Raw genomic sequence first — 143,094 nt, 5'->3', positions numbered from 1 at the left:
TGCTTTTCGCTGTTAGTCAACACAAGATTTGATCCTTACTTACAGCTGAGAAATACAGAGATACACACACAGATCCAAGTACATGGTTCCAACTAGAGATCTTTCTAAATTGTTGCAGAAGCTAATCTATAGTCCAAAATCAGAAAACGTTTCACAATTTGTGTAAGATCTTTTATTGATGCATTAGATTTAAATGTTTATAGGAAACTTCTTACTTTGAAGGACCTAAAGGAGAATTGTCTCCATGTGCTCCTGAGCCCACTCAATTAAAAGCAGACAAGTTCATGAAGGAAGAGGAGCCTTTCAAAACAGAAACACTGAACTAAGGGAACCTGCTACACCAACAAGGCAAGCGATGGCAGCCTGCTTCTGCTGTGTGAGTACCAAGTAAGGACTTGTAGATGTCTGAAAAGGAGATGTCTGAAAAAAACCCAGCACATTTTAATCTGGTTAGAAGGTACAAACACTTGAATAGATTTGTTTAGAAGAAGGAATGCAAGTTGTTATGGGGAGATGTATTGTTTCTTGTTTTCTCCCTGTTAATACCTATAATTGTGATCAATGCAGACAAGCACTGGATCACTAAGTACACAGGAGGCAGGGAGCTTTTTAAGTGCGAAAAAAACCACCAAATGCCTAAAACACCAAATTATTAAAACCAGTATGGAGTGGAAGTTTAGGCTAAAGTGAAGTTTGGGCTGCAAGAAAAAGCACGAGAGTTTTAATCTTTCTGCCAAAACGTAATGGCCAGACAAGTTATGAACCCAGATCTGTGTCTCTGAGGGAATCTGAACAAACATAAAATTCACCAGTAGTTTCAGAGATCTTACTGTACATAGTGAAGAAATGCTTTTCTCTTTTATTCTCTTCTTTTTTTTAAAGAACATCCTGGCCTGCTGTCAAGTGTAACTGTTGTTTTGAAACTATTTCTGTTTCAAGATTGATAATAAATCATTAGTGTGATTAAAATCAAAGGATCATACCCTTTCCCCAAATAAAAATTACAAACTACTTGTAAGAACTCCTGCACCAGGTGTCTGTCAGAACCAGGCCAAGCCTGAACAAATAGTCAGACTTGCCCAGAAGGCACTAGAGAGCTCAACCACCCTCTGAATTACTCAGTAGGAGGCTATTAGCATCCTGCTTTGACTCTGCATTTTGACACGTATACATTCGCCATGACTTCGCCCACCAAGCGACTTCTGTCATCTGAAGCATCTGTTGAGTTCAAGCTTTTGCTTAAACAGAGGAAAGCGAAGCTCCAGCTTGCACAGCGTTTTCCAGCATGCTAGTAGGCTTTGTTCCATCAGACCCATGAATTAAGTAATGGAAGAGTGGAAGTCTAATATTAGCCCAAATGTCTCACACAAGGGGAGCACTTTGCAGCGCTGTGCAGCCAGAAGGAAGCCTATATCCACAGACTGTGAGTTTTACATTATACTGGGGAAGAACTGCGCTCTGTCTCAGTAGAGTTTCTCAGCACCAGTATTTCCACTTCTGATGCCAGGAAAACTGCTGCTCTTTCTACACCCTCTCCTCCACGCAGCCCCTGCTTCAGTTAGATAGCACCATCTGCTTCTCCAGGTACTCAGGAAAAGAAAATCATTCCTACCTCCTAACAGCATCAACTGCTGACACAAACACTGGCAGTTTCTTTATGATACCACAGTGCTGAAAGGGGAAGTAGAAATCTAAATGCTGGGTTTGGAATAAAGATTATATTGCGTTAGTGGCTATGTAATGCATAAAAGAAACAATCAATGACCTTCTTTGCAAACCTAAAAACGGAGAGATGCCTGCCAAGGAGGTTCGATGTTTGGAGTGCAAAGAGACTTCACACCAGGTTTTGGCATTCTCAGGTGAAGAGAAATATATGGTCATGCACTGTAAAATAGGAGGCAAATAATTTTCTTGATTCTTCTCTCCTTCTAGTTTCCAGACCACAAAAACCCCAACTAAAATTATCTCACTCTATTTAACTAAAAAAAAAAAAAATCACATTTTGCCAGAGATTGAGAGTTGATATTTAAAGCTCGAAAGGAGATGCTTTTCAAAATGTTTATTGGCTTGTGAAAACAGCGGGTTATTTACTGAATCTGTTCTGCACCCTTAATTAGCACAAATGCCAGTAGGGAAACTTCCTGCGTCCTTTCTCCCATGCTGACCTTCCACATGAGAAAAATTCCCTAGTGAAAATAGATTTTAATTCCCTCCTTGAAATCAAACATCTGGCTTTGGTTAAGGAGGCACATAACCCTGTCCTCTGTGGTATTTGCATTGCAAGTGCTCTGGGGCAGGGAGTAATTTCTTTGTTATTTGCTGGTGTAAATGACAGGGCCTTCAGTTTACAGATACAATAATGATAATTCTACCATTGAAGGATGATGAGAACATGATTGTTGTCATGATTAACATTCATTTATCATCTAAATGCCGAGCATAAATATCAGCACGCATATTCCACCACTCTTCATCTTTGCAATTGATTTCTATCATATTCTAAAAACTACTGAATATTGTCCTACTCAAGACACGGAGCTCATGAACTAATCTGATGCCTCAAATTCTCATTGAAATCTGGGAGTCAAGGGTGCTGATATAATTACATGCATCAGTTACATCAGTTCAATGAGAGATAAGAGAACGTGTGCACTTCTTAAAAAGCAGGAGGCAAACGAAATAGGATTGCATCTAGCACATTTTCATTTAGTTTACTGTTCTTTTCTTCTTAGAGATCTGATGGGATGGATCGACCAGGGCCCACTGTCAAAGTTAGAAAGGCTTTAGGACAGTCTACAATACTTCCATGCCTCAGCTGCAAAGGATTTAAGAAAGCAAAAGCTTAGCTGACAACAAGAGTAAATGGATGTTTTGCCTATATGCCCCTGATTCTAAGCAATCATGTGCCTAAGAGGAAAAACATTGAGAGACAATGCCGTTTCCTGCTTGCAAAAGATCTGGTTTTGATAGACCTTGTACTTTCAGAAGCACGAGGGACAAGAATACTTAACACAACTTTAGGCACTGGAGGAGTTCATGTGATGAGCCCTGAGGGCTTATAAACAGCAGTAGATGGGTAGACCCTTAATCAACAGCCTGAGAAAATCACCCTAACGTCAGCGCTGGAATTTGATGCTTCCTCTAGGATGTGGTGAGTACGTTTCCTTACCAGCAAGGTGGAAAGCTCATGCTGCAGAAGGACACAGAAAAGTATCCTCATGGTAACAAGTGTATCTTCATCATAACAAAGGTCCAGTAAGAGAGCATGTATCATGTGATCCACAACTAAAGCAATATTTCCATGTCAAAAATGGCATGGCTGAGGCAGTTTTGCATTCTGAAGAGCTGCAGTGAGTGACAGAAAGCAGCCAAAAACTCAGCAAATTGCCTGGAGTTTCATTTGGTGATGTAGACCTGGAAAAACGGGCTCTGTGTAATTCTCTGGTTCTTGCAGCAGAGAAAAGGAGGAATAGTCAGAACATTTTTGCCTTTAAGATGCTGCTGAAACACCCTCCAAGGGAGATATGGTCAAAAGGAGGCAAAGGCACCTTCCAACAATACCGGTATTTCCTTTCTTTTGCTGTGCCAAGTACAAAAATGGGAGGTGTAGCTTCTTTTTTTAAAAGCAAACATCTGAATTTTGAAGAGTCACGTGCCTACATTATGCAACTACCTAGACCCTAATGAAATGGGCTGATTTTCAATTCAAGGTTGTCTAAAAATAAATCTGGGAGGACTGCTTTCCCAAAAGGGTAAGGGTTATGCACATAACTCAGTGTCCACTTAGGAAAACCTTTTCTGCATTTCTACAAACAGCACTAATGATTATCCAAGCAGAAAGATCTTTTAAATCTAATTTACCTTTAGGTCCTCTTTCTCTTTCCCCTTTTACATTTCTATCAGTCTGAAAAGTAAGTGCAGGTGAATGTTTTGCTTAGGTTTTTTTCTTATCATGTCTCTGCCATTATGTAAGTTTATTTTTATATACATATATGTTTATATTCACACACAATCATAGGCACACGTATATAAAAACAGATACATACAGGCACATGCATAGATAGATACGTGTATATACACATATATGCAAAGATACAACCATTGCAAGAGGAATTCTACTTGATTCAACAGTGTTAATATTTAAATTAAAAATGATGGGACTATATCAGTCTGTTGAAACTTGAACTTACAAACCCCAATTTTTAACCATGATTATTACACTCTTTAAGCATCACAATTTATGCAGAAAGCAATTGTGAAAACGAAGGGCTAGTTCTGGCACAGGCAGATGAGACAAAGGAGAAAAAAAGAAATCGAAGCAGTGGTTTGCATTACAGTCCCTGGCAACTGTGCGCAATCAGCGAGGAGGGAAACGGCTCCCCTCGCACTGGACGCTTGAGCAGGATGGTGTAAACACCCTCTCGACGCTTTTATTTATCAGTTCAGTTTAAGCCTCTGTCCTTAACAAGTCTTTACATGCGCACCGTAAAGGCAAGTCCCATAGCACCTTATTAACTTGTTTATTCTTTCCAGCTCTCTGCATCCTAAACCACATTATGCAATTAGCTGCTATGAAAACAAATGCAATATATTTTGGTTTTGCATGTTTAAGGATCAGTTCAAAATCTGTTCTCTTCAAAAAGTATTTGACAGACTGAAAAGAAGCTGTTGCTGAGGTTATGTTTAAAACCATTGAGACCGTGCAAAAAAAAAAATCTGTAACTCAAAGAGTGAATTTTTATGATTTGGACAACTTCGTGATCTTTCCTATAAGAACAAAAGAATTAATTATTTTTAGGAGGTAGATGTGACAGGGTAGTCTTGACATGCCACAAAGTTCATCCTGCAGCATATGAATTTTTTTTTCTGGTGAAAAGTCTTGCCTCCAAATTTCAGTGTTCAAGTGATTCAACTATTAGCAACTTCTTCTGACAAATAAAAGGCAGCACGTCTCAGCTATGCTACATGACATTCATTTGTATGGGAAAAGGAAAGAGACAGTTACCATGTAAACAAAAGAAAAACAAGAACAAAATCTCACTCGCTCAGTTGAGCTCATCACCAGCTAAGCCTAATTTTGATTAGCTCTCCCATCAACAGCAGGATCCACTCTGATAGAATTTACCATAAAAGGAGATTTGGGGGTTTACTGTTATCAGATGGATTTACCAAATGTTAAAATACCAACGGCAAGAAGAAACTCAAACTATTTGAAACTGTTGATTTTAGCATGCATTTGTTTTCTAAGTGTGTAATAGATCCACCGTGGCTGACATCGAAATGGCTCTGCGTGATTTATTTCAGGACTTTCTTCATGGAGTCAGTTCATACAAGCCTATTTCCAATGTATTCCCCAAAAAATGCAGATTGAAGGCATGCACTGGGTGTATCCCAGATCACAGGGAAAACTTATCCCAGCCCAAGAAACCATGAAAGTTTTTGTCCTCCTCTTATCAGTATATTCTAAGAGAAGAAAGATATTCAATTTGTCCTTTTTATTGCTGGGGGCTGAATTCAGTCTAAAAAATGTCCCAGTCCTACAAGTGATGGTAAATACTGTTGTTCAGGGATATGCAACAGCTTACTTGCCTGCAACCTACTATGAAATTAGGATCTCTGTAGTCTTCTATCAAGCAGAGGACATTGTGGGTGTATGAGGTTCCCTTTAAACCAAATCATACATATTGTATGGGTAATAAAATGTCATCTAGAGATACCTTAGAAAAATTCATACTCCTCCTTGAAGGCAAATGATTTTTGCATGCCATGTGAAGACAGGATTATTAAAAATGAGTACTTAAAAATAAACTAAAATTTAAGTTATGCTATAATAAGCTATTTAGAATAAGTTCAAACTAATTCCCACTGAAAATAAGTGGGATGAATTTGAGAAAATACAAGGGTGTCTTTCAGTAAATGTTTATGGAAATACAGAAAGAGGAACAGAAACTTGGTCATAAATTTGACAAGATGAATAGAAGGTGCCATTAACGTTTGCTCTCTCTGTATGAGCAATGGGTTCTTCCTCTTGGGGGAATCACAGTGGAACATTGTAAACAAATTTTTCTGCACAGCATCATAAAATAAATTCCCAGTTCTGTATTCAGTGCCAGAGACATTGCCAGGCAACAGGAAATGATTGCTATATCTTGAGAGAATGCCCTGAATTTATTATTTTTAGGTCATCCGTTAGTGACACAATGCAAAGTTTCACCCAGGTTTTATTCCAACGAGCTCATACTTGAAGCTAAACAGATGTCCAGAAATTTCAGCAGATTCAAAAACACAAATGAATCTCTTTAGTTCACTAATATCTGTAGCTATCAAGTGACAACAATCAGTATGTAGCTTAGCAGGAATTAAGAGCTTGGTTATGCCCACTCAACATCACCCTTCAGGCTCCCCAATTCCGAGCTTTAAGAAGACCTGCGAGGGCCAGTTCCTTGCTGAAGCTTTCCCGTGGGCTCCAGACACACCACCAGACCTGCCGGAATGTGCCGGCCACATCCACAATCTGTGGCACAACCTCCAAACAGGAACCTTGTCTTCACAACAGGGAAGCCACCATGACCCTCAGCAATTTTTTTTTCCAGTGGTTAAAACAACCCTGCCTTTTTCTTCTTTCTTGAAGCCACAGCTTCCAGTCTGGGAAACTTGTTAGGTTTTTTACTACAACATTAACTACCTTTTTTTGCTTAAAACATTTTCAGAGGAAATGCTTCTTGCTTTCCTAATTTTATCTTAATTGCAGGGGAGATGATTTTGAAAGGTTCAAGTCTTTCAAGCAAGCAGAAAAAGTAAAGCTCTACCAGAAGCTATAAATTCAGTGCAGGGTTAATGAAGGGCTTTGTGGACTATTTACACGCAGAGGTGTATTACATGACTGTAATAGTCCTCTTTAACTTCATATTTTTAAAATCCTAAAGAGAGAGTTCTGTGTAAGTAGTAATGACAAATTACTTCATTTTCAAACGCTTCCTTTAAAATGTAAATGCATACTGAACACTAATCTATTAACAATTTGGCATCATAGATAGACAGCATTTTTAAATATTAAACACTTTGATGTTCGCTATTCTTAGCGATATTTTATTTTGTTTGCCACTGTCTAAAAACCTGTTTCCAGCCAGATTTTTCAGCTTATGTGGCAAGTGGCAATCTGTGAAACTATAGTTTACTACTACACTTACAACGGCCTCTCCATACCCACCAGCTGCACCCAACTGACACATGGAGATGCAATTAGGTTGAGCCTAGTTTTTAATCACTGCCCACAGAAGCAACTGCTGTCCTTGTGTTGGTAGGCACTCAGGTTGAGGGCTGTTCCTGGTGGCCTGGTGGGAAAGGGTCAGAGCAGGAAGAAAAGCAACCATGCCACCCTCTGTGCGCTGGGACCTGCTGCTAAAAATGAGTAGCAATAACTGCTGACATAGTATTTGAAATACTCAGCAAACGTGTTGGTCCAGGGCATCTCCTGACACCTTCTGCCTGCAAAGGTTTTTGTAGACACCTGGCTGTACCTTAAAACAGCAGGAAAAGTCATGAGGACTTTCCTCTGAGCTAACTAATGGCTAAAGAAAACAAGCCGCATTTCAGCAGCAGAGTGAGTGAAGCCCTGCAGTTCACCCCCCAAAAAGCGGTAGTGCAGTAAAGACAAGAAGAAAGAAACCACTTGGGACTGAGGAGGGTAAGGAAGGGAAAGCATGGAAAGAGAAGAGGAAGGGAGGAAGGGAGGAAGGGAGGAAGGAAGGAACAGAGCTGTATATTGCTAGAAACAGCATTTGCCAATTCCATATAGACTGTAGTGCCTCTGAAAGACCCAATTAAGGCAATGGAAATGCAGAAGCAGTAACGCAGAGATGAATCATCTGACCTAAAATAGAGGGAATGCTGAAACATAGAAGGGAAGAAAGTGTGTCATTTTAGCTTTAACAGCAAAATTATTCCAGATATAATCTTTCAAAAATGTTTGGCCAACAGAAACCACAGGACAGTGTTGGTTACTACAGCTATCCAGGTACAGCAGAGAATTTGTCTGTTACAAGCTGTAGTTTGAACTGGACAGGTCTGCCCTTCTGCAGGTCTCATACACAACAGCTAGGCAACACCCAAAGTACCTCACATGCCAGCCAGTTTCCAAGAGTGACACTGTCAATTAAGGGTTCAAAATAATCTAAAGTTCAATTTATCAATTTTTAAAAATAGAATGTCAAGAATGTAATGAATTACAGAACCCCCTCTCACTTCCTCTCTTCCAGGTCAGTACTGTACTAATAAATAAAACGAGACCATAAACTAACTCTCATCGCAATGTCTGTCTGCAGCAGATCTAAAGCAATGGAGAAAAAGCTTACAATGCAGAGAGCCTGCATATATTCCTAGAATTTTTACAACCCTAATTTAAATTAAAAACTGTCCAGCTGAAGGGGGGGAAAGCCATATCCAGGCAGCTGAGCAGCCTGCCAGAGAGTAGAGGACAGAAATTCTGTTCCACATCACATGTTTCTGCAGATTCCTGGGAACAAACACGCCCCTTCAGTAACTCCAGAGTCCATTGACAAGACTGCAGGGGTCAGATTGCTCAACCACAGATGTCAGGATTTAAGACTAGCTCTAAATCACTCAAACCTGCCCCCTCCTGTAGTCTGGAAAATGCTGAACTGATCTCCCCTGCAAGTGTGTCAGGCTCCAGCGGCAATCTCCAGCAGCAATTCCACCATATGCCATCCTGGCAGCATGGCACCCTCTGCTTTTTCTCACTTTGACTACCTCCATCGTTCAAAAGGGGATCCAAAGGGAAATTTGTATTTTCACTGGGTTCTCTCCAACAGGGAACCTCCTCCTTTTTGTATTTAAAGACAACTTTAATACTACTTTGTGTTACTTTGGAAATAGGAGGAGACCTTAAGAGGAGAAAGAATGGCCACATGCACTGAAACACAATAGTTAGGTCCTTCTACACCTTTCTGAGACTCTCAGTGTTTTCTTTGCTTTAATTAGTCATCTGATAAGTGCCACCATCTTCTAATCCAGTGTCAAAATATACCTGCATAACCCAAAAGCCAATTTCAAGCTAAGATTTCTCTAGTCCTGAGCCATCAGATATCATAGCTAGTGAAATGTCTTCTCAGATCTGCAGTACAAACAATGATACTGCTGGCATACAAACATCACAAAGTAAAAAAAAATTAAAAATAGTTTAAAGCACAGATTTGTCTGCATCTCTTCCTCCTTTTTGCAACAATCCTCTTCAGCTTCAAAATTTGTGCAGAGAAACATCAGATACTCAGTATCTTGTGGCAATGCACGTCACATGCACTACAACGCTGACACTTCACTGCAGTCTGCCCAAAAGGACGTTGATTGTGAGGTGGAAGCCCACAGCTCCAGCAAAATTGATGCTTAGATACTGTGCGCTGAGACACATGCAGCCCTCGTGCATCTGCACCACCATACAAGCCTAGCTCAGACTGAAGAGCTGAGGGACACTGACTGAGGTCCTCCTTTCTATCATTGCCATCTCACTGACCCCGGCTCTTTCCAACTCTGATGCCAAGTGAGGATTCTGGTGAGAGACCTGCTGCTTAGCTGTATAGGGACCTCCCTTAGGTCTTCAAACTTTGATTAAAACCCTGGGCAGTCTGGCTATTAAAAATCTTTCTTTTTGAAGTGCTGGGTTGTGGTGGTTTTTTTTCATAAGAAGTCCCATGACAACACCAAGGGAGATGCTGTAAGAAGTGATCATACTGTGAAAAGTCTGGCAACCAAAGCAGTTTAGCTTGTGTGTGATTTTACCATCAGAGTTGTTTTCAACCAGAAACACTTATCCTGTGGTTCTCCAGTACGTATGCTAGTTGTACCGGTCATGTGCGGACTAGAGCTATGATCTCTGCCAACATAACTAAGAGAATGACATTGGAGAGTTATGTCTGTATATTTGAGGGAGGGGAAGCCAACTGTGTAATGCCATGGCCAAATTTTGCCTCTCCACATTCAGCATTCAAAATTACATGTATGCATAGCGCTGTGTAAACACACGTACCTACCAAATGCCTAGAATATAACACATCACAGCCACTTAGGCCCCAAGCAAGACGCTTGTACTGGAGAGGCAATCAGCCTCAGTGTTGTCCACATAAAATTGGCTCATACATAATGAACTGCCATAATGAACTGGGGGGAAGAGCGTCAAATTGACAGAGAAGCAGGTCAGGTGAAAAGGCCTTTCCCACGCTGTTTCTGTACTTCAGGACTGTAAAGCAGCATTTACCAAATAAATCCCCATTCTGTTTTGGGTCTGAACTCATCATGTAAAGAATGCAACTAGGCAGTACAGAATTGGCAATAATAAATTCAGTGAGTAGCATAAACATAAAGGCATCGATAATTCATTATCTTGGTTATTTTTGCTATGCCACTTGAACTTTCCACTCAGTAACGAATAAATCAGTATGGAGATGACATCAGTAAGACTGCACAGGCCATAGAAGTTCCAAAGTTGACCCACAGTTATGATAGGACAGTATTTCTGTATTCATGGCCTGAAAGCAACTTTCAGTTCCTCATTCAAATCATGGTCATGTCTTTAAAGTGCACAGAAAGTCATGAGAAGAAGTTTAAAGTTGTTATAAATTGCAAGGTCTCTTCCGAATACGCATTTTGTAGTCCTAGAACCAGCATGTTACATCCCATATGAAATGACTTAGTGACACAACAGCACCCTTGGGTATAGTAGATGCACAAACAAAAAAAACCCCAGCTTTTTGGCTGCACAAACCAAAAAAAATGCCATCTAGAAATAACATTTCTGGCACTGTTTGATGAAACGAAGAAACGTAGACACAGTTTTTCAGCAAGCCAATAGGTTTACTTCTTAAATTTTGCATTTTTTACTTGATGAGAACTTACCACAAATCATCTCTAACATTTGGATACAACCTTCTGAAAAGAAAAATAACTACTCCACATACAGCACATTTTTCCAGCACCTTAGCAATGCACAAACACAAATCACTTGCTGCAACTCCGAAAATTGCCATCCATCTCTGTGTAATCTCTGACCCCAGAAGATGGCTCTTTGAGGCCAAACCGTCTGACTGATACTGAGGAATTAAAGCATCAAGCTGACTTTTAAAATATACCATAGCACTAATAGCTCTTTGTTGCTCGCTGATTCACTTATATAAACCTTCTAGAGAACTGAGGCGGCAGTCACGGTGCCTTCTGCCAAGAAACTTGATCTCTAAGCCACATTTACCGGAAAACAGGATGATAAACATAATTATTGTACTAATGCAAAATTTCACACTATCATTCCATTTATTCTTCCTGAAAATAAACTTTGCTAAACATGAACAAAAGCATGAGCCTTCCTTTTTTTTTTGTAACAAGCACAAGACACTTCATTTTTTTTTGCTTTTCCTTGCTTGGAGTTAGTGTATGGACAGAATGATACAATATGCTTGCCGTATCGTCTGACTTTCCATTTGCTTTTTCCTGAATTTCTTTACATACAGTTTGTCTAAAATAAAGAGCCAGGATGTACACACTTGTAACTAGGAAACCAAAGACACTTTTTAATATTGTCTTATACACTTTCACTGGACTTTATTTTTAGAAGACTCAGACAACAAACTCCAGCTGAAGTTTATCAGAGCTGTGAAAACTGACAACATGAAATTGTGCCCTGTCTACTGCTTTGAGACAGATTTTGTTATTTCAGTTGCTCCTGCAGCTTTTATCAAAGTGTTTTTCAGAGTGGCTTAGTAGTTGAAAATGAAGATAGATTATTCTTTTAAACAACAATCATAGCACAATGACTGTCTGCCCAGTTAAGAGAATGTGTGCCTTAATATTTGTAGCATATTTTTCTCTGAACCATTCTCCACCTTTTTAAGTAGGTATGTGTATACTACTGCTTAGCAGTTTTCTAGGGCAATGCTACTGTCTAGCTTGTCACTGTCTGGCAGCACTTATCTGAAACTGTCCGAGCCGATTCTGAGTGGAAAATATTAACTAGATTTGCAGAAGAATGAGGGTGACAGCTAAAAAAGCTCAAGACTTGGCACTCAGAAACTGCAATACCGGGAATAAAGACAGTTTTACATTATACTGTATTATAGTTATCTTTCTGGGAAGAAAACGAAATCTTCAGTAAGAGTCTTGTCTGTGTACCTTACTTCACATGGGTTATGGAAACACCATGATTTTTGTTATATTCTCATTTTGTATCTTACTGCCCGGTTGTCTCTCTGAATATTGGTAAGTGTCTGTACTTTGTGACAAGAAAAGCGACAGGTTTTAACTAGAAAAAGCAAGATTTATTTTTACCTGCTAGCATTTGTTATGGGAGGTTTCATATAAACATATTAGAAAAAGAAAGAGATAAAAATCCAGGCATCCTTTTCCACGCACAGCTGTCAGCAATGAGAAACTGGTAGAAAATTCTGTCGGTATTCAGCAAGTTGTTAAGTTACCTGTGTTTTGGCAGAATATTCGGAATTGATAAAGCTAGACCTCTAGTGTTTCCAGAAACATTTGCTGCATTTAAGAATGGCTGAAAGGAACCAGTTTATTCAAATGTTTTCTGTAATCACAAGTAACAGCACTTCACTTCTCAGAAGTTCTGGGAGAGAAGCCGGTATCTGAAGGAACAGGGTAACAGCCATAGCATGTCCTGCAGCATTAGCAGTCGCTCCACTGATAAGATTTTCAGGTTGAACAGAGAGAGGAGTCAGTTTCTTCATTATCTCCCTCTGCAACACATCCTTGGCCATAGTAACTCCAGTTTTTGGTGGGAAACAAGACACTCCGTCCCTTGGGTACCGCATTTCTGCTATTAGAGCAGCCACAGCAGTTTGAAAAGCCACGCTGCCCAGGAGGAGGGGATGCAGCAGCAGCATACACTATGCTTTGAAAGCACAGAACAGACCTCTCTATACAGACACAAGACTCGAAGGACATTTACCAAGATCAAAAATGTTAGCATCTAAACCTAGTCAAGGCTCCCCCGCCAAAATGAAGCAAAATTAGACTGCATGACATTCCTTCTGAGGTGCTTTCTTTCTTCAAACTCTCTCCTTACCCAACTCCAAGCTTTTATCTGCAAAACTCCTTCTCAGCTATTAATACAGGAACGCCTAAAGGTATCTGAGATACTTCTAAGGCTCTCTAAAAGAAAATAACCTGATGTCATTAGTTTTAAATTAATCACAAAGGTCCAAATCTTCCCAGAAAAATTTGTAGGGGTCTACAAATCAAAAAGGGCTGAAACTATACATCTGGAAAAAGACAGCCCAGCTCCAGGACATGACTTTATTCCAAATATTTTAATATTGAAAATGAAACAAATGATAGCATTAGAAAAACTAAACCATTCAGAGTAGACAACTTGTCCCTACAGTACAATATTTGCATCACAAAAAAAATAGTAACTTACACATACAATCCATGTTTTTACATGTAAATTTTCTCACAAAGTCCATGTATAATAATTCATATTTTTAAAACAGTTGGCTTTACATTCAATGTTTTGCAGGGATTCAGTTTTTAACAAAATTCCAGTGATTAAGCTTGTTGGCAAGTATGATCAAAAGTTAATCTGAGCAGCTACTGGATATTGGATGGAAAACAAACCTTATACTCAACATGCATCTGGTATTAACAGTGCAACTACACATATACAGATGAAAAATATATCAAACTAAGCACTCCATGAAAGCATTTAAAATTAGAAATGTTTGGAAAAATGTTCACAGACAAGCTATTCTTGAAGAACAAGAAAGTATTCAAATAATTGTGAGTGGTATATTTGACAAAATTAACCTGCTTAGAGACAACTTAAACCCCAAATAATTCCACAGCACGAATTCCTTGCCTAGATTTCATTAGAACCAAGAAAAATCTGATTTACAGGGAATTAAGGCATCCATACAACTCTAATAGCACCAAGTCAACCAGACTCAATCATGAAATAGTCAGATGGAGTCTTATCTCCCTTCAAACCACAAAATCTTTGAGAATTAAATTGAAAATTTTCTCAAATCATCTCCGTTAAGGTAAGTACTACAGAGAATAACTGCTGTCTGGTGCCAATATAACACAAGCCGCGATGTGAGCTCTATTCTAATGGCTGCACTTTCAAGGGGAAAATGACAAATTAAAAATACCGATACTAAACATCTGCACAGTAAGACACACATATACACGTGTGAGCGTATACCTTAAAGAATACTTTTTTTTTCAGCGGGGTAATTCCAGCACAGAGATTCTCCATCTGTGACACAGGCCCTTCTGGAGAACTGCGGATGAGAAAATAATTATGCAAGACCAGTTTTTTTCTGCTTGGCTGAGAAAAAACTGAGTACATATGAAAAAAGTTAGCAGGGCCTTGCTAGATTTATCAGCTCAGGTTAGTTTCACAAACGCTCCACTGGCAGCACAGCCAGTGTCACTGCGTAAACCAGTTTATGCGAACAGATCCAATTGCTTTCCTACTTGTTTGTTCCCATTACCACAGCAGGCCCTATTGCGCCAGAGCAGTTGTCTGCATACCCGTGCAACAAACCAGATCGGGGAACTATTCCAGATGAAACCAAGCAGCTTGCTCCATTTTCGTGCCGGCTCATCACGCAGCCACACTCGCGTCAGGACAGAAGCGGCAGCGGCACAGGTCCATGAATGAAAAGACCCCACTCTTTTACAGGCAGCTTAGCAAGTTTGCAAAACCACCAAAAGAGCCGGCAATGACAAAAAAAAAAAATACATCTGGAGAGGGGAGCTGGATCCAGTGAGGCACATCACTGTTTTTCTCACACAGGTTTTAGCCCATTTGGAACAAACGCTTGGCAAAAAGATTTAAACGCAGCACTAAACACATTACGGAGATTCTAGTAGCTGCTTCAGAGTATTTGTGACTTAGGTGGAATATCTAAAAGCACTGCTGGAAACACATGTATGCAGACTAGATGTTAATCTCTAGAATTCGAGCTGTCCTTAATGAAAAGATAATAGGCCAGATTAGCTTTCAACGAAAACAAGAGAAAAGACATCTTGTAATTCTCATTTCTATTTTAATGCTTGTGTTTCGACACATAAAGCCCTATTCAGGTATTTAATTCAAAGTGGATGATTTCAAAGAGAAGCGAGCCTAAGGCAACAACAACGGCCATTGTAAACCCCTCCAATCGCATCAAGACACGAACGAGTACAGCAGCTACCAAGGGTACGAGCCAAAACCCGGCAGCGCGCGGGCATGTGCCTCCCCGCTAACACGGGGGAACGGCGCGGCGGCTTGCGAGGACGCCACGTGCCTGCCACTAGAAATCGAGATTCTTCGCAAACCGCGCCGGACATTCCCCTCTACGTTTTAGGAAAAAAAAAAAAAAAAAAAAAGAAAGATTATTTTTTTTTTAAATCAAAACCATAAACACAACGAAACACCCTATTAAATTAGCTAAACTGCGAATTAACGCCGCCCGCAGGGGCCACGCCCCCCTCCCCGGACCCCCGCCCGCAGTACGCGGGGCTCAGGCCGTTGCGGGGAGGAGGGACGACGACGTGCGGGTTACCACAGCGGCGCCCCGCCACATCCCGCCGCCGCTGTCACCGGCCCCGCCGTGACACCGGCCCCACGACGGTGGGGGGTGAGGGGGACGACGACGACCTCTGCTCCCTCGCCCCCGACCCCCGCCTCGGCTGCCTCAGTTTCCCTTCCGCGGGCGCCAAGCCGTTAACGGGCAGTGGAGGCGGCGGGGCGGGGGGGGGGGGGAAGGGAGGCAGCCGGGGAGGTGCCGGGGGACTCCGGCCGTTGGCGCCCTCTCCGCCACGCAGCGCCGAGCGCGGGAGGGAGGCCTGCGCGCGCGTGAGGGCTCCCGCCCGCCGCGCTACCTTTGGGGGAGGGGCGGCGGGTGGTGGTGGCTGGGACGGGGGGAAGGGGGGGGGGATCCCCCGTAACCGTCCCTAACCGCTACCCTCCCCGCCGCGCCAGCGCCTCGCCCCCCGCTCCCCCGCCGGCCAATCGGAGCGCTGCGCACGTGACGAGCGTTCCCTTCGATGACCTCATCCCTGGTGTGGGATGACGTCAAATTCAAGATGGATGGAATCACGGCGGTGGCAGCAGCGCGCGCGGGCGAGCCGTGAAAGGAGGCGCCGAGGGGGGCAGCAGGGGGGGGCGCGGCTGGCGGCGGAGAGGGTGAGTAACGGCCGCGTCTCGCGCCCGTTTCGGGGGCTGCCCGCGCCGTATGGGTCTCCCCGTGTACAAAGGCGTCTTTTCCTGACGTAACTCTGAGGTGGTTTTTTTTTTTTTTTTCCTTCCCCCACCGAGCGGGGCTACGGTCCCCGGGCAGCGCAGTGCGCCTGCGCCGGTTACGAAACTCGTGTCCTTCGCCTCCGCGCATGCTCCCTTTGCTGTGAGGAAACGGCTGCTGCCGGTTGCGCCGGCACACGCCCGCCACATAGACCTGCCGGGCTGCCTTCTGCGCATGCTCCGCTCCCGCACGCCGCTCCAGCTGCCCCTCGTGCGCCTGTGCCGCGAACCCCTCCCCCTGCCGCCCCCGTCCTCGCCCGGCCGGAATCCCGCGGCACTGCGCCTGCGCGGCGGCCGGAGCCGGGGCAGCGCGTGTCGCCGCTCTCCCTCACGGCGCATGCGGAGCGGCGCCGGTGCTGGGGCGGGAGCGGCGGCGCGGGGGGCGCGGGCGTGCCTGCGTCCCGCAGGGGCGGGGCTGGGCGGGCGGGAAGGAGCGCGCGTCCGCCCGCGTACGCGTGTCCCTGCGTCCCCCTACCTGGGCAGCGCCGCCGGAGGGGGCGGTTGCCCCGCCCCGCCCCGCCGCAACGGCCGCGGGAGGGAGCGGGAGCCGGAGCTGGAGCTGTCGGTGGCACCGGCGCTTCTTCCCCCTCTGCCCGCGGGAGCTGCGGCTCCCGGCTCTCCCCGGGCTCTGCTCTGAACCATAAAACGTGACAGAGGACCCGGGAGGGCTGCGCCTCAGTGTCGTAGGACCTGCCCGGTCTGTCTTGAAGGGAGAGCCGCGCTAGCCCGCGAGTTTCAGGGTGGAAAGCAATCCAGCAAGGTTCCTGCGACGTATAAGTACATGCAGGTATTAAGCAAAGTGTAGTCTTACAAGTCCAAGCGCTCTTCGGCTGTATTATTAATGAGTAGGAAAAAGTGCATCTCCTAGGTTGGTGGAAAAACCCTCTGTGCGGTGTACCCGCATGTGCTATGAAATTGCAGGAAGCAGTGGAAGGTATTTCACCCGATCACAGCTGTCGGAGAAAATTTTACTTTAATGCTCTTTGAAGCCCAAACTGTCATTATACATCCAGATTGGATGCGGCTCATGTAAAGTATCAGAACAACAGGAAAACTTAATCTGAAGGAGTTATTATGAGATAGGAAATACTGTGGAATAAGCTCTTCTTAATAATTAAATGGGACTTGTTTTAAAAGCTATTCAGTTTTTTGTTGTTGGACTCACAGTGGAAGCAAGAGGAAGGTAGGCTGTAGGTATAAGAAGGGATTGTGATGAGTTACACAACTTCTTGTGAATACAGTGAAGATCTTGTAGTTAAGTTATAGTTAACATTTTTATTCTTAGATTTAATATGAAAATAGATTTTTTAAAATATATTTTTGTACAAGAATACTTTCAATATTAAATCAGGAGTAGTAAGTGTGTATGACAGAGAGATTTAGTACCGCTTTATGTTTGTATTGCCTGAATGCTGCCAGTTATAGTGTTCTGTTCTGACTTTCCTCAAACTGACAAACTAGCTCCTTTGACTAAAATTTTCCACCAGGGTTATGCCGATGTTCTTGAGGGGAAGTTTTGAGCAAACTGTAGCAATTGTTTTTATAAACCTTGTTTGCAAAAAACGAATTATGTGGCCATCTCTGAGTGGAAGGAGGTCTGACATCCCTTTCTCGTAGAAATTTTATTGCCGTCATGCTATACGGTTGTAATCTCATAAGATTATTTGGTTTTCTTTACCTGTAGAAAATCACCCAACCTACCTGGATCGTAGAACTGTCATTCTCGGTAGGGACTTGCAGGGAGATGTCACAGAGTACAACCTCTGGAGTTTTCAGCTACAGTGATGCGTACCAGACCAGGATCTATCAGGGGTGTCTCCAGCTGTGAGCTCCCTCAAGCCTACTGGAGCCAAGATCACCCCTGGGGATCAGAACTGAGAGTGGGTGACCACATTTCTTGCTTTCAGTGGTGATCTTGTTCCTCCACTAATTTCAGCATTGCCCCCTGATCCAAAATGGATTAAAGTCATGTTAAAAAAAGATTAAAGTCATTAAAGTTGGATGCTTTTTTTTAGTGCTTAAGGTAACTTATTCTTTAGTATATATTAGCACTCTTACTTAATATCAAAAGAGTTAATAGCTTGTAAGAAGTTCCTGAAGTCCTTTTTGTACTGTACATTTAATGGTAAACAAGCATAATAAATGTGAACGCTTCTTTTTCCTACTGTGTAGGTTCCAGGTTCAGGGTGATACTCTGTCAGCTGACTCAACTTCAACATGCTTCTCAGACGGAGAACCCCCCAGATCACTAGAAGCTTGGCATCACTAAGAGACTGGGTTTTTTGTGTGTGTGATCCTAGAGAATACTGATACACAGAGAATTAAATAGTTGGTGCTCTGACCATCTTCATAGCAATGGCTGACTGTGCTTTCCTTAAGATTAGTTAGAGGCATGCCCAACATTTGGGCTTAAAAGGACGACTTCACAGAAAGCTATGAGCTTTCATACTATATTGAAGTTGTTTGGTTTTGACCTTCAGTAGCTGTCAGGCAGTTACTGTAAAAAAAAAAAAAAAAAAAAAACAAGTAATTTCCAGTTACAATTTTCAACGTTTTGAAAGTTATTTTATCTGCAAAATAGTGATAACTACGGTCTATAAACAAGTGTAGACTTACAGGGTAGAGGAAGGAGGAGCTGGGGAGAGGAAGTTGGGCTGTAACCATCATATGGTTTGTACTGCACTGGGAGGTACTATGCTGTGAGTCACACACTACTGTTGCAGCTGTTTCCAGCTCTCATTGAAATAAATTCTCAACTTTTGAGCAAGTGAGTTGTTTTCTACTACAGTTAATGATGTGAGACCCTTGAAAGGGAGAAAAAAATTTTCAGAGGCAGCAAAATCCTTTGTTGCAAGTGGAAAGACTGCAGTATGCCCTGCCTTAAAATAGAGGCTGTGTGCAGAGGGAGTTGCTTTCCCCAAATGTTTATGGTGTAGATTTAATATTAGTCTATATACTGTAATTTTTTCCCACTTTTTTCCTTAATATTTAAGATAGGAATTCTTCTATATTTTCTTTCATTCTACAGTAAAATAAAAAAAGAAAATCATCTGTCGTCATTGCTTATTGGCTACTTTATGTATTTTATTGTTCTAGAATAGTTCAGGCATATTTTATGAACAAGAAAAGAGTGTTGAGCAACTCTTCTACCTTTCTAAACTCATCCTACCTCTAGCACTACCACTATCAGTTCAGCAATCTTACAGCCCATCAAAAATAAAGTTTTAAAATCACCTAGTGCTGATTGTTGAGGGAGTTTTCCCTCTGAGATTTAGTGAAACACCACACTTCTGTTGTGCACAGTCTTTCCATACAGTTTGTGATGAAAAGGCATGAAAAGTCCTTTGTCCAAATAATTTTTAAAAAATGTTTTAAAATTTGTCCGTTCATATACGGTTAAGTTGCATTCTTCAGGAAAGGAAGAAATATTTTTCCCCTTTTTGTCTCGGGGAATTAATCTCCTTATCCATGTTCCATCCTACATCAGCACTTAACAGTGTGAGTAATCTTTAGGTTGCAATTCGTTCTCAGTAATCTCTTTGATACGTTGTGGTTAGCACAGGGAGAGTTCTTATACGAGGGGGAGCTAGTGTCCCTGTTACCTCCTTGCCCCCCATTCCTCTGACTCACTGATTTCCCTGCGGTACTGTGTGGGTCATGCGTGGGCCAGCACTAAGCCTGACACCACAATGCACTGGAACGAGGAGTCTACCAGTATTCCCAGTGGGGTAAGTGCCCACCAGCTAAGAAAAATTAGAGCTACTTTGGGGTGAACTATTTGACATACTGGTCTGAATGCATTTGTGAGTATCTTAAGAGAATTTTTCAAAAAGACCGTACTTGGTACAGTAAATATGCCTCACAAAAATCGTTTTAAAGTAAATTAAGAAGCATGGAAGGAAAAGCAGCAGAATTACAGTGATTTCCAATCACTGTTTGCTATAACCTAATCTACCTGTTACAACCAAGAGGGATTAGTGTATTTTGTGCCAGGACATAACTGTGAGTACAGTCCTTCAGCTGTTGAGGTCAATAGCCAAATTCCCTGGAAGTTCATTAAGAATAGGACCAGCTGCTTTCTCATAAATACTTTTGAGGAACAAAGAGAAAATACTATTCATGTTCATGGAGGAGGATTTTTAGTATTTTTTTTAAGTATGTGAGACTTTGCCTGCCTCCACATGCACATGGACTTTGAGTAAGCTGAAAATCTTCCACGTGCTATTCATGAGCTTGTAAATCTCTCACATAAAACTCGTAAAATTGCTGTTATCTTTCGCCTTTTACAGCATCTGGTATCGTCTTCCCAGTATCTTGCCCACAATTGATGATGGCTGAATGGAGTTTTCTTTGGATCCCTTCAGTGGGTGGAAGTTACCTCTGTTCCCTGAATCATAAGTTTCTCACTTGACAATTTTCTAGGCCCAGCTTTTATATTAGTTCTGCGTGTTTCAGCTAAAGTGCATAACTTTTTTCCCCATCTCTAGTTTTCTTATAGAAACCTTAGTGTAAACACAATTCTGTTGGTAGAAAAGTACCTTGTATGTGTGTAACTGGCTTCTCTTCCCATCTAAAATAGACTGTGCCTGTAAAAAGCTCCTTTATATTAATAGAGATATGCCCACAATTAGGGTTTGTCATTTTCACTATACCAGCAAAATTAAAAGCAGTATATAGCAAGATTTTATTGTGAGTTACGGCAGTTAAACAAAGAAAGAGTGGCTCATACAGTAAAGCAGATGATGGAATATTATTCAGTTTGGTACGTAAATCTCAGCATTGCCAATAAAATAATAAAGTCAACCTGTAGAAAGAGTACAAGTGTACATGTTTGGTGTGTATTTCGCCTTCTTCAAATTCTTGATTTTGTGTGTCTCTTACCGAAAAAAAATCATATGAAGTATTTCTAGGAGTGAGCTCTTTGTAGTTGTTTAAATTGCATATTCTGCTGTCAAGCCTTTAGGTCTTGTCCCATCAGGGAGTTTAATGGCAATGTTAAAAAACTCAAGAGAACGCTAACTGAAGAACTTCTTAGGGAAAGGGATTTTTAAACTTTTTAGTCTCTTTAGTTTACAGCAATTTGGATGATGAGTTACACACCTTTTAGTTGAGAGGTTGAGGCCAGGACAAATATTTTATGAAACTGTATTAGATGTGCTTTAGTCTTCATGAACTCTTTCAAGAACAATCAGAAAAGCTCACAGCCAGCGCTCATTCCTGCCCTCTCCCTTACATCCAGTAGTTGTGCAATCCCATGGTCAGCTGGATCAGTTTGCTGGTCTGACAGCAAACTAGTCCTTCCCGAGTCGGGGAGGAGACATGGACTGCTCCTTGCAGGAGCAATTCCTGGTTAGACTGGACTGAGAGCAAGATGAAATTGCACCCTCAGCTGCTGCTTGTTTGTAAATAAGAATAAGAAGGACAAGTGGAACTTTGTGGTGTTATCCTGACGTTGTGTAGTTTGCTACAAGTTAGGAGGAGGTATTTTGAGTGTCAACTGGCAAAACTACAGGTATAATCTGAATGTGAAAAGTAGTCTCTAATTGATAAGAGAATTTCTAGTCTATATCAGGATAACGGCTAATTATTTGTCTCTAGTGAAGACAAAAGAGAAGACTGCACAGAATTATAGAATTTCTTCTTTTCCTCTCCCTAAACTTCTGCTTCTGTGTGTTTGGAGGATAAGTAGTTGGAAATTAATACATCAGTTTCACACAGTAGCAAATATATTATTTATCTGATTTTATACCTGCCTTCATACCAGTGAGTTTCTCCTTGCTGCTAACTTACTGGAAATGGAAAACATTTGTCTTTGTGGAGAAAGTTCACAGTATTGTCTGCAGTGGAAAACGGCAATAGCAGTTGATGTCACATTTTGTTAAATCCAGGAGGACAGAATCTCCAAACTTGCAGCAAGAGATTACTCAAATATTTAGTTAGAAGAGTATTATGGAGGTGCAAAAAATCTTGCTCTGCAAGTTTGGAGCATTTACATACAGCTTTTGGGGGTGTGTAGAGGCAGGTGTGTGTCAATATGTGTGGACTGTAGGAGAGCGTCTGTGTTGCAAAGACCGTTGTTGGGAGAAGAGGCATTTGATAAACTGTTGTCAAACTGAAATAATAATCATAGAATCATAGAATGGTTTGGGTTGGAAGGGACCTTTAAAGGTCATCTAGTCCAACCCCCCTGCAAGAAGCAGGGACATCCCTGACTAGATCAGGTTGCTCAGAGCCTCATCCAGCCTGGCCTTGAACGTTTCCAGGGATGGGGCATCCACCACCTCTCTGGGCAACCTGCTCCAGTGTTCTAGAACCCTCATTGTAAACATTTTTTTTTCCTAATATCTAATCTAAATCTACATCCCTCTATTTTAAAACCATTACCCCTCGTCCTGTCACAACAGGCCCTACTGAAGAGTTTCTCCCCATAATAAAATACAGCATAGGATGCTTGAGTGGAAGTTTATGCAGTGTAGGTTTCTTTTGCATCTGAACTCTTGATGCATAATGGGACTTTTTTCCCCCCTTGCGTCTGAAACAGCAGAGGAGTTACGAGAGCCATCAAATCCTCTGCAAAGCACTCAACCGAGTGCAACATTCGTGCATTTACGTGGGGATACCCCTGAAAGTCACTGGCATTGACTTATAAAAGTCAATATGATCCATGTTTCTTTGGGTTTTTTTAGTGAGTTTGCCCCCACCACACTTTTTATGTACGTTTTCCCTGTTGAAACCCCTGTTAAGTCTCCCTTGTTGCCTCTCTCCTCTGTGCGCATTTCCTCTTCCGTCCTTGTATCCTCTGCTTCTAACTGCAGTTTCTCACAGCCCTGGCACCTCCTTGCTGCAACATACCATCTCATTAAGTGTTTCAGAATATAGTCTTTCCCACTACTATCTCCAACATGCTATTAACATAGTGTTCGCTGACAGCTGCGTCGTTATAATGGAAGTCAGCAGGCAACATCAACGTCTTACTTTAGTTACTTGTGTATTTGCAAGTGGAAGCTGTTATGCTGAAATTTTTCACATAAATGTCTGCCTGATTCTGTTTTTAAAGCTTCAGCATTGGTGACTCCATTGTTTCTGAAAGTGAAGTTTCAGGTCGACAAAGCTGATTGAACAACTTGCTGACAAAGAATGGGTGGTTTCACGGCTTCTCTTGCTGCAGCTCCGATGCTCATCTGACCTGAGTGAGCTGATTAAGCTCCTAATCTATAAAATGGCAAACAGATATTAAAAAGCTGGCTTGGTTTTGTTTGTTTCCTGCTTCATTTTAGGCAGCTGCATCAATTTACTGGAAGGTCAAATGAACAGCAGAGCTGGTGAAGGGAAGAGGAGAGTACCACAGGGCTGGGAGGAGGAGATGTGAGAGTAAAGGACAGAGGATAGGAGAGGGAACTACCACTTCAAAGGCAGGTAGCTGTTGAAGATCAGTAGACTGCTGAGCCAAAGAATAAGGTTTTTCACCCTTTGTGAACAGCTTCCCAAGTAGAGCTCTTTTTTTTTTGTAGAAAGTAATTTTGAAATAGTAGAGGGGTTTTTTTCTATCCTTGCTCAAAAATAAAATAGATCTTTTACCAAATATGGTACTGAGGTTTCTGAAATCTAGTTTGCTGAGATTGGTACAGGGCTGTTGAAGATTGACAGTAAAATCTCTTCTTGGCCTCCCAAAGGAAGGCTGCAGGTGCTTCTGCTGCACTTGCCCTTCCAGGGTCTGGAGTCTTGCTGTCACTGTTCCTCCTGAGGAGCAGGAGCTACTATAGCATGACAATGGAAGATTTTCTGATATGCTCCTACTGTTTCCTTGATGTCACCGGAACATCATGGAAGAAAAGAGGAAAGAGCTTTGTTTCCAGTCGGTAGTGAAGATGGCTAGAAAAAAATAGTTGGAGAGGATAGGAGCAGATTATCTGGAGGAAGAGCTGAGGCAGTTAGTGGCAAAATAATCTTCAGATGAGGAAGTATGAGTCCTCAAACACGTGAAGTCAAATTTAATATCACAAGAGACTGCCATAGTTCTGTTATCTAGTTGACAGCTAGGCACACCTTTTGTGCCCGGGCCAAGCGCGGTCAGGCAAGCGTTGGCTTTGATAACAAAGTGTTATAGGGAGTTCTTGTCTTCCTATAGCTGCTCCACTACCACCGTTTCGTGCCTCTTCAGTTATGCCAAAGCAATCATTCTTGAGATTGTGGTTTAATATAAAAATTGTCGAGCATTTGAAAAGAGATACTCTTTGTTTTTTATTTATTGTCTGATCTGCTGTGTGATACAGGCCTGCAAATACTTGTACTGACACGGCTGAAGGAGTGAACTGCAGTGTGCAGAGAAGGTGAACAAAAGAAAGCAGGGATGTCTTGGATCAACTTTGTTACTGAAAAAAATGTTCACATAGTGAAACTTTAATAGATTGCACATTTACTCTGGTAATCCTTGTGCGTTTTTTCACACTTAAGTGTTTCAGGTTTTCAGATGATCTGTGTAAATGTGTTAAAATGATGCTGCAAACCAGTTCTGTTTTTTGTTTCTTAACGTATCATAGCTTGTTTTGTTTCTGACTGTTGTGTTTAAAGGCTATTAAGCTGGAAGTCAAGTACTTGAATTAGGAAATACCAAGATTAAAGCTGCCTTTGCAGGATTAATTTGGTCCCTTGTCATTTGTGTATGTTGCAGCCTTGGTTACTGTTGAAGTGACAGAGTTACATTGCACCAAAGAGCTCTGCCTCCTTCACTGCACAGAAGAGACTGTGCTCTGAGAGAAGGGAAGGAAGGATTGTAGTGGGATGCTTAACTCCATCTTGTGTAATGTAATAAATTGAAGGTGTTCTATGGATAAAAATGGAGAATGTGGAAAGAAGGATGAGTGACTCTTGGAATCTGTTTTAGGCATGTAGATTTTACACCTGTCTGTACTAACAGCATTACTGATGGACAAAGGAACGCGTAGTAATTACATGGTGTTTATTCAGCGAGTCTCTTACACAAGACACAAGGCCTGAGTAAAGCAGATTAAAATGAAAGATTTTGAAAATATTTCAAAACATTTGACAAATATACTCCTTTTCCACTGCGTCCTTGAAGTATGGGTTCTGCAGCAACTTATATTGGGTGTCTGCACAGTACTGTTTTAGTTCAAGTTTCCTTCATAAACACACTGCTGATCTGTTACCTCCATATACCATGCTGCAGCTTGCATCACAGATGAATCACCTGAGTTTACAAACTCAGTTTCTTTCAAAGGAAACTAAAGGAAAAGATGCATTCTTGCAACACATGTTCTCATAATGCTCCAAGTCTTAATGAGTGCTTAGACCACAAGACTGGATTAGGGCCAATCAGACCCCACCACCACAGTGGCACCCACAAAGGAGGTGGGTAGTGCACACCCCACAGACTGTCCTTTGAAGCAAAACATAGAAAGCAAAACAAAACAGATTGGTTTCTCAAATTCATAGAAGCTTGACTGCTTTGCTCTTTTTAGATGGGGTTGCAATTATGCATTATAACTATCTGAAATGAATTAAGGATAAATTAGTGTTTGTGAAATAACACTGCGAGACACTGAAACAGTCATTGAGGAGCCAGATCTGGTGAGGAAATGGAATTCTGCTTTTGCTATTGCTATAACACTGTTAACTTATTCAGTAGTTTCAGGTGTAGAAGTGCTGGCTCAGTCCTGTGGTACGATCAATGCTCTAAGACACTATGCAGCCACTGTAAGTCATTTCTCAATAATATTAATTTAGACTTTGGTCACTTATTTGTATCCATTAGTTGTGAGATTTACCACCCCCATTTATTAATTATGGGATTACAGCTTCTTAATATTGTTTTTTATTTTGATTTCCAGTTTTGCTTGTAAGCTGATGAATAGTGAAAGGTTTTTGTTGTAGTAGCATACATCATGTAGAAATATCTAAAGAGTAGTTTCTCAATTCAGCTGTAAAAAGAAGAGGATTGCTTTTAACAGACATATCATTGACTTGTTTTACTACCACCACAGAGGAAGGTCGTGTAAAACTCTTACAGGTTAACTTAAGAGAATTGTAAGATTTTCTGTGAAAAAAAAGAAAATTGGATACTGCTGATTTCTCTCTGCATGTTCATGTGTACATATATATAAATTTCAATTAATGCCACAGGAGTTTTTTGTTTAAACTGGCTTAAAACCTGATTCTTTTTTATTAAGATCTAATCAGGAGCAGTCAGAGTTATTGAGACATGCTGCACTATGGAGTAGGCTGTGTTTTTAAGCATTTGGAACATAGAGATTTATGCACTGCAGTTTAATTTGTGCTTATTGTACTCTTGGATGCATCCAAGGGTAACTCTTCCTCGAGTATATGGGTTGTGGGCACAAAGTGCTCTTATGCTAATGAATAAGATTGAGAGTTCAGTTCTTTGGTTCTTTTCAGCTAGACAAAGCAACCAGATCCTGTCAGTGCAGTTACAAGTGACATGTATTTGATAGCTAGATATATTAACAACAGTTATTAAATGTAGGCAAACATGATGAGTTAATCTAGATTACAGACAATAATCCTGCTTCCTTCTACCTTCCCAGTATTAATGCCTTTTCCATCATCCTATTAAAAATGACAACAGAACCCCATTAATTTGTTTAGTCAGCAGGAGACTGTCAGGGTTGCTTAGCCTCAGAAAGGCGACTTGGCATAACTAAGTTTTAGATTCCTGATTATCAATACAGTTGTCAAGACAGATCTTCATAAAGCTAAAGCTGAGAAAAAGATGCTCAAGAGTGAAATGATTGAATTCCTTCAGGTGGACAGGTATATTGCAGGAAGAGAACACAGCTCTCCCCCCTCAGTTAGTTAGGTGTAATATTCTTGGTGTAAGATCAGCGATTAACAGTGTATTTGGGAGTGGGCACATGAGCTGGTTCTTCTCCAGCCAGGCCTGTGCCTGGCCCTAGCAGTGTTGTTTTAATTCCCATACCTTTCCTCCAAAGTGTTTCCTTCAGCACTGTTGATGGTGGTTTAGTCAGTTTATGAAGCACAGAGGGATTAGGTGTGTTTACTTTAACAATAGTTCACATAAGACAGCCTACAACTTCTTGTTGTTGTTGTTCTTTTTCAGAAACATCAGAATCATGGAGGGGCTCTTGCATTACGTAAATCCAGCACATGCCATTTCACTTCTAAGCGCACTGAATGAGGAGCGTCTAAAAGGACAGCTGTGTGATGTTGTTCTGATAGTAGGAGATCAGAAATTCCGAGCTCATAAAAATGTTCTGGCTGCCAGCAGTGAATACTTCCAGACTCTGTTCACAAATAAGGAGAATGAGTCTCAGTCAGTGTTTCAACTTGACTTTTGTGAACCAGATGCTTTTGATAATGTGTTAAACTACATTTATTCTTCATCCTTGTTCATTGAGAAAGGCAGTCTTGCAGCTGTGCAAGAACTAGGCTACAGTCTTGGAATATCCTTTCTTACAAACATTGTTTCTAAGAGTCCTCAAGCACCTTTTCCAGCTTGCCCTATTAAGAAAATACTATATCACGATGAAGATGAAAGTAGTTCTCAGAAGAGAAGTGTCATCGTCTGTCAGAACAGAATGGAAGCACAAGCAAAAAGTATAAATCAAACACACCATGATTTAAGCCATACTTCTAAACCTTCACCTTCTGTTGCTGTCAAAACTAGCAGTAGACCACAAGTAACAAAACCAGCTGAAACCCTTCACAACTTATCACTGACTGAGAGGAGATGGCTGAAGGAAAGCCCTGTGAGCTATACCAAGCTTCATGAAACTTCTGGAAGTGTGGAGGATCAGAGCAGAGGTGGTTTAGTGAAAAGAAACACAGTACTGCCTCAAATGCCTTTAGTAGAGAAAGAAATTGCAAGCGATGAACCAGGAAGCAGTGGTCAGCTTTTAAGAGGAAAGGCTGCAGAGATGTCATTAAAAAGACCACGTCCACCAGTCTTGTCTCTGCGTGGCACATCAGAATCTACTTTTTTGTTGCGAGAGGCAGGAAAAGGAAACGGTCAAGGTGAAGACAGGAATTTGCTGTACTACTCAAAATTAGGACTCCTAATCCCATCTAGTGCATCTGGTCCAGAAAATCAAACCATTGACAGAAGTGGACCACTTGTAAAAAGTCTCCTTCGACGGTCACTGTCCATGGACAGCCAGGTTCCTATTTACTCACCTTCTGTTGACCTAAAACCTTCACAAGTATCATCATCCTCCTCACCGGGAACTAACGATTCCCAGATGGCATTTAATGTTGTATCTCAGAAGTCATCCTTGAAAGAGTCATCAGAGAAGTTAGTCATAGATGAAAAACCACAGGTAATACACCCACATCGCCTTAGGTCTTTCAGTGCCTCTCAGTCAACTGATAGGGAGGTTGCTTCCCCTCTCACAGAGGTGCGGATAAAAACTGAACCTAGCAGTCCACTTTCAGATCCTGCAGAAATAATAAGAGTTACAGTGGGTGATGCTTCAGCCTCAACAAATAAAGACTTTCATTTTAAAACTGAGGATGATCACAAGGAACCAAGCAGACTTCCAGCAAAAAGGAGATTTCAAGCTGATAGAAGACTACCGTTTAAGAAACAGAAGGCAGATGAGCAGCGTTCTCCTGGGTCAGAAGATAACTTTGAGGAAGGCTCAAGCCCTACGCACCTTGATGCTGATTTTCCTGATTCTGATGTCAGTAAAGATGAATACAGTGAAATGGAAGAAGCAAGACCAAATAAAAAATTTAAATGCAAGCACTGCCTTAAAATTTTCAGATCAACAGCAGGTCTTCATCGTCACGTTAACATGTATCATAATCCAGAGAAGCCCTATGCTTGTGACATATGCCACAAGAGATTTCACACAAATTTCAAAGTGTGGACGCACTGCCAGACACAACATGGAATTGTGAAGAATCCCTCACCTGCTTCCAGTTCACATGCTGTTTTGGATGAAAAATTCCAAAGAAAACTGATCGATATAGTGAGAGAGAGAGAAATTAAAAAAGCTCTAATAGTTAAACTAAGACGTGGCAAGCAAGGTTTTCAGGGACAGTCTGCTTCACAAGCACAACAAGTCATCAAAAGAAATTTAAGATCCAGAACCAAAGGAGCCTATATTTGTACCTACTGTGGGAAAGCTTATCGTTTCCTTTCACAATTTAAACAGCACATAAAAATGCACCCAGGGGAGAAACCGATCGGAGGAAATAAGGCTCCTAGGCAGAAAGATCATATTCATATTGAAAGTCCAGTAGAAAGCAAAGAAGTTTATCAGTGCCGTCTCTGCAATGCTAAGCTCTCTTCACTTATTGAACAGGGAAATCATGAGCGACTCTGTAGAAATGCTACTGTCTGTCCTTACTGCAGCCTTAGATTTTCTTCTCCAGAGCTGAAGCATGAGCATGAAAGCAAATGTGAATACAAGAAGCTTACTTGTCTTGAGTGTATGCGTACCTTTAAATCATCTTTTAGTATCTGGCGTCATCAAGTTGAAGTTCACAATCAAAACACAATGGCTCCATCGGAGAACTTTTCTTTACCTATCCTGGATCACAATGGAGAAATAACTAGTTTATCAAGACTGCCGCCTCAGTCAGAATCCAATAAAATGAACAATTTTGTTGCTGCAAAGAAAGATAGTGTATTCAGTGATTCTTCAGAACAAATAAATTTTGATTCTGAAGATTCCTCATGCCTACCTGAAGACTTAAGTGTTTCCAAGCAGTTTAAAATTCAGATCAAAGAAGAGCCTGCAGATGATATAGAGGATGAGGTCACTGAAACAAGCAGAGAACCTAAGGAAGTAGTCTCCAAAAAAGATGCTGGTTTGTGGCCCTGTGAAAAGTGTGGGAAGATTTTCACTCTACGCAAACAGCTGGAGCGGCACCAAGAGCTCTTGTGCTCTGTGAAGCCATTTATTTGTCACGTGTGTAAGAAGTCCTTCCGAACCAATTTCCGTCTGTGGAGTCACGTCCAGTCTCACATGTCACAGGCTGCAGAGGAGTCCACAACTAAGGAGCCTGAGATATGTCCACCAGCTAATTCCCCATCACCACCACCCTTACCTCCACCCCTCCCCAAAATACAGCCTTTGGAGCCTGATAGTCCAACAGGCTTGTCTGAAAGCTCCACTACTACTGAAAAATTATTTGTACCACAGGAGTCAGATACACTCTTCTATCATGCTCCACCACTCTCAGCGATCACATTCAAAAGACAATACATGTGTAAACTCTGTCATAGGACTTTCAAGACCGCTTTTAGTCTTTGGAGCCATGAACAGACACACAATTAGCTTTAACAGATACCTTAAAAACCTGGTTCAGTGGAGGCTTTGTTCAGGATCTCAGATGTATGCCATGTAAACTAGAAATTGTAAGAGGATCAAAACAACAATGATGGTAAATTTGGAATTCGTGATGCTGCTTGGATTTGAAGACTAAGGTAAACTAACTTGGTTAGTAGGTAGAAAGCAGAGTAATTTAAAATACTATGGTCTGGGATCTAATAGTGACAGAATAATTTTTATTTCATTTAACACTGAAATACGATCACATCTGGATTGTATGCATGGATCTTCATGTGATGTTGGTGTGTGCGTGTGTATTATATATAAAGTTATATATTAAATGAAAGAGCAACAACAATTTGGATTCTAACTGTGAGTTTATAGTAACCAACTTCGTTAATTTTAATTTTTTTTTTAATTAAAGAAACCAACACACAAGCTCCATATAAATAGTTGCCATGCACTTGCAGTTAGGGAGGAAGTGGATGGAGTGTCTTGCTGTATTGACTTAGGTCTTAGAAACCTTTAGCAATAACAAATAAACCTCAAGTTTGAGTAATCCTGATGTTATTGGATACGAATGTTTGATATTTTAAGGGAACATAGGTTCGTTTTGTTGTTATATGGAACTTGTGCAAATTAAAATAGAATCTGAAGTCAGCAATATTATTACTAAGATTTTATATTAAAAGTAGCAGCAAGCCTGCTTTCAGCCATTTAATTATACGTTTCAGAGGAAAATCGGGGGAGAGGGTACTTTGCTTTACATAATGTCCCAAAGACTAATTTAATATAGATATTTCAGTAGCTAAAGTCATTGTGTGAACAGCCACCATAATGCAAATGGTACTGTTTATAGTATGAACTGAGATTTAATGGATGTCAGACAAGTTTCGTAATTTTGTTTCCACTATTTGTACAACTGTTTGTAATTCTAACTACAAAGGAATGTATAACTATTAAATTTAAAAAAGAGAGCTCATTAAGGGACAGAAGATAAGTTGTGTTCCTACACACATTAATAAGCTTGACTATGAGTACAAAGATATGTTTCAACGAAAACTAAAAATGTAAATATTTATATAGACACCTGTATAAATGAAGAAATACGTATTTGAAATCTGTGTTCAGCATACATATCCAGCTCAAAGCAGAGAAAAAAAATCACACTACAATCGCTGCATTTTATGAATACAATGCATAGAATATTTCTTTCTGCCGCTTTCTATCATTTGTGATGCCGTGTTGCAATTTTCTAATTTGTTGAAAATCATGGTAATAATGGGCTGCAGATATTCTGTGTGGTTCCATTATTTTACCTCAAATCACAACTGGAGTGTTTAGAGTAAGGAGGATCATAGATCTTTACCAGAAGCTATAGTAAGGGTCCAAAATTATTCTGTAAGTAAAAGAAATATTTACCCAGAAGTAGCTGGTAAACTAACAGTGAAAAATTATTCTGCCAGAATTTAAATGTAATGGAGTGAACGTAAATTATGCAAACAGTAGTTATGATCCTGTCTAAATTTACCCCATGCGGGTTGGGAGAGGGGGCTTGCATTCCACACTACCTAGTCAGAGCCCAGTCTGTGTTTCCTGAAAGCAACAGGCATTTGGCCACCAGTTGCAGGGGCAGCAGGAGTGAGGCTTTAATTGTGTATGTAACCATGATTTTTTTTTTCACCGGCCCAAACTCAAAAGGAATTGCAAGCTGACACTAAGATTTAGCAAAATTAAGCACAAGTAACTCCTAAGAATCTGAGGATGAGCACCCTTAGTTAGGCACACAGAAGAGTCGATTTTTCTCAGTGAAAGCCCAAGTGTGTCACCATTTTTTCTATCAGATTTTTTTTTTTTTTAATTATTTTTCCTATAAGTTAAGTTTAAAAGAATTGGCTCAGGAGGGACCCCGGATGTTTTTTCAGCCTCCAAAAAAATGGCATAGTTAGGTTTTGTTTTTTTATTAAAATCTAAAATTGTTACTTAATACTTCTAATAGTAACACGTCCTTTTTTGTCCTCTTTCAGGCAATACGATTATGCTAATTTGTTAGAATATCAGTCAAACTCTTTTGGTGACATTGCAATTAAAACAAGGTACTTGTTCAATAGTGACACTTCTAGTGACTGACTTTTTTTTGTTCCCCCTAATAAGACTAAACCTCTTTCTCACCAGAAACAATTTCAAAATAAAATGGTTATTGCACTTAGAATCATAGAATCATAGAATGGTTAGGGTTGGAAGGGACCTTCAAAGGTCATCTAGTCCAACCCCCCTGCAAGGAGCAGGGACATCCCTGACTAGGTCAGGTTGCTCAGAGCCCCGTCCAGCCTGGCCTTGAACGTTTCCAGAGATGGGGCCTCCACCACCTTTCTGGGCAACCTGTTCCAGTGTTCTATAACTCGCATCGTAAAAAATTTTTTCCTAATTTCTAATCTAAATCTACCCCCCTCTATTTTAAAACCATTACCTCTCGTCCTATTGCAACAGGCCCTACTAAAGAGCCTTTCCCCACTTAACCTAGTTTAACAAAATCAGAAAACCGGAAAGCTTCGCTAAGTATCCTTTAAATGTATCTACGAACTCTGTGCATATAAAATATGAACATGGTTTTGTAAAATGGTTTTTAAGTTTTCACCAATTGTTCCTCTACACAGCAGTCTGAAAGTTTATATGTAGCCTTTTAAAAATCAGCGTGCTTTTTAAAGGAAGATGGCAACTCGTTCAACCTGTGTCATAGTCATCTAGCTTCCGACTGGGATTCTGCTATGTGACATGATGATAAATTCCACACACTTTAAATCAAAAGCTTGTGCAACATCTTTGAGGAAACCTTGACCTTTTTCTTAGTATACTATGTATTATAAAAAATCCATAAAATATTTTTGGTCTAAATAGCCTCCTTCTAAGTTTTTCTTTAGTTGTTTGTTGGGGGTTTTTTTTAAGTTTTGTTTTTAACTTTGAGTGTGTTCTGTGTTTTTTTTTTTAATTCAGTTCCTGTTGTTTAGTAAAGGAATTCAGGATCTCTGAAGTTTAAATATGTAATGTTTATATAGCGGTTCTGGTTTTCTATTAGCTTTTATACAGTGTCTTTAAAAGCCCTTGATAGAAGTGTTTATTTTGGAGAATACGGAATAAATATGCTTCCACTGCTATAACTTTAATATATGTTTAAAAAGTTAAATTATGGAAAAAAAAATGTTAGTTGCTTGTTTATAAATAAAGGTCTTTTGAAGAGTGTCTAGTTTGGCCACAGCCAAAATAAAAGGCAAATTTATTGATATAAAAACCTGTCTTCATCATATTTTGTTTACTTTTGTAGCTGTGTCCTAAAGTTATCTAAAATTAGAGATCTTTTTAAATATAAAAAGTGTTTTCTTTTTTTCCTTGACATTTGTGACAGGAATGTGCAAATCTTTTAACATATAGATTAGAATGTTTAATTCTTTCTTTTTTTTGCTATTTTTATAACCTATCAGATAAATCTCAGAGAACTATCCTGCTTCAGTGGAAGTACAGGGGAAATTTCCATTGCATTTAAGAGGAGCAGGGTTGAGCCATGAAATGTATTTTATTTTGGGACTTTTTTTTCCTTTCAGGCAGTGTGTTGGCAAAGCGTCTAAGCCTATGGTTAAGTTCCATTGAGATCAGTCTTAATTTTTTTAAAATAGGTGCTTAAGTTCTTTGCTAAATTGGGACCATGGTCAACCATTGAAAGTGTGCAATGGCAGAAAAATACCTACGGATTTTTTTTTAAATCCTAGAACCAAAAGTTGAAATTAATTTTCGTCTACATAAAAACTGCATATACAGCTAGGGTATAATTCTGTCGTTTTACAAAACAAAGGACATGAACCAATAATAATACCTTCTTTACTTCTTGTATCTGTGCTTTTCTTTAATTTTATTTTTTTTTAAGGGGGAGCGAAACCCCCTGTGACAGTTAATTGAGCAGATAACCTGCTGAAGCAGTGGGTGACACTAGAGTTTGTCTTGTATTTTTCAGAATGGAGATGGAGCCTTATCTGTGAACCAAAACACCGCTGTAAGAGACTCGTTCCTGCATTTCCTATTTAGGCAGGCCTTCTAGTGACATCCAGATTTTTGTCTGATGTTGTTTGTTTCTTTTCCCCCAAGTAGGACATGCGGGTTTGGTCTAAAGCTACGTGTACTCTGTTTTTGTTCCAAGCTTCCAGTGGTAAAACTAGAAGTTCCTCACGTGGGATAAGGACAGACTATGCCTACCTTCTTGGCACTAACAGTGAGGGTGCAAATAGATGGCATGAGCCTGTGTGCCATGTGCCTATGCTGTTCAGTAAAATTGTTTACATTTTCCTACCAGAAGATTTAGATAAAAATCAAAGCAAGCTTAGGGTTGATATTTTGTTGGGTTTTTTTCAAATGTTGCTGTTAATGAATCAGTGTTAAAATCTTTTTGTTGTTGTTGTTGAACACAGCCTGATAGTATTTTTTAATGTCATTGATTCTTGTTTATTTAAAATGACTTGTGAAAAACTGTACTATATAGCTGTTGTACATTAAGGGACACTTTCAAGAGAAAAGTTGTATACAGTATATGTACTTATCTGTACTAAGAATACTTGATATTAATAAAATCAAAGAATTTAAAAACATTAATTGACTCATAACACTTGAGCTGCTTGGGCATGAAAACGCCTGTTAAGGGCATCCTCACATTGCAAGGATGTCTGAAAAATATGTCTGAATTCTGTGGGCTGAGCTTATTTTTCATGTTACTTTTTCTCTCACTATTCCAGAATAAAGGATTCAATCTACTTTTCCAGTTTCTCAGTGATACACATTACTGTTTAAAGACACAAGCTTCCCACTACTGCAGCAGCATCTTTTTAATTAAAATATGTCCATTAAACCAGAACAAACTATCTTTTTGCAATTTAACATGCAAAATACATATAAAGTACACGTTTTAAGGCTTGTTCTTGACAGTGTCCCTTTTTAAAAAGCAGGAAAATGGGATCACTTCTAGTGCTTGGGTACAGGGGAATAGTTTCTTACAGCTTCTAGAAACTGGAATTATCCCATATATTTGCTATAAAATTTTCCAATCAGTTACACAAATCACTTGTCATTTTAAAGGATTATAGAGGCAAGGCAAAAGAAGCTGGTTTTATAATCCTGTATACCTTATAGTCATTGTATATCAGTTCAGTACACGAGTGTTGAATTTTAATTGAGGATGGGTTTTTACTTTTTTTAGGACTGAGACTTAATAGCTTAGGGTAACCTTTTCTTTAATGTAATGTAAGTCCATTGCTGCTTTGTACAACTTTTTCTACTGTGTGTTTTCTTTACTTAGATCTTGACTAAGAAATGTTGGCGTCCAATAAACTTACACTTTGTTTCTTTTGAATTACTGTGTTTTATACTGGAATCTCTTGGCAAAGTGTGATGTTATTGTACATACCATTGTGTCTGTGGGATAGGAATTTGGTTTATAAAAGAGCATCCTTTGATCTGTTTGTTGGATGTAAATGATAGTTTTTTACATTACTAAAATAATGGCTTTTTGTTTGTTTTAGTAAGTGCCTCAGTGAGTTTTTAATGGAAAATACAAGAAAACCAACTGCTCTAGACAATCTCTTAAAAACTTGAGCACAGCCCAAATTCTGCTTCCTATGCAATCAGTGATTAAAATGGGACTTTGCGGAAGCAAGGTTGCATCAACCGAGTATCTCTTTCATCTAAAACTGGATTGAACCAGGTGTTTGAAAATACACGGTCAGGAATGTTTATGGTATTTTGCAGTGCTGTCATCTAAAGCAGTTTTGCTGCGTGTATTTCCCTCTTCAAAAATCCCTGCGTGGGAATGTACTGTGAGGATTCCCATGATGCAGAAAATGATCTCTGTATCTTTTGAGAGCAGGGTCTACTAGGCCCTTCTCTTCCAAGTAGATGAGATCTATCTTTGAAAACCCTTAGGCCAGTTTTCTCAACTTCTCGGACTCCACATTTGCTGTCCTTTGCCATTTTTAATTTGTGCAATTTGGTTGAACCCAGTGACCAGTTTCACTCACATTCAATAGAGGAAACAAGGTCTCAAGAGTTAGTCTCCAACCAGTTTCATAAAAATCACTGACTGGGTAGCAAAGAATGGTCTTAGAGGGAAGATTAAGATTTGCAGCAAGAGCATGTGCTGAACAGTTAATCTGTGCTTTTTACTGCAGCGCTTTGTCACTGTGTGCATGTGTAGTGTCTTGTCGAAGTAAGCGGAGCAGTAGGTCAGGTGAAACATAGAGCAGAGCTGAAATACCAGGTCTGCCAGATGGTTATAATCAAGGGCTGAAAGGACACTCCAAGCTCAAGAGGATTTGAGCCTTTGTGATGCTCCTTAAATCTCTTTGAAAATAGGGACAACAAAGGGCTCCTGGCGTCTCCCTCTGTGGAGCATCCCTCCACGTCAGAAGTTAGGTCAGCTGTGGAAAAGGCGAAGAGAATGGGGAGAGCTGCTCTCTGACTCATTCACAGAGTGGTAAATCACCAGTGTTTTGCCTGCTTCTTTCTCCTTTCAGCGTAAGGAACTCCTTCAGCTCTTTCTACATCCAGTTAAGATCTACATGCAGTCCTCTCTCTGTTACTGTTGAGTGGTCTGACATCTGCTTAAATGCTTCAGAGAAAATGTCTGCTCTAGGACCATACAACCTGTATTTGACATAAAAGTCAAGAAGCAAACCAAAACGATAAGAAGTTACTGATGCTGTGAACATTGCACCTGTTTTCATGGTTATTTTTTGTTCTAATTCCAGCCATCTGCTTCTAAGACCATTGCTCTGCAAACAAATCCAGTAACTTTACTTACTTCTCCATTCATAGGATGTTTCCAGTTATTGCTCTTTTTTTTTTACTACACAAACACTAACAGAATAATTTTACTACTAGACCTACATGGATAATATTTCTGTTTCCAGTCCTGAAATACTCAGGCAATAGAAAGTTTCAAGGTGTTGGCTGCAATGAAGCAACATACACAACTTTTATTTCCCCTTCATTTTACGTGTGTTGAAAGAGTACTTTGAATGCAAAGCCAGTTTCTGTTAACAAAGAATTTGCTTTAAATTGTCGCTGCAGTTTTGATACAACCCTTAAAAATTTCTTAATGTCTTGTCAATCCAGGACCTAGGATGGATGCAGTTCTTTGCTGTCGTGGAGCCCTGGCTGTAATCATTAGCTTAAGCTGGTATTTTAGGGCACAGGCTCTCATCCAGCAACATGTATCTCTCCAATGAAGTGCACTGGTGTTAAAAATGAGGCGGTGATGAAACAGCACGGCCTGCTAGGATGACTAGCATCCAAGGATGCCTCTGCTGGAAGGAAGAGACCGTGCCGAGATTTGCAGGCTCCGCTGGCAGGTGTCTGGAGGAACAAAGGGCAATGAGCCAGAAGAAGAGGTGGGAGAGAGTAGGATGGCAACAGTAGAAGAACATAGATACAGTAGAGAGCATGCTGTGGCCCTACCAAAAGAACAATAAAAAAATCAGCCTCTGTCTTAAGGTGTCATTTGTGGTGAATAAGGCTCTTTGGTTCCCGTTTTTACCTTTCTTCCCTAACGAACAGCTAGGAGTCCCTGGGGTTTGAAATTTTCTAACCCTTTTTTTTTTGTCTGACAAGAAACTGCTTCCATTCCTTTATGCTATAAAGTCTGGGAAAGAGTTTAAGGGAAGAAAAACTTCCCAAAAGATCATTTAATAATATTTCCTCTGCAGTATTGCACTGGGGGAAGTTTGGGTCCTCTTGGAACAGGCTTTGAAAACTGCATGTCCTGAGGGCTTCACCAGGTGTGGCAACTACACCTGCAAAGACACATTTGCAACTTCTCCACCTCACCACCTGCACCCGTGCTTCCCAAAAAGAGGGGGATCTAAAATCAGAGGAAGATCTATAAAACACTAAATACAGCTCTCTCAACCGCCATCTTCTTTACTCCTTCCTCAGCTGGCTAGTCCTTGGCTTCATGCACATCTCTTGCTCTGCAGGACAGCGTGTGTGGGGCCCAGTTAATGTCAGAACAGGCATGGCTGTTCCCGCCCGTAAGGAGAAAGGGGAAGACTTCCTCCCTGCATGGCTGCCCAGGGCTGTGATTAACAAGGCTGCTGCTATTTGCTGCTGCCTCTTCTTCACTCATCAATCAGTGGAGCAGCCAAATGCCAGAAGAAGGAAACTTAGCTTTGTTAGCTTGCATTCAGGTTACTTTGAAACAAGTAGGAGAAATTTGACTGAGGCATGTAAATGCATGTACATGTTTTTTTTAAAAGCATGAGAAAAAAAAAACCTAAAAATACCAAGCTGTCACTCCGAATCTGGAGGAGAATCACTGATATTAAAAATGATATTTGAAATTGGGTCGTCTTCTAGCAACTATTACTACAAGGCTTAAGAGGGGAAGAACCATATAGAGCCATATAGAACCATATAGAATATTATGGAGATGATCCTGTAATCTATTATGTGTACAGGCACTAGGAGGAGCCAGAAGCAAAAGACTGCAACATTACATCCACCTGAAGAGCCACTTGAAAGTATCATGCAGAAGGTGAACCCCTCTATATATATATGTATATAAAAATATGTGTGTGTGTTTAAATATGGCTCTGTTACACGGCAATTGCTTAGTTTGGAGAAAATTCCCTGTAAGGTCAAAGGCATATTATAATACACTTTTGTCTAAAAGCTGTCTTCTCCTCCAGTATTTCCTTCACTAAGCAGCATGGTTTCTGCCTAACCGACAGCTGGGAGCAGAGAGATGAGGTGCATCTCCAGACTCCTCAATCCGTGGCTCCTGTTGGGACTGCCGAGGAGAATGCCATTCTATGCTAATGGTTTCTGCAGCACAGACAGTTGTCTAAGAAAATGCAAGAGGTTGTAGCTTAACACCTATTATGATAACATATAGTCAACACACTTGAATGTAATGGGAACTCATGACTGAGAAGTTAAAAGCTTTTTTTCCTTTGCCAGTGCCACAACACGTTGCATTCTCCTTCCAGTAACTGGCAGGATTTGTGTCGCTGTATTGTGAGTGAGCCTGTACCCATGCACTCCAGACTCAGGGTGTTTTAGCCTCAGCGCAGTACCCGTGGGGGTGTGCTCTGGGATGACATGCAACACAAAACTAGTACGTGCCCTTGGATTTTCTTGGCCATCTACCTGAGTTGGAGTGTTTTCACTGTTCTTCTAGCAGAAGGTATAAGTTCTGAGATTTTTCTAAAGTCTTTATTTTATTTCATACTCTTGCTAATAATTTCCTGCAACGTTTCTTGAAGTACCTTAGCTCTCAGTCTAAAACTTGAAGGTCTCTTTTATTACTTACCAAGTTCTTTCTTCTTTCTGATGCCCAGCATTCCCAAAGCCAGTTGTTCTTAGTGTCCTCAAGCATGTGTCTGAGGTGCGTATGAGTGTTTGTACTGCAGGGGAGAGGCACATGTCCATGGGAAGTGCAGCATCTCCTGGGCTGGAGCCCAACATTCAGAAAGAGAGGCAGGAACCTCTATAGTGGTTCCTTGTCAGGAGATTCTTCAGGTCAGTCTTGGACATAGGAAGCCTTAACCATTTGAACACAATGTTAACTCTGAGCCTAAATTAACCCACAGGCAAGAAACTTCATGTAGCTGGAATCACCCATCATGTCTAGAGTGCCGTCCTTGAGGAAGGCAGCTCATAATACTGCTTAGGAGCACACCAATCTCTTCATCCCAGCACCCTCACCTCTGGAGATAGCTGCGCTCTCTGGTGGAGATAATGTAACTGGCTCCAGCGGGTGAAATCATAAAGAATAAAGAAAAGAAAAAAGACAAACGAAACGAAATGAAAGGAAAGGAAACGAAACAACAACAAAAAAAAAAGAGATAAACGGAAAAAAAGAAAAGGAAAAGGGGAAAGGGGAACAGAAGGGAAGTCTGTCATGTTTTAGTTTCTAAAAACTCAGGTATTTTACTGAAGCCTAGTAAATGTATTTTTGAAGATTCATCATCGTCTTAAAAATAATACTCTCAAAAATACTTCTTCCATTGCAGGGCAAATACAAGTAGTAAAATAAACGATGAGCATTTCCAGACAAAATGTCTGTTGTTAGCCTTTGTTCCTTTTGGAAAGTTGTGGCCACTTAGGAATAGATTATTTACTAGATATTGGAGAGTTGGAAAAGTGTAATTCTACAGAGAAAAGCAAAATAGCTCTAATACAACAAAATTACAAGAAACTTCTAGAATCAATAAGTAATATACTGATGTGCTACAATGAATACAAACAGCATGGTGCCATTCTTTGTGTGCTTTCTCATGTTGTTTTTTTTATTCCTTGACAGGCTCTATTTTTGGTGCATGAATGGCTTCAAAAGAAAATACAGGTATCCCAGGTATACCAAGTTGGGTCCATGGTTGCTCTAATAGGATTGAAACATTGCTTTGCAGTTTTACATTGTATCTGAATAGGTAACTTGAAATTACATTTGGTCAAAATAAGACATTGTGACCTGTTTGTTTTGAAATTCAGCCAATTTGTCAACATTTATATTTATAGGGTGTGGTGGTTTTTGCAAGGGTTTGTTTTTTTTTTTAGGGCTATGCCTGCATATTAATAACACATATAATAACAAAGCTATAAAGCAATTTTCTGATCTAATGAAAAACTCAGCTCCTGGCAGTATGCCTTCTTAAGTACTTAAGAGATGTAGGCCTTTGGGCAAAGAAGAACTAAATGACCTAAATGAATACAAGTTTTTCTACTATGAGGTCATGGTGGATATATTACTCTTTTTTTTTCAATCGAGATTGGTGCTTGGATAGATCAGATATCTCCTGATTTTGCAAAAGAACCAAAAATAACAGTAATCCGTCAGAGAGAAGATCTAATGATATCATCATCTTGGAGCCTTTTTTCTATGGAGCAAGACTCCTTCATTAAGATGATGATGTTCTCTGGAAGACACGAAGTGAGGGGAGTTATTCCAGATCAAGAGCCAGTCCAGTGCTATCCTCCTTGCCCCCCATGCTAGCTCCTCGTTATGAAACCTCGCTTAGCAGCACCTCCTCTGGTGCCAGATTGCTGTCTTGTCTTCCAAGGAGGCTTCTCTGGGCATCCCACCTGGCACTTGTTCTGGCCCTTTGCACAACCATCTCTTTCTCAGACAGCTGTTGCCAAGCAGGGGACAGCATTTCTGGTATAGAATCATAGAATCATAGAATGGTTTGGGTTGGAAGGGACCTTTAAAGGCTGTGTAGTCCAACTCCCCTGCAAGGAGCAGGGACATCTCCAACCAGATCAGGTTGCTCACAGTCCCGTCCAGCCTGGCCTTGAATGTTTCCAGGCATGGGGCATCTACTACTTCTCTGGGCAATCTGTGCCAATGTTGCACCACCCTCACTGTAAAAAATTTCTTCCTCATGCCTAGCCTAAATCTACCTCCTTCTATTTTAAAACCATTACTCCTTATCCTATCACAACAGGCCCTGCTAAAGAGTTTCTCCCCAACTTGAGTATGTCAAGTCACGTGAGACAAGATGGGTCACACATGCTGAATCTCTCCTAGGAATGGGCTACAGAAAACAAGGGAGAGTATATGCAAGGACTAAATGGAGGAATTCATCTTCTGGCTTTAGCATTGTGGCTCTCCTTGCCCAACAACTCCTGAGCAAACTTGCCACAGTCAGCAGGTAGAAGGACATGCCTGTTAGCTTCCTCTGGCGCAGGAGGTAAAAGAGTGGGAGAGAGGCTGAAATGCTACATGTGAAAGGGGAAATGGTCCCCTCTTCCACAGGAAGTAACATGCCGAGGGGTCGCACTTCAGGTGTGAAGATTGACGGTTCTACTTTGGCCAGCAGAGCTGTCAATGAAGCGTGTGCTGTGGTATCGCCTCAGGCTGACTGCTACACTGGCAAAATCTTATAATGAAGACACAGTTACAGCCACCTCACAGGTAAAGATGGCATCACACAGAGTCGTGGGACGCTAGAAAAAGCTCTGCTGGCCAAAGTGCAGTTTTGCCAAGCTAAGCATCTCTTACACTGTTATACTGTCGTGACAAAGCACTTATTTCAGATTTAATGTTAGACCGCATGTATGACCTCTTATAAACCTTCTCTTTCTTTCATGTGTGTATAAAATTTTCTGGAGCTCGGAGGCAGAGAATTGGTGAGAAAGGTTTGGATTGTTTCTATCTCTGTGCATTGTAATTGTATAAGTGATCATTTAATTGCAGTGATTGCACCTACTGCTTTTTGTTGTCATTGTTCTGCTTACAGCTTTAAAAATGAAATTGATTAAATAGCTATGATCTCATCCTGCTCCCTTTGCTTCTGTCTGTACCATGGGTAGTCTCAGATCTAGCACTTTCCAGGTGCTGGATCCGAGTGCATAACCTGTGTCCCACCTTAAGGAGGGACAGTGCCCTGGCATGCACTGTTCCCACATTTGCCTGTGCCAAGTCCAAGCCACCGTTCCGCCCACCTGCAACAAATCTGGGAATTTCAAACAAATAGTTGAGGTCCTAAAATTCCACCCACATTCAGTCTGCAGGGTGAAAAAGGGCATCTCTGAACAGATGTATGATGAGCCTGGCAGCACTATTTAACAGGTCAGGTATTTCTTTGTTGTTTGTGTGCCTAGGGTAGCTCTACCAGCAAAACATTCTAGCATAGACTATATCAGCCTAAGGTACAAGTCTGCAGTTTTCTTCTTGCCTTTCCAACAGAGTGAGTGAAATCATAGAATCATAGAATGGTTAGGGTTGGAAGGGACCTTCAAAGGTCATCTAGTCCAACCCCCCTGCAAGGAGCAGGGACATCCCTGACTAGGTCAGTTTGCTCAGAGCCTCATCCAGCCTGGCCTTGAACGTTTCCAGGGATGGGGCCTCCACCACCTTTCTGGGCAACCTGTTCCAGTGTTCTATAACTCGCATCGTAAAAAATTTTTTCCTAATTTCTAATCTAAATCTACCCCCCTCTATTTTAAAACCATTACCTCTCGTCCTATCGCAACAGGCCCTACTAAACAGCCTTTCCCCATCTTTCTTGTAGGCCCCCTTGAGGTACTGGAAGACCGCTATCAGGTCTCCCCGGAGCCTCCTCTTCTGCAGGCTGAACAGCCCCAACTCTCTCAGCCTGTCCTCATAAGAGAGGTGCTCCAGCCCTTTTATCATCTTGGTGGCCCTCCTCTGGACCTTCTCCAACTGGTCCATGTCCTTCTTGTGCTGGGGGCTCCAGAACTGGACACAGTACTCCAGGTGGGGTCTCACCAGGGCAGAGTAGAGGGGGAGAATCACCTCCCTCGACCTGCTGGCCACGCTTCTCTTGACACAGCCCAGGATTCATACTTCAGAGGACCAAGACAGGACATGGGAGGTAACTGTGACAAATGATGCATTTATAATTCTCTTGTTCCAGAACTCTTGTAAAATCGACTCTTTAACAATCTCACTCACTTTATATTTTTAAACTTGCTTTGCAGCCATCGTTGACAGAGATATATACTTGCTAATTAAAAGAAAAGCTGAGATTTGGGAAATACTGAAGTTACTTAAGAGAAATACAGCACATAGCAGAGCCTAGGAGCAAGTCAGAGTCACAGTTCCCAGCTTCAAACTACAACTAATGAAAAACTAATTACCTTACTAATCACATCCTCAGAGCTATGCTTTGATGGGTAAGATCCTGAATGTTCAGAGAGGGCTATTCCAAATTCACAGGTGCACAAAAAAAAGGACAATAATTAAATATTAGCTGACACATATTTTTGCTATACTTCAAAAGTAAAAATATAAAATATTTCTAGTAACAAGACAGCTGATAAAGTTCTGTAAAGGAAAACTGTTCTTAATGTCTCAATGTAATCTTTTGCTCTTTCTTGTCATTTCATATTCATTAATCAGACTCACAAAACTCCTGCCAGTTAGAGAAAATTGTCTACATGGCATATGTGGGGAACAGGAACACGGGACAAGCTAAGGGCAGGTTTTTCTGCCACAGTGCAGTGCTGTCTTAGAAATCCTTAAGCTATCTGCAGACAAACTGGTGTAGCATCGTGCAGTACTGGTTTGGATCTTAAAATGGATTTGCCTGGCTAATAAATCTGGTCTCTCAGCAGAGTCAATTAACCTATGCACGGTCCTGGGCTAACACAGCAATATGGCTCTGGTTGCGCGTCTGTGGAGATCTCAGCAGCCTGCTCCTTCGTACCACGTAGGTGTGCTCTAAATCACCTGCCTGGAGTCAGGCAGGCAGAAGGCAGCTGGTCAGTGAATGGAGCGCTGGATTTCCCTGTGTCTCAGGCAAGGACTTCGACCTCTGAGTAGCCTGTTCTTCATATGCCCATACAGTAAACTAACCACAGCAGAGAAAACCATATTCTGGCCCTCTCAAGTTTGCAGCTTATAGGTGTGAATATGGACAATGTATTTACAACACAAAATGATCAAATTGCTTCTCAGGTAACAACCTGATCCTCCTCCCAGAGGCTTACCCTTCATATTAATAAATACTGTACTAAATGTTGACGTACCAGCTCTTCAGGAATCCCAGGCCCCAGAGACGAAGGTGAAAGTCTGGAGCAAAGAAGACGTACGTGCAGTGGAAGTGGATCAGGTCAGGGAATACTTGAGCAATCTGGACATATAGAAGTCCATGGGCCCTGATGGGATGCACCTACAAGTGCTGAGAAAGCTGACAGATGTCATTGCAAGGTCACTCTCTTTCATTTTTGAATTATGATGGTGGCTGGGAGAAGTGCCTGAGGACTGGAGGAAAGCAAATGCCAGTCCTAACTTCAAGAAAGGCAGGACAGAGGACCCCGGGACCTACAGGCCAGTCAGCCTCACCTTGGTCCCTGGGAAGGTTATGAAGCAGCTAATCCTGGACCATCTCCAGACACATAAAGAACAAGAAGTCATCAGGAATAGTCAGCATGGATTCACCAAGGGGAAGTCATGCTTGACCAACTTGAGAAACTCCTACAATGAAACTACTGGCCTTGTAGACAAGGAGAGAGCAGTAGACACTGTCTACCTAGACTTTTGACACTGTCTCCCGTAAGATCCTCATAGAGAAGCTGATGAAGTGTGGGCTGGATGAGCAGACAGTGAGGTGGACTGAAAATTGGCTGAACGACTGCACCCAGAGTGGTGATCAGTGGAACAAAGTCTAGCTGGGGGCCAGTAACTATTGGTGTACCCTAGGGGTCAAGACTGGGTTCAATGTTGTTCAAGACCCTCAGTAATGATCTGGATGATGGGGCTGAGCATACCCTCTGCAAGTCTGCAGATGACACAAAACAGGGAGGAGTGGCTGATACACCAGAGGGTTGTCCTGCCATCCAGAGGGACCTTGACAGGCTGGAGAAATGGGCTGACAGCGACCTCATGCAGTTCAGCAAAGAGAAGTGCAAAGTCCTGTGGCTGCGAAGGAACAGCTCCAGGCACCAGTACATGCTGGGGGCCGACCAGCTGGGAAGCAGTTTTGCAGACAGGACCTGGGGGTCCTGGTGGACAGCAAACTGAACATGAGCCAGCAATGTGCCCTTACAGCAAAGAAGTCTAATGGCATCCTGGGCTGCATTAGGAGTGCTGCCAGCAGGCTGAGGGCAGTGATCCCTCCCCTCTACTCAGACATGGTGAGGCCACACCTGGAGTCCCGTGTCTCCACTGGAGAAAGGCCACTAAGATGATTAAGGGGCTAGAGCATCTCTCATATGAGGAAAGACTGAGAGAACTGGTGGGAGGAAGGCTAGAGAAGGCTCGAGGGGACCTAAATATCTGAAGGGAGGCTGCAAAGAGGATAGAGCCAGGCTCTTTTCAGAGGTGCCCAGTGACAAGACCAGAGGCAATGGGCACAAACTGAAACACTGGAGGTTCTCTCTGAACCTAAGGAAAAACACTTTCAGTGTCAGGGTGATCAAGCCGCTGGAACAGGTTGCCCAAAGAGTTATCCTTGGAGATATTCAAAAGCTGTCTATCTAGACATGGTCCTGGGCAAACACTTCTTGAGCACGGGGGTTGGACCAGATGACATCCAGGGGTCCCTTCCAACATCAACCATTCAGTGATTCTGTAATGTACTCACTTCCCTTTTCTTTTTACCTCTGCTTTTAGCTGGGAATGTGCTTGAAAACATCCAGCAAACAAGCATTTGCTGTCTGGTTTGTGAGCCCACACGGTTTCTGCACCTCGGCACCTGCCATCTGCATGGCTCCCTCAGGAGGTACACCAGAGCCAGGTGCCATGGGACACCCAGTAATTCTCCTCTGTGATCTATGGCATGTACTCTAATGGTCCAAAATTCCGATTTCCAGCAAGGAAAATATGTTTCTGCCCTTTAAGGCTACAGCGGTAATAGCCTAAATCTGAGTGGAGTAAGAACTCACAAATGACATTTCACTACCAACCTCAATGACTTAATTGCTGGTTGTTTTAGCAGGTGGATCAGGCAAACAATACAAGTGAAGTTCATCGGCTGGGAGCTGCCATGGGTAAAGAAAGTCACTACAAAAGGAACCGAGAAGGCAAAGAAAAGCAGAGGAAAAATTAGGACACAAATAGCAATGAGCTGATAAGGTAGCTCTCTGAAAACCAAACAGGAACTTACTAAAAATGAATGTGACAGAAATAAATAATTATGAAACTTTTATTTACTATCAAAAGACAATTTCCTCCCCTTCATTGCAAACCTCCTACTGATAACAACAGTAATTCAGAATGGTTTGCAGAAAGTACTTAGTCCTGAATTTACGCTCCAGGCTGCAGATTGTAGTGAAACACAGCATTACCTTTTTCCTCCTTCCAGTGAGTTTGACATCCTCAGAAGACGAGATGCTGAGGCACCAGGAAGAAAAGGGAAACTTGCGTCTGCCCTTCAATGGGAAGCAGAGGGAAAAATAAAACGTGTCATCATCTCCTTCGCTGTTCTCCCGGTGCTGCGAGGGGGTGAGCGGGAAGGCCAATCGCCAGCGTTACCCTGGTAGGCGAAGGGGCGCCTTCATGAAATGTTCGCTTGCTACTGAGGGATCACGCGGGAATTTTATGCGCTGGGCTTTCTGATGTAATGTATGTATGATGTATGTATGTAATATGATGTATGTACGTAATATGATGTATGTATGTCATATGTAATTCTGACATAAACCAGGGCAGCATACCTCAGCCTCTTGAACATAAAGATTATATGAGCGTTCTTTTTTTGGGGGAAAGGCCTGTTTTGTCGCGGGGTGCTGCTCTGCCCGCCAGCAGGCATTCACAGGTTTACCTGTTGTGCACACAGCCGCGCAGGGCTGCTCACGTTTCCTCACTTGCAGTTGTTGCTCAGCGTGCGAACGGCACCGCTAAACACCGCTGACGGAAGGGGAAACCTTGCGCTGGACGAAAAACAACCAAAAGGATTCATTTGACACCTGCGTCTTCGCCGGGCCTTTGAACGCCTCCCCTGCCCCGCTGCCTCTCCTGGAACTCCCCCTTTTTGCCCAGCCTTGGAAGCGCGATACGGCAAACCCTTTCCAGCCGGCGGCGCCGGCTCCGGGCGCACACGAAGCGGCCCGGCCGCTGCCGCCAGCCTCGGCACCCGCCCCGAGCCCCGCTCCCACTCGCCGCCGCCCCCCGCCCGGCGCACCGCCCGCCCCTTCCCCAGCTCTGCAGCGGGGCGGCCGCGCTACACCCGTGCCCAGCGCCCAGCGCCCGGCCGCCGCGCCACAGCCGGGGCCGGGCCCGGGGCCGGCCCTGAGGGGCGGGCCGGGCAGTGACTGCGCGGTGGGCGGGCGGTGCGGCGGGGCGCGGCGCGGCGCAGCGGGGCGCGTCCCCGGGCAAAGCGGCCGGACGCCGTGCCACGGCTGCCGGCTCGGCCCCTGCGCGGGCTTGCCGCTGCCTGGCCCCGCCGCCGTTGCCGTCGTGAGCGCCGTGGTGGGGGCCGGTAGCGCGGCTCCCATTATGGTCAGCCATGGCGTGGCTAGCGGGCGGGCTGGCCGAGCTGCGCTGGTACGCGCTGGTCGCCCTCTTCGTGGCGGCGCTGGCCACCCTGGCCGTCTACTTGGTGCAGTACGCGCTGCTGGCCCTGCGGCGGGGCCGGCCGCCGCCTCCTCCTCTTCCTTCGCCTCCTCCTCCTCCGCTGCCGACTCCGCCGCGGGACGAGCTGCTGGAGGAGGGCGGCTCGGTGCTGGCCTGGGCGCTGTCGCTGGGCAGCTGGCGGCGGCAGTGGCGGCGGGCCTGGCTGGCGGCGCTCAGCGACGAGGCGGCGGCGCGGGCGGTGAGTGCGGGCGAGGGGCGGCGGCGAGAGGGGCCCGGGCCGGGGGGCCTGAGGCGGGGGTCTCCGGGCCGCGGGGCTACTCTCCGGGGCGGGGGGAGAGGGGAGAGGGTAGCCTGTGCTGCCGTGCCGGCCGGGACAGCGCCTGCCGCCGTGTTACTGCCCCTCCGTGTGCCTGTATCATAGTATCACAGAGTGGTTTGGGTTGGAAGGGCCCTTAAAGATCATCTAGGTCCAACCCCCCTGCCATGGGCAGGGACACCTTCCACTAGACCAGGTCACCCATATATATATATGTATGTGCCTGTATACATATATTTGTGTATATGTTTGGTGGGTGCTTGGCAGGAATTTGCCGGAAGGAGCCAGGCAGAGGCGCAGAAGCGGGCGCACGGTGGGAGCAGGGAAGGACGAGGAGGAAAGCTGTGACCCTCGAGGGCCCCTGGCAGGGGCCCGCGCCGCCGATAACATTGTTCTGGCGGCTGAGAGGAGGAAACAATGGAAACTTCCTGGCCTGGGTATGGGGCCTGCAGCCGGTCCTTCGGCAAATAATTCCCAGAGCTGGGCTTCCTTCGTGTTGTCGTAGGCCGTGCTGAACCTGTGTGTCTGTCAGTGTCCGCTGAGGGCTAGTGGCCTCCAGACAGCTGCAGGATGGTGGGCTTCTCAGGTTTTGGTCAGTTTGCTTTTAACGCAGGTCAGGTAAGATGCACAAAGCACGGCACCCCATCCCATCCCATCCCGCCCTTCTTGCAAAGGGCACAGCTTGACATCCCACTCAGTGGTTTGTAGTGGTATGCCCGGGTCTAGGAGGCAAGGAGGTTAGGTGAGGCTGAGGCAACCTAATTCCCTGGTCCTGAGGACTAAACCCTTGCCGTGTCAGTGGAAAACGCTGAGGCTAAACTATCTAGGAAGCGGCATGTACACAGGTCTCTAAATTTGTGCACAGCCCTCTCCCTGGGTCTAGGAGGTTCCTTTCCCAGCAGCCCCAGCATGCTTTCTGCTTGCATTTCAGGGGTCAGGCTGGGGGAGAAGGAAGAGCCTGGCAATGTGTGTGTGAAAGATAAGGAAAGCAGTTTAACACTTTCCAGACATCACTGTAAGTTAGGGCAGAGGAAAGAAAATACTTTGTCTGCTCTCTCAAATTCCATGGTGCAGTTCAGAAAAGCCTGTGTTGTGCTAAGAAACGAAGGTTTGCCGTGCGCTTGTGGAAGAGAGGAGCCCAGACAGCTTGGCCACAGGTGCTAGGAACTGAAAGTAACTAAAACAAGTGGCAGCTTCCCATCCCTGACCAGAAACCAAAGCCACTTTGACAGGGGCACGCGCACGCTCCCTCTCTGTCCGAGCAGCTGGAGCCGACTCTCGCCATGAGTTCACTGCCTGGCACTGTAGCGTGGCGTGGTTCCCGCTGTCAGCCTCCCAAAACAATGTCAGCGGCGCACAGCTAATGAAATTCCTGCCTGCAAAACAACCTCGGGTGGTGAGGGAAGCAGCACTGACTGCTCAGTGTGGGTAGCAGGTGGGGAATGTAAGTGCTGATGCCTCTGAAAGTATGACCTCACTGATTAAACAGGTATACGCGGTCTTTTCCTCCTTGCTGTCTATGTGAAGACTGAGTAGCTGTCATCACTGCCTGCCTTCACACATGAGAAAGGACTGGGGAGGGGAAGGCTTCTTTCCTCACCTCTGCTAGATGATATTTGGGTTTTCTTCGTTTTGGCATAGCCTAGTGCAGCTGTATGACCTTTTTTTTTTCCTTTTTTTTTTTTTTTGTAAGGTTTGGTTTTTAGGCCAAACAAAAGCTGCCTTTTAAAACTACAGCACTGATTAATCCTTGCTCAAGAAGAGCAGTTTCACTGAACTCTGTCACTGCTTATGGGCTTCAATCTGCACTGTCCTGTGTACCTTGATATTCTGCTACAGAGAAAGATGAGTGATGATTAGGCCCATAGCTATGTCCTAAGTACAGGTTTTCAGGCTCTACCCTGTATTATTTAGTGAGGTGTCGTGAATTAATACCTACAAGTTTTGACATACATTTGCAATTCTGTCTCCGGTTCTTCCAGGAACTTCACTGGCAGTGCATTTTTATCACTCATTTTCAAGTGATGGGTTCGTCACCTAACGATGCTTCTTTTCTTTCCTTCTTTCTTAGGATTCACAGTTGCTTACCTTTGAGGAAGATGACCCACCAGAACCACTTGAGCTAGCCGTTAAGGAAGTCGTTAGTGTTGTAAAGTCAGCTCAAGAGAAGGTAAACTTTGGTTTTGTTTTGTTTCAGTGTACTTTGGGGCAGGAAATGTTCACTTTTCATATTAGCATCAGTGGGAGTTTTATTTGTCAATACTTCTGAACCCTTTACCTAAGTTTGTCAAGGCTGGTAAGAAGCTGCCGCTCTAATGAACCTGTGCAAACTCTTCACATTGATTCACTTCTTTTGCAAGTCATGAGCAGAATGTGCTCCAGGGCTTCTACCAAATGCACAATAACCAGGGTTATGCCGAGTTTATAGGTTCGCCCTCAGTGAACTCATACCACAGCCCCTTTCTCCCCACCCCCACCGTTGGTACGATGGTTCCCCATCCCATTGCTGAAGTGCGAGTTGGGGAATTCATAAAGAAGGAAAGGAACACTTCTCCTCTGGGACAGAAAAACATCTTTGTCTGCCCCTTGCTATTTGTGTGGCTGATTACCAGTTTGCTTCCTAAGTTGGAGCTGGGTAAGGATCAGTGGAAGAGCTGCAAAGTCCTGAGGGTGAAGTCTTGACTCTGCTGAATCCTGTATTCAGTGAGAAGCGAATGGTCTCTTTCTTCCTCTCCCACCCCCACCCAACATACTGGGAAGTGGTTTTCCCTGTGCTTAACGCGTATAAAATTAAAATAAGGCAGAATGTGGCTCTTGGAACAGGGTGAAAATATACGTATGCTTATTAGCAATGATAGCTTCTGCATTTTGCTCCTAGTGACTGTAACTACTAGTCACATCTGAACTGGTGCTCACCTTAGGCACCTACATCAAATTAGCCTAATGCTTTTCTTCTTCTTTTGCTTTGTTATTTTGGTTTGCTTGTCTGACTCTAGATGTTAAACAGCTCCTACTATGATTCCTTTGAAAACTATGCATGTTTATCTGCCTGATACACAACTTATTGGCACACCCTGATTGGTGGCAGCTGGGGATTGCCAACATACAAAATCATTTGTGCACTTTTTCTCTGCCTTTTTTTTTCCCCTCTCTTTTTTTTTTTTTTCTTTTCCTTTCCCTCTACCAGAGATCCCTGCGCTAGCAGTGGGACTAGAGAGACTGGAGTTGGTAGGGCTGTAGAATTGGCACTAGTGTTACCATGTGCCGCTGGAAGACACTGCAATGGGAAATTGTAAGGTAGAGGGGACTGCTAGGTCTAAAAATGATGTGCTGTGTAATATATGAAGCCAGCAACCAAGGGAGTTCTGCTAGAAATAAAAGCTAGCGACTAACAGCAAAAACCCACCTGTCTTGCAGTGCAGCTTCTAAAACATTGCTGGAAGGCAGGCAGGGCTGCAAATGTGTTTGCATGGGAGATGGCCAGGGGGTTTGAGTCTGCTGGCCACCCTTGGCCAGTGTCAGAGTTCAGCTGGAGTGCGTCGGGCCAGCTCTGTGCTCAGAGTACTGTGCCTGTGGCTGGACCACAATGAGAGCAGCGTCTCAAGGCTAAAGCCTGCTTTTGTCTTGCCTGCATGCCAGAACCAAGGCACAGCGCTGCAGACCTAGATTTCCCTGAAGTCATGTTGTACCACTGGGGACATCTCTGCTGCAATCCTCAGTTGACTTCTGTGTTGTTTAACTCTAGGTTCTGACTGCTGGAGCAGTGGGGTAAGTTAGCACCCACGGTGCCCCATGGGCACCTTAACCTGCTGTGGTTAAGCTTGGGCAGCAGAAGGCAGCGAGTGCTGGCTCCGCAGTAGCCAAAACCAGGGGAACTGCTGGCTGCTGTAGGGCTGTTCTCTTGTTCACCTCTACCTGTGGCTTTGCAATTCAGCACCCTCCCTTGTGCAGTCTCTGGTCCTTGTCTGACCTTGGGCTGAGCCATTTCAGTATGTTAATCGAGCTGTTATACTGCAGCCAGCAATCTAACGTGGTTCTGCAGCAGCTTAAACCTATATAAGCACATTTCAAAATGCATTGGATTAAAACAGGTTTGCTTACGTAAAATGGGTTGTTCTGAACTGTCCCAAAACCCATTTCCATAATCTTCTGCACGGCTGCTGGAAAAATTTCTCAGATTATTCTTACTCCTTCAGATAAAGTACAGCCTAAATATTTATTTGAATTTCAGTGTATAATAACCTTAGAGTGGCACTCTGGTGGCTATGTTCCCTCCTTCCTTAAATGTATACCTTTCTCTAAACACCTCAGGAGTTCTCTTGTACAATAGTTGTCTCTCTTATGTAGTCCTGAGGTGATACTAAGGGTCCGAAGATGGGGCAGGGGAGGATTATGGTGTTTTCTTCCCCCACCCCTGCTCTTCAAACTCTTAATCTTTGCATATCAAATTGAAATCTCTCTCTGCAGCTTGTCCAGACTCAAACTTCTGCTATGTTTGTAACTCACTACTGGTGTGACTGGCTCTGAATGTAGTTTGTGCTGCATCTGTATCAATGTCGTAGCATCCCGCAGAGCTCTGCGCTTGCCTGAGGCATTAGCTGGCACAAGACTGTTTTCTGCAACCAGTTCAACTGCTGCTTTACTTGTGGTCTGTGTGGCAAAAGTGTATATAGGTGCCTCAGTTCAGCAGCCAGAGGTGATTTATTGCATGTCGTTTCAAATATGTATTTGACCTTGCATCAGAGAGGTTGTGGCCATCAAAGGAAGTGGGGGATTGAGGGTGAGAGATCAAAATGGCAGTAAACATGGGATGTGTGATACAGCAACTGTGTGCTGATAGAGCCCTGTGGTATGTCTTTTGTGGTGGGTGGTCCTCTTGAACGCTGGGCCTTGGAGCACAAGCTGGGAGCGAGCCTCCTGCCTGGGAAGGCTCACATGCAGTCTTGCTCTGAAGGAGTACGGGATTGCCAGCCAGACTGTAATCATTACATCACTGCAGACAGCCCTGCTTATGACCAGGACGCATGCTAACACGTGCAGTCCGTAGGTATATACATACTGTCCTGGCCTTGAGGAAGCTGAAAACTGTGAAGCTGGTGTATGCTCCACAGCGCAGGGCTGCAGAGATGGCTGGGGAAGCTGCTGGTTGTGAGCTTGGCCAAAGCCATTGTGATAGGGACAGAGCTGCTCTGTGGCTGAAGGTTACACCACACTGCTTTTTGACAAAGCCTCTATTTATATGTCGCCTTCACTCCAATTTTGGGCCAGAGCCTAAATATATAGAATGAAGTGGCCAGTTTTCATTGTGTGGTGTTGGTTGTTTTGTTTTAATAAAGTAAACATTAGCAATATTCTTAGCTAATTCTGCCAACCTTTCCATTACTGCAGCCTCCATTTCCGGAGGCTTTGAACTTCACAACAACGGCAACAAAAAAGGTGATTGTCTTGTTGGGGACTTGGCACAGAGGGTTTAGACGGAGCAGACTGCAACAGAAGTCTCCCCTCTTTTCCTGCTTCATGCTTAAGAAGAAAGGGTGAAATGCTCTCAGAATGCCATTCCTTTAATGAGTGATAATGAGTTGCTATACAAGGAATTACTGTCTTGGGTCACAACAGGCAACAGCAAATATGAAAGCTTCATGTTCATTTTTGTGCGATCAATCTTGCTGTGGGAAATGGTGGAGAGAAAGGAGGACTGTTTAGCATGCTTGTGAGAGAGAAGGTCCTTTTTTCTGATGAGCTACGCAGAGTGCCCAAAAAGGCCTTATCCCCCCACACGGCTGTCGTAGCTTTATCTTGGTGTCACTTGGTTTCCAACCACCCTGTTGCAGGCTGGCAGCCTGCGCCTGTGCCATGCTGGGGCACTGGGGCTTCCAGTTCCACTTGCTCTGGAGCTGGTAGAGACATTGGGCAGCAAAGGCTGCTTTCTGCTCCAGGACAGACTGATTTCTTGTCATCACCGCTACAGTACTAACTGGGACTCATTCCTAGTTACACACCTATGTCTATTTCTGTTCATTTTTGGTGGAGTGAACTGCCCTGACCATCATGTGCAGTTCCTATTGTCCTTTCACTCCCTGTTTGGCTTGAAAAGCTGTCCTGGAGCTTTGCTGCTTTAATGACTGGGGTTTTTTTACAAGCCTACATGGGATCATGGCCCATGCAGCTTTTTTCCTTTTTTTTTTTTTTTTTTTTCTTTTTTTTACTTTCTATACTAATATAATCCTTTACCCTTAATGTATTTACTTTTCTTCCATGGTGCTTGCTGTCAGTATATATAATGAAGGAATTATATTTCCTTCCAGCCTTTGTTTACCTTGGCTAAATAAGTTGTTACTTAAGTCTCCTTTCATGATGTTGTCCTGCCTCCTAAGTCACTCATGTGCACTGATTCTCTGCAGCAACTCCAGTTAAATCCATTTTCTCGAACTTGGTGGCTTGGTGTGGTGACACACACCAGTACAGGTGAGGTCTCGCCATGCAAGGAGATTACTGCTTCTTAGTGTCTCTGAAGGTACTTTCTTGATGCATTTTAGGCTTCCGATCTGCCTCTCCAATGACTGCGTCACACTGTGACTGACTTGATGCATCCAGGTCTCTCTTCCTTTTGTGTTCTCCTAGTGACAAGCTGCCCTTTGTAGGAGTAGTATGTTGGACTAGATGGCCTTTGAAGGTCCCTTCCAGCCCTAACAATTCTATGATTCTATGATTAATTCTCATATGCACGCGTTCTGTATTTTGAATTGCATTTCTCTTTTAGTCTTCAAGGTTTTTCAGCTTTTCTCTGTGATGTCCTGATCTTCCTCTATATTGCACCTTCCCAGCTTGCCTTCCTCAGCATCATGCTTTCTTTCAGATTTCTCCTGAGGGATTTTGGACATTATCAACACAACAGGGGTGGTGCCTGACGGGCTGCTTTGTGACTTGCTTCAGCTTTCACCTCCCTGCTCACCGTACAGTCCTCTTCATTTCAGACACATCCTCGTTCGCCTTAACATGGGAATGATGGAGTACAAGCTTAGTAATCAGCGAGGTGGCCCTGCTAAAATAGAGAAGACGACATAATGGATCTAACCCACCTAAGAACTGAGTGTCTTGTCAAAAGAAGGCATCAGGGTGGGGATTTGTTTGCTTCAGTGGAGATGATGCTGGTTTTGGCACTGTCAGGTAGGCTGCCTGTCTTCCAGCTGCTACTGCCGATGTGTGTGGGCCTCCTATAGGCTTGTGCCACACCTGCCAGCCCGGCGCAGGGGTTAGGGATACCTCGGCACCCTGATGGCACAATATGCTTGTGTATCCACACTTGAATCTCTCTCCAAGCTACTATAGCACAAACTGACAAGCCTCGCCTGCATTTTATTGTCTTCTCTTTGTGTCTTCAGATAAACTGTCTCCCAAATTAATTCGAAAGACTTGCATGTTAGTAAGGCCAAACTAGCAAGTCTATTTCTGGTATTTATTTATTTTCCCCTTTCATAAATCTAAGTACTCCTTCCTGCCCTCGCACTGTTTAGTATTGACTTTACTTATAGGCAGATTGAAAATTCTTCCTGTCCTGTCCCCTTGTTCTCCCTGCTTGTTTGTTTTATTCCCCCCTCTGCTTTTTTTCCACTGCTTTGAATTTGAATGCCTGTCGGTATGAAAGGAATGGATAAATTCACTTGTTTTATCAGTTTCTGCTTTGTTTCTGTTGCTGACATGGTAACTCTCTCCTGCACTCATTCCGTCACTCACCTTGCTTTCACCCTGGTGTTTACCATTGTTTTGGAAAACTGGTTCGGGGATTGTCTCGTTATAGTTGCAGGCAAACTCACTTTGATACTGTCTTCTAAAGCTGTGCCTGGGTTAGACATTGCATTTGTCTTCTCTCCTTCAATTTCTCTTTGTTGCTTGGTAAACTACTTGGGTAAAGAGAGAGTGGTGAAGAAGCTACAGAAATCCCCTCCAGAAGTTAATGGCTCTGGTAACCAAGGAAGATGGTGTAATTCTTCTTCTGAACAGCTGAGTGTTACAACTGTGAAAAGGCAGAAGTTTCTGACTGGAAAATTTCCTTATGGTGAGGTTTTAAGCTGAGCACACAGATTGCCTGTGTGGCCATTGACAAGAAAAGTTTCCGTGCCAAAAAAAAAGAGCCTTCTCCTTCTCAGACTAGTGCTGCAAAACAAACATGGGAAGTGGTGGAGGGCCTAAATCTAATGGCGTACTGGTCCCTGCAGTTGAGATCAGTGCAGCTTTTGCTGTGTGGCTGTGTCACGGTGTATACTCATTGTCTTCGTGAAAACATTAAAGGCTTCTGTTACTTACATACTACTGAGTGACCTTGAGTAACCTATTATTTCTGAAAATAAATACCAAATGCAGTAAAACTGATTTGCTTACATAAAAAAAAGCAATCAAGGCCTGTAATGCCCCATGCACATGTGATGAGGTCAGGGCTTGGGGAAGGTGAAGATGACCTTCCCCAGCAGGGCTGGGAGAACTTCCCCATGAAGAATGAAGTCATGGCCCTTCACCCTCCCTTGGCTACGGGAGGGAACCTGCTGCCACACATGGGGAGGGGAGGGAGGAGTAACGAAAAGCCCATGTGTAATGCACGAACTGGTGGGGTGCCAGTGCCAGAACTGAAACCTCAAAGTGAGAGGACACCACGTGTGAGGGGCTCTGGTGCTCCTTGAGATGAAGCAGCTTCTGCTGATGCTTCAGGAAGGAAAGAAACTGAAATTTAGGAACTCTGTCCACAGGCACTGCAAAGGAAAAAAGTCAAGATATGGAGGGGGAGGGCAAAGTAGGGGGGAGGACTTTAATAGGTGTGGATACACAAGTTTGGATACTTGAGTTTCTCAGAAAAATATTTGTCTTACTCCAACTGTAATGCTTTTTCAGTCTCCTTTGTTCCTGTAGTTGTTTATCCGAAAGAGTTTTTTAGGGTAATTGTAGTAACAACTTTAGATATGTATAAGCAAGGTGTGTTACAGTATCTGCAGCTCATTGGAGCTGGGTGCCGGTGTTGGGCAGATGGGGAACAAAGCCCAGCCAGGTGGAGGAGTTTTGCCATGGCAGCTCACCCACACCATGAGCTAGTGCAGTCAGGGATGGGGGCAGGGGAGGGGGGAGGCTGGAGAGTGTTGAGGAGATTGGAAAAGTAACCCTGGTGTGGCGGTGATCAAGTGCCAGAAGTCAGCTGAGTGTGGGGAGGGATGGCAAAGGGCTGAGAAGGAGCTGGGGCACAGCCTTGCTGGCGAAGGCACCTGAGGAAAGGCTGGGAACTCCTTCCATGGGAGATCCCCAAGTGCATGGAGCGACCTTGGCTGGTGATGGGGTGTTTGTGCCAGGGGAGGCTGGCCTAGGCCTAGGACATCCTGGAAGGAGAAAACACCTTGGTCCTGCTGATAGAATAGACCTGGTTTCTTTGTGCTGCTACTTCACCTCACCCTATTTCTGCTAGCTTAGGAGGTCTTGCTTATTCAGATGTAAGATAAGAAAAGAGCACTGGGGTATGACCCCTCTGGGAGTCCAGAATCAGCTGGTCACAGCTGCTGTGCGGTCATGGGAGGGCTTAATTTTTAAAAAGCAGTTTGTTATAAAAATGACAGGTTTTCTTGACTCTGAAACACAAAATATTGATGACTGGGGATGTCCCTGGTAAGGAGATGTGGGAGAGAGACCCCAGAAGATAACTAAAGTTGAAGAGCAACTCCTTTCCCATCAGTCCAGGTGCTACTGTTTTCTTGTGAACATCTATCCTGCCTCTTTCTCTCCCCTGCCAACCAGAAAGGGGTGCTTTGCCTGACCCTTGTTTCTCCTGCTTTTCATCTGTGCAGAGAAAATGAATTTGAGAAAGCAGGTTGAATGGAGACATGGAGGAAGAGGAGTGTAGCACAGGAAGCTTCAGTATTTTTCTTTATGTGAATGTTGTGGGGAAAATGGCCTACATATTTCTGCTCTGGTCTATCACAATCATCCACTACACTTCTAAAGGAATGTCACTTAAAAAGGGAAGTGGCAGTTGTGGTCTCTTTGATCAACTTCTCACCATGTGTGGCAGCATCATAGATGAAAACAGAATTGCTTTCTCTTCAGATTCAAGGCTGGAATTCTACTTCTCTCAATACTCTGACTTGATAATCCTTCCTGCTCCCAGAACAAAGGGATTCACCTGATATAAAGATGTATTATTTTCTATTAACAAGCATGGAACTACTTCTTTTTCTGATTAGATTAAAAATTAACAGACCTTGGCGCCTGAAGACCAGAGTTATTTTATTAAAAGTGAGGGGAGAAGGTGACTAGGACTTGGTAGATGTCTTTGGCTTAAAATAAATTAATCAAGGAGATTAAAAGCCCAAACACTACTGGTTTGGGCTCCTAAACTAAAGGTACAAATATTTAAAAAAAAAGGATTTAGCATCTCTTAACAAGGTGTAGAAAGAAGAGTGAAAGTTCCACCACCTGCAGTGTCTGTTTCCATCCTTTACTTAGAAGTAAACATGACTAAGAAAAAAAGTGGCACATGAACTCATCTACCAACTCTGTTGCCACAATTTTTTTTTATAAGCAGTAATCAACGGTGTACCTGGCAAGCTTAGCTGTTAGACATCCAGAAATTCCAGACAAATGGATCCACATCACATGGGCAGCAAGTCCAACTTGTTCTGAATGCACTGAACTTCCTACGCATGTGTGGATACAATGTGCATGGATGATAAGCCAGTGCATTTAGGACATGCAAGTGTCAGCAGCTTTTGCATCACACCTGTCCTTTTCCCTCCTCTGCCCTCGAAAAAGAGGGAAGAACCTATTAATTTTTGAAGTCTTTGAAGAGCCACCGTACCAATCCATCCTCGTGAATGAAAGGAGTGATTCTGTGTTTCAACTCAGCTACAAGTGAAATAAGCAGTTAGGCTCTTAGGTCTTGTTAGCTATTAAAAATGCTTAAAAATCCTTTATGTTACATCATAATAGTGGGTGTTTCCATTGATTATATGGGATTAAGGGTCAGAAATAATTTCTAAAAGAATTTAGACTTTGGGGAAAGGGAGAGGTGAGGGAAACTGATTTGTCCACTTCTATCCTGTGATTTACAGAGGACAAACATGAAAAGGCAAATCTTGTGCTTGTGGGTGTGGTTGGGATTTTTATTTGTCGTGTCCACATCCTTCTCCCACTCCTTTGTAGTTAAGTCTCTACCTTAATGGATGTACTTTGAAGCCCTTGATAACGCTCTGGTGCTTCTTAAAATGTATGCTGTAGAGCCCAGGGAGACAAAATATATTTAAGTAGAGACTGATAAGGATCTTCCAGAAGGTACATGATTCATTTTAAAGCCTTCAGCTTCAATTCCAGTGCTCGTAAGTGAAGCAATAAGTGCACGAGCATAATTTAATAGCATACATGCAGAGTTTCCATCAAACAAATCTTATAGTGAATTATTTGTCTGTGCATTGCATTAACCTGGTTAACTTTGCCTGAGTCAATCTAAGGAGGGCTCAGCTATCCTTTCCAACAGTGGAGCTGTGAGGACAATAACCACAGAGGGACAGTGAGAAGCAGCTGTTTTCAACCAGCAGAGCTGTTTGCAAAGTGAGCTTCCCTCCCTGGTGTGATGAGTGATTTCTGAGTTCTGTACCTGGGGCTTTCCTGTGCCACCAGGTGCTTTCTGCACACTCCAGAAATTTTGCACAGCAGCTCCGGCACCTCAAAGGGTTTGCAGAGCAGAGAGAGGAAAAACCATTTACTGTTTGTAAACTCAGTGTGATAACAAGTTAAATTACTGCTCATAAAAGTGAGGAAGTGTTCTCAACGAAGTCTGTAGCAATCAAGTGGCATACAAACTAGTCCCAGACATTTAGCTTTGTCACCAAATTTCAGGGCCTTTCTTCATTTGGTCAAAGACTTGAATAAACTCTTAAAGGCTTCTGCTCCTCCCCGCCACCCCACTGGGAACTAGAATTACTCAGACAAAATCCACTTCTACAGCAGCAGGGTTATGCCAAAGTTTCACATTTGTAGGATACCACTAAACCAAATATTGTTTGGTAAACCCACTTATCCTGTGATAGGCTACTTAGTTCGGAGCAGAAAAGGAAGAAGAACAAACTTCTTTATCTCTCTGATGCAAAATCGTGATCTTTGAGCTTTTAATAGATAGATATGTGAAACACAAAGGAGTCTTGTCAGATGAGAATTTATTTTTGTATTGGATAACAATACAAAAGAAATTTTGGAAAATACCAGTATTGTCAGTTATTAAATTCTGCATCCAGAAGAGAATACTTGAACTATGGTTTTTAGAAGTGAATGTGTAGAAGGAGGTAGGGACGTTAATAAAATTGCTTAGAAATCTCCCACCTATGGAATTTAGCATAGTTCTTGCAGCTTAAAGTCCTTCCTTTTCTTAGTTCCTCCTTGACTTCACCAAACCTTCTTCTGAAGACCAATTTGTTTTTCCCTTCTTTTATCTCTCCCCATCTCTTTCATTTCTCTAGGTGGTTTCTTGCAATGTTGTGGGAGATTCTGTTAAATTTGTTGTCACTGTCTCACATACTTCGCCTGTGGCTGCAGAAGGTCAGTCGTACAGCGTGAAACTGTCTCCACTTCACTTGCAGGTAAAGCATTAAGTGTTGTTCTCCCTCTTTTTCCTTTTGTTACGTCTCATCCTGCAGTTGAGCTGAACCTCCTGTTTGCAAAATGCATGTAAGCTTATGTTAACTCTGGTAAAACATTTAATAATATTACAGTTTCCTTCTGGGGCAAGTGATAAATTGATAAATTAAGTCTCCTCTTTAGGAGACTGTGGATAAATAATGCGTTAGGTAGACTACTCAGATGTATGGAACAACAATACTCTTTTTCGACTGGCATGCACTCGCAAAGCTTAAGTAACTTCTGCCTTCTTAGACTATCACTTCGCATTTACTTACTCAGAAACTGGTATCATTCTTCCTTTGTCAAGCCTTAGTATGGAGCTTGATGTACAATTTCTTTACAGGACACCAGAATGCTCTCCAATAACTGCTTTCCTATCCACAGCTTCAGCTCTATGTGAAAGACAAAGGAGAAGATGTCAAAGTTGAGTGGTTCCTCATTAACACCGATGAAATCAACTTTGAAATCCAGCCAACGGTGCAGGAGGTCAGTCAGTAAGTTTTACTTGTTGTAATGGAAGAGGAGATGGGTTTCCATCGCTTTGGTGAAAAACCCAACAGAATGCTTTGGGTTAGTAGTAGAAATGTCTCAAGCATCAGTATCAAGCAATCAGGTATCAGGGGCTGGAAGAGCTGATGCACAAATGCCTGTTTCTTTCTGCTAGCTGCCTTTGTTAGAAGCGTGGGGCAGTTGTTACCTGTTGGCAGTGCCATCTTGAGAAGCTTCAGTGAAATCTGCCATGGTTCATCCTTCAAAACCCCACATCTCTGAAATCTAGGAGCATTTCTCAAGATTACTGAAGCATTAAAGATAAATCAAGTCTGTGTTTGATAAATGACTTGGTGAACATTTTTCAACCAAATTCAAAGGTTTGAAAAATGTCTGTTCCTAAATACCTCCTCTCAGAGCACTTCTGAAATAACAACAAACACCAATTGTAATTATATTCCCATCAAAGCAGTTACACAGTTGCTCCTTCCTTAACTTAAATCAATTTGAAACCTGGTAACAGTAATTCGGAAACAGCTCTGAAAACAGTACCAAGTGTTTAAGGAAATGATGCGTGATCTAAAAATGCTTTGATGCTTTTAAAGTTGCACCTTATCTTAATATATAAACCCTGACTCATTGGGGTTTTTTTATTGGGGCATCCCCTGAAAGAATTTCTTCATGACCGAGACTCTCTTCTGCCTTTCACTCTTCACTTTTTTTTTTTTTGGGCACAAAAGTGGTGACGTAAGCCTTTCTTATAACAATGGATGAAGACTTGCTTGTGTTTTTTGAAGTTGGTTTTCCAGCTGAAGGCCTCGTTAAAAAATAGGTTTAGTGTATAGTAGAGCCGCTCCTAAAGGCTGTACTGGGTGACCTAGAACCAGAATAATTTATTACCAGAGTTTTTGTACAGAAAAATGTGAAACTCATAAATAGAGACAGACGAGTCTTTTGAAGTGTGTTTTAATATAGATTTTACTGTGCTTGGGTAGCAGTGTAAATGATCTTGATGTATCGAGGTGGCACGCTGATTATCCGCATATTGAACAGTCATTAAGTACTTGCTGACAGATGCGGATGACTCTGGTACAGTCACTAGACTTCACAACCTGCTTTTTGAGAGCTGCCTGAGTCCAGGGTTGCAAAGGACTTGTAGCTTGCTGTGCTTTGCTCGCGTTTTTAAAATGAGCCTGTTAAGTTCTTAATAGTTAAGAGCTTTATTTTCACTTTGAAGTTTCTATTAGTACTTAGGGAAGAGGGGAGGCAATAAACAAAGAGCTAAAACCTGTGAGCAATCTACACCTCAGAAATTGCTTCAGCTCCTAAACATAAATGTCAGCTTTTGTGTCTTGTTTTTTCCTCTTTCAGAACAAACACTTTGTGTACAAATAAATACCCTTAATTGCCTGTGATTATCTGTACAGTGCTTTTGTCATCAGTCGAACAAGGAGGGTGTAATAACCTATTTTTTCTTGATAACAGCTGGGTCAACCTGCATTGAGTTTGGCAACCTGGCTGACTGGCAGGGCTTGGGTTTGCACGCGGTTGTGCTACCGTGACTTTATGTGCTGGTGTGCCCCAAGCTGGCCACAGTAGCTGGTTGTACACCCCCAGCACATGTCAAACCCAAAGTAAAATGTGTTGTCTTCAGCCTTTCTGGTTGGCAGTTAAGCCCTTATAGCTTGCCTTGTAGAGTGTGGGGTGATAGACTGTTACTTTACAAATGGCTAAAAACGAGGTTGGGCTGACAGGGGGCTCTTTAGCCAAGCTGCTTTGCAAATAACTATGGAAACATCAGAAAATACCTATGAGTAGAAGTCCAATGACTATTGTTGCTGTTGTCACCATTGAATAACAAGTGTCAGATTTGGTTGGTGGCAAAGTGAGAGTTGGCTGGTATTTTACAAGTTGACACCCTTCTTCATCAAAAGTGTTTAGGTAAGAGTAGGAGAGGGAAATTACATCCCAAACAGTGAAAACTAACCACGATTTATCTGCTTATTTAAAAGACATAAATTATGAAACTACTGAAACCGAGCTTTTAGACAGCCTAATTTACTGTAATATGTTTTAAAGCAAGAGTACTACCTTCAAATGTGCTGCTGCCTCTTTCCTTGGCAGCTGTTTGAGGGAGCACAGTGTGAACGGAGTTTCTGTGGGACGGGTCAATGCGGTTGTACGTTTTGAACCGTAGCGACCTGTCATCAAAGGGCGGTTAGGTAAGAAGGCAGAGTGAAACAGGATTTCTGTACACAGCATTCCTGGGATTTTTATGAAACACTCTACATGTTTCTGTAACACTTGGGTAATTGGGAAAGGGCTGTTACTCCAAATGTTTGACCTGTTGTGCAAGCTGCAAGCACACCTTTCGGAGTGCAGAAATCATTGCACGATCATTCTCCTACACCTAAGACAGGACCAAGGCTTTTGAAATGACAGATTGCCTCTCGTGCCAAGAGCTCTCCGTAACGGCGGAGCGGGGTGCAGTGCGTCCGGGGTGGTGGAGCAAAGTCTGTGCTCCAGCGCTTTTGCAGAAATGTGGTTGTTTGAGACTTCAGCTGTTACAGCCTCACAACTTCGTTGTGCTGTGTGGCTGCACCAGCCTGGGTCAGGTAGCGCTGAAAGCTGGTGGTGCATGGCTGCAGTGTTACCAAAGCAGTCTACCAGGATTGGGCCTTCAGTCCGCAACCTGATCTCCCTTGTTCTGTACTGGTAAGGTCTCTCAGGTGTGGTATGAGGTGAGAAAAGATGGGTGAATCCTCTGTTGTTTAGGTCAGATCTTTGTCTCCTACTTCAATCTTTTCTTTAGAAAAGAAGCCTCACTGAGATTTCTCCTGTGCTACCTTCGTAGCAGTTGGGTATCAGACAGCCCTTTCTATCATAGCTTAATTTAAAAATCCACTCCCTGAAGGTAACTGAGCAGAAGAAACTTTCTGAGGAGGAGTGTGACATGGGAAGCACAAGCTTCTCCAGGAGCGCAGGGAGGGCAGGGGCGGTTCACCATCTTCGTACACCTTGCAATTAACAGTGTGAAGCTACATGTGTAGGCAAAATCTGTGGTCTGTTCTGATCCCTCAGAGATAGTGGCACTGAGCACAGATTGCCATGAGATTTTTGAATGGACAAACATACAAGTCAGTCTCCCAGGGCAGCATGACTATCTGTCCATACAGTCCACTTTTCAGCAAGGCTGAAAACCTCCAGGAGATGCTGTAATACATTTTTCTCAGTGCAGCACAGGATTAGCTGCTTCTCAGCTGCTGCAAGCTGGCGTAACTCCCATTAAATCAGTGGAACAGCGCCGATCTGCTTATCTGATGACCTGATCTGCGCTCTCGGTGAAGCGCAAAGCAGTAGAAAAACTTTAAAACACCATCATAAGATATAAACTGTTAATGAAACTTCCAGTTTTGTGGCTAATAGCTGTGCCTTCCTAACTCCCAGAACAGCATGTGACTTTTTCAGTGCATGTTTCTAGTTTTCCTTTAAGGCATAATATAGGAATCTAAGTAATTATTTGCATGATCTCTTGTTATATTTTGTTGTCGGCAACAGAAACCATGTCTATCTTTGACAAAGTTAATGTTCAGTAGCTTTGGTGGCTTAGATATACCAAATTAATTTTTGCCTTCTTTCTTCTGTGTTTTGAGAAGCAGCATTGTTTGTTTCCTCTTAGGGACAGACAGCAGGGACATGTGCAATACCTGAAATGCTCAGAGATGTTTTGAAGAACCTCTTTAGCTCAGTTTCTCCATCTGTAGTGTTGAGTACAAGGCCTACAGATATAAAGGAGATTCAGGTAAGTCCTATTCCTACCTAAATCTTTTAAGAAGTGTCTTTCTGCTTACTGCTTTTTTATTATATATTCATGACTCACAAATGAGTAAGTTGAACACCGTTCAGTGATCAGAAACAACTGGAACGCATTCTTTAAAACAACGTAGCCTTTGGCAGTGAAGGCTTTGTGGTCATAACTCCTGTGTGGCTATCTGTTGGTGTTACACCCCACTGAATGCCTGCTTCCCTATATTGATGTGAGAAGAGTTAAAAGTATTTGGTATTTGCATATGCATGATTCCTCTTGTTCTGCTTGCTTTTCACAGAATGTACAGAACACAAGCCTTCTCCCTCAGGGCACTAGTCCACCAAAACCTCCAAGGGCTCACGAACTCAAACTGCTAGTGAAGAACATTGCAGTAAACCTAACTGATCACAGTGCTGCAGGTAATGTAGCCCATGTGATGCTGCTTGTTTTCAAGCTGGGTTGGGTTCTTTTTTCCTTTTGGCTGAAATAATTTGAAAGTTCTGGGTTACAACCTTCTCTCTAAAGACGATATAAGAAATCGCTGTACTCTGAGAAACAGACTTGTAAAAAACTGTGTGTGTTTTGGTTTATTTGAGTGTTTAAACATCTTGATGTTCTTGTAAGCAAATCTATCGTTGTAGAAAACAAATTGAAATGAGCATATTTATAAATTTGGTTGATTATTTTCTGGATTTTAGTTTTAATTTCTAGAAGTTATCACTTTGGGTGTACCCAAGATGAGGGGCTCAAATCTAACTGTCTGTTAACTGTTAGCAATGACATCGGTTTGGTTCAGTATTACCTTATTTTTACAGCTGCTTTTCTTTACTTTTGAGCAATTTGCTGATTTATCTAAAACTCTCCTTCCCTGTGTGAACTGTCTTTAGAGGTGGTGTTTTGTTTGTCAGGGATTTTTTTTCCCCCTAATAAAGTACCTCTGTGGGTAGGGGAGGGAGTACCTCTTGCAAGTGCAGAATGAAGCCAAAAAGGAGATCACTGCGTAGTGAAGTTGCAGTGTTGGTTTTGGAAGGAAGCATCAAGCCTGCCTAGCAAGTATTCAGACTTCAAGTGCAAGCATGCCTTCGTCACTGATTGAGGCATGAACAAGCATATTTCAGATTTTGTCAGCGGAAATACAAATTTAAGGCTCTGTTATTTATGGTCACTAATAATTCTGTAACGGTGTTTTTAGTGGAAGCTTGTGGTTGCTAAATTCGGCAAGGCAGGAATTTTGGATAAATATATCCTACTTGTCATACTCTTTTTTTTCAGTTAGATGTAATATGTTTCTGCCCTAGACTTTTGCATAATGCTGCTTTGCTCATCCTGGTTGGAAGTGATTCGTCTAAAACTTTCTGCAGGCTGTTTCTTTTTAAAACCAAATTATTTTTAAAGCAGTTCTAGAGCTCTTTGCAGTGAAATGTCCTATATAAATAAAACTGTGCTAGAAACTGTAGATTGCAGGAAAACTCATTCAGAATTTGTTATTACTCTGCAATTTTGTAGTGCAAACTAAACTTTTCAAAAGAGCAGATAATTTTTGCTGCCTTTAAAAGTCATGACATACCTTTATGTGCATACAGCAGAAGATTCATCTTATGGGAAACCTCTCTGCCCCTTTCCTGAAAATGAAAGGAAGAGGGGACAATTAATGTGCTCTACTTTGGGAACCCAGATATTGAGAGGCAAAATCACCGTTTGCTGTTCTAAAAGGAGATGGAGGATATTTTGCTGGTTCCCTAGCAACTCTGGGAGTATAAACGCTTTGGAACTAAGCGTGAGAAATAAAGCTTCATAGTGGAGTTTAGGTAGTGTTCTTGAAATCCAGAGGAACTACTGCACAGCTGGGAAGATGCTAAATTCTGGATATACTTGCTGCCTTTTAATTATTGTTCCCTTCCCTTTTCCTGGCCTTGTCTTGCAGCAATAATTAATTATCCTGTTGCAACTCTGAGAGACTCAGTTAAGTGTGTGCAATACTGCAGGCTAAGCTGCAGATAGATAGAGGGTTGGGGATGGGCAGTGTGTCTTGATCATTATCATCCTATAAACCGTGGATGCTAACACGGTTTATAGGAGCTTGTGGCTTTCCCATAGATATTTTAGTTCCACTGGTGAGCAAGCAGTAGCAGAACTGGTCTCTGCTTATGGGCTGTGCCCATTTTTATCTCCTTAGCTTGTGTATGTAAACAAAGATTATCCTAGATTTAGTACTGTATGGTCCACGGTGTATCATCTAGGGCAAATGTGGTTTCTGCTGTTAAGGAAAAAATTGTTAGTTATGTGCACCAGCACGTGTGGGGCAGAAATGCTGAAATACCCTGTTCAGTATCAGTCGGTCAGTGGCTCCAGTGTAATTTCAGGCAGCGCTATACAAGCGTTTCTGCCCGGGGCTGCTGAGCGCTGCTGGCAGCAAGAGCAGGCTGCAGAGACATATGGCTGGGTTAACAGAAAACCTGCCTAGGTTCATTAACTCAGGCTCAGCTCGCTGTGAAAGCAGCTAAACTACTTACTCCAGGGTTAGCTTGGATCCCAAATAAGCTGCCTGCACACAGTGCTTTGTCTCCTCTAATAACCTTGCCAGGCCCAAGCTGCTTCTGTGCCTGAGACAGGGCTCATCCACAGTCCCGATGCACCACCAGAGGACAACTGAGAGTTGATGACAGAAATATAAACCTAGACTCTTCTGGAGAACTGGAGGCAACATTTCTTTTGTTTGCTTTGCACACAGGCAATACTGAGCTTTTTCCTGCTTTTCTTGATATTTTGGAACACTGGGACTTTATTTCTGGGATTATTATTATTTCTGGAATTATTATTATTATTTCTGGAATAACATTGGAAATTATTTCTGATGCTGTGAAAGCCATACAAAAGAAATTGTTTTGGGGAGCACATTGTACAAACTATTTCCCCTGGGAGCAGGAATATAGCTACTTTAATGTGCCAGTTTGCCACGCTATTGAATTTTAAGATCAAGGTAGAGATAATTCTGCACCAATACTCTAAAATGCCATGAACTTGTTAAAAACCACAGTCCAGAAAGCCATTGTTAATTAACACCACTGTCATCATTCACTTGCTAGCAGAAGCGGCTTGCTTTGATGTCCAAAGAAACCACTGTGACCATGTGACAGTAAAAACTTTGAAAACTTCTGTTTTTTTGAAAGCAACTTCACACCCTCCCCTCCTCACACCCTCCCCTCCTCACACCCACAACACCACCACCTTGCTCTTCATTCTGTGTCCCCATCCTTTTTGATCTTTTTGTGCCTGTATTTTTTTTTGCTTCATGGCAGAATTTAAAGCGGATCGTCATGTTTCACACTGCGTAGAACAGTGCATAGGGCAATGATAATGCAATCTTGACCATCACTGTGAATGCAGATGGTATACAAACTCAGGGAAGATCTTTATTCTGTGGGAGAGTCAGAAGTGTTTGCAATAGTCTGTTCAAAAGCGCAGTATGTAAGGAAGGGGATTCTGAGCTTTCTTTTGAGTAAGTGTGCCTCTTGCTGATGGAATATTAATAACTAGATATTGATTTTTCTTGCCCTTACAGGCAGCACAAACCTTGTGTGTATAGTTCAGTTGAATGACCCTATGCAGAAGTTTTCCAGCTCTGTAGCCAAAAATGCTGCAAATCCCTTTTGGAAGGAAGAGTTTATCTTGTAAGTAACTTACATACTGAGAATACTTTTATAGTGAAGTATCTTCTTTTACTCAAACTATGTGAGGTTTTTGCGGGAGAAATGGCATTTTGAAATCTGTCCAGTCAGGTGGCCTCAGGGGAATCTGGAGCTGGTAGGACTTCAGGATATCTAATTACCCTTTGCATGGATATGAGATCAAATAAGTCTCTAGATCTTCCCTGGTAGATATCTGATTCTAGTAAATGACAGCAATAACAGGCATAACAAATCACCCTGTGCTTTCATACAGTGCCAAAAAAAAAAAAGTGTTAGTGAGGTTTTGAAGTCAGTTTACCTTGAAAACTGCATTTGAGGAAATCTGATGTCTCTCCATTCCCTCCCTTGAGTGGGAAATGTAAATACACAAAACAAAATTGACTATCTAAAAGAATGGTGGCTATGATTAAAAAGAGAGTGTAAAACTAACTAGATGGTTTTTTTTTCTGTAGAACAAAAATGGGACTTTTGGGCAGCCTGGATGGTATTCTGTGGTTTACACAGCTTCTGTAAATAATGTCAAAAGTGAGCAATTCTAAAACTATGTTCATTTCCACTTTGTAGCAGCACAGCAGAAGTATCTGATAGCTTCTATATTGTATGAGTTGAGGAAGGGCGAGTCATTGATGGTGGGTCAGAGGCATGTTTCTCTAGTGTCTTTAAACACACACATGGGTAGGCAGAAGCAGCTTCTCAGGGGAATGGAGTAGAGATGCTGTTATGCAACAAACTGCAGATGCCGCTTTTTTTTTTTTTCCTAACATATTACTAATGTGAGAGGCACTTCATGTGCAGTGGAGTCTCTGTCTCTCTAGTTCTTTCTGTAGCTTTCCTCTCCCATCTCAGTTCCATTTCTCTCTCTGTATAAAAATATATATATTTCAGAGAGTAATGCTGCTTGGTTTTATGTGACATTTTTCTTCAGTGTCTAGTCACAGCCTGGCATCCACTGTATCTGTTCCTTCTCTTGCAAAGCAGAGGCTTAGCTTACAAGGAACTGAGCGTGTATTCAGAGCTGTGCCTGTCCTTGCAGAGTGCTCTCTTCCTTGAGGAGCAGTGCGCACTTCTCCCTGCTCCTCCTCAACTTGAAGGGGGAGTGAGCATGCAGTGCACAGATCTTTTTCTGCCTCCTCATCGCAGTCTGCTGGACTGTGCCTGTAAATGTTATGGAGTGTGCACTGCCGAAATAGGAGAGCTGAGGGGAAAAGTGACAGAAGCTGCTTGTTTTGAAGGAAGGTGCCAGAATTGGTCATCACAAGTTGACTTGGAGAGCGCTGGACCTCTCTGCTTGTGTGCAGATGGTTAGAAGTCACTATACTTGGCAAAGAAAAATTGATGTTGCAGAACAAAGCCTCGTCTTTTTATGTGATCTGATGAAGGTGTGCAACTGCTTCTCATCCTGCTGTCAAGCGGGATACCAGATAGGAAGCTCTCTTCCTTCAGACATGCACAATCCAACGACTTTTAAAGTCTGATTTTAGTTACAAGGACCTACAGGGTTTTTTTTTTGTAGAAAGCCACAGATCAGACAACATTCTTCCATGACAGTGTGCTGCATTGCATCAAGACTTAAGGATCAGTGTCATGCGATTTCCCCTCCACAATAAGAGGGGGAAAAAATGCACTTCTGTAGCAGCTTTCTGTTCTAGAGTATCTCAAGGTGCTTCAGCCACGGGGTCTGTGAATCACTTCGCCATCTGTTGGTAGAACAGGATCCATGCTCGGTGTTGCAGAGCAGACGCGTTCCCAGCAATTTCAGACAGGAAATTTGTCAGAATAATACCCTTTCCAACTAAAAGTGCAGAGAGAGGGCAGGCAGGATGTGATTAAGTTGACTGGAATTTGGCCTTGACACTAAGGATAGTGCTGGGTTTTCCGCAGCATTGGCTGCTTTTCAGAAGCGCATGAGGTAAGCTTCGGGACTTTTACAAATGAGTGATCAGGATTTGGCTGCGTACCTTCTTTCAAGTTCACATGCCCCCCCCGCCCCAATTTTTCTTTCTTCAAAAATGAAAATACTCACCAGTCTGAAGACCAGTGTACTGACCACCATGTCAGGCTCTGCTTTAGCTTCGTGGGAAAAGCAGCAATAGTATCATCAAGGTGCTTCCTTTCAAGTTTTGGCAGTGCAGGAAAGGATGGTAGTGGCAGGGAAAAACTTAAAACCTGCTGCATGGATGATGTCCCACAGCATCTAATGGAGGTGAGATGCCTGCAACCAAGATCACACCATCCTGAAACAGAGGCATACAAAACTAAAATACGTATATGCATGCCCTTGAGGTTTTTGGCAGAATACCTACTAAGAAGGTTATAAAATCAAGTTTTACTGGAAGGTTCCTCAGTAGGTACCCAGTTTGCTTCACTGTCTCAATTAGAGGAAAGGTTTTGTATCTATTGTCTAGTCCATCTTATGAAGTACTGCATGTGTCAGTAATTCTGCTAATTACGTTAGTTCATGTTGGTTCTGTCACATAGAAGCTAGTTCTTGTTAGCTTGCAACATCTTTGAGTCTTATTTTGGAAAAATAATACTGTCTATTCTCACATAAGTCTGTAACTACTTTTATTTACTTGCATCTGTCCTGCTTTTGCAGGACACTTTCTTGCTTTGACAGGATACCCCACAACTTTGAATAGGTTGTTGATCAGACCTGTTCCAGCATCTTGACTTACAGATTTGGTCCTGCCAGGAAAAAATAGCTTCTTAATGCTGTGGTGTAGCAGTTGGACTAGGGACCAACATCAACTTGAAGGGCAGTGTTTGCCAGCTACTGGGGAGAAGAAGAGCCTCTAAAATGTTAGGAAATGAAACTTGTGCAGCAGTGCTGGAGGGAACCAGGCCATGGTTTTCTGACTAAGATCCCTTTAGTCAGCCTACCTGAGGTGAAAAAGATGCTACGCCGTGTAGCACTGCCTGCCTTGGTGAGCCAGTTGTACTGCCTCGCTTAGTGTGGGCCAGGAAAAGTCTGGGTGTTGGCAACCAGAACGGAAAAGGGGAAAACCTAAGTGGGAATTAAAATCTGCTCACCTGCAAAGACCTAACATAGTTTCATTTACTTCACAGTGAACTAAGTGCCAAATCAAAAGCATTGCAACTGCAAATAGTAGAAGATGGAAAGTTGGATAGTAAGTATTAAAACTGAATTATTTTGCATGATCAGCTCATGAGCATTGCTAAACGTTGACATAAGTCCTCTTTTAGTTCTACCTGGCTGAATAGCCATATGAGAAAGTCTCAGATTTCTGAACCTGTATTGAAGTGTAGATGTCTTATGCTGACTTGCCCTGGTATTGAAATTTGTATGCCTCTAGCATGGCGCCAGGCAGCCCTGGGGGGAAGAACAGCTGTGGAAGGGAGATCAGCTGAAAACAGCCAGCCAAACTTGTACGAAGTGGACAGCTTGGGGAAAATTTATAACTTGAAGTTTGTATTTTCAAACTCCATAAGCCTGTCTTTAAATTGATATCCTAGAGTTGAAATCCATGGAAAATTGCAGAGCTTGGGCAACACTGACCTGGGTTAAGTGCTGTCTATTTACACTGTTACTTCCATAAGTAATCATCGACAGAAGAGAGAATGCACTGTTCACGTGTTTCTCTTCTCCTCAAAGTTAATGTTACAGAGAAGCCTTCAGTTTCTTTCTAGACTGTCAACATTCTGAGTCTTCCATATGCTGATATCCTAATTTTTCAGCATTCTAAAATTTTAACATCCATTGGATCCATTTGCTTTTTCCTTCTTATGTCAGGTTTCAGGTGTAAAACAAGCAAAAAATAAACATTACTTTTTGACACTCAGCTATTTCTCTGTGTTTTATTACTGCCAGTTATATTCAGCTTAGTTCAGGAAAAAAATAAAGTATTGGGCAAAGCTCTTTGTACCCAGTGATTTAAAAAAATGTGCTTTTACTCATGGTGTCTTGGGTTAGTGGATGAAGGCTGGGCTAATAATTTATCAGGTAATAAAATTTGATCTAAGCCATGGTTAATAAGTAATATAGCCAGGCAGACTGTGTTTGATTTTTGGGTTTGAGTTACTGTATTTATTTTTAATTTATTTTTCATAATCTAGATACACAAAGTTGTGCAATACCTTGCATATGATCTGTAATTACTGGAGGGATTGAGAAGTCAAATGTAGGCAGATGCTTTAAAAAATTTCTCTGAAATGGATGCTATATTTTTACTTTTTAGAAAAAATGGACTCTATATACAATCAGTAAATGTATATTGTAGTTAAGCATCTTTAGTAATGGGTCTTTTCAAACAATACTGGTAATGTTCCACATCCTACTAAGAGTGTAACTACCAGCTTGGTTTCTTGAAGAAAAAGGTCACAATTGATTGCACTGAGAATTGTCTCCCCTCCCCACCACACACACCATCTTAGCTAACGTTGTCTCAAACATTTGAACTGGAAGCTCAAAGTAGAATCATAGTAATGAGGAGGGAGCTGAGTAATATGAATATGATGCAGATCTCTACTTGTCTTTGAATTTCACGGAAAAGTAGGATTTCATCTCTGAAATCATGCAGTAATTTTGCTAATAGTTTGCTCCAGTCTAGTGTAGCTAATAAAGTAAGGGGAAGAACAAAGGACTGCTGAAGTTGCACTAAAGTTCAAATTAAGAAAGAATATTCTTAATGATGCACCAGTTTACCAGGAATCCAGAGCAGTCTCTGAAATGAAAGATGCAGGTAGCTGGTTATGGAGATTGTTCAAGAACCTAATAGTAATATTTCTAGATGTTTTATTTTCCCCTAAGCATTCTGCATATACAGGGAAAAATAACGGCCATAATTAGTGGCAAATAAGTAATATTTCATGTCTCTATTCTTTCCTGTTGCACAGTATTAGGTCAGGCTGAGGAACAGTCATAAAATGGAAAGCAAGCTGTGAAAATTGCCATGTTTCTGCCCTGTAGTGTAGAACCAGTTCTTGCAATTAGCTGCCTTTGTTCTTCCCCCTCCTTTCCAGTCTTCTCACCCTTAAGCGCATACTAAGAGCTCAGATGTGCGCTGATTTTTTTTGCTTTGATTTCTTCTAGGTCCTTTGTCTGCAAAGGTGACTGTACCTCTAGACTTGTTCAGGAAACAACCTTCTGGCCAGCAAAGCTTTGCACTGCACAGCAAAGCCAGTGAAAGCAGCTCAGAGCCAGGGGCCGGGCTGGGATCCATTAGTGCAGAGGTACTACTGTGTTTAGATGGTTTTACAGTGGATCTTTTACTTTGGGAAGTACTTGTGAATGCTTGTCTTGTGCTTTGGACTGTTGCTCACAGCGCAGTGTAATGTGTGTCTGAGTTAGAGTACTGCATTCAGATTGCATGGTAACACTTCAGAGTGTATTTGTGTATACCAAAAGATTTAGCTGGTTGGCTCTTGAACATTAGTAAAAATGTTAAAGGAGTACTAGCTAGGAATGTTAGTGTCCTCCTGTACTTGACTGTGCTTCTAAGGTTTGGGTTTTTTTTGTCTTCCTAGTTCTCTTTCATAGAACCCCATGAATTAAAGACGTGGCAAGTATCTTCTCCGGTGCCAGCCACTAAGGTAGAAAAGGATCGCACTGTTATGCCCTGTGGGACTGTGGTCACTACTGTAACTGCGGTGAAAACCAAACCTCGTCTAGAAGGGAGATCATCTCCACTGAGCACAGGTGAGGAAGTCCACTTCTTAGAGTTATCCATGGGGACCAGAAGAAGCTGCAGGAGCGGAATGTAAGGAAAGGAACTGTTGTCCGGACTTCTCTGATGTGTTGGCAGGGGGGGCATTGTTTGTATTCTCCAGAATCAGGTTTTTAATTTTCATGAAACCTTGTTCTTACAGGTTAATGCTCCTTTTACTACACACTGTAAAGCTTCATGGTAGAGTGATAATGCAGAAGAGCTTGGGTTTAGTACATGGTTTTCCACATGACAGAAGTATCAGACTCTTTGGAGTGTTTGCTGATGACAGAACATCCTGTGCTTTCTAGCCTTGATCTGTATTATAATCTCTAATGGGGATTGGTGTCATCTTGTGACAAAGCTTTTTTTCAGCATGTCTTTCAGGAATAAGTTCTCCAGTCTTCTTGGGATAAGTATGAAAGTAAAACTTCTAAACAGTCTTCATGTGAAGTCACACAAAGAGCTGCGTTCTTTTAAGTTATTAAAGCAGATATATTAATTAAGTGGGTGTTGTCTAGCATATTGCACTGAAATGTTTAAAAACAATAAATTCCTACACTTTACAGGACTGAGGTTAGGTTACTGTAGAGCATGCATTGAGAATTTGTATTAAACAACTTTCTCAAGCACTTGTGATTTGAACAGGCTTTAACATTGGTATAATAAATTCTTATTATTTTCATAATAAATGTCTTGGATAGTTTAAATAACCAAAAAAACTTGATCCTCAGATTCTCCTGCGAAAACTCCAGTTAAAGTAAAGGTGATTGAAAAGGATTTCTCTATTCAAGCTATCCATTCTCATGGTGCTCCAGTCAGCAAAACGTTATCGTCTTCAGATACAGGTAATAGAAATGTTCAAAGCTGCTAATGAGAATACGTCTCTCTCTGCTGCACATGGGATTAATGTAATCCTGTTAAAATAACAGCATATGGCTGCTGTCTTTCAACAGGCCCTGAGATGTTTATGTTAGCAAGTACTGTGGTTTGGGATATAGCAGGCTTTCAATAGAAGTCTGGTTTCAATTGGCGATTTAAATTACTTATTTTCAATAAATAAAAGCTGTGGTTTGGAGAGGGGACTTGGCTGCAGATAAGCCAGGCTGTCTTTTCTCTTAACATTTGAATGAAAGATTCCTCCTTTATAAAGGCATGCGAGACACTGCACAAAATGAAAACCCTGTGAAACGTACCTGTAAGGCCATTGTGAAGTCTTCTGAAAAGAAGGCATGAGGCTGGACTGATGTAAGGAAGACTGAATTCTCTTCTTAGCCCTCCCACTGGCCTTTTTTGTGCTAATGAAAATCCCCAGACTTGCTCTGCCTGTTTGTCCACCTTCTTAAGTCAACTGGCATGCAGCTGAAGGGCCTTCAGAGTGCCAGGTGGCATTGATAATAACTTCAATTATAAATTAACTTCAACTGATTCACAGTCCTGATTTTGACTCTGGGGCATTTTACCTTTTCAAGTTGCAATGCTGAATCTTCAGCATACTTTTCAGTCCTTTGTGTGGTCACCATTCGATCTTTCGGTAGCTCGGTAGGCAATAGTAATGAAAGATGTGAATCAGTCAGCCGCAAATGGTACAGGATATGGAGTTCAATTTTCTGTGTGCAGATCTGAGTGGAGATGGGACAATGTGGAGATGAGCTAGACTGCTTCTGGAACAGTCAGAAGGCTTGCTGAGAAATCAAAATGTATTGGCCAAAAGACAGAAATCTGGGAAAGAGCATCAACCAATAACCAAGCATAGCTGTAATAGCACTTGAATCTTTCCCTACCTCTAGACTAAGAAATACCCTTGATACCATGAAGCAGCAAGGTATTACTAAGCCAATTTGGGAAATGTTAAGATAGCGCTAGACTTCCGAGTTGATTCTCAAAACTGTTATGATATTAAAGATACAAAACACTTACTGGAAAACTCATCTGAAGACAAATTAGAGCATGCTGATATGGACAGTGTTTTTATGGGAGTGCAGGGGAATTTCTGTGAAATGTTTATACGATACAGCAGGAAGAATTACTCATTAGAACAAAAGTTTAAGCCAAGTTAAAGAAATACAAAGGAGCATTTGGTATGGCAGTAACTTAGGTAGTAGTTATTACAAACATCATGCCAAAATAGCAACAAGCCCTATGGAAAAGATGCTGTGGCCATGCCATAGTTCTAAGTGATGACAACAATAAGAATTTGCAAGTGCCACTGATGCTGTCCTGGATGCTATCAGCTGTTCCTGGGGGCTTTGCAGTGGCTGGGGAGATGGAAAAGTAGAGATTTATAATGAGTGTGCGGACATGCGTGAGCATGCATACCCCTTGTGCAGGGTTAAGTTCCTCTTAAGTTCCAAAAGTATCCAAGTTACTTGGTGCAGCGTAATTATTCAGGCCTCATCTTGTATTGCATTAATGTCACAGTAAAAAAAAAAGACACTACTCAGTTCAGTTAACACTGGTGCTATTACTGCCTGTATTCTTTTGTTGTTGAAACTCTTACTAGAAAAGCCCACCTCAGACAATCAAATATAGGGATTTTAGTTAACTTTCTTAGCCTTGTTTGTTCCTAAGCTTGATGCATTTGATTAGCGTGTATTTGCTGTGCCCAAAGTACTTGCATACTAGATGCCAGAAATGGCCATGCTTAAAAATAAACTTGTGTTCATCACTAAGGAGCATTTTATAAGGCAGATTTTGTCCTCCTGTGCAACGTTTGGAGGGGAAAAGCGGGTGTGCTGTACAGGCTTCTTTGGAGGTAGCTGATAAAGAGCAGAGTGACTGCCACTTTGCCTTCCCCATCCTATCATAGTGCTATAGCAAATCAAGATGCCAAGGATGTCTGGAAAAAGACCAAAATAGCTACCTGAAGAAGTAGCAGCACGTGCCAGCTTTGTACCATGTCAGAACTGTGGCTCTTCGTGACTGTGATACTTGATGCTCTACCCACCGCTTTTGGATTATAGTCACCGCAGTGTAGCAGTGCATTGAAATAACTGGATGTTTTGTCTAGGCTTCCAAAACCTCCTGTGTGCACAGGGCAAGGCTTTGTAAGTGCAGCTTAGGTACCTTTTCTCAAAAGAATGGGTAACAGAAGGGAAAGACAAGACCCAATAGCTGGGTGGTGAATTGGAAGATGTTTTGGTATGCCTGGTGTTTATACCATTTCTGCTAATTTATTTGAAATTTAAGTTACGAACAAACTCTGCTTCTCCTTGCTCTGTTTTTTCCTGTTTTTCTTTCTTCCCTCTGAAATAATGCTTTCTTTTCAGAACTGCTGGTACTGAATGGCACCGATCCTGTTGCAGAAGCAGCCATTCGGCAGTTAAGTGAGTCTGCAAAGCAGAAGCTGAAGTCTCCTAGGAAGAAAAGCACCATTATCATATCAGGGGTGTCCAAGGTAGAGCAGAAAACAACACTTATATATAATGCTTAGTACTGTAAAGTGCTCCACTGAGTGCAACATTAATTTAACTGGGTTCTGCTCTTGCCCGTTCAGCAGTGTCTGAGGGATCTGTATCTGTGTGCCACTTTGTTTTTGTTTCAGTAACTGTTTCCGGTTAAGACAAATCAGGGTGGGATTGTTGGGGAGGGTGTTAATTTTTGATTGTTAGATTTGACACCCTGACTGAAAATGCATACTATCCTTGGATGGGGGTGGGATGATTAGGGATTTGGGAAACCCAGTTTAGGTGAGAAGAGAGGACAATTAGTCCTGCTCTGTGTTTTGCCTATGGAGGGAAGATGCACAGAAAAAGAATGAAAGATTTTTCTATTTTTTTCAAAGTTATTTAAAAAAAAACCAAACCTCTGAAAATCTTCCTAGTCCTCTAGGCTGTATTCCAGAGGGAGGGCAAACAGAAGACTGTTTCTCATGTAGTATATAGCATTCCTCCAGACTTCCTCCATCCACAGCCTCAGTTTCCCATCTGGTGTCTGCCTGTAGTCCTTTCCCTGCAGGCTGCTGTGTGGACATTTGCTGTCAAGTCTTGCTGTTATGCACAGGACTCCTAAAGAGCTCTGAGTGAAAGACCAGTCAGTGGGCATGGATCCCCTCATCATCACTGTGCCGTGATGGGGGGGGAACATGAGGATCAGCTGCCACAGTGCCAGATGTATCTTCTTGGGAAACGGAGGCACTGGGATTGCATGGATTTGTATTTAGCTGATACAGCTTACAAGAAGTCCTTCTACAAGATGAAATGCTTTTATGTTTATTTTCTTAAAAGGACTAAAAAGATTGCCTATGCATGCTGAATACTTCATTACAGCATCACATGTAGGAAAGAGCCCCTTATTTGCAGTGAGGCTGGGGATAGGTGGGAGGCATGTACTTAATTATTTTTTTATTCCAGGCATTTGGCTTTAACAACATGATTAAAACTTGGCTATATGCTCCTCTCCTTTAGCAGGGCTAAGGAAGCACCAAATGGCTTTCTGATAGTGCTGAGCAACATGAATAGAAGTGTAAAGAAGAGCAAAGAACAGAACTTTTGCAGGGAGGCTTTTTTTTTTTTTTCCAGCAGAGCGGCTTATGTCAATGTTGTCTTTTATTTTCCCTGGGCAGACCTCTTTATCTCAGGACAGTGAAGCTGCACTGATGATGGACTATGCTGCAGCCATGGATAGCTCATGCAAAGAAGTAAATCCACTCACTGTGGAGGAAGCTGTTGCAAAAGTCACCTCTGATGAAAAGCTATCATTAGATGCTTCAGAAACAGTACCTGATACTGACCCACAGCAAAGTGCCCATAAGGCTTGGGGTTTGGAGAATGGCAGTCAACAGTGGGACACCAACATGCTCTTAGACCAGACCTGTGAAGAAATATCTGGGAGCTCATTAAGTGTTTCAGAAACTGGAAGCATGAAAAAATCTAAAGGTATGTGATCCTTACCTCCACTTTAGTTTCAAAGTGAGACTCCCCTGCCCTCACTAAAGCATGTGTTTAGGAAGCACTATGGCTAAAGGAGAAGTACACACACTCTTAAACACCTTGTGAACAGTTTCTTCCTCTTCACTGGTTTCATTAGTAAGTAAATAAGGGGTCAGATCATTTTGCTTATGTAGTTACACCAGAGAGCTACAGTTTGAAAATGTCTTAGGGTTCTTTGTGTTTCCTTTATAAATACATTAAGCTCTGAGGCTGTAGCACTGGTTTGTAGCTAAGTGGTAGACACAGGGGCTGTTAGGAAGAGCCAGTGCAGTGGACTACGCCATGAACATGTTACTTTAACACGTTATTCTAAAACAAGCAAGTGGAAGTTTGTATGTGAGCTGTTTTCTAGTTTTGTTTTTCCCTGTGCAGTAGGTTGCAAAGAGATCAGGCTTCTAACGAACCTGTTTACACAATGTAGTATAGGACTGCTAAAAAGCACAAAGTATCTAGTATTTTAGTGAGTTGTCTCATCTTGAAAAACTATTTCAAAAAGCCGTCTCAAATCCCTTTCTTTATACACAGATCTCTTCGTGGAAGTCTTGAATCTCTGCTTTGTCACAACATTTCAACCCCCCTGCCTTCAGTTAGCTTTGAATAGTTCAAAGTTTCTGTTTTGTCAGATGCTTTCCCTTTAAAAAAAAACCACAAAAACAAACACAAAAACCCCAAACAAAACTCAAACAAAGCAAACAAAACCCCTTCTGTTTTTAAAAGCCTTGTGTATATATTAATGTCTTAAAGTTAGCACTGTTTTGTTTGGTTTTTTTCCTTTACTCTTTCATAGTTTTGTTTTTTACCTTTCTGACTTCCTCTTTCTTACCCATTCCCTTTTATAAACTTAAGAGGACTACTATGCCAACCAGAATTAATTACCTACACAGTAAGTTCTTTGTCTTTTTTTTTTAAGAAAATGTAGCTTTACAGTGGTACGCTAATTTTAAAAACTGAAGCAAAACATAGTTTGGCACTTGTTTTCTTCTTCCCCCATCCATTTCTTTCCTCCCTCCAAAATTACCTTCCTGTGCTCAGGTGTCTTAGCAGACAAGTCTGCTGTAACAGATTATTCTTCTGGTGGTCGTGCAGTCCAGGTGGGTCACGCAGAATGGATAGGAAGGAAGGCTTGGAGGGGTGCTCTCTATATTCCTGATCTCTCTCCATCATGCCCATTCCTATAGTATCTGGTTATCAATCAAACATCTGCTTATGCAATCCATGTGTGACCCCCTAACTGCATAAACATATGCAGAATGCTTATTTTAAAACCTGCTGCTTACTGTTTTCTAGATCTCTTCTCTAGGCTAATTCGTAGAGCTACAAGGACCTTAGCAGGTATTTACAAAAGCACCTGGATAAAAACTGTTTTGGAAGTTGGGAAGGAATGGAAAAAGCGATCTCTATTCATATCCCTGTAGATGTGGAAGGAAATCTTCCTTCATTAACAAAAATGAGATTCAGAAGTGATCTTAGCCCAACAAGCATTTTCAGAACACCCTAAGGTAGTGCACAGGAGCCTGTGAAGACTAGTCAGTCAGTCCAGCACTCTTGACATGCGCTCTGCTTATCTCCTGGTGTTAGGGGCAGAGTTGGCATATGGATCCTGTTGAACTCTAGAAGTAAGCATGCAAATAGCACGAGGCTTGTGATTTGCCGTACCCTGCCTTCTTAGCAGGGGTGCATGCCTCCACAACAGCTGGAGCCGCTGTCAGGCAGCACGTACCAAACTGGCTAGAGACCGATGGGTGGCAGCAGGGATGTGGCAAGCTTCCAGGTAGCAATGACCTCAGTACTTCTGAAAACACAGCTTTCATCTTGTGGGGGCTGCTGCTTGTGCTGAGTGTGTGATGCTCTGAGGGAAGCGCTGCCTGCAGTTTTTCAGCTGCAGTGAGTTGTTCCAGGCCACTGGCACAATTTTTTGCAGCATTCTTGGTTCTGTTTCCTACTATGGAAAATCAGTCTGAATGGGGAGGACTAAATAGCTGCCTGCAGATAAACCCTTCTATCGTACTCCTGTTGGCACAGCTTCAGCTGCAGCTGCCAAGACTGCTGGGCAGAACAGCTGACTGTGAAAACAAAAGCCGCACAGCAGCAAGGCCTCATCAATCCCCCCCAGTCTTTGCATATCAGCAACTGTCAGTATCAGGGGGTTGAACACTGTTTCTTTTATGTTGCTGACAACAGCTTGAAGTGGTACTGCCTTGCCAAAAAGATCAATCAGAGGGTGATGGGAGAGCAGTCAAGATTCAAATGCATGAGTTCCAGTTGCTTCCAGCTGACTTCTGCTTCCATCCTGTTGTGCCCTGTGAGAAAAGTCTCAGCAGCAGCAAGACAAGACACGCTAGAATGTCTTCCCAGGTGCTGAGTGCTTAGTCCTTAAAATACAAAGTAATAATCCCAAGCACATATTTGTGACTGCTCCGGTCTGCACAAAGAAGCATCTGGCTACATACAACAGAGCTGCCATGAAATACTTACTCTGCAGCTGTTGCTGTGCAAAATGACACACAGCCTGTGTCAAGTCCTTGGGGGACAAATATGAAATTCTAGCTGTTGCACAGTATCTCGTGAAAGAATAGGTCTGTGTGTTGCTTTTGGTATCCATTTGCAATGGGAGGAAAAGCAGAATCAAGACCTTGCGGTGACAGGAATTAATAGTTGAACTGAAAAAGAGTTGGGAAATCTGATAGTGGTGCGGGAAAGAGGTGTGGAAGCTTTGCCAGGGAGATGACTGTCCTCACGTACTAGTCTGACTGCCAGAAGGCTCCCGTGTTGGCTTGCTACCTGGGTCCTCCTTCGTTCAAATTGGTTCGTGCTGCTTGGATGACGACACTACCGAATTCTGACCGAAACTGTTGCTATTTTAACGTGGGGCTGATGTACTGACAACCAGGCTGAGTGCTGCCGGTCGCATGGAGCGGTGTCCAGGCCAGCTGCCGCTGAGCTGCCTTACACATCAGGCACACAAAAAGGGAAGGTGGAACTTCGCAGAAATGCGGCTGCAAAAACAACCCAAGCTTGCAAAGAGAGAAGAGTACTGGTGGCTGGTCTTGGCAACATGAGTCCCCAGTGAGATGATAGCTGCAATTGCCTTGGCTGCATAATAGGTCTGACATGGGATCAAGGGAAGGAACACAACAAAATAAAACAAGGTAGTTTACCACAGAAGGGATTTGAGCTAATTTCTGAACCAATTGGAAGCAGATGTATTATTATTTTTAATCTGCTTGAAGTGAATTGCTATTCCTAACAGGATTTTAAAATAGCAAATGCTTTGTGATTGTTACTCTAGGTGGTGCTACTGAATTCATATAGAATACATGCTGTTTGGCTTGTATGGGCTTACTGCACCCAGGTTGACTGCCAGGAATACTGTTCTCCGGCAGCAACAGTGTCCTTCGCTTCAAATTAAAATGCCACCTTCATGTTGTGCATCATAAGCTAATATTTTCTTTTCAGTTCCTTTGATCTCTGAAACAACAAAAAGTAACATTACTTCCTCTATTTCATTATTTTTTATAAAATGCTCTGTACTTTTATTGTATTGGAAAGATTGGATGTGCCTGTTTGACATGGGAGGACCCAGTGTACAACCCACACCGAACGCTGTGCATGTGTATCTTTGAACACTACCATAGCTTTCAGAAGAGCATTTGAAACTAAAAAAGTATAAGGAAGAAGCCTTCCACAAGATATGTGGATTGACTTTAGAAGCTGAAATCAGAGGATTAATACTTGATTGCTCATAGACACAGTAGCTTTCCTACCTTTTTAACAGCATCATTTCTGAAAGAACTGAAGGAAAATTCCTTTTTTCTTTAGTGCTCCTCTAGCAATATATGTGAGTTCTTCTCTCCTGAACGTTTCTGCTAACTGTAAGAGTGTGTCTGTATGCACAAATCTAGAACTACCACAGTCTGTCATGAACCTAAGCGATTCAGTTTGCATGATACTTGCATGGAATGAGGAGAAGTGGAGAAATACTTACTTCCATGGAGTCTGAATTTCTCAGTGGTGTTCAGTTTGGAGAGAGCTGGATCAACAGTGGGGCAAGGAGGTTCCAGTAGCATGTAGTGTATGTATGTGTGCCTCTGGCTGAAAGCAAGATGATTGCTCGTGTTTGCCAATATCTGAAATCACTTGTTCCAAGGTGGAACTCGTACTGTTATGGCCTCTGGGTTACGGACCATAAATATTCTTGCTTTAGATTCACCATGCTCTTAGCTTTCTAACATTGAATAGTTACAAGGGTGATGCTTAAACTAGAAATGTTAAGACCAAGGCTTTTTTCAGTCATGCTGCAGTTGCAGTTAAAGCTGAGCTCCAAGAGGAAAGCAGCGTGTTCTGTCTAAAGTGTCCTGCGCCTCTGCTGTTTGCTTTCACAGGTGGGATTTTGAAAAAAAGCGCGAAGCTCTTTTTCCGCCGACGACATCAGCAGAAGGATCCAGGAATGAGTCAATCGCACAACGATCTTGTCTACCTGCAGCAGCCATTGTCAGAGGAAACGCGCAAAAAGGGAGGCACACTTTCACGTATTCTGAACAGAAAGCTCCTTTCCAAAAACAAAAGCAAGAACAAACTGAATGGTGCTTCGGCAGAACCATACGTATAGGACTCAACACTCTCTGATGGAATACTTGCACATCAGTTGACCAGTTGTTTACAGAGCAGTACTAGAGAATACAAATACAGCTGATGACTTGCCTAAAATTATGTTCACTAACATAGTGGTCCAGGAATAAACAGCTTGTCTTTTTTGTTTATTTTTCCAGAACATTTTTTCTCTCTCCTTATAAAGCTGCTCCCCCAAATACAAGCAGTGCTAATTGTGTTATGGCAGCTTTTGGAGGACTGTGTGGTTTATTGTAGGAGTTGCTGGAGGACGGGCAATGGTGCAGGTGGAGAGGACCTGCGTGTGAGCACCTAGTTTACATTAGTGGGGAGCTGAGAACTGAAACATCATACCTGCTATAGACGACTGAACCACTCTAAAGAGAGAAGATACCACTGTGCTTCCTTACTGCAGCCTGGAATAGTAGCAACGCAAGTCTCAACTTGATTTTCTAGTCAGGCTGAAAGGGAAAAGAGAGACCCAGATCCAGTTTGCATTGTCATTTGGAAACTGGTAAGTTTTCAGAAGCAGAACTAAAATGCTGATTAAGATAGCCTACTGTAATAACTGTAGCCTGCTGTAGTAACTGCTCAGTCCATGTAGGTGGAGAGATGCCTTTGACAATTAGCCATAAATCAATAAATTATGCAAATACTTATACTAGGATATTGTTTAATGTTCTGTGCATAAGTTATGCTTAAAAAAACAGAACTTTTTTTAAAGTCTCGCGTCTTCTTAAAGACTTGAGTCTACTCACAAACAAAACATTTGCAAATTCTTGTATGTAGCTTTTCTTCCCTGTGTGCGAAGCTGCGTTGCTAATGCAAAAACCTGTCTTAGGGGCTCTAATTCCTTCTCCCGTGTACTTGTTAGACAAGTGTGTTAACCATCATATAAAATGCAAAGCTAGGAGCAATAAGTGATGAATAGAGCATATTTAATCCTGTAATGCTTTTCATTAGACAGCTTGTTTTACTTACCAAACGCTTACTGAGATCTTAGAAAACACAGCTGTGAAGAGAGCTTTTGAAAAAGTAGTAATAACAATTCCCTTAGTCATCTTTCAGTTTCTAGATCTACCAGTGTTGTCACCTGGTGAGTGGTTGGTTGGGTGAGGTTTTTTTACTTTTTTTCCTCATTAAATATTACAGCTGGTTCCTTAAAAGGAAAAACTGATGAAAGTAAAGGCATAGTTCTTGTTTTGGCTATGAAGCCAAATGTCAGTCAGTATTTCACAGGTACCATCTTTCATGCATACCTGTACTTTTCCATCGTGTACATTCCTACTGAGGACAAAGGGCCAAGCCTGTTCTCTTTAGCCAAGAAAAACATCCATTCCATCTAAATTACTGACATGAATGGATGACAGATTTGTGCCTGCTTTGGCAACAGTGATCCCCTCTTCTCCCCCTCACCTTTCCTCCCCTTAAGACATCCAACACTTTGGCAGATATTTGGGCTTTCAACTTAAACCATTCTTCAAAAACAGAAAGTCACTGAAGAACAGAAACACATTTCAAAACTTCTGGTGGACTGTAGATTCCTTGGTAAATACTTTTACAAAGAATATAAAAGTAGAGCGGTTTGGGATTTTTTTTTTACCAACATAATATTAGAAGAAATAAGCTGTCAAAATCTTTTAACTGAGCCTACTGCTGCAAAATACCTTTTCTGTGCAACCTTGTAAAATCACTGTGGCAGTACAGCAGTCCGGACTATCAAATAGTTGTACACTTAAGCATGCTGCTTATTATGAAAACACTTGAAGGCATTTTAGTATTCTCTGTTTTGAAAATTGGTTACAAACGAGTCTTCTACGGCTATGATGTGCTTGGAAATCCCAGTTCAGTAATACAGGTTTGTCCAGCTTGTATGTGCTTGAAAAATTTTGTTTATTGTTAATTTAATACAAAGTAGAAGTTAGTTTTCTTCTTTTGTTCTACAGTGGTTCATGATAGGAACATTTGAAAACCCTGATGTTACGTTCTCTCAACATACACTTTTTCGTTTGACTTGACAAGGAGCACTTTGCATGATGGGGCAGGGTGAGGGGTCAAATCCCTGTTTTAAATGCTCAGTCTTGTTTGCTGAAGAAAAAAAAACACAATTGGTCACTGAGTTTAAGAAATGAAAGTGAGAGTGAGCTCCATAGCACCCTCTTACACTGAAAGCGAAAAGCTGTGGAATTGGGAATGTAAAGGGAGCACAAAACACTACTTGAAGTCTGCTTAAATTACTGAACTGGGATTTTATTTTACAGAAGCTTTATCATGTACTGTAGAATGGGCTGGAAATAACACTGAATAACTTGCTTGTAGCTCACCACAAAGAACAGGTACACACCGAATAAGTGTTTTTTGGTTCCTCTTTCTTAAGGTCTTGGTGATTGTCTAAATGTGTGTCTTGATGGTGGGAACCAAGAACATTCTGTACGACAAACTGTGTAAAGGTTTGGGCTCACATATATTGAGAGAGGATGAATTTTTAAGACAAGGAAAGCAAGGCATTCGGGGTACAAAGGGAATTTTGTTTTTTAATTGCCTTCACTCCTCAGGAAGATAAACATTGTTTGGTTGATGTTTGACCTCCATATCTGGCTAGTATGTTCCTCACTTCTTCCTACTCTTCTACAAATAATTTATGTCCTGTTGTAAGAACAAGCTAAAGTACTACACACAAAGGGACGATTGAGTCGCTCAGTTGTGACAACCCAAAAGGCCCATAATATTGAATCCCGCTTCCCCATTTAGTGATTATTAAGTTGTTATTTAAGATCAGGAGATCTAAATATGTAATTTTTTTGTGTACTAGTATTTAGGTCAGTGGGAGTCGGATCCAAACAAACCAGCGGGAGCTATGTTACAGGTTTGAGTAGGGAGGACTCGATTTGTGAACTGGCATAGCTAACACTGCGAGGTATCCTGTCAGGTGCTGGATATTTCCTGTGCAGTTGTGTGAAGGATGCTGGAGGGAATAATTTTGCTCTTTTATGTTTTGCAATCTTCATAATTTTTATAACTACATGTTTGAACAGTAGAACAAATCTGTGCATGATATTACACTAAAAACTTGTTTTCTGTCTTCAAATTTAATTACTTCAGAACAACAGCTTGTATACAACTTGTTAAATCTTTCTTCCTTTTTGCCCCTTTACTTACACTTCTGTGTTTCTGGATATTCTGTACAGCAAAGAAGGCATGGTGTTTATTTTACAAGGACAAAGAGATGAAAGCTTGCTTTTCCTTTCTGAAGAATTTTTCTGCCTGTCATTGAACTTCATTAATCTGTGTTTATGTGGTTTGTTTTGCTTTATGACATTTTAGCTTTTCATTTGCCATGATGGAGACAACATGCATCCTTGCCTAGCCAAAATTTGCCTTGGCTTTAGTGTGAATTTTGACCCTCTAAGCAGTACAAGAATTAATTTTCTCTTTGTAGATTAAAGCAATAAGACTACCTGTATCTCAAGTGTGAATACAAGTGACTGAGATCACTTTAAAAGTCATTTTAAAGAGAAAGGGTTGTTTATCCACCAGTATTTTGTATCCAATTCACCCCAGGAAGAAATTACAGTCATTTCACTCCTAACTATATATATGAAACTTGTGAATCTTAGGTGACAGGAAGGAGAAGAAATGCCATATTGGGAAAAAAAAAGTTCATATTCATTTAAAAAGCAAAATACCTTTGGCAAACTTCTTCAGCTTAGTGGACAGGTCATAAACAGTGCAGGCATAAATACTGGGCTTTATTCTTATGCTTTCTGTTAGATTTTCTTTTTCCCCTGCTCACTTTTTGGGAGAGAGGCTGGGGCTCCAGGTTATACACACCTGTAGTTACTGCCTGGCTCTTGAGAGGTCTTGGCTTCCAGCACTGCTTTTTTTGAAGCATTCTATTGCCCGGCAATGGTACCAGTTTTGAGGATCAGTGAAATTTTGCAGCATTTCATGCTGCTGCATCTCCTTGCTGGCTCTAGGTCGTTTTCATGTGAAAGCTTTCTGCCATGTATTTCTTGTAAAGTTTTGGTGTGCTTGATATGCAAAGTATCATACGAAAAAGCAAAGTGGACTACGTAAAATGCTACCAGATGTGTATGGGGAGGCAAAATAAGAGTCTTGCTCTTGTTTTAACATCTTTTTCAGCTCTGGTAGCTCTAGGTGTTACAAGGAGCAAGAGCTCTACACAAGGTGGGAGCCGCATGGCTTTTTCATTTTAGTTTATTGCAGGTTCTGAATTGTAGAGCTGAAGTTTGAGATAAGCGCTTATCCTGGTACAGAATTAAGTATACCGTAGCTCCAGGCAAAGACATTCCCCGTGTGAGTGGGAACAGCTGACCTCGTGCTTTGACCTCCACAAGATCAAAGTGGATTTATTCCTGTGTTTAAAGTCAGCATATGCTTCTGTACATTGCCAAGCCACAGCCTTGGTGACAAACAACTCAAGATTAACTAGATAACAAGGGTGGTTACTTTTAAGTTAAGGGTGAATAATATTTCACTCAGGATATCCAAACTGCTACTATGCAAGGTGTGAAAATAACTGAGAAGGATGGGTCTGAGGTCTTTCCAATACTATAACTCTGTATTTCCCAATAATGTATTATGCTCTGATATTCCAGGTGGGATAAAATTTTTTTTTTCTAGCATTCAACTGTGATAGTCACTTCTTCTGTGGTGGGTTTTTATTTCTTTTCTCTGTGTGTACACAAAATTAAGTTGGTGCGATTAAGAAGTCTATGATGTACAGATTTATTATATCACTAAAAAGCCTGAGAAGAGGATTTTTTAAATAAATAACTACTGCTGTACAAACAATAAAAGCCAATTGTCTCTGTGTGTTGTGCTGTCTTACGTACCTAGTCAGCCAAGCGTAACAGATCGTTTTTTGCTCTCCTTCACTAACTTGACCTGTTGCTTAACACAGTCTATTTACCTGTTTATTCAGGAGCAGAGTTCTCCACCTACGCTGTGCCAACACTGTGCGTTGTTTCTGATAACCCTGGCCATATCAGGTAGCTCCTTCTTTTTCCTTGAGAAATCCCCTGAAACATGGACTGAGTGGGAATCTGATGGAAGAAGGAATTGTGAAACTCAGTGTGGTTACTCCTTATTTTTCCTCTCAGTTATGTTGTATTATCCTGAAACCATTTGTAATTTTAGGGGCAAAAGGGGAGGAGGGTTAGAGCCTAGATCCTGTATAGAAGACATCAGTACTAAATAAGGTTCTCTTGTGATTATTTTACTGAAAAAGTTATGTTCTGAATTAATGTTGCCACAAAGCCCTAAAAGACTGAGGGAAAAAAAAAACCAACAAACCACCAAAAATAGGCATTCACATTAAAATAGCCATGGTAAGTGTTTTTATTTTCCTTCCAAAAGTGAGTGTTGTACCTTCTTTTTGCAAGGAAATTGTACATTACCTTACTGGGAGTTGCTGCCCACATTTCTGTGCCTCTTTATTTAATATTCTTGAAGGGCTTAGCTGAAATTTCCTAATAGTCTCCCAAAGAACCTTCTTACTTTTCCTTCCTGCTCTAATCTTGTGAATTTTTTTAACTTGTGTGATGCCATTTGTGTACACTAGCAAAAGTGACAAGACCTGTCGGAGAAAGAGCAGGACTGGATGTGGCACTAAATCTGGCACCATACTCTGTCGTCCAGGTCATCATTCTTAAACAATTAATAGAAGGCATCTTCATTTTTTTTAATCTCTCTACTGCAGTGAGCCTGGCTTAAGAAATAGAAATGGAAATCCTTTTGGAGCTGCAGGATCCAGACTCACATGCATTGTAAATTCACCCTGCTTCAGCTAGGAAACATACAGATAACTATTCTGAATTGGTTAATGCTTATTCTGACAGAGTGAATGCACTGCAAGTAGGATAACCACTCTTGTGCGCTGCTTGCTGGAGAAACCTAGGCAGAGACAGCATTGTGAATGTGAATATGCACTGAGATGTACTGGGAAAATAAGTAAAAGCAGACTATACAAAACTAAAGGCCAGTTGGCTTTGGTCTTTGGAAAAGCACATGCAGTTAGATCCTTGAAAAACTTCCCTTACTACTCCTGTGCTCATTGAAAACTTCTTGTGTGTCATTTTTAAAGAATAAAAATTCTTTAAACAGGAGAGGTCCTGTTTTGCCAAGAAGCAACATTTTCAAAATTGAAGTGCTGCGTTGTTTCAGTTTATCCAAGCACTTAACAAGAAAAGAGTCACAATGCTCTCTGCACATCCCTCTTGAAACTGGGTATTTGCACAAAAGGGGATGCGGGATGGGTAAGGTGAGAAGTGAGAAAGGGCCTGGCCTTAGCCAGCTGTTGATGACATAGCCGTGAGAAGAGCACATCACCTGGAGAGGACAGAGCTGGAGCCTGCTTTCAATCATCTTTGAATCTTCAAGGATGCTTTTACTGTGAAGACTGGCAAGTCACACCACAGCAGCAGGGAGCACAGTGTATGGCTTTGGGGGGACTCCATTGTAGGCAACACTTCTCACACTTCTTGAGTACAAAAAGCATAAGTACTTCTTGGGCTTGGCCTCTGCCCTGGAGGGGTGTTCTTGACTGCACAGTGCACCTTTCAGCTGAGAGAGGGGTGAGCATCGCAGTAACCCAAAGTGGGGGTGTAAAACCCCTTGAGCTGAGGGCACCAAGTCCACGTCCTGTATTTCCTGGGCACCACGTCTCAGCGCTATAAAAAAAATAGGCATCGCCGGTTGTTCCTGAATGGCGTGTGTGGCCATGCCCTTTACTATCGAGCACAGCAGGGCTGGGCCCTGATAACATCCTGGTAACGCAGCGCGGACCTTGTTTGCCTCAAGGAGGCCTGGGCACGGAGGAGACAAGCGCTCAGGTACTCGTTCCTGGCTTAACTGAGGAAAAACCGTAGGCACTACAGCCTGCCGGGTGCCCGATGCGGCAATTCTCTGAACCCCTGAAGCCTTTTTTGACAGGCTGCTTTTGGGACTCCAACCTCGTGGCTGGCAGTGTCCGGGAGGAGCAGGGGGGAAAGCCAGCTTGTGCAACCCGGGTGCTAAGCCAGGAGCCAGGTTCAACGGCAGCCACCCTGCCCTAGCCCAGCCCTGTGGGAGCCCGCCGGGAGCGGGGCGGCCGCCCGTCGCACAGGTGTCGTCCCCGCCCGGAAACGGTCCCGGCTGGGGGGAGCCAGGGGGACGAGGGCGCCGAGTGAGGGGCAGCAGCACTGCCGCCGCCCCGCCCGCCCCTTCCTCGGCCGCTCCCCACCGCCCCCCCGCTAACGGCGGCAGCTCCCGCCGGGGCGCGGGCCGCGCGACCCTCCCCGCAGCCACCGGACTACACTTCCCGCCGTCCTTTGCGGACGGCCGCCCCGGCTTCCGGTGGCGCGTGGTTTCCGGAGCGGATCGGAACCCGGAGTCCGGATCCGATCCGGGTCTGGCCATTCCCCAGGCAGGTAACGCCGGTTCCTCGCGCTCCCGCCGGCCGCCCCGCGCCCCATCTCCCTCCTCCTCCCGCTCGCCCGGGCACACGCGCGGGGCCCTCCCCGCGGGACCCCCGCCTGGCCGCCCCGCGCCCGCCCGGCCTGCCGCGCCTCCTCTCGCCGCCCCGCAGCTCCCCAGGGTCGAGGCGGGGACGGCGGCGAGGGCTCCCGGGGCGGCGGCGCTCCCGCCGCCACCTCCTCCTCCTCCGCCGCCTCCTCCATGCCGCCTGTTCTTTGTTACAGCGGCCGCGCCGCGGCGCGCGGAGGGAGGGCGGTAGGGAGGGGGGCGAGGCGGGTCCGAAGCAAAACCCGGCGGAGCCGCTCCCGGATCCCGGGCCGGTTCCCGCCGCCCGACGGGCTCCTGGCGGCTGCGGCGCCGTCGGTCCCGCCGCTCAGCGCCGGCCCTGACCGCGGCGGGAGCGGGGCCGCGCCGAGGCCTCACTCCCCCCCCCCCCCCGCCCCGCACGCACTCGCACCCCTCGCGATGCCGGCGGCTGGGCCGGTAAAGCCGTTGGTCCTGGGGGGGCGCAGGCCCTGCGAGGGAAACGGCCCCGTTGGGGCTGGCGCCGCCGGGCCGAGGGGCTGCAGTGGCCGCGGGGCGGGCAGGGCCGCGCCGCGCCGCTCGCTGCGGGAGCGGGGAGTGCCGCGGCGGGACACGGATTGGCCTCGGGGTTGGCGAGGGGAGTGGAGGGGGGGGCTGTTTCCAGGTGTGAGGGCGGGATCCACAGGGAAGGGGAGGCAGCTCCGGGAGCCGGGTGCGGGCGCCGGCCCGTAGCGCTGCCCGCCGCGGCCCTGGCTCTCCGGGTGCCTGCCTTCTGGAAGGAGGTGCGGCGCGTTCATTGCAAGACAAAAGGAAGGAAGCCCCAGCCTGCAGTGCAGGGTACGCACGGGTTTTCTGCAATACGCTCGTGTTCTGCTCACGTTCGTTAAACTTTGCATATACTTCGTTCCCCCTAGGCGGGGTGAACGTGATCGCAGGAGAAGTTGGAAAGGGCAGGTGGCATAAACTCAACACCCACTCTGTTACTCTGTGCCCCTGCAAACTGATAAAGAAATTGTCCCCTTCTCAACAATAACTGATAGAATGGTTGTAATTTTTTAGAAATACGAGGCCTCGCTGCACCGTACATGATGCCTCACCAGGTAGTTTCCGATTACTTTGAGCAGTAGCGTGAACAAGCCAGGCTGCGTCACAAAGAAACCAAAGCATATTTTTGAGTGCATTCTGCTTGCACAGCTGTATTGGCAGTACCCATCCGCTTGTGTTTTCGAGTTACTTATCCGCACTAGTAGAAGCCTATTCCAGAACTTCAATGGAAAACTGAAGAAAGAAGAAAGGGAAACTTTAATTTTATTTTGCTGGTCATTAAATTCAAATACAGATTAATTTTGTTGTTTTTTTTTTATTCTTAACCTGTTTGCAAGATCAAAGTTACTCAACTTAGGACTGGAGCCTGATTTCTTTCTTCAGCAGTTTATAAGGGGAAGTATGCTTTTACACCAGGTCTTGGTTTTTTTCATAGCTTATGGCTCAAGTGTTCCCCTGACGCTAACACAACCTGCCGTGCTCGGCAAGCAGACACCTGTGACCCTTCAGCCCCTCGGTGTCTTCATTTGGGTTCCCTTGAGTCTCAGAAGTCTTCAGAGGCCCGTGTTGCAGCTGGAGTTTGTGTACTTACCTGTGCCCTCTACTCCCGGGCACAAAGTCACTCAGTTATTATACAAGCAGAAAATTCTGATTTTCTGCTGTCAGAATTAAGCCTTGTACCTGTGGTCTGGTTTCTTCCGTGTAGCTTTTCACCTGATCATTCACTGCCGATGACTGCTCTCTGTTTTGTATAAAAATATCTAGAATTCCCAGAAGGTTTGTTTATCTCTGCAAGACAAGAACATAATTATGTGCAGCAGGTTGAGTGACTTAATGCAATATTTTTCTGATACAGATGCTTGAAAAGAAAGAGAAAAAAATCAGACATGGCTCAGAGCAACAGTGGATGAGGGTAAAAGGCTCTGAAGTCTGTCTTCAGTGCCATCATCATGTGAGCTAGCGTGCCGCTTCGTGACTCCATTTACCGGCTGGAGCAGGTGGCATGATGTCATTTATTTCTTAAACTTCAGAAACACAGTTGAGATTTGTGAGGAATTTTGAAGCCTGTGCGTGAAAAGTAGTATGTGTCTGCAAAGCAGAGTAGTTAAACCTGTTTTGGGGCAATTCTTCCTTTCTTACACTATCTGTGAAGTAGGAAGGGAGAAAAAAAATATAAAGACCATGCAGGAATTTGTAACGAGTGCAGATACTAATGCCATGTAGTCCTCTTTTTTACACCTGCGTGTTGAGGTGTGAGTTTATTTGTTTCACAGCAGGTTACCCATTCGTGTTTATTTCAGAGCATAGCAGGTCATTGTGCTGAGCGTAGGAAAGCTGGATGACCAATCAGAAATTTTATGATGTGGAAAATGAAAGTACTTGCTGCAAAAATGAAAATTGCGCTAATGCAGACAATAACCGAGATGTAGTGTCCTTATCAACTACATGAGGTATATTTGAGGGACCCTTACGCTGTCTCCCCATCACCTTGAACATGCTAGTAGGATTTCTCCGCCCCTCTGTTGCTCTTCTCATCTGACGGCCCCTAGAACAAGCCTGACGTGGCTGCTTCTGTAATGCCGCGTGTCATCGGTCTGCTGCTTGTGAGGAATGCGACGCAGGAAAGTCCTAGAAGGCGAATGCCTTTGGCGAGCAGGTCACACAGCAGTGTTGCTCGTCTTGCTGCACTGTCCCCTGCATATCTGAACCATTGACCGAGAAGATTATTTGTCAGTTCAGCCATATTTAGGATTAAAGTCTTGGCAGGACACAAACTGACTAAAAATAACTGGACGTCCACCTCCTGAAATAGTGCAGCGCATCCACAAACCGTCTTGGTTAGAAAGGAAAACAAATCATTTTCTACATCAACCCGCTGTACGCTTTCTGTGGCTTGTTTTGCACTGCTGCACCCTGGGTTTCCCTAAATACCTGCTACATTGTTTATAGTGCTTTCAGGAAAAGAGCTTTTGGGAAATTCCCTGAGTTGCTGCTGGTTCTCAGCTTAAGTGTTCCATTATAGGAGTTTAGTCCCCAAAAGCTGTAGCTGAGAAAGGCCTAGCTTGTGCCACAGGTGGGCAGTGCTGGCCCCTTACCGGAGCAGCAGGGGTTGGGAGGGATGGTGCCATTGACTTTAAGTGGAGTTGTGGAGGGCAGTGCTTGGGACAGGCTGTGGGGGAATGCCAGGGTGCCCAGCGTCAGTAACCAAAATCCTCCTTAGGCTGTTGCCCATATAACTGAGCAGCAGGATCCCTTCTGCCGTGACCGAGAGCCGCAGCAACCAGGTGTCCCTTTGTATTCCCATCAGTTGCCCTACTGGCTTTACGCCCAGTGCACCTCTGTGTGGCGATGGGCTGTCCTTTGCTAATTGGGAGTAGCCTGCGGATTGGTGAAGGAGCCCATTTGCCACTTCTGATGGAGGCTTGAGGTGGAGCAGCTGGTGGCTGTGTATCAGACATTGCTCCCTGGCACACGCAGGTGCCATCCTGGCGTTAGCAGCAGGCTTGGTGCAACTATGGGGTTGTGTGGGACAGGGACTTCACTTGTGCTGAGAAGTCATCAGAGCCGGTACCTGTGCAGAAGCATCTGCTGCTCCGGGCTCCAGCCTGAGGCACATTTCCACGTCCCAGCCTGGCAGAGCATGTGAAGCATCAGAGTTCAAGGGTAAACTTACAACAGAAACTGCTGCTCCTACGCTGATCCTGACTAAGGTCTGTGCTTGTGTGTGTCTTTGGCTTGGCTTTTGTTGTTGTAGTGTCACGTGCTTTACCTTTTTTCAAACAGGGCTCTGCTAGCTTAGTGTGTCTTCGTTCATGTTTTCTCTCCTCCTGTCCTCCCTCTCACAGGTTCAGTCTCCTACTCCTTTCTATTTTCTTCTCGGCCAATGTGCTTGCTGTTTCTGCAGCCTCATTCTCTCTTAGACTTGGCTCATGAAGTTTGTGTTGCTTTGCCTCTCACTGGGGCATTGGGGAAATTGAAAGGCTTTTCATGGTTAGAGAAGGGAAAAATATCTTCTAGACCCTGCTTGTGTCATGATCTTAGCGATACTTAGTCACAGACTACTTGCCAACTATCATTTAGAATCATAGAATCATAGAATGGTTAGGGTTGGAAGGGACCTTCAAAGGTCATCTAGTCCAACCCCCCTGCAAGGAGCAGGGACATCCCCAACTAGATCAGGTTGCTCAGAGCCTCATCCAGCCTGGCCTTGAATTAGATTGTCTAGACGTTGAGGAGCAATAAATAGTGTTTATGCAAGTTTTTAATACATACTGCCAAAACTGATTTATAAAAGTGAATATAGATTATCCTTATTTTACAAGTGAAAGTAAATTGGTGAGTTACCATTTCATGGAACATCAGTGACAGAGAAGGGATTTGTTTTCCCAGGTTTTCTGATGCTTGTTACCAGAGTATACCTCTGCCTTTGGAACAAATCTGTGATCATATCTGCAATTTTTAGGTTCTTAAGCTTATTGTGTTTATTAAATGAGTAATCTACGCTTCAGAAATAATTTTTTAAGCTACTGTTCAATAAAATTTAACACCAAACCAGATGGGCCTTGTTTCTGCAGTGGTGTTTGCTGGCCTGGATTAGTCCTCTGGCCCTGCTTGTTCTCAGGCTCCCCAGGAGCTTGTAGCAGGGAACGCACGGAAATGGCTGGGGGATGGTGAGAGGAGGGATGGGGAACGGCATGAGACAGCATTGCCTCAGGGAGAAACGCCTGTGAACCTACAGGCATTGGGGCTTCTTGGTAGTGATTTCAGCTACACACGTAATGATACAGTGGTCACTGGGGGATTTTTAGCAACTTTATTTTCTTTAACTTTCTATTGATTCTCCTGCAGGGGTAGTAATGTGTTTAGGTATGCTCGGGGTCGGTCAGCGTCATTACTCCATAAAGGGATGTTTCAGTGATACGGAAAGTAAAAGTCATTCAGAACTAACTTCATCTTTTGTGTTTTGGCAGGTTTAAAAAATGGCTGAAGATGGCAATGAGGAGACTGTGTTTATTTGTAAGTATTTGAAAGGAAAATTATCTAACTCTCATGACGCGACTTGTCTACGAAGAATGTTTGAAATTAAAGACTAAAACAGACTAAGTTTTTGCTTAGAGTAGTATTTATGTAAAGGAAGCTCAAACAGCTTTTGGAGGAGTAGAGAGAGGGTTGCTCATTTTAAGCGTACACATTCTCCTGGTTTTGTTGGCAAACACACAAAGAGACCTCTGAATGTGAGTTAGCAAACAGCTTTTTCCTTATTAAGTAAGTGAGATTGAAGGCCGAAGCCCTTCGTTTATACAGCCAGCTTTAGCAACCGAGAGTGTCTGTGGGGAACGCTGACCTCTAGCCTGAGTTAAAGATCCAGATCTCCACAGGAGGAGGATGCAGGCTTGTTGTTCTTTCTGGACAAGCCCAGGTTGAGATGCACCAACTGCCCTGACAAGTCTCATTCGTGGCATTCACTGTGTTTTCTTGTGCCTCCGTGGCTAGGCCTGCGTTTCGTGCAGTTTGGCTTTGTGGTCTGCCTTCTGCTGCGTAACCCTGTGTGCCAGACTGGGCTCTGTGACCTGGGATCTGGACGCATGGGGCCATGGTGTGTAAATAGAGGCTGCAGCGGTGGTGTACCCAGGGAGCGTGGTGGGTAGGCGTCCCATGCTTGATGGAGCTTGGCTAGTAGGCTTGTTCCCCTGTGGCATACTAGCCCTGCAGCCTCTTGTTTGTCACCAGCCTGGACATGCAGGATTTGATGTTACAGTGGGAAAAAGTTAAGAGATGTAGAGTCCGCTTACCTACTGGTATGAGCAGATATTGTGGATCTGATCTGAGAGGAGCAGAATGGAGCATATGTCTTTGGTGCTATGGATCCACAGTCTTTTACCATTGTTGGCTCCACATCTGCACATTGACCTTGTGACAACTATATTGGAAAGTTTCACTTTTCCCTCCACAACAGATTCACCAGGGTTCCTTCAAAAATAGCATTGACTCAACAGGCATTTTTATTGAGTTGCAGATACCAGTAGTGAAGTTACCTTATCTTCCCCTTCATAAAAAGACCCTGGTGGATAGCAACAAGTATGGGCATCTGATATCATTCTCTAGTTGCACAGATAAAAGATGTCACGCAACGCAATTTTCCCCCTTCCAGTGGAGGTTGTGGTCATTAAATTTCTTGAGCTTTCTTGTGCTCTTTCTAGGTTTTTCCCTTAGGATACGGGGACTGGTTATGTTCTGAAAAAACAAGTTGTTATAAATGATGCTGTGCACTCCCATAGTTAACATCATTGAATACGTATTTCACTGACATAAGATCATTTTTAAATATTTTTAATAGAAGTCTATGAATATACTCCCCCCGGGGTATTTTACCATTTATCCCATGCTTAGTTTTGTGTTTCTCCTGTGGCTGTAATCTGTTGAAAGTGTCACATATGGTGAGCGTAACAGCCTTGGGGAATGTCTGCTGTAAGGCATCCCCTTAGATTTTGAGAGACATGCTACACAATGTCAGTATCATATTCTCCCTGCTTTGATCATTCATCCGCAAAGAAGTGAGAGAAATGTGTCGCTTATTCCCACAAATAGTTTTGGACAGTGCTGGCTGCACCTTGTTGAACCTGCGCAGTGGCTGTCTTTGCAGAAGTGAGGGGTGCCTAGGTGCAGTCGAAAGATAAGGGGAATGCCAAAGTGCTTTGTTTCCTTGGGCAGCAAAGCCCGTTTAAGAAGCTGTCACTCCGGCTATTCCTTGCTGTCCATGTTGGTTTTGACAACCCTTTGTGGATGATAATCCAGTTCTTTTCAGCAGTTGGGTTTGTACATTCCTCTGTGGCTCCTCCGCCCTCTCTGGTTTTGGAAATTTATATTTAGCCCAGATTATTTCAGTAACATTAAGCGCAGTGTGAGCTAGAGGCACACCTACGAGGGGTGGTGATATGGTAAACAGTGCAGGTCGGCCGAGGCCATTTGGCTGTAGGCTTAGTTTTGATGCTAGTGCTGTGTAGATAGCACTTGCCCGCTGATCCTTTCCTCTGATACAGCTCTCTGGTGCTGTACAGCGAACTAGACTGGTAAATTCATTCAGCTGAAAGACAAACTGATGGGAAAAGCTGGTTGTTTCATTCCTTGGTTCACCAGAAGGCAGCACAAACAGCTGTACAGGAAGCAGCGGCCAGGCTTGGGGGTTGCACAAGCTGGTACAGCCGTTTGTGAGATATATGTGGATTTTCACTGCTAAGCTGTTTGCCTTGTCAGAAGAAGAAACAACATGGAGTTGTGCATTGTGGTGTGGGATCCCTTTTCCACATTTTAGAAGAAATCTTTTTGTTGGTTCACTGGAAGGGAGAGGTTTCCAGTTGCAGTACAGATTAGCTTTGCTAGAGGAGACATACCCTGGAATGACATGGCTTTTGTCTTGTTCTCTTCCCAAATAAGGTGTAACCACCCTCTACTTTGCATCCTTACTGGGGTTACCTGACTTGCCCTTGCAAGCGTGGAGCTCAGATGGAAATCACCCTATAGGAATATAACCCGTGTGCAACGAGCTCTTCTTAAGCTGCGTCAGCGTCTGACCAGGCAGGGCAGTTTGACAGCTATTTTTCACAGTGAGGCAATGTATATGCATTTGAAATCCTGTTAAGTTGGCTTATTTTAGAAAGCCTCAAATTATCCTGGTCTGAAAATTGTTTCTTAGGAACCATTCAGTTCTGAGTCATTTACAGCCACTTAAACTAGAAGTTAATTTAGGTAAGCTGACAGTGAATTAAGAAGTGGCCAAAGTGTATTGCACAGCCAGCTGACTTGTTTGGAAACCCACCAGAAAGTACCTTGGAGGTACCTCTCCCTGCGCTGTGGGTGAGGAGCGTGAGTGGGCCAGGCATGGCTGCGGGCAGAGCTGGGCTCCCACGGTGCGCTCGTGCCCTGCTGAGGCCCTGTGCCAGTTCTGCCTCTGCTACTGGGCTTAAGCCTCCTGTCACTAAAAAGACCACGCTACCTAAGCTGTTTCTAAAAGCCCGGGTTTTGCTGATGGTAATAATGTGGTTTTCTGTAGCTGCTAGACGTTATAGCACTTTATCTGAAGAATGATGCCATCTTTAAGCAGAATATTTACTGTAGATGTAAGGCAATTATTTGCCTTTGAGACAGGATTTAAACAATTATTTTCTGATAGCACTGATAACGTTGTGTGTTATCTCGCCTACACAGGTGCCAGCTACCAACTTGATGTTCAATTATATGTGTTCTTCTAGGCAAAATAAATAAACATCTGCCTTCATATGTATGTATTTTGCCTGGTGCTAGGTTTGTATTTGGCTCTTGAAAGGAGGAGGCAGCTGTCTTACAAAAAGTGTTTTCCATCAACTTTTCTGTATGCTGTCTGCTTCCTTGCAGGGTGCGAGGACTGTGGGCAGTACCATGATTCAGAGTGTCCTGAACTGGGCCCAGTGGTGACAGTCAAAGACTCCTTTGTATTGAGCAGGGCAAGGTAAGGAACATTTGTGTTAGTTTTGACTAACCCATGTTAGTTCTTCAAAGCGTATTTGCTGTTTAATGGCTGTCATGCTGACAGCTGAAAAGTGAAGTCCCAGTCTATGGAACGCACACGGCCTTGATTAAATAGAAAAATTGATGCACACACTTAAGTGCTCTGCTGAACTGAAGCCAAAAAATAACTTGCTGCTCATCGGATCTTGGCTTCTTTGCTGAGGTTTCTGGCAAATAGTGCCAGGTAGGGTGATGACTTCTGTCTTGGTCGGGTACCTGCAACTTTTCCCCCTCTTCGGAGTACCATACTCATTTCAGATAAGTGTATGAGGATTTCTCATTCATATGAATGATTCTCTCCTGCTTGATATAACCTCTGTAGTTCCTCCACTGAGAAGCAAAAAAAGTTGTTCTCATTATTGTGAGCTTTTACAAATGGTTTGGGGTAATGATTCTGTCAGAAAATCTGTGACAGCTCAGCAGAAACATTTGTGCTTGCTGAAAGAAACAAATAGACTAAATCTAATTAGGAGAAAACAACACTGAGTAGTGATTTTTACAGAGGAAGGCGATTGGACATTGTCAGCAAAATTCATATTTAGATGTAAAATGTAAGGCTAAGAAAAGAAACAACTCTCATGAGGATGCAGTACAAATCCAGAAAGGGAAGAGAATTCAAATGGCTTCATGTATTATATAATGTGCTTAGGGCTTCCGTATGTCTTGGGAAGTTACGGACAGAAAACATGGGCACGTGGGCAGCAAGTCTGACACATGCTGGCTATGTAGGCCATACTGTGTATTCCCAGGATCATTTTCTAACAAATACTGAATCTGCTGGCTCTGCTGCATGAGTGCCGTGACCCCTCTCTGCCTGGGCAGGATGCTCTTGGTGTCCCGCGGTGTACGGTGGCTGCATGTGTGCATGAGCCGTAGCTGTTTTTCTGGGCCTTCCCAGAAAAGGAAGCTCCCTGCAACTCCTGCCAGGCACCACCTTCCTGAGCCTGGAAACCTGCCGTGGGTGAAATCCTGCAGAAAGTGTTAGTGAGGGTCACTGTCTAACAGCCCTGACACTAGAGGTACTTTGTTCTCAGCAGGTAGTTTCAAAATGCTCTTAGGAATAATAGAAACTAGTGATGGAGGTGCTTTTCCTATACATGGAAACTGGGCAGTGCAGTAAGTCTCTAGCCCATGCTAAGCAGATTGAATGAGAAGTTAAACTATTTCTTAACTATTTCTTATCTTTTTTCTTTTTCTTTTTTTTTTTCTTTTCTTTTCTTTTTTTGCTGTGGAATTTAATGCTCTTATTTATTTATATGGTGGAGAGTTACCATAGCATCCAAATGTTCCAACTATGAATGTTTACAACTGTGGTGCATGCATTGTTTTTCAGCCTTTTTTAACATGCAAGTGCGTAAGTGGTGGAAGTGTAGGCTGCTGGATAGTGGATTTGAAAGCAGAGTTTTAAAATGGCCATGTTATAGAAAAATATATTTATTTTCTTGAAGAGTTTACAGCTGAAAATAGGTAAGATAAAAAAGGCAATGAAGAAATATAATTGCAGCCTTTATTTTACATCTGGGGAACAGTAGCTGAGAGAGTGAGTTGTCTGAGGTTGGGGGCAAGTTTAACCACAAACTGGATATGAATCTCTTAAAAAACAGTCTAGTTGCTTGAACACATGATTGTTGTTTCCTCTGTCCTACTGAAAAGGTAAAATGGATGCTTTATGGTTAGAAAATAAGTGTTAAGAAGCATCTCCTGAACTTCACTGTCTCTAACATTGCATATTCGGTTATTAAAACTGAAGGCGTTTTTTCAATTCATTTGCTTGCAACTATGAATGCAATCTTTTTGTGTTTCTCTTCTTCTAGACAAGAAAGTGGATCTGCCAGTGTCAACTTCTGTGGAGTAGTCAGTAGCCTGTCTGATTATTTTCAAGGCCAGGTTGGATGAGGCTCTGAGCAACCTGATCTAGATGGGAATGTCCCTGCTCCTTGCAGGGGGGTTGGACTAGATGACCTTTGAAGGTCCCTTCCAACCCAAACCATTCTATGATTCTATGATTCTATGATTATTTTTAGCTTTTCATCTGTTAGCACAGACCTGAAAAAACAGGGTTGCATTTGGTGTTTCTAAAACCAATATGGTGTTTCCAGTTGTATGATTTTTTTGGACTTTGCTGTCACTGGAGATTGGAGAAATAGCTTTTGACTTCTTTCTTCCATGGTATCCTGCAGTGTTGTCCCATGTGTAACTGTTTTCTTTTTTCTCAATTCTCTCTTCAAATTTTAGATCGTCTCTGCCTTCTAATTTGGAGATAAGACAATTGGAAGATGGGACTGAAGGAGTGTTTGCTGTGACTCAGCTAGTGAAACGTACCCAGTTTGGCCCGTTTGAATCCAAGAGAGTTGCTAAGCTGGAAAAAGAATCAGTTTTTCCCCTGAAGGTAAGGGACGGGACATGAAAAGCAGTAACAAGGAGTCAATTTTACCTATGATTAATTTATGCTGTGGAAAAAAACTGTGTGTAGGGGGGTTTATTTGGGACATCTTTTAGGCATGCCCTATAGCGGATTAGCTAAACAGGCATTCTCTGGGCAAGATACAGAAGAACCAAACTAGAGGCTCATTCTGCATGTTTGAAGTGAACATCCTTATATGAGATAGGGTTAGGATACAGTCAGCAAATCTGCTTATCTTTCACCTTCTGCATGTGGTGATACAAGAGGGACAATGACTACGGCAGTTCATTTAGAATCATAGAATGGTTTGAGTTGGAAGGGACCTTCAAAGGTCATCTAGTCCAAGCCCCCTGCAAGGAGCAGGGACATCCCCGACTAGGTCAGGTTGCTCAGAACCTTGTCCAACCTGGCCTTGAATGTTGGATTCCCCTTCATTCTCCCGTATTCAGTCATTCAAATTTAGTGAGAAACCGGTGGCTATGGCAAGAATTCTTAGGATAGAAGTTCAGTTTGTTCCCATCCTGCCCCTGTCTCAGACTTACTCATCTGAAGGTGTGACTGATACATGAAACATGCCTGATGCAAGCGTTGAGGCTTGCTTTGTCTCTGATATACATTGAATGGAAGCCATTGAAAAGCAGAAAATAAAAATTCTTCTTAACTTTACATTATTTGTTACGTGCATATTTTGCTTGGCAGGTGTTCCAGAAGGATGGGCCCCTGGTATATTTTGACACCTCAAATGAAGATGATTGCAACTGGATGATGATGGTGCGACCAGCCACTGAATATGAGCATCAAAACTTAACTGCCTTCCAGCATGACAATGATATTTACTTCACCACCTCCCGGGACATCCCACCAGGAACTGAGCTGCGAGTGTGGTATGCAGCTTTTTACGCCAAAAAAATGGAAAAGCCGGTGCTGAAGCAGGTCACTAGTATTGCCAATGGTATGTGTGGGGGCCTTTTTTCCTTCCTAAGGGCCCAGTCTTGATAGGGACTGATAGTCCCCTACTGTTGTAATTGACAGTGACAGTGCTGTTTATCAAATAGGCTCTGACCCTGAATTTGTTAGCCTTTAGAGTCAGGCTAACCTCGTGCATGGTTGCCCTACAAGAGAAAAGCATAGAGTCTTCACCATGATAGGTCTGAGTTTAGTTCTTAACTAAAGAACTGGTGGTTGCATCAAAAATTTTTCTGGGTAGAAGAGCAAAGGAGCCAAAGTGTCAGTATAAATCTAAACATACACACAGATATGCTAAAGAAGCCATTCTGTTTCAATTTTAGTGAAAATGTTTTGATTTTGCTCGGAACTGCTACACAGTTCTAAAAAACTACTTTTATCTTATGCACCCTTACATGGGACACACTAGAATAAGATAAGCTCAAGAGTAAACTGCCATTCCACATGATTGCTTGTGCATTGGCAAAGAAAGGCAGCAGATTTTTTAGAATCTGAACTAGAATTGCCAGAAGCCTTTTGTTGCTCTGCCCCTTCGTTTTTTTTCTACTTTTGCATTTCTACAGCTAAAAGGCGTGATCCTTTAGCATTGCAAAGGCATTTTCTTCCTGCTCTTGAGTTGAGATTACTCCCCAACCGGTATTAGTGCAAATTAGTATCATTTGGGGTGACAAGTGGCTTGGGGAGAGGCCATTGCCATCAGCATGCTTTATGGCTGATCTTCATGGTAAGCACAGTCTTAAGTGCTACAGCTGAGTCAATGTGGTTAGCAGGTTTTTGAGTTCTAAAATGTTTCTATTTGGTGTTAACTGAGAAGTTTCAGCTTTTTACTCTTTAGTTTAACATGTTAATGTATTTTTGTATGCATATGGATATTTAAAAATATGGTTTAGGTATGTCCTGCTTTCTCTGTTCAGCGCTTTCACTCTACATTCCAGAATATGAAAGGCACAATGTATGGTATTTAGGCATAAGGATGTCCTGGTTAGGATTTTATGTGAGAATGTTTTTTTGCAGGACTGCTATAGGGCAAAACTTTCTGACTATGGTTACTGCCCTCAGCACAAAGCAAGAGAATCAAAGGGTCTGGAAAGTAAAGAAAAGGAACTGTTTTTTCTCTTCACAGATATCTGCTTAGTAGTGATGGAATCTGATAAAGAGGGGAATAAAAGCTCTTCGAAACCTTCATCTGCTGTCTTCCCCCATAAAAAAACGAAGAAATCCAGCATACCAGCAGCTGGTCCAGCAGGTATGCAAAATTATGGTGTTTTTAAGGGAGATAGAGGACAGATAAAAATCTAAAGAGCTGTTAGTGTTAGGTGCAGATATTATAGTTATGTAACTTTCAGCAAATATTAATTTAGAGAGGGTTTCAAAGTCTGGCTTTTTATTTTCATGAGCATGGTGCTTAAAATACATCTGCAGGTTAAAAAGTAACAGAGGGGACAATAAACCTTTAGGTAGACTATTTTCATGGAAACCACAACTGCTTCTGACTTTGGAGGTGGTTAGTGTTGGGGTGAGGGCAATTCCAAAGAACATCTTCAAACTCTCTGTGCAAAGAGTAATAGTTCAAATGATCCGGTTCTAGAAGAAAACATCAGACTGTGAATGAATGTAAGAACAGTGTTGTTTGGGAATGACAGGAACACTGGCCATCCCCAAATTACAGTAATACCAGAAGCCTGTTAGAGTTCAAACTGTGCTAGGTTATAGGAACTCAAATTTAGATAAACTTAGAAGCAATACAGATACTCTTGGCAAAGAACATATGGCTCCGGAAATAACTAGTGATGTCATAGGAACTTGGTCCCTGAGGTCGATAAGTGGAACAATGAAATTTAGAACCCAGTTAACACAAATTGCCATGTCTAAAGGTAAACTCAGAGTACTTAGTATGGAGATCAGGATCAAAAGAAAACCATTCTGAGTCTCTTCTTTGGAAAGGTTACTTTGCTAAATTTTGTTTACTAGTACTAAAATAACCAGGAGACGAGGAGGAGAGTTGTTGCAGATGTGTACAGAGCAATTAATCAGAAGATCCATTCATTTAACTTGGATACTGTGACAGCTAAAATGTGAAGTTGAGTGGGGAGTTGTCTTTCAGTTTGGCATCATTGATTTTTCTGGGGTGGTGGGGAGGACAGGGTGAGAACTATGAAGAACTTGGACAGCCCCTCCTACGTCCTTCGTCCTACTGAAAGTCCAACTTCAATAGAAACAAAATGCTGCCTATTATACTTTGGGAACCCTAAAGTGTTCCCACTGATGTAGTGTTTTGGTGTCTCCAAAACAAAATATGCCTCGATTCTGACTGTTTGCCTCAAGTCGTGCAAAGCAGTTGCCAACTGACAGAGCTGTGCTTCCAAGTAAACTGGGTTGCCCTGCAGCCGCCCTGGTAGCCTGAAGAAGTGGGAACCTGAACAGGACCTGACTCTTCCTAGCAAACCAGTACACAACTAGGGTTTCTAGGTTTACTGCTTGAGGCAGCTAAGGAGTAAGGGAAGTGCGGAGTCAGGGACAATTTTCCAAGCCAAACTTCAGTTTTGCAGATAGTGCTTTTTCAGTTTTACTAGCCTGCAACTTCATGAGACAGATACAGTAGCTTACGTGTTGGTTACCAATATGACTTTTTTTTTTTTTTAAGTTATGCAGAGTCTTGGGGTTTGCATTTGCTGGTTTTGGCCTCTCGAACAGAGCTCTTAAGATAAATTCTTTATATAAGCCTGTGAAGAAGAAATTTCTGTTGCTGAATTGTCTAGCCAATTTTTATTTATTTATTACAGCATGGATGAGATCACACCTCTGCAGTGCAGAACAGTGAACGTAACTTGTAGCAGGGAACAACCTCTGCTTCAGAGAATATTTTATTTTTGTTTAAGAGCCAACAGTGAAAAGGAGGAAGTAAGTTTATCATCCTATTACCGATGGAGTTCTCAGGCAGAGAGAGATTAGCTGACTTTCTAACGATCATACAGGAAATCTGTGGCAGAAACTGAGGCACAGTTTGAATCTCCTGCACTGCCATTCACGTAACCTAATTTCAGTGTCATCCTCCTTCTCTTGTAAATTGTGGAATATTCAGCTTGTGTGTACCAGAAAATTGTCTGAGCCAGTCCAGATTTATCAAATCCTCAATGACTCCCCAGTCAACTTCACACTTTAGCTGTGACAGTATCCAAATTCAGACATGTCATCCGAGGACATAAAGACAATGGACTGTGAAGAGAGTAATTGGTTTTCCTGTTTTTTTTGGGGTTGTTTTTTTTTTTTTTGCCTTCATTCCAGTTCCATTTCCCCCCTAATGTCTTCTTTATTTTGTTTATCTGGCATAAGCTGATATATTAATTAAAACATTAATATGGTGGTTTCATAGAACATCTAATTAATGAAACCACTCAAAAGCAGGTTTTCATTGTCCTCATCCTTCCTTCCATTAATCCAAGTGTTCTTACTCTGCACAGAGGGCAAGGAGGCTTCTCCTGCTTCTGTCCTCAGCTAACCCAGAAGAGTGGTAACTGGTAACTCTGGTTTTAAAGGTGCTAAAAATTGCTTTATTTTGTGCCTTTGGTAATTACAGTTCTTTAGAAAGTGATAAAGGGACCCTAAAGACTTTACAAGAGCGCTCATATTCTCTCCTGGCATCATTTCTGTTCTGTTCTGACTTCTCATCTGTTCTGATGTTTCAATTGTTCGTGTTTGGAAAATCCTGAAGTGGTCCCAGCTGCCCCTGTGGGCCTCTTACTGCTTAAATTGTAACTTGTGATACCCAAGGAGTTATTGCAAGATAAACAAAGCTACAGGGATTTACCACCTTTCCTGTGTTCAAAGCTGTTCAGTATTTCTTCTTGTTGTGATTTAGTGAATGCTCCAGAAGGCAGTGGAGCTGTAGAAGCAGAGTCCAGCCAGTGGACATGTAAAGTATGTTCATCTGCTTTCCAGGGGCCTCAACTGCTGGCAGGTAAGAAGTGCTAGAAATTCATGAGAAAGCACTGAGAAACATCAGGGGAATTCTGCTCTTCCAGAGCAGGACACTGTGAAAACTATGCCTCATCTGTGATGCAGTAAGATAAAGGTTTTAAATTTTGTGTTCCTTTAAGGAAAAGGGTAGTGGGGAAAGTAAAACAGTGGTATTTTCGATCAGTGGTCAATCTCTGGGCAAACAACTGTGCTGTTGAATCTAGAAGAAATGAAACTGTTGTCTAGAAGATGACGTGTAAATGCTGGGAATATCAAGGATAGGGAACTGCATGAGCAGTGTGTAAGGTCTGTGATGCCAGCTTATACTTAGTGATTGATACTGTCTGTCTGGTATTTATCACACAGATTTAGTAAAAGTAATTACATGATTTTTTTCTGCATTTCATTTGCAGCTATTTTATGCAGTTTTCAAAAGAACTTAGTGTATTTAAGAGCTCTGACTGTTTGATGAATCATTTTTGAAAAGGGGACTTAGGCTGTTAAATAACTTGGACGTTTGGAAAAATTTACCCGTTATCAGGGGGCACAGCCTTTTTCCAGTGATATCTAACTAATCTATTAAAAAATTAATTCCCTGTGAGTAGTTATTTGAGTGTTTATTAGGCTGTATGCTTTTATTTAGGAAGGTATTGTGACTGCTTTTGAAATAATTTTAAGTGAGTCTCTGCTAAGTGAGGTTGACTCGATAGATAGGCTTCAGCTGGACGTATCCCTTTGAGAATTTTGTGACAGTTTCTTTCTGCCTTACTCTCTTGTTCTTTCCCATCTACCCAGAGCACTTGCTGAGTCACGTGGAACAAGGTAAAGGTGCCCCCCAAAGCAGCCAAAATGAGTCTGTTGCAGAGAAAGCAGCAGAGGCCCCTGCTGTGGATCAGCCAGTGATCTGTGATGCAGCCAGTGCCAGTACAGACTCACGGAGGAAGGCCAGGCGGGGAAGAAAGCCCAAAACAGCAAAAGCAGAAACACCTCTTGTTGTTGAAGAGAAAGATCCTGCAGGTAAAACAAAACTTAAGAAAATGCTAAGCACATATGCCCTCATATGTCTGTATTGATGCCTTTTCAGAAAGGCCTAAAAAGTACAACAGAAACAAGGTGGAGGTGTTTGGTTAGATCACTAACGCAGATGATTCACAGATTCTTTTTTTTTAATTATCTCTGAGGTCTTTGCCTATGTTAAATGTTGCAGCACCTACACTTAGATTACCAGTGTTCTCCTGTGATGGTTTTAGTAACAGAGAGGCCCAGAGAAACACAGGATAGTGGTTATGAGAGACTTGCCTAGCTTTCTGCAAGAGGGAACAGGAGAGAAAGCATCTTTCCTCTCAAGAGAAGATACCTTCTCTCTCTACCTTAAGGTTTATTCTTGAAAGGGACTTTTTTCAGGGCCTTACCTTCCTTTAAGGGAAGTTCTAGTAGGAAATTTCATGATACATAGTCAACTGACCCCTTAGTAATAGGTTGGGAAGGTAAAACATTATGCCTCCGTAAGAGATGCTGTGGATAGATGTTACATGTCATTCAGTAGCCATTTCTCTATCTTGCAAGTGCTACCAACTCATTAGCAATCCATTATTTGTCGTGGACAAATAATATGTTCAGTGCCACATCTCATTACAAAAGCAAATTCCTGCATTTGAGGTTTTATTTCTATCTGTCCACGTTAACACTGTATTTTTATGACATGTTTGCAGTGGAACGTGTGGCTGATGTCATAACTGAGGTCCCACCGGAAGAGGTAGCCTTGCCTTCAGCTGCAGAAGAGAGGATTATGGAACTGGTTTTAGGAAAGATGCCTAGCACCACAAATAGCATCAGTTCAGTGACAAAGTAAGTGTTCTGGGATGCTGAATTTCCTCTTAGGCTTAATTAAGATTATGCAGCATTTAACAGCTCTGCTTACCTTCTGGGCCCACAGATGCTCTTTTTTATTAGTGTAAAATTGTGTGGTGATGCTGCTGCTGCGAGAGCTGACTCTGAGTGCCATAAAGATGGCTTGTGCACTGGAGGATGGTGCACAGATGGTGAGATATTGGTGGTAGAATTTTGAAGCATAAACCATGAGGATTTCACTTTCTTTCATGTTACTGCTTTTATTCAGTGTGATTCCAAAAGCCTCTTGCAGCTGCAAGTTGAAATATTACTCCCGTTGAATGCTGGTGATAAAACGGGCAAAGAGATTTTTGCTCAAAAAAATTATGCTAACCATTATTCAGTCTTGCTTGTCATCTTAACTCATGAATGACTTCCTGTTGATTTGTGTGTGTGATACTTCAGATTTAGAGCAGTGGAAGGGGAAAATTTCAGTATAACAGAACCTCAGGGAGACTCTTAAATATCACTTGATTGATTTAAATTCTTTTATGTCTTTTTGTCTCGGTAGAATTGGCTTTTTGAATTACTTTTTTGTATAATAAAGCACTTGATGTTTCAAAATTAGCTAGTAATGCTAAATATTGAAGTCCTTAGCAGACACAGAGCCATCAAAAACGCAGTTGAGTGGGTGGTTGTGCTGGGAAGTAGAACAGTACTGCTTCTTGGCACCCTGCTGCCCTCTTATTACAGACGCCTTTTGCATGAGAACTGCGAAGCTTTCTAAGCTGGAATAGTGCTAATGTTTTCAGAGGATAAGCAGAACAGATCCTTTATGTTCCTCTGAGGGGCCTGCAAAGAGAATCTGTGAGGCTGGTGGCTGCTGCTTTTTTCCTCGTTTGTGCTGGGTGAAGATAATTTGGAGTGAGCCGCGCTCTGACATCTACTACTTCCAGGGGGTGGCCAGAAGGGCACCTTGGCAATGAGGAAGCTCCAGGCCCCTCTCTCCTCCTGCCAGAAGCTGAGCGTAACACTCCTCTAGCTTTTGCCAGCTGGTGGGACTCTTTCTTGTAACGTGTGGGATACCTTTCAGTCCCTACCTTTCTTTCTCTAATCCAGTAGGTTTGCCCATCACCAAAACACCATGTCCCTCAAAAGAAGTTTAATTCTCTCCAGTAGACATGGTATACGGCGGAAGCTGATAAAACAACTTGGGGAGCACAAGCGAGTCTATCAATGCAGTATCTGCAGTAAGATATTCCAGAACAGCAGCAACCTCAGCAGGCACATCCGTTCTCATGGTGGGTTTGATTTTGCCTCGCTTGCATATTGATTTTGTCTCTCAGTGGTTCCACCTTCAAGTAAAAGAGCTAGCCTATTCTTAGATATTGAGATACATAATTTTAATACAGCTCTTTTTTCTTTTTTTCTCTTTTTTTCTTTTTAACTCTTTCTAGGGAACTCTTAGTTTTGCAGACTAAAGCACGAGAAGATAACAGTTGAAATTACAGTACTTAAAATTTGAATTTAGGTACATATTTTAAATGAGGGCGAGAATGTGATGTTTTTTTCAAAACTGTTCCTCTGTTTAAATATATACATGCATATTGTCCCCAGCCTTCAATAGGCACATGGGTAACATTGCTGCGTAAATGTCAGCTGAGTGCTTTTTCGCTTCTGATATGCAGTTGCAGGGGCAGACCTACTTCTAAGGATTCAGTGAAAAATAATCACTGAAAAAGGGTGGGGGAACTGAACAAAATTGTTGTCAAAATTGTTGAAAAAGGTTAAAATCCACTCTTTGGATCTCCTGTATTACTAAAGCTTCTCGTCACTAGCCTATTTGTTCGCGGTTGCTTGTGCTTTGATTTCCTTGCCTGGAGTTAATTACTATCAGTGGCTGATTTCTTTCTTTTTATTTTATCTTGATTGATCTCCTCAGGTGACAAACTATTTAAATGTGAGGAATGTGCAAAGCTGTTTAGCCGTAAAGAGAGCTTGAAGCAGCATGTTTCCTACAAGCACAGCAGGAACGAAGTGAGTGGAAATGGCTACCCGGCTCTTTCTGAGGTTAGGTGAAAATGCACAGTGAGCTTCCAGGTGCCAGCTGGAGAGCTTGGGTCAATTGTGTGAGTGTATGTGTCCATGTCAGTAAGTGAGACAAGACTGGTAGGGAGAGGTAGCATCTTCTGTTAGAAGAGATAACAAATTTGGAAAGTGTGGACATGCTTTTGAGCATACAAGTCCCTTTTTGTGTCTGAATTTCCTACAGAGAGTTGTTTTCAGGCATCAGTTACAACAGGACAAGCTGGAGTTAGCTGGACCTGCATGATGTAGTGGTGAGATCTGACTTCAGTTTATGGTACTAAATAGGATTGTTCTGGTCTTGTTTGCTTGTCCTGCCTCATCTATCCCCGCTGTAGAATCATTTAATGTGTGAACTCTCTGGATAAAGGCTGTGTCATTAAGGGCTGTGCGCACATCTGTAACCGTGCAGTGCTTATAGTGGCAGCACCATGCCTGGTGGTGAGGGCCTTTTGGTGCTGCTGCCATATAAATGTGAAACATGCCTGTGGTGGGGGCCTTATCCGTGCATATTTCCATTACTGCTTGGCATCAAGGTCCTGAGCTCTCAGATTGCATCTGTTCTGGAGCTGGGGGATGAATCACATTACGTCTTACTTACATCTCAAAAATTCCGTCTCCGTGTTGGACGAGGGGTTATTAGAAAGACTGATACATGCACACAGGTGGATAGTCTTTTTTTTTTTTTTTTTTTTTTTTTTAAATAAAGCTCAGATGTAGGAACATGGATGGCAGGATGATACAGCTTCAGAATTTTGCATCAGTATGTATTTAAGTGTCCTGTTGTAGGAAGAAAAATTGGAAAAGAGAACAGAAAAAGTAGTTGAGCTTTAGAATTTCTCTGTCAGGTATGACTTGTCTTTTTCGCGTCTTAAAAAATTCCTGTTTGCAATCCTCAGGTTGACAGTGAGTACAGATACAAGTGTGCCACATGTGAAAAGGCCTTTCGGATAGAGAGTGCATTGGAATTCCATAACTGCAGGACAGGTGAGAATGGCTAACCGTTCTGCTTCCTGTCATCTCTACTCCATTTTGTAGGGATGTCCACGAACCTATCTGAGCATAGTAATTACAAAGGGAGAGTAGCAATTTAGATTTTTGTCATCATCACATCAAGCAATCTCTCCTGCTTCCCTCAAAAAAACTTTTTGTGATAAGAAAAGTATAACCAGTAATCTGTAGAGCAAGACATGCCATTATGTATTGCCTTTTTTTAGTATCTCCTGCTCACCCGTCTAATATCCTCTCTGGTGTTTCATTTGTGTGTTCACAGGTACCCTGTCACCATCTCTGTTTCATTTTCTTTCCTGAAGCTAAGTTTCACCTCGTTTCTCTGAAACAGAGGAACTGGAAAGGGGGCCAGTACTGTTGATAGCTTTCTGTTATTACAGTTTTCTTCTGCTTTCTCATGCTTTCTTTATACTTTAAGTAGTCTCTGTAGTTGTTTTTTTCTTAGTATCACTGGAACCTGTTCTTTTCGCCTATAGCCATCCCTTGTGGTTACTCATATTATTTATGCTGAGTGATTTTATGCTAGAAAATGACATCCTGATTACTTTTATGGATCCATGATAACTGCCAGTCCAGAATCACCTGGGTAATTGCCCCTTACAGCACCATTCAAAGTAGATTTTCTCATTTCCTGTCAGAGGATACAGGTTGTATAAAAACTCAGCATTACAAATAATGGAAAGTAATGCAAAGTAACCTCAGTATTCTGTTTATTCAGGGGCAGGAGCTAATTTTCTCTCCGAGCTGACCAAAACAAGTAGCAGTTTTTGCTCTGTTCCTCAACGTGTCAAGCTGTTACTTCTTTGTGATTACTGCAGCACTGGCAGATTCTATCTACGGGACCATGCTTTCATATCCCAAGACAAGTCTCAACTACTGAATAGAAAACAACTTTCCCATAGGCCTATTGTCATGTAATGGTATATTTTTGAGATTTATACTTTCTTCTGGAGTGTTCTATACTGGCTGGTGTTTGGAACCAGTGCTGGCAGAAATATTCTGGTGCTTAGACACAGCTGTTCATGTCATGCTGGGCTGCTGTATCTGTAGTGATCTTACCAACATTAAAAACTGAAATCAACTATAACAGAATCCACTGCAAACATAATTTTAATGGATGCTAGACCACAATGGAAATAGCCCATGTGAGGAAGTTACCATACTAGATTCCATGTTCAGGTTAACATAATTTTTTTAATTGCCTTTGGAAAAGTATCCTCCAGTGCATTCCAGTGATATTTCACCTCATAGGCAGCAAAAATAAACTCAATAGGTTGGTTGATGTTTGCTATCTTTTTAATGGGAAGACCAATTTTAAGTTAAAAGAAAAACACATCCTTTTGCATTTCCCTCCTCAGACCATATTATGATGGATTATATGTTAAAACTCAGGTCTAACAAAATAAATGCCTATCTCAAAAATATACAAAACCTGTTTTCATCTGTAAAGAGCTGCATGGTTTCTCTTGCTTACAGATGACAAGACATTCCAGTGTGAGATGTGTTTCAGATTCTTTTCTACAAACAGTAATCTTTCAAAACACAAGAAAAAGCATGGAGATAAGAAGTTTGCCTGTGAAATCTGCAATAAGATGTTCTACCGGAAGGATGTCATGCTAGACCATCAAAGACGGCACTTGGAAGGTAAGTATACTGCAGATGAACCTAATTCTTGCTACTGAAGCAGCAGTAGAGGTGGGAAGGTTAAGGAAATGATTGCGCATTAGATTCTTCTGGATAGTAGCTGTTGTTTTTTTTGTCAGTTACCTGATCTGGAGTAGTAGGTTTCAGCAAAATGTGACATTTATTAAAAATAACAGTAACAGATCCTGGAGGGGATTTGTCTAATTCTATGAAAAACTTTCTAGGAAGTGCACCTACTTTTTTTCAGCCTCATGTGATTAGATCCAGTGCTACTAACAGTCATGTGAAAGTTGCTTGGCCTATTATGCAGTAGTTTAGACTAGCTGGTTTTAATTATATCTTTTTCTTTCACTGGATTCTGTTCTTTCTTTTTTAAAAAAAAAAAGTGTGGTAACTTGGACATTTGAAGGCAGAGAATTAACTTGCAACATACCGCTGAAAGAGACTACTGTATACATACAGTATAAATGGAATGCTGTGTGATGTTATCTTTCGGAATCTTGAGAATAATATGAAGATGAGATTATAAGAGATTACTGTTCAAAATCTCAGACATCTAAGGATGTTATAGGTACTCAAAGACTCTGGAAAAACATGGGTGATGGTAGATTGCCAAAATATGTATTCAAATACCTCTAGAGAGCTAGATACTGAGACCAAAGGTGTTTTTAAAAAAGCAGCCAGATTATCTAATTTCGTGCTTCGGGCATAGCTGACCATCACTGGCCGCTCTTGTGATTCAGACCTTTGTGTCATCAGCCAGAGGACAGCTGGAGGACAAGGAGATGCAAGGCGTCTCATGCTTATCTATCACAGAACAGCAGCAGACCTCTTCCCTCCTGAAAGCAGCAGAGAAAGAGGTCTGAAATCCTCCTTGAGCATTAGAGGTGATTCTGGATGGTTCCCTCTCTCCTTAGTGACAGATTTCTGGGCCAGATACCTGATTGAAGTGCCAAGGCCTACTAGATCTGCCTGTTTCCTAGTGTTGGCAATAACTGTCTGTTTTCAGACACTTTACAATTGGTGTAATAACCAGTTGGACACAACACATCGCATTGGAAGGCTGCTTTTCTATTCTTAAGACACCATTTTAATTTAGAAATTATCCTTTTGCTAGCAGTTTAATTCTGTACTGAGGCTCTTCCCAGTGTTTCGCTCTTCTTTAACTATTCACCTGAAAGGGCATGCAGATGGGAGTGGAAAACCATGGTTTATATTTTTTGTTTTGTTTTTTTGATGGGGACTGTTCTGTTAAGGGGTGAGGCGTGTGAAAAGAGAAGACTTTGAGCACAGCACGGAAAACATGGTTCGCTACAAGAAGGAGCCTTCGGGATGCCCTGTGTGCGGGAAGGTAGGCGTCTTGTGCCGTGTGAAGTTCTGCATTGTAGCCCCAAGGATACTCCAGGGGTACTGTGCTCCTCAACCCAGACCGTGCAAATGCATTACTGTGGCATAACAAGTTAGCACCCATGTATTAAACCACAGTAGCAGCCTACTGAATAGGCACGCAGTCTGCCAAAAGATTGAGGTAAATGATTTACGCAGAGGTACGTGCCAAGTCGGATTACCTCGCAACTTGGACAGGCACATGGTCAGTTACCAGCGAGCCCTGTCACCCAGCCAAGCTGTTACTCTTTAAACTGCATTAGCTCCATTATGTATGCAACCCTGGATCCATTAGCTCCATTATGTTATCCAAGCCTGCTGTGGTCAAGGATGGTGGGAGCTGTTAAGGCAAAGATAAGAACAAAAGTGAAGTTCAGCCTAGACGTTCGGCACTGTTGCGTTTGGGTGTTTAACGCTCATGATCTGAAGTTGCTGTTATCACGGGTATGAAGATTGTGGGTCTAACTAGTGATTTTATAAATATTAATGATTCATAGAGCAAGATACACTCAAGCAACTCTTAAGTTGGTGTGTAAACTTTTTTTTGATGGTTTGAATATGTTACATATCAATGAAGGTAAATTTTGTAGATGTGTCTTTTTATAGATAGATGCAACATTCTTGATTCAAAAGATTTAAATATTTCTAAATCTACCCTACATAATTCTGCTGCAGCTTTTTTGGAAGTCCACCTCTTATGAATGGCCAATTTCAGTCAGTTCCTTGGAACTGTATACATGTATTTTGCTGTGCCTGCAGTTTCTGAGGTAGTCTGTTGGCTGCGTAACAGGAGCTCTTACATGTTCCTGGCCAGAATGAATAAAATAGGACAGTAAATATGTTCTGTACTATCATTGGATAACTTGCAAAGAATTGTAGCCCTGATGAACGTAATTCAAAAACCTTTCCTTCCTTTTTCTTTTCTTTTAGGTATTTTCATGTAGGAGCAATATGAACAAACACCTTTTAACACATGGAGACAAGAAATACACTTGTGAAATCTGTGGACGTAAATTTTTCAGAGTGGATGTGTTGAGAGATCATATTCATGTCCATTTCAAGGTATTGTGTTGAGAATTTATTAGAAAAGGCATGTTACTTAGCAGACGTCATTAAACATATCAATAACTATATTGAGACTGTTATGGCCATGTGTTCATACTGGCAACGTAACAGTGATTATGTACCCTGTGCAGTGATGTTTCTACAGCAGCCTAACATGGGTTGTGCTCTGATTTACTCTTGGCATTGTGTTTCCACATCTGGATGGCTACAGAGTATGGGGACTATCATATTTAAAGTTATTTCAGCTACCACTGAAGAACACTGCTCTGAACATTATGGAAAAAACACCTGTGACCTTGGGTGAATCACAGAGGTTGCTCAGTTTAAAGCAGGGAGAATAACTTAACAGGCAGGCCACAAACAGATGTATTGTTCCAGCTGTAGTTTGGTTGGGCTGAGGGGTTACTGTCATCCCCTCTCTGTATGAAAAAAAAAAAAGAGAAAACTAATTGTTCCTGCCCATTCCATGCCAATGATTGTGATTCTCTTGTATGTGCCAGCATAACTGCCTGTGTGTTGAGTTTCTCACCTGCTTTTGTCAAAATGTTCCAAATCACAAAACTAACCCTATTAATTCGTACTTAATTAGTCACAGATTATTTTGACATAACTAAGCTAACACTGAGTTGTAAAGAATTGTATCACTCACTGGTGCTCATAAAGATGGATGTAATACTACCAGTTGAGTCTCTGTTTTTGTTAAAGTTCCTTTTATACAGAAAAAAAAAAAAAAAGGAGTTTTATCTGTTTGTATAAACAGTTGTTCCTCGTTCAGTCACAGACAGAGGAACTTTGCTTATCTGACTTGAATGAAGCAGGAGGATATTTTAAATAAATAATGTTACAGCAATTGTTAACGCAAGGCAGTCTGCATGGCAACAAAAGCTGAGTAGGTGCGACCTTTTGAAATCTACGTTTAATTTATTAAAACAGCATATTCTTTCCCACCCTACACAGGACATAGCACTAATGGATGATCACCAGAGGGAAGAGTTCATTGGTAAAATTGGAATCTCGTCAGAGGAAAACGATGACAACTCTGATGAAAGTGCAGATTCTGAGCCTCACAAGTATAGCTGCAAAAGGTGCCAGGTAGCTTTAAATACTTTCAAGTTAATTTGTTTGGGGATAGGGAGAGGGAGTGGAGATGTCTATAAATTGTTCTGAATTTTAAATAACATTAAGGGTTCACAAAGAGCAAGCCAGTTCACAGGTCTGCTCTCTTCTGCAGTGCTTGTTACCTCTAATCTATGAAGTGATGTTGTTCCGTAAGACTTCAGGTGGTGGTCTGTAAGGTGAATGCTAAACTCTTAAAAAGAGAAATACACGTACGTACGCTTACCTGTGTGGAGGAAACAAGCAAGCAGAACTGGAGAAGAAACAATAAAGGAACATTCAACAACTTATACTACCTTTTCATTATGTGCAAATTAAAATAGTTTTAGATTCTCTGAATTATACAGCCCACAAATGTATTAATTTTGATGAGATCAGATGGTGCTCTGGTGGATGTCCAGTTTGGAGGATTAAGACTGCTGCTTCTGTCCAGTGTGACTGCTTATTTTTGGCCTACTCTGTTACTGACAGGGTGACATTAGAAGTGTTGCTGGAACATACTTTACTCAGTTGTCAACTAAGAGAGGAAGGCTTTTTAAACCTCTTATTGAATGGCTTTTGCCATTTTGTGAAGAAGAATGGGGTCCTCAAGGCCTATTTGGATTCTGTGCCCTTACTGGGCGAGCATGCTGTGCTGGGGCAGGTGGGATGCAAAAGCAATCAGTGAGAATGGCAAAATAATCTGGCCAAACTGACACAGAGACAGGGGCATTTTCGTAGTTAAGCCACTGAGCTGGCCCCTAAAAGTCAGAGCTTATTTCACAGTCTTCACTTAATATGGTGAAAGTGCTTAGCTTGTCTTCAGGCTTCATTTTAAAGACATGGAGATAATAATACTTCAGATTTCTGTCCGTATCTGCAAATCGATTTTAAGTGCAAACTCATTTTAAACTTACGTCAGTAAGCATAAGAAGATGTGGTATCACGGCAGTTACGTGCTTGCTTTCAATGTGGTAATTTTAACGCCTTACACTTAATGGGTACATAAACTATATAAAATTACATGCTTCCAAATGAGGACAATCATGCCATTCAAATTAGAAAGCTCTTTTTGGAAGCTGGGTTTTTTAGTGCTTTTGCAGGTGGTTGTGAAGTAAATGGTTGTGTAAGGCAACAGCTGTGGAAAATCAGTGTTACCTGTGATGAGATGGAGAGGTAGTTTTTAGCTGAAAATATATGTTCATGCATTCCTAAGGGAGACCAACATATAAATGAGTCTTAGTGAAATATCTCTTCTGAGCTCTTAAGAATCTCTCTCTCTGTTCTTTTTCTCATCCCAAAGTACACCTTCACCAAGCTGTGCAGTGCTGTCGGAAATACCCTGACTAGTTCCAAAATTGGAGCATGTCATGGCACTTTGCCCTGATATGTCAGAGCGTATGCAGGGTTACTTAGCCTGGGGAGCTAAGTAGTGGTGCTCCTGTCTGTCACAGTTGTAGCACTTCAGGAGCTGAGCTAGAATCACTGCTCTGCAGTGCCTAGAAATACCAACTCTTCCGGAGCTAGTGGCAAAGCTTACTATGCAGAATAGAGCTTACTGTGCCCCTGGAGCCCAAAAGACTCCATCTGTGGTGTATTTGCTTTGACAGCCAGTGGAGGTTAGATGTGGCTCTCTTCAAGGCTGTTCCTCAGTGCACAAGTAATTGGAGGTCCTCTACTTGTGCAGTATTAAGAAGCAGAGATACCATCTCCAGCTAGTTTTCCAAATGAGTTAGCTGATGTCCCGTAGCAATGTGCTTGTAATGGCCAAAAAGGTGCAGGCCTAAACCTAGCTTTCACAGATTTTTCATCGAGTGATACACCGGCTATGTCTACTAGCTCTGACCCTAGATCCTGGTAATGTGTTACTAGATCATTGCTGTTCCTGAGGACTTTTTTCCCCTTTCATTCACTATTGGTTCGTTCCACAGTTGACTTTCGGCAGAGGGAGGGAGTACCTGAAACACATAATGGACGTGCACAAGGAGAAAGGCTACGGCTGTAGCATTTGTAATCGACGTTTTGCCTTGAAGGCGACTTACCACGCACACATGGTCATTCATCGGGAGAACCTGCCTGATCCTAATGTGCAGAAGTAAGATGATGTGCTGGACTGATAAGCGAAGCTATTTTTTTTGAAGTTACAGTGGTTCTGCTACCTGATACTTTTAGGGAATTGAGCTGTTCTAAAATACCTGAAACGGTATAATGAGTGTTAAAATATTTATTAAAAGCTTGAAATATACATCACTAATGATTCATTTCACACAGGTGATTAGTCAATAGCCTCACAGTTTGGGCTTTGTAAAGTATAAATCTATGATTTTGGTAAATATTTTTTTAAAATTGATTTGAGGATATAACAATGCCAGGCTGCTCCAGGCCTGCAGTGAACTTAAGGGTTTCTTAAGGCTTATTTTTAAAATGCATTTATGTTTCAAGGAACTTTCATAGAAATTAGTATTACCAAATGAAATACAATTACTGACAGAGATGCCTGAAAACCACCTCTGTCTCAATAAAAAAATTGCTTTTTTTGGTCTTTTTGGTTTCAGATACATCCATCCATGTGAAATCTGTGGAAGGATTTTTAACAGTATAGGAAATCTAGAAAGACATAAGCTTATACATACAGGTAAAAATGTTGTGTTTCTTTATTATTATCACTTTTTAAAATACATTTTTGTTGCCAGTGCCTGCCTTATTTTTTCAGGAGGAAATAAGTTATGGGTTTTTACATACAGTTACAATAATATAAATGTTACGCTTTTAGAGCACTGATTTTCTAAAGCAAATAGTACTAATGAAGATGCTTGGTCTAGGCACACAATCCAGATTCCTAGTTAGTATGATGCAGGATTCACCTGCTAAAAATCCTAATTCTGTATTCTGTTCTTCCCCAAATTCTTATCCATGTCACCTTTTCACCATTGCATAGGCTGAAAACTGCTATTGCAAAATCATTTTTAACAGCTCATTATTATTTCATGCTACTCAGTATTTTTCTGCCTCAGGCTTTATCTTTTTTTCAGATCTCACAAAAAGCCAGCCTTTCTCTTTCTCCAAAGTCTTCTACTGTAGTTTGGCCTACAATATGCATGAAAGATGTGGTTGACAACAGAGGTGGACTGTTGCCCTTTAATTCACCAGTAGTAGTCAGTTTTTAGGAGATGCACATTTTTCATTAACATTTTTTTTTTGTTTATGTTGTCTTTTAATTTATTTTTAAGGTGTAAAAAGTCATGCTTGTGAGCAATGTGGCAAATCATTTGCTAGAAAAGACATGTTAAAAGAACATATGCGAGTCCATGATAATATCCGAGAATACTTGTGTGCAGAATGTGGCAAAGGTATGTCTAATGCCTTGTTTTCCATTAATCCTGATACTGAACAGCAGGTGAATATCTGAATTAAAACTACTTCCGTTCTTAGAATATTGGGAAGGTCCTCGGCGTGCTGTAAATCCTGCATTTTTGCAAGGTAGAAACTGTATTAATCAGGAGCTTTATGGATACGTAAACTACCCTCATTTTATACAATTTAGTTTCATGGCCTGTCGGACAAAACTGATTTTAATAAAATTTGCTTTTGTCAGATTGAGGCGTGCTTGCCCAAGTTCCAATGCGTTTGCAGCACAAAAGTGAATACAAGTGTATTTTTTTCATTCTAGGCTATTTTCAGGCTTAAGAAGTAGGGTAGTTTCTTTCTGTAAGAGCCTTAAGAGTCAAAGTTGCTTTGACTTTTTTAATTGTTCATGTTATAACTTGAACAAATCTGAACTGGTATTTAAGTCTGACATCTCTAATCATGTTTTGTCTTTGCTTGTCCCTGCTGTTTTGCTTCTTCCTCGGTGGTTACTCAGATGTTTTCCAGAGCTTTTGCCTGGAATCAAAATAATAATGATAATGTGCACTGCTACCTAAACAATTAAAAAATACATAATTGTGGACACCCAGCAAATCTTAGAGCTCTTGACTAAAAACATGATCATCCTGAATTCTCCTCTGAAGGTGGGAGCCATGGACTAATTGTCATGCTGTACCTTTTGTCTCCCAGGAATGAAGACAAAACATGCACTTCGTCACCACATGAAACTTCACAAAGGGATTAAAGAATATGAATGCAAGGAATGTCACCGAAAATTTGCTCAGAAAGTCAACATGCTGAAGCATTACAAAAGGCACACAGGTGAGGTCTCTAAAGATGACGTCCCTGCTCCTTGCAGGGGGGTTGGACTAGATGGCCTTTAAAGGTCCCTTCCAACCCTAATGATTCTGTGATTCTATGTACAAAAATTGCACTGAATAAGTTAAATGGTTTGTGAAAGAACTCTTATTTACTACAGTCAGAGAGTGTGAGGAACACTAATTAAAAAATCTGCATATTCTGCTTTTTGAAAAGTGTGATTTTATCTTCTCGTCAGCCAAGACCACCTGTTACACATTTAAGATACATAGTTTGGCTGGTTTCATGTTCTGCTATTTTAAGAGATGTGGTTTTGCTCTAGGGTAGGTCTAGAGTGTTTGTTTTGCTTTAAGTTAGTCTACAGGTTCTCATTTCCCAAAACAAAATTTTACCTCCCACATCAATTCCTCTTGGATTCATTTTCTGCCAGATACAGTGGCATGGCTTAGATAAAAATAGCTGGTGAAACTGGATTTCTCCTACTAGTTTGACTGTGTTTTTTGGTTTTGTTTTTTTTTTTTTTTTCCCGGGTAATATGAGACTCTGAATTGTCCCAAGTACATTAGACTCTTCACTCTGATGCTAAATGTTCTCTTCGTGCAGGAATCAAAGATTTCATGTGTGAGCTCTGCGGCAAGACGTTTAGTGAGCGAAATACAATGGAGACTCATAAGTTGATTCATACAGGTAAATCCTCTAAAAAACAGTATCCAAAGACAAATAGCTTAATTTTGTTCCTAGGCTTGCTTTAGACTTGCCAGTCTTGAAGCAGTATTACACATCACGTTACCAACATAAAATTGTTCCTCTTGTTGAATGCTGACAATATGATACTCATCTTTGGGGGCTGTTGCTAACAGCATTTCCTTCCGTCTGCCACCAGTAGGAAAACAGTGGACATGTTCAGTGTGTGATAAGAAGTATGTCACTGATTACATGCTACAGAAACACATCCAGCTCACTCATGATAAGGTAGAAGCCCAGAGCTGTCAGCTGTGTGGGACAAAGGTTTCTACCAGAGCATCCATGAGTCGACATATGAGGCGTAAACATCCAGAGGTGAGTTAGTTTGGCAGGTAGATTGTTGGGTGGTTTGTTTTTTTCACTTTCTCTTTTTTTTTAAGAAAGTTTATGGCCTTCAATGACTTGAAAGGAATTACTTTTTTTTTTTTCTTTTTTCTCTTCTTCTGTTCTTTTGGGGCCAATTTTAGATAGTGTCTGTAAGCATGCACTTAACTGAATCAGCCCTTTCATTATGTTATATTTCAGGAGTAAACATATCTCATTGTCAGTCCCTAAAAACAAAGTTCTACTGATTATTTAAATCCCTTTTATTTTTCTGCCTCAGCTTAAATGTATACTTCTTTCATGTTTTGCCTTCATCCATTAGGGAGTATAACTGATTTTTTTTTTTCCCATTGTGTTCTCTGTATTCAGAAGTGATCTGAAAGAAGTGGTGAATAGAGAGGTGATGGCAGCATCTGCTGATGATACAAAATTATTCTTAGTATTAAAGATGAATGCTGATTGCAGAGTATCTGGATTAGAGAGATGTTTTGTCTGATCCCAGTGGGGTTTTTTCTGTGTTCTAAATTTCTGAATAGCTATTGTGTTTCTCCTCAGCACTTCTTGTTTAGATTGACTAAGGCTTGTCCTTTCCCATTGAGGCTTTTTTTTTTTTTACTACCAATTTATCATTAGTATTGCTTTATCTTGAACTATCCCTATTTTTTATCATCATGACCGGGAAAGAAATCAACAAAAAGCTTTGTTATAAACAGAAATGCTAAAATAATATTTTTTTTTCAAACACATTGTTTTCTGTAGTATTCATCACTTCCGAGTGGGTTGTGTTCTGTCTAGAATATGAAAATAAACATATTCTTCTTTTGTTGTCTTTAAACTTTGCTGGTTTTGAGCAAGAAGGAAAAGATTATATGCCATAAGATTATTTTTGTATTAAATACTTTGTATTAAATGATATGTGTAAAATGCTGGATAATATCATTTTTGCTTTGTGACAGGATTTTTTGGGGCAATGCTGTATTGTTTGACTGTGGTATGCACTGCTGCAGTTCACCAGCTGATATGTTTTTGTCCACAGATTCTTTCGGTGAGGATTGATGATTTAGAGCAGCTGCCAGAGACAACTACCATTGATGCCTCCTCAATTGGGATTGTTCAGGTAAATTTGCCATTGCAGAATTCTGATGGCAGCTAGGTTCCAGGCCTACTGGAGGGTGAAGACATCAGTTTTTTGTACATATTGTGGCTGGATATAGACTGATGGGCAAGGAAGGTGCTTTTTTAGAGAGTCAGCCCCCGTTTAACATGTATAAGCAGATGCAAGCTGTTGATCTGTGGTGTTGTATAACATGGGTGCTGGTAAAACTGAGGTAATTACAGGGTGAGGTCTCATTCCCTGAAATCAGGTTTTTGCTCAAGTTTGTTTCTTTACTTGAGAATCGACAGTAAACCAACTTCAGGAGATAGTCTCTTACTTGGAACTTCACTTCGCCAAATGACTTGATGTTTTGTTTGGAAATATGTTGCTTCAGCCAGAATTAGCCTTGGAACAGGGAGAATTACCAGAAGGGAAACAGCATGTGAAAGCTCCTAAACGTGGCCAGAAACGAAAACAAAAGTCAGGTGAGGAGGAGGAAGCTCAAGTGCCTGAGGACCCTGCCTTCAGTGAATACACAGAGAAGGAAGGTGAATTCACAGGAAATGTTGGAGATGAGACTAATTCAGCTGTACAGAGCATCCAGCAGGTGAGCTCCAGTAGCAGGGTGATGGGCAGCAAGCATTGCTTAGAGGGATAACCTTTTTTCCTAATAGCAAACACTAAAGAGTGATCAGAACATTCAGAGCTAATTTGATAAACTGTGGTAATGTGAAGATAAATAGAGACTTTAAAAAAACAAGGACTTGGACCAGTAAGCTTCTTGTGTTTGTTTTCATTTCCTTTGGTGTTACCATCTCCTTGTTTGCCAGACACCACTAACTGGCTGAAGCTGCAACTAAAAGTGTGACAGTTAAGTTAGCTGCTTGTTTTGAATGTTGCATGTGCTTCCCTCCCATTACCTTCTTATTTCTATGCTTGGAAGTTGTTGTTCTTCTCGCTGGGAGTAGCAACATACAAGCTTATCAGCACTCGGGTGATGTTTCTTAATGCTTGATATTCAGCAGTCAGCTGCAAGACATTAGGTTGAGGCTACTTTTCTGTTTTTCCTCAGGTGGTGGTGACCCTTGGTGACCCAAATGTCACAGCCCCTTCCAGTTCTGTGGGGCTGACAAATATCACTGTTACCCCCATTACGACGGCAGCTGGAACCCAGTTCACAAATCTCCAGCCAGTGGCTGTGGGCCACTTGACTGCACCTGAACGCCAGTTACAGCTGGACAACTCAATTCTCACAGTGACATTTGACACCGTCAGTGGTTCCGCCATGCTGCACAACCGCCAAAATGACATTCAGATCCAGCCGCCGCCAGAAGCAGCCAATCCTCAGTCTGTGGCCCATTTTATAAACCTGACCACCTTGGTGAATTCCATTGCTCCTCTAGGGAACCAGATAACAGAACAGCATCCTCTAGCATGGAGGTCAGTGCCTCAGACTGATGTCTTGCAGCCCCAGGCACAGCCAACGCAACAGCAGTCAGGACAGCAACAGGTTCAAACAGAGCAACAACAACAGATGTATAGCTACTAATTTATACTTTTTGAAAAGTTTTGAAATGGACAGTACTTGGAGACAAAAACACACAGACATTTGGAAAATTTCTAATAGGATTGTTTGCTGGATACCAAACAGATGTGAAAACATTTATACAATGAACTGTAAGCTAGAATTGGCATAGTACCCTGCAACACCCTAATCTTGAGGTTCTCATACTGTCTCTAGACCTTGCACTGTCTTAAAAAAAAAAAGAGAAAGAAAAAGGAAAAAAAATCTCACCATAAATCTAGCACCCTCTTGCACTGTGTATTTTGTGCAGTAAGATTGAGATCTGACAGGAGCATCATAATACATCTTAACCAAAGCAGGGAAATCCTAAATATGGTGATTTACAAAACCCTTTCAGCCATACCGTGTCACTTCTTTCCAGTCTGGAAATAACACATGAAGACCTTGTTCACAGTGAGGTGGAATGCACTTGTGGTCAGCTGGTAGAGACTGAAATGTAAAGATGCAAATGGGCAAAACAATAATTTGTCTTTTTTATCTTCTTTAGGTCTTGTATCTAACAATGTTGGTAAAGTAGATGGAGGTTGGGGCTTTGGGGTGGGGGTGAGTGTGGTGTGGAAGAAAATACGCCAGTTTCACAAAGTATTTCCATTATAGTCGTGGGAAAACCCTGAACCCATAACACAGTGTTAGTGCTACCTGAGTAAGATAGCTGGTCTAGTGCTAAAGCAACTTTTTGGTCTTCTAGTCAAGTTTGAATCAAACCAGTCATGAACTGGAAAAAAAGAACGTGATACACTTTATGTAATTTTTCAAAACTGCTCTTTCAATTTTGCTTTTAGCCAGTACGTCTGAAGAGTAATCAGTCTCCTGTGATCAAGTTCAGGATGTGAAATTTTTTCAGTTAGTCTTCTTTCATCATGTAATAAACATTTGAGAAAGCATTCTTTTATATATATATACATATATATATATATAGCCTTTGTACTTTACTGTGTGTTCCTGGTGAGTATTTGTGTGAAAAATATTATTCATTAATTTTTTCATCCCCATATTGCCCTTTCCCGCAGAAATAATGTATGGATTCTATCCTTTCTGTTTCCAAAACTATTTCCAAAATTCGTAGCCACACACAAGATTGTGTGAAATGCAACAAAAAAAGAATGTCTGTAGCATATCCTGCCACACGGAGGCAGTGTGCCCTAGTGTATAATGGGTGAGTTTTGCATGACTGTTGGGGATATAAATAGTGGGTTGGGTCGAATACATCATTGCTGATACTACACTTTCATTCCATTCTCCATACATTGATGTGCACTCTGGACTTTTGCATGTCAAGAAGATAGTATCTTTTCCATGGAGAAAAAGCAGCTAATATCAAAAAGGAATAAACTAAAAAAAAAAAAATAAATTGCTGCATGGAATCCTGAAAGGCAAATCTGTCCTTCCAGCTACGGCTGAAGAACAAGGTCCTCTGGGGCAGCAGACTGAGCCACAGAACTGTGCTAAAGGTTTTGCTGAGGATAAAGCAGCTGCTGTATTTGACAGTGAAGATAGTTTGGTGGTTGTACAAATCCTGTCTGTGCCTATCGTATTTATGAAAATGTTCTATGTATTAGCAAAAGTATGAGTAGGAATGACTTCAGCTTTGAAAGTCTGTATTAACGTGGACTACTTGACCCCTAAAGGGTGCCTTATAATCTCTACAACAAATTCTTCCAAAGTATAGATGGCTGGATATTAAAGTTAACCTCCAAAGGTTTTCTTGGTGCCATAGCAGTGTCCACAGGCTCACTGTGTTAGGCTCTGTGTAAAGCTTAGCTGCAACAGGACATGTATAGGAAAGAGGTTTCTGGTGACAGATGTGTGTCAGAGGAGCAGAACTACTTTTCTGTGAATGTCAGCAAGCCTATAAAATGTCTGCATAGGGGAAACCTATATTTGATGGGACAAGGATGCATATCAGAAAGAGAAATACCTTTTACTGGTGTAGGAAAGAGAATTTTTCATTACCTAGCCCCTTCTGTCTTCCTCAGACCCTTTTCACACAATACTGTAAGATCCTGTAATTTTGTTACCCTCCCAGCATCCTGAGAAGTACAGTTTTTTGCCCATCTGTCACCTGGATTGTTTCACCACTGGCTTGGGCCAGTTAAGTTTCTCAACTGTCCTGTCCACAAATGCTTCCGCTTTACACCAAACCCACTGGTCAAGAGGAAGTTAGGTTTTATTTATGAAATATGTTGTTTATATACTTGAAACTTTTTTTTTTTTCTGAGTTTTACGCCTAATTGGTAAAGGCATGTTATCTTTTGGTAGGGTACTTTGGAGGAAGGGAAAAAAAAGAGAGAAGGAAAGCAAATGTAGAGGTCCTAGGTCAAGTTGTTGTGGTAAATAAAAGATTACTAACATCTAAAAAAATGCATTATGTATACACACACTTAGAGGGTTACAGTGCTGCATATAGAATTTCTACAAGATCAGGGGTTTGTTTAGACATATGTAAATGGTGATTAAGCTTTTAAGTGAGGAAAAAAGAAGGTTTTTTTTTGCCTTAGCTGCAGAGCAAGTACATCTGCTCTATGTTAACACCACTGGTAGTGGCCTTCATGATGCACTGAATCAACCTGAGTCATTTTAACATGCAATTGCCTATTTGATAAGAATTGCACGTGGAGGTAATCAGCCATTATAGAGACCCCTCTGGCTTCACAACACCTCTTTATCCTAATGTGATCCTCTGGTATTCTGTACTCTAACAGTGCCTGTCATCCCTCCCATGCTAACTGGCCTGCATAATCCCATCCAAGCAAGTTAGCATCTTACCTTTCTGGTAATGATTGATTCTAGCTGATTTTAAGCAGAATGATCACACAATAAATGCTTTCATGTTGGTGGTCACATAGAAAATAAATGTGTCTCTTCATTCTTTCAGTATCCCCAAAATCACAGAATCACAGAACAGCCCAGGTTGGAAGAGACCTCGAAAGATCACCTGGTCCAGCCTTTTTTGGGAAAGGGAGCCTAGATGAGATTATCTAGCACCCTGTCCAATTACATCTTTAAAGCTTCCCGTGACAGGGACTCTACCATGTCCCTGGGGACGTTGTTCCAGTGGGTGATCGTTCTTACTGTAAAAATTATGTTAAATAATATTCTGCTTTGGGAGAGAAAAATATAATCACTGGAAGGGCTTTGACTATGACAGGCAATAGAAAGTTCTCTTAAAGCTAATATTCCCAGAGCACTCCTTTTAGAAATGATGTTGACTTTCCCTGCAACCGTTGCTGTGGTACCTCATCATCTCTCAGCGTGATTTTATTATTACTACTGTTATTAACATCCCTATGAGAACACAACTGTATCTTGGCTGTGCTGCAACATGAAAAATTTCAAAACAAATAATTTTGTTTGGTTTTGTTTTGAACATTTATTTTGTTTGAAGACGATGGAAATTGATGCCTTTTCAGACAGAGCTTACCTTGGACAAGTAGTGAATGCCAGCTGCCCTCCTAACTAAGCCTTTTTCAGATTAATACCAAAGTTCTACTGATGCTATTTCAAACTGCACAAGAATTAAAACTATGTAAGGGATGTGCAATCTAAATTTCCTTTGCCAATTTGTTACTAGCCTTTTCAGCTATAGGATGTGAAGGTTATTTTTTTCAGCCATGTGTTGGAGAGTTTGCATAACAACTGTTCAGTAACAAACTGGAATTACTTTGAGCCAAAGGAGTGATGTTGTGTAGTGTTCTGTGTATTGTCATTGTTTATTGCTAAGACTATTATTTAAATGAATGCTGTCTGTGGCATATGGGCTCTGAAGTAAAGGAGCATCAAGGTACAGAACGCTTTCTCTACCAGTGTTATTCTTTTCTGGTCCTTCATGCATCAAACATTTTTTCTTCAAATCACATAGACTTGCTTCAAAAGCAGTAAGCTTGATCATTATCTCATAGACATTTGTACACCCAACAATATACAGAAACATGTGATAGCACTCTAAAATATTTATTCTGTAGCTTGTTATTGCGTAATAACAGAAAGCAGAGGAGATTGAATCTTTCTTGGCTATGGTCTGCGGTGAGCTCTCAGGAAAACCTACTGTCTCGAGTGCTATGACACTCTAAAATTAAAATTTTATTTTTTAATGTGTGAATATAAAAAGTCAGTATTTTAGTAGAAAGTCACCAGTCACTCTCATATTAGTCTAACCAGCAATGTTTCTGTACCTTTTTATTGTTCCAGAAATTGTTTGAAGTTAACAGCTAGGTAACGGTTGAATTTATTTCTAGAACTGAATTTTCTGAGTTGTCAGAGTGATATACTAGTGCATACATCAAGATATCTCGATTTCTCATCTTGAAAACTAGGAATGGAAGAAATACCATACATCTAAGTGACAATCATATAAAAACTGTAGGTCCTACATGAAAATTGATAGGGTAAATAGCTTTGTTGGTACTGATTTGTGAATTCTTGTTTGGTAATGAAATTTCCTTGGTGCTATTTAAAGTAATAGTCACTTTTGGCCTTACATTTATTATTGATATAGGCATACCTGTTGGAAAATCTTTTGCCTTTTGTATTTTTTGCATGCCTTTTCATGGTGGTTTTGTGTCGGCCTCATCTCGTGTAAAGGGAGAAGGAAACATTGGAGGAGGATACTGCTGATTTACAGCAAAGCTTTGCTTGAAGTAGTTTTGGAGACAGACTGCAGCCAAGTGACTTGCATCTGTGAGGTTAGTTACCAAGGTTTGTTTTCACATACGAGCTTTTGCCCTGTAGCAAGCCCAAAGGGTCAGGTTGGCAACAGGAGAAAGGAAGAAAGTGTTTCCATCATGTTTGGCATCAACAAGCCTGAGAGTGATTTTCTTCAGTACGGAGATGCTACTATGATATTTGCACTGTATGTGGCAAGAAGCCGTAAGTTTTCTTGATTAAAAATGTTGGAACACTATAGAAATGTGCAGGTACTTCACCATACACTGTAACCATTGTTGGAAAACATGTTTCTTGCCCTGAAACGTTTTTGAGAAAGCTGTTCTGGATTTCTTTTCCCTCTTGGGTGCTGAAGTGCTGTGCTGTGTGTGTACCGCTCCCAGCTACGAAGCGCACAGTTCAGTCCAGGCTGGAATTCAGCACACCAAGCCCCTGCAGTACAGCTAACGATGGCTGGCGTGTTGGATCACTTCTCTAGAGAGCCCAAGCTCACTGTTGCTAAACGTAAATTTCCAACAGCTGAGCTGAAAGGGGCAGAGAGGGTACACTTTGAAAGTGTCAGAGAAGGTGAGACTTGTCCAGGAGACTTCAGTCTCACCCTTACAGTCAAGATTTCATCAACGTGTGTAGGGTAATGCTGTTGACTTTGTGCCTTATCCATGAGCTGTTTTGTCCAGTTACAGTGCCTGGTTAGCTGCTAGAACTTTTGAAAAGCTGGTTATTAATTGTAATGGCTGTAGAGCAGTTGATGTCAAAAGTAATTAAAATTACTGAGTGTGGGGATTTATTTAATCTAAAGCAAAGTTTTTAAGTTCTAATGGGTTGTTTGTTTGGTTTTTTTTTTGCTCAGTTGAGTGCTTTCCCTTATTTTTCTGTTTACTTATAGATTTTTATTCTAAAAAGTTCTTAAGGGGTTAAGTAAATGTAGCAAAAATTGAAATGGTTACAAAAAAAAAAGAAGTGTAGTAATGGCAGAATGAGGAGTTAAAATTAGGAGAAGCTAACGATTCTCATTTTCTACACATTTCCGCCCTTTTACGCATGTGAGTCTGAGGTTCTTACCGCGACACTAGCTCTTGGAAAGAGATGGCACATGCTCTGGCTCGTTTGCCAGAATTACTCGTGTAGGGATTGATGTGCTGGGTGCTCTTAATGACAGCAGATACCAGCTGCGTTCTGCCAGCCTTCCCCTCAAGCCACGTGCTCATTTCAGTATCTCTTCCCAACACAGCTGGCTGTTTTCACAGAGCTCACAGGAACGTGAGCATCTCTGAGACTTGTACCTCGCACATGTAGTGAACATGAATAAGCAGATTCTAAACTGGGGAGAAAGAGAGACCTGAGAGCTGACAGGAAGTGAAATATATTGGAAGAGCAGTTAGAAAAAAAAAAAAAAGCTGGGAGAACACATACTTAACCCGCTGTACCAAACTGTATGGTAAGTTGTGGTGGATGCGGTGCTGTTACTAAATATTAGTGATTATTGTGTTCAGGGGCTTTTTTCTAGCAGAACCTATATTCTGTTACTTGCATAGGGGAAAGCGTTAGCGTGTGTTCAGTTTACCATAAATTAAATTCAAAGGTAAAACACGCTCAGTGTGTTATATATGCAGCAACATGCAGAAACCAAAGAGTAAGATGCTCAAATGATAAGGGAATGAAGAAGATCCACGTTTCATCACTTTTGGGAAGAGTAAAAGCAAGGTTGTGGGCAGCGTTTTCCCAAGACTTACTGTCCTCACGCACAGAATAGACCTGCTCTGCTGTGCATGTGATACCTGCATGCAAGTCAGACACAGGAGTGCCATCAAGGGTATGACACTGGAACAGAGAGAGGTGTTTTACAATTAAAAAAAAAACAAAACAAAACAAAATAAATCAAATCAGCTCATTAAAGGAAAGGGTGGGGAAGCTCTAACCGCAATTCTTTGCTGTGCCAAGGCAAAGGAGATAAAAAAGAATGGCTTTCAATCTGTTACGCTGTCTGTATGTGGGTAGGTAAAAAATAAATCAACTGCATGTGTGAGCTCCTTCCCTTCTTTCCACACCCAGGCCTGGGTTAAGACCCTGGTCTGAGCTTTCAAAGGAATTAAATACCTTTGTCTGACCGAAATACAGATGGCACTTGTGCCCAAGGGCCCTAGTTATCATCTAGAATTCAGGATGCTTTTCAAAGTAAATATGAGTACATAGGTTGGTGGTATTTGGGCAGGAGTGGGTTCTTTTGGGGGCTGTGTGTCTCTTAAAAAGCAAAGAACAGTTATGTTATTGCCCTCCTCTGAAGTCCATGCTGACGCAAACAGATTTCTGTTGAAGAGACAGTGGAATCAGTGACAAAGCACCACTTTTAAAGATGCAAGAGAAGAGCTTAGATTGCATAATCAAAGACAAAAATGAGAAACTTTGTCCTGAAGGCAAATGCACCTATCTCTCATTCACTCTCCTCCGTCTTCCACTACTCTTTTTCCCATGAAATACATGCAAATCCCAACATGCACTAAGTTTTCCTCCAGGCATTATATACGTGTGTGGTTATTTAAGTAAGAAGTGGGTTGAATAGAGATATGAGGTGTTCCTGGCAGAAACGTATTGGAAAAGAGTGCTCTATTTACTGCTGTTGTTTTAACGTAATCCAGTCACCCCTGAGAGCATTTCTAGTTAGTAAAGGGATAGCTATCATTCTCAGTATACAGCATAGACATTTCCTTCTTAATGTACTCTGTCTTCTCGCAGTATAGCCAGTATTTCTGAGTCTACCTACTTTAAAAAAGGTCTAGAAATTAAGTTGTAAGCATTTTGTCAACACAAAAAGTGGTTTAAGAAGTAATTCAAGTAGAGCAAGAACTTGCTGTAATCAATCAATGCTTGCAAGAAATCACAAATTCTGGTTGCACAGGACACTCACCAGAGTCTGGAAGCCGTAGCTGGATGTGTGTGGTCTCCTACAGGTGGCTACAAAGACTTCCAGCTCTCAGGGGTGTGCTTTGCCGGCTAATACACTCTTTATCTGTAAAGGTGCCTGTGTTTGGTGTGAAGGATTTTGAAAACGGTGGGGCTTTGTCTAAACAAACAGCACTGTAAATGGAAGAATTGCCTGCTTCCCCACTCTTCTGGACGTTCGCCTCCCACCAGCAGCTCCCTCGCCCCCGTTCCTGACCTGGCAGTTCAGCCTTGGGCTCCGGCATCACAAACGGGGGTCTGCGGGACCCTCTGAGACCGCGGGACTCCCGTGAGCTGCGGGGCCTCGTCACCCTGCATCACACAGGAAGGCAAACGGATGGAGCCCAGTGAAGGCACGTCCCCGCGCACTCAGCCGCCCGCACCAGGCAGGCCCCGCACGCCGCCGGCCACACGCGGGGCACACCTCGGGTTCGGGAAACACCTTAAGGGCGGGAAGGGTTGAAATGGGGGAGATAAACCGGCGAGGCCGCCTCTGTACAGCGCGGCGGGGGACAGATTGCGGCCGTTAACGGCCCTGACACGCACTGACTCTCGCCCCAGGTAAAACCACGGGCACGATCGCCGCGGGGGAACCCACGGCTCCACCCGCGGAAGGGGAAACGCGGTGGAAATGGGGCACTGAGAGGCGCCGAAAGGCCTGACCCGGCCCCGGCTCCGCCTCCGTTCGCAAGAGGCGCGGGACAGCGGCGACCCCCGTCTCCTCCTCCCCGTGAGGGGAGAACGCGCCTGCTCCCCCGCGCTGGGCATGGCTCGTGCGCATGCGCAACCCCGCGGCTGGCGCAGGTGCGCGCTCTTACCTGTCTCCCTCTGCGGCGTCCTCCATTTTACCCCCCGTCCCGGGGTCGGTGGGTGCTGCGGGCCAGGGTTGTGGGGAGCCACTCTGCTCCCCCCTCCATTCCCCCCCCTCCACCGGCTGTAAGCAGCTTAAGGGCGGCAGAGGTGGGGGTGTAGAGGCGGCGGGGTGTCTGTGGGAGGCTGAGCTGGGGTGCGGAGGCCGCGGGAGGAAGGGGGAGGCGCTGAGGGTCGGTGTCGTTGTGGACGGGAGGATTTCAAGGTCACTCCCAGAGTTCTCCCTCTGGTCGTTTTTGCCTCCAACCTGCTCGTTAGGATATTGTGGATACTAGCATTGTTAAATTAGGATAATTATAACTTGAAATATTTTGTTCCAGTGGTATTAATACTGTGTGTCTGGAATAACTTGAGTAAAGTACTTGACAACGGGATATTTAACGTGTAGCATAAATGGCAGTTGTCCTACCTTTCAGCCTGTCGTTAGGGATGCCAGCGTTTCCTGCTTCAGGTCAGTAGGGTGAGGCGTTGGTGAAATAAAAGGGTTGGTTGTAGCAGTTTAGATTAAATTGTTACAATGTGAGAAGAGTCACACTTGCAGTCTAAGACCATCAGTTTTCTCACAAGCTTTCTGGTCATTAAGTTGCTAGTGAGGGAATGCTTCCAAATTGGTATTTTTAGTAGCAGGAAGTACAAAGATGCTGCCGGTTGTGTTGATGCTGTCTGTTTAACACCATGAGCTGGCATACTGATTCCTGCACACTTCTCCACTTACTTGCTGATTTTTTTTTAACCCAGTATTATGTTAGCACCTGACTCTTTTAATCAATAAAACCAGTAAGAGCACCAGGGAAGGCACAGTCAGACTCTTATACTGATGCCCTAGGCTATTGGACAGAGTTTGTCTTCCAGATCTGTATGTGTTGATGAGCTAACGAAGAACCTCCTCCCAGCTGCTTGTTACTATCCTCCTTCCAAAGTCTGCTGCTGACTGAAATCCATCAGCTGATCTGCTTGGAGGCTATTTAAACTCTTTAAACTAATCCGGGTTGCTGGGAATAATGCAAGTTAGGGAGTGGTCCTCTGAGCAGCTGAACTGGCAGATCTTTGAAGCTAGCAACACAGGCAAGAGTAGGGAGGTAGAAAACCACTGAGAACAGGCCAGTAGTTTTTAATGAAGTTTGCTATTGTTATATCTGTTCAGAGTCATGAAAAAAACAGTGGAACTATTTCTCCTGGGTTTATGTTCCTGTTTCTTTCTTTAGACTGATACAAACATGCATCCAGTTGAGTGGAAAACTGATTTAGCCATCTGTCTCATTCCTCCCAAGAACTAGCTTTCAGCTGGATCAGTTTTCTCATCAGTTTGGTGGTTGGCTGTGCCAGTTCCAGAGCTGGATCTTGAGAAGAATGAGAAGAGTTGGATGGAACCAGCCTTGTTCAGCAGGAGCCCACAGTGATGTCAGGCTAAAGTGACTGTGGAGGTGCACTCTTGGTAATGGTTACTTTGGCCTTCTGTGTGGAAAGAGGTTTTATAGTACTACTGTGGAGCTAAATTACAATGAAGGTATCCTCAGCAGATGTTTGGGATCGTGACTCTTACTATATGGTTGTAATGAAAATGTTACAACTTGTGGCTTCTGGCAAGGTGTAAATGTTTGCAAAATATGAACTTAGATTCTCAAAATAACATATCCCATAATTAAAAAAAAAAATAACCAAAACCCAAATACATTCATATAATCGAGGAGCCTGTAATCTTAACTGCTTTTTTTAAAAGATAAATTTACAGAAATTTGATATGATAACTAAAACTTCTCTGTACTTCTAAACATTTTAGACAATGGCCACCTGGAAGTAAATTTAAGAACAGTGAAGTGATATTACCATGTGAATGGAAAGAATGCTGCTTTGTAGGGAAATGCACGGAGGAATTTTGTAATCATATTGCAGAACACTTGGAAGAGTACCTACAGCACCCCCTGGAAACAGCAAGTCATTTATGTCTCACCTGTCACACAGATTACACTGCAGTTTGGAAGATTATTCCTAGCCTAGAAAATAATGCTTACTTCAGTTTACCTGCACCGTGGATGTTCATAGCTTTTTGTACAGCCCAGCTGCATGCAGCCCTTAGACAAGTGCTTATATCTGCTTTTTGCTTTGTATCTGATTGTCCTGGATTTTTGTTTGTATTGACAGCTATTATTCATATGGAAGGAGACTGGAAAGGTGATGTCATGGGAATTTCTGCTGAAGATTTTTTTTTTTTTCCCTAAGATTAGGGCCTCAGCAGAAGCAATTGTCTAAAACAAGTTTTAGCAAATAGATATTGAATGGCGGAGCTGTTCCCTTTCAGGGAACTGGCCTGCTGCTTAAGAATTCTAAGTTTAAAGTAGCACTTGTCTGAATCTTTACAGAAAAGAGGAAACTTTATTGTTTGTACGGTATTTGCCTTATTCGGATATGTACACTGGTGTTATTTTATAACAGATATTGTATTTTACATCTTTTTAATATTATTACATGTACTTAAAAGGAAAGCAAAAAAAAATCAGATTTTGCAGAAAATTACAGGCAGTCTCTGTGAATGTAATAGCAATAATATACTAGACTTTTTAATATAGCTATTTTGGCTCTTGTGTATCCTGCTCTTTATTCTTAACACTGTAATCATGTATAATTACAGGTGTAGAAATTTTAATTAAAGGTGAATGAGTTTTAATTAAAGGTGAAAAAAGTAGAATTGGACCAACATTAACAATGTCTCTGTGACCTAAGCTGAAGACTATCATAGTATATACCTAAGAAAATACTTATTTTTACAAATTTTTCCTATTAAATCTATGAAGTGCCTTTCTGCAAAAAGTTGTGTTTTAAGATACAAAGCACTCTAGTATTGCTACCGTTGTGAGACAGTGGAAAATCTGTTTGCCACTGAGATTTGCAAGTTTTATCTAGTGCGTTATCAGTAGATAGCAATTACCAGCTTCTCTGCTGAGGTTACTAACAGATTGTGAAGTTATTACAAATGTAAGTACTATTGGCACTCTCATTGTTGTGGCACAGGGTTGCAGAATTCGTACAGTGTTCTGTCAAATGTTACTTCTTTCTTGTGTTTAGAGCAGTACCGGGGTTGGTGGAGAAGTTGTGAATTTGGGGCAAAAGATCCCAGAGAGCTGATAACACGTGTCAGTTTTCAGTTACCACACCAAACTGAAATTCATAGGCTCTCAGTTACGGGCATTGCACTGCAATTTGCCAGCATGTTTGCAGAACAGCCGTAGCTGGCATCAGTTACCAAAGACTTCGGAGGAGTTTGTTTGCCATTGGGAGAATTGTGATGTAAGTAAAATATGTTGTGATACTGCTATTTTTTCTCTTTCTTAACTTTGCCTCGGCATTCTTTGGATTTGACGCACTGTTGGGAATTTTTGCTTGATCTTACCTCTGAACAATGTTTCCCACTATCTTTGTAAGTTATACATGAGAATTATTATGGTAGCATTGACAAAAGTGTAAACAACATATCTACATAGCATCTGTGACCTTGAGTTCAAATTTTATTTCCTTTTGTGGTGACTAAAATGATTTTTTTGGATAAAGATGCAACTTCTCTTGTGTTTTAAAAGCATATAGACAAAACTTTAATACAGCCAGTTTAATGATAAATTAGTGAAGTTGGTATTTTGTAGGCAGGTTCCGAGTCTTTATTGTTTGTCTGAAGAAAGGCAACAGAATATCTGATGTTTCCTTGGTCAGCTGGAAATATTTGGGTTTGTTTTTTTTTTTTTTTTAATGGGACAGAAATCAGACATTTGCTACAGACTGTTCATATAAGTCTGATGTTCAAATGTGGCCAAGATTGGTTTCAACTAAAAATGGTTTGTATCTTGACCACTTTTTGGTGTCCTGTATTAAATAAAATCACTATCCATTCCATTTTGACTGTGCTGTTTCTGTATTAGGTAAACCAAGATGATTAGCAGTTGCTATCTTTTTTGACAATGTTAACATCAATAGTGCTGCTGTATACTTTTTTTTTTCCTGCCTCTTGAAGGTGTTCATTCCTGACTGAAAGGAGCTTAATATTGATACAACTTCATAGGGAAGCACTTTCTCTGTCACTGTTGGCCTCAGAACCTCAGCTGTTATTTATGGCTAGTGATCATTACCTTTGCATCCACGAGTGTGATGCTTTGCAGATGACATTTTCTTACTGTCTCCTTTTGTGTAACTGTTGAGCAAGAGAGTTTTTAGAGAAAGTAGTAGTGCAGGAAAATTGTCAATCTGGTCTACATTTTTTCTTTCTTTCATTTTGTAGGAGTGGTTTTGTTACATTTGAGTTATTTTTATAACTGAAAACAAATAAGATATTGGCAAAGAAAAAGCAATTGAAATGAGTTGTACTGTGGAAATCAGAAACACTGTAAAACTAAACACTTTTGCAAGCTTCCTACGGGCAAATCTGATGTATGTTTAGCAATGTTGAAACACAATTCAAAACAAAAACTTCAATGTTTTTCAAAGGCCTTTGATCCTTTTTTCCTTATGTCTCTCTAGGCCTTTCAATGATTCATAGGTTATCATCCTTAAATCCTATTTCTCTATTATCTATTACTTTTTCATATCAAAGTTGTGATAAAAGAAGGACATAAACTATGCTTTTTGAGGTTATGAACAAACACTAATGAGGATGAAAATATTTCCATGCAAAGGAATGTCAGACTGGTGGTGCTTTACACGGGTATTGTATCCCTCGCGTGCATCACATTGTTGAATTAGAATGAGTGTGCTGTTTGAGTAAATAGACTACAGTGATGGAGTGAAATTACTTTTGTTTTCTGAAGGTGGTTATAGCCCATGCTTTGCTTTGTTAACCTTCTTCTTATCCTCTTAACATTTCAGCTTACAGATTATTCGTGCCATAGCATATATAAAAGATGAGTGCCTCCTCATGTTTAGAAATAGCCATTTGGCTCTTTGGGCTCTGAATTTAGAACATCTATACCCACATAATGCTTTGATACCTTGCTTTTCATTAATTTTTCTTTACATGAAATAATTTTTCTTTACATTGTTTACAATGACAAACAAATCTGAGAGTGAAATTTATAGAGAGGTAATTCTGCTGTTAAGTCCATCTGTGAGAAACTCTATCTCTGTAAACAAAGGCTTTTGTTTACTAGTGGATTATGCGTGGAACTACTCCATTCTTTTTTTAAAAGCTATAAGCCTATGTATATAATACAGAGCATTATTTATGATAACTTTTGGATTCTTTCCATAGTTTTAATACAAACTGTTGTTGCAAATAAATAGTATTGCCGTTATGTCTCATAGCTAATAGGAATTATATTTCTTACAGTAGTTATTTTTATTATTAACACTTTTAAATACATACCAATCAGTCTTTACTCGCATACTGCTATGATTGGTCTATTTATTTTAAAAATGAAGAGGTGCAGGAAAACTTCAAAGCCCTTGGAATTTGATTGTGCTACATCTGTCAGTAAGCACAATCTTTTGAAAAACATGCATAAAAACCTAAAGAAAAATCTTCCTGTTAATTGATTTCATGTTCAATTCTTCATTTATTTAAGTAAGCAGTTTTGGCTCATGGAATCCTTTAGTTCATAGCATTTTGCTAATCTTATATATAGGTTTTTTTCAAGTTAAAACTATGTTGTGAATTTTATTAATTAAAAGAATGTTTCCGAACTTAGTAAGCAGGCTAGACTAGGCCCAGGAGGTGGGGTAGGGCGCACTGCTGAAGAGGAGAACTTTGAGGGCAGGGAAAACTGCTTACCTTTCCCACCCTCCTGCAAATATGTTCCCACAGTTATGAATATAATTCCCTTTGAAAAATCACCCTTGCTGCTTCCCCCGACTCTTGTGGTGCCTCCTGTTGTGTCAGATTCAGTTTCCCCACAGGTAAAGTTTCTGACAGGCAACAGCCCCAAAAATTTCTCTCCTTTTCCATTTATATACAAGGAAATACTCAAGAAAGTTCACATGAAACACTTAGAGATGGTGCCAACAAATTAAAACGGGCTTAACCCCCATGTGGTTACTCTGATTAAGAAGTGCAGAGGCTTTCGATCACTGTCTAGCTCAATACTTTCAAGTTGATTCACCTTAATATGCCTATATGTTTTCATATACACAAGACGTTGGACTTCTCAGATCATATTTCAAGCTCTTCAGAGGAAATAAGGGCTTGTCTCCCCAAGGGAGCTATTGTGAAATACATTGGAGTATGAATTTAAAATGCACAGGTTTGCCTACATTAACTCCTCATGTGAATGCTCTGTTCTGCACACAGGATGCCTAGCAGCTTAGTTTAATCCACTCTACTAAGATTAGGATTATTAAAACCAGATAATACTTAATAAATAGGTTTTTTTAATTTATATATTTTTCATTTTTAAAAAAATACTGTTTAAATTTTAATCAACTGTCCATTATCGGAAGTGGCAATATCAGCCTAAGGAGTTTCACTTGTTTCCCATTTGCTCTCCCCAGTGTTTTACTTCAGTTCAAAGCCAGATCAATTCCTTGTCTCAGTTCAATGTGTAGTCTTACAAAGTTATGCTAGCACAGCAGAGAGGTTACAGGGCTACATTATTGGGACCTGAGAGGAATACTTTGAATTACGACTGATGACAGTATGCAGCTGATTGACACCCTGTGTTACTTGAAGAAGATGCAATATGCAGTGTACTTTCTCTCTGCAGATGTGGATTTTTGTGGAGTAAGGCAGAGATTAATTAAGGTTCAGTCCCCCTTGTGTCACATAAGTACTGGAGTGCTGCATCCGTAACACCTAATTCAGTTTAATCATTGTGCAGCCTTCCCATTTCTGTTGGAATTACCTGCACTGCCCTCATAGCCTTCTTGTGAGTAGGAGCAGGTAGAAGTGAAGGGAGGGGAGAAGGTAAAAACATACCAAAGAAATAAATTGACAGAAATACATTCGGACACATCCCTGCTCCAAAGAATGGGTAGCATTCACTCCATTAGTCTAGACAGACTTTTCAACTACTAGGTGGCAGGTGAAAATTCAGGACCTGGTTTGCGTGGTGGATACTGCAGAATGTTCTGCATTTTTGTAGTGGATGTAATTGTCTCTGTGTTGGGGTGAGTTAATTAAATGTTACTGCAATATTTACTGGTGTCTGTTTGGTTTCTAAAAGCACTTAATTCTATGTTCCTGTCAGTTGATTTCCTGCCAAAACTATCGTGTCTTCTCCAGGCTTCTATTTTGGTTTTAGGTTGCCTTCAATAACCCAGTGTGGTTTTATCAGCATGTTGCTAGTCATGCCTGTGCTACTGAGGAAGAAACTGTTAGAGATCAGAAGAAAGCTGTTTAGTGTGACTGGAAAGGTAGTTCATATTAAAAAAAAAAAAAAAATCAATTTAAAAAAGTATTTCACTGCAGCGTTTCTTATAAAATAATCTTAGTGTTACATATTGCATAGGAACTTGTCAGAGATCTTCAGATATTTTTTCATCTGTCTTAAACATTTGCAGAAACATTTCTATTTTATAGGCACCATCATGTAAGTAGAGTAGTTCCTATCATTCACGCCCTCAACTCCCAATTAGTCTAAGTTGAGAATTGCCAGTACTGAACAGGGTTGGGTTTCCTCATAATTCTGCTTGTGATTGATAGTTCCTATACCATTCAAACAGACTTCTCACTTACATTCTACCACTCAGGATCAGGGATGTCTCCCTCACAATAATCTTTCATGGTGAGCTTACTCTTGGCTTTCCTCATCTGCTCCCTTCAAATCAAGGGAAGCACACCTATTGCTGTCCTAGTTTTTCTCAACTCTGTGGTGAGAAAGAGCATTTTTAATGCATTCTCTATATTGCTAGCTACCTCTTGTGTTAAAACTATTGTCATGGCTTCAAAGCTGATGTTCTGCCCTTGGCTATGTTGTAGAAGCTACATTCCATTGACAGTCTTTCATAGCAGATGCCTTGATTGTTTGAGTAAGGGTTAAACTATGGACTGACATTTGATGTGCATGCCATTCAGCTTCAAACCTGCAAAGTATATGAGCGGAACCTCTCCAGAAGAAAAGACTTTCTGATGAAGAATAATGAGACAGTTTGTAGGACTCTGGTCCTGGAACAGATCATTCTGTGCTTGCTTTAAAACTGTCAGTTTGGCTATGTCTTGTAAAATGTGTCAACCAAGTCCAGGTTTGATTGGAATCCTCTTGGAGACCCCCCGACTCCCACCCCCAGATATGTGTCTTTTCAGTTTATGGGTTAAAGTTATTTTTTTGGGGGCTAGCTATTTGCTGCAAAATGATGACAAAATCCCATCAGTAGATGCAGGAGTTATCATTTTGTTCCTTTTCCCTTGTGAGATTAGCTGACAGATGCACTTTTTTTTTTTTTTTTTTTGGCAGAGGACCTCAGTTCAGAGACCCAATAGTTGTAGAATCTGTTGTCCTC

At 42.1% G+C, this 143,094-nt stretch overlaps 3 protein-coding genes across 13 annotated transcripts; all 3 read left to right on the top strand.

The window, feature by feature from the left end:
• Positions 1 to 16,129: 16,129 nt before the first annotated feature.
• ZBTB21 (zinc finger and BTB domain containing 21) lies at positions 16,130 to 35,971 on the top strand. 2 transcript variants are annotated; one of them, XM_086765761.1, is made up of 3 exons: positions 16,130 to 16,192; positions 27,402 to 30,734; positions 34,586 to 35,971. In XM_086765761.1, the coding sequence occupies exon 2, from the start codon at positions 27,415 to 27,417 to the stop codon at positions 30,583 to 30,585; it is 3,171 nt and encodes a 1,056-aa protein (XP_086621887.1). In that variant the 5' UTR covers positions 16,130 to 16,192; positions 27,402 to 27,414; the 3' UTR covers positions 30,586 to 30,734; positions 34,586 to 35,971. The 2 variants fall into 2 exon arrangements, with proteins under 2 accessions (XP_086621887.1, XP_086621878.1); XM_086765752.1 differs by having other exon boundaries at positions 27,402 to 32,236.
• Positions 35,972 to 48,397: 12,426 nt separating this feature from the next.
• C2CD2 (C2 calcium dependent domain containing 2) lies at positions 48,398 to 85,408 on the top strand. Of its 3 annotated transcripts, none has more exons than XM_086765727.1 (14): positions 48,398 to 48,833; positions 50,983 to 51,081; positions 61,397 to 61,516; positions 61,941 to 62,042; positions 65,725 to 65,847; positions 66,152 to 66,272; positions 69,416 to 69,524; positions 72,609 to 72,670; positions 74,593 to 74,732; positions 75,027 to 75,198; positions 75,940 to 76,053; positions 78,475 to 78,602; positions 79,770 to 80,082; positions 84,519 to 85,408. In XM_086765727.1, exons 1-14 carry the CDS (start codon positions 48,528 to 48,530, stop codon positions 84,743 to 84,745), a joined length of 2,136 nt encoding a protein of 711 aa, XP_086621853.1. In that variant the 5' UTR covers positions 48,398 to 48,527; the 3' UTR covers positions 84,746 to 85,408. The 3 variants fall into 3 exon arrangements, with proteins under 3 accessions (XP_086621853.1, XP_086621860.1, XP_086621868.1); XM_086765742.1 differs by lacking the exon at positions 48,398 to 48,833 and adding an exon at positions 49,914 to 50,400; XM_086765734.1 differs by lacking the exons at positions 69,416 to 69,524; positions 72,609 to 72,670.
• Positions 85,409 to 92,119: 6,711 nt separating this feature from the next.
• PRDM15 (PR/SET domain 15) lies at positions 92,120 to 129,999 on the top strand. Of its 8 annotated transcripts, none has more exons than XM_086765671.1 (25): positions 92,120 to 92,170; positions 97,260 to 97,305; positions 100,681 to 100,774; positions 103,069 to 103,222; positions 103,937 to 104,189; positions 105,327 to 105,449; positions 108,063 to 108,161; positions 108,956 to 109,177; positions 109,873 to 110,008; positions 111,110 to 111,291; positions 111,933 to 112,027; positions 112,975 to 113,062; positions 114,563 to 114,730; positions 115,987 to 116,081; positions 117,047 to 117,178; positions 118,139 to 118,273; positions 120,208 to 120,371; positions 120,832 to 120,911; positions 121,507 to 121,626; positions 122,333 to 122,464; positions 123,065 to 123,148; positions 123,345 to 123,520; positions 124,566 to 124,646; positions 125,020 to 125,232; positions 125,698 to 129,999. In XM_086765671.1, the coding sequence occupies exons 2-25, from the start codon at positions 97,269 to 97,271 to the stop codon at positions 126,172 to 126,174; spliced, it is 3,540 nt and encodes a 1,179-aa protein (XP_086621797.1). In that variant the 5' UTR covers positions 92,120 to 92,170; positions 97,260 to 97,268; the 3' UTR covers positions 126,175 to 129,999. The 8 variants fall into 8 exon arrangements, with proteins under 8 accessions (XP_086621797.1, XP_086621829.1, XP_086621814.1 ...); XM_086765703.1 differs by having other exon boundaries at positions 92,121 to 92,174; positions 111,167 to 111,291; XM_086765688.1 differs by having other exon boundaries at positions 92,121 to 92,174; positions 111,113 to 111,291.
• The last annotated feature ends 13,095 nt before the right edge of the window (positions 130,000 to 143,094 follow it).

Source organism: Chlamydotis macqueenii, chromosome 1, assembly GCF_036417535.1.
Source record: "Chlamydotis macqueenii isolate bChlMac1 chromosome 1, bChlMac1.mat, whole genome shotgun sequence".
NCBI lineage: Eukaryota > Metazoa > Chordata > Aves > Otidiformes > Otididae > Chlamydotis > Chlamydotis macqueenii.
Note: the sequence above shows the minus strand (reverse complement) of the source record. Positions and strands in the feature narration are given on the sequence as shown.

What these genes read in the sequence shown, in the direction of transcription:
- C2CD2 (XM_086765727.1), top strand. Translation starts at nt 48,528, where the DNA reads ATGGCGTGGCTAGCGGGCGGGCTGGCCGAGCTGCGCTGGTACGCGCTG. An exon ending in ACGAGGCGGCGGCGCGGGCG is followed by an intron (nt 48,834 to 50,982) that starts GTGAGTGCGGGC and finishes CTTCTTTCTTAG; the next exon opens with GATTCACAGTTGCTTACCTT. An exon ending in AACTGATCACAGTGCTGCAG is followed by an intron (nt 66,273 to 69,415) that starts GTAATGTAGCCC and finishes TTGCCCTTACAG; the next exon opens with GCAGCACAAACCTTGTGTGT.
- ZBTB21 (XM_086765761.1), top strand. Translation starts at nt 27,415, where the DNA reads ATGGAGGGGCTCTTGCATTACGTAAATCCAGCACATGCCATTTCACTT.
- PRDM15 (XM_086765671.1), top strand. Translation starts at nt 97,269, where the DNA reads ATGGCTGAAGATGGCAATGAGGAGACTGTGTTTATTT. An exon ending in GGTCACTAGTATTGCCAATG is followed by an intron (nt 104,190 to 105,326) that starts GTATGTGTGGGG and finishes TTCTCTTCACAG; the next exon opens with ATATCTGCTTAGTAGTGATG. An exon ending in ACATAAGCTTATACATACAG is followed by an intron (nt 120,912 to 121,506) that starts GTAAAAATGTTG and finishes TTTATTTTTAAG; the next exon opens with GTGTAAAAAGTCATGCTTGT.